The sequence below is a fragment of the Sphaerodactylus townsendi genome, linkage group LG07 (genome assembly GCF_021028975.2).
Source record: "Sphaerodactylus townsendi isolate TG3544 linkage group LG07, MPM_Stown_v2.3, whole genome shotgun sequence".
In the NCBI taxonomy this organism is placed as follows: Eukaryota; Metazoa; Chordata; class Lepidosauria; order Squamata; family Sphaerodactylidae; genus Sphaerodactylus; species Sphaerodactylus townsendi.
Window position 1 is genome coordinate 76,372,559 of NC_059431.1, and position 101,523 is coordinate 76,474,081.

The following is a 101,523-nucleotide window of genomic DNA, read 5'->3' on the forward strand; positions in this document are numbered from 1 at the left end:
ACAACCTCCATAGGTAAGCAGTGCCCGAAGAGACAGGACTACAAACATGAGGGGGGAGGAATTCAAGCAGATGCCTAAACTTCCTACTGTGATGATAACCAGTGTACTTGCCCAGTAGCTGGAAAGCAGGGTGTATTCTACTTCATTCATTCATTCATTCATTCATTCATTCATTCATTCATTCATTCATTCATTCATCATATTTATAAGGTAGTTCTGAGAGTGACTGTGGAACAGCTCCAGTTTTTTTTGGAGGACACATCAGACTTGGACCCACTTCCCCATAGCTTCCACCCTGGCCATGGGATGGAGACACCTTTGGCCACCTTCACAGGTGATCTCCAGAAGCAACTGGACCAAGGCAAGTCAGCACTGCTGTGCAGCTTGACCTGATGTGATAAAGTAATGAAAACATGAATAGAACTATACAAATATAACCATGGTGACCTTAGTCAGCATTAAATCGAGTCAGAAATACCTGAATAACGAATTTTATGTAATGTAACAAATGCTCCACTGGGCTTCAACTATTAACTATAAGACAGCATGCTGGAAAACAACCTGCATGTAGTACACCATAGTACAAATAAATTACAATTGGTAATGGATAACAAAGTGGGAGGCTGGTTTTAAAACCATTGCTGTTTCAATCATATGCCTGGTGGAACAGCTCTGTCTTACAAGTTCTGTGGAACTGCATCAGATCCTGCAGGGCTCTGGTCTTGTCAGACAAAGCATTCCACCTGGCCCTGGTTGAGGCCAGCTGGACTTTCCTTGGGCTCAGAACAAGTAAATTATTGCTCAATGGGCAGAGTATCTGTGGGGGGAGATAATGAGAGACCAGTTAAAAGTATGTTTTGCTTCAGAAAGCCTTTAATAGTTTTGTGCTCTGAGCTACTGGCTTTTAGCTGTGCTTATTTTATACATTTTATGGTTAGCTTTTCTTGCAGTTAGGTTTGTATTGTTTGTTTTGAAGTCAACCAGGTGCTGCTTTAGAGGGATGGCATTTTTTTCCCCTTTTACAGCCATTTAAATCTTAATGAGTAGAAATAGGTTTAGTGTTTTTTCTCCCACTAATGAACTTAACATCTGAAAGTGAACTAAAGGGAAAAGCTGTTGTTTTACATTATGAACTGTCATTTTACCCTTTTCAGATTTTTCAGTACATTGTATTTCTTTTGCTATAGAGAACATTTATTTCAACACATTATTTACAGAACACTGTTTTTCTTTAGAATAATATATCTGAGTGCTTCCAATAGAAAGAGATTCAATACAAACCCTACATTGCTATTATTTTACTATGTATATAACAGATATGACTTAAATATAGCTTTTTTAGTATGCAATATTAGTTTTCTCCATAATATGAAACAGAACAGATACTGTGAGGTATGGTTTTGAAAACATTTGCTCAGAAAGTACAAGTTGCTGTTAAGAAAGTTAATTATTACTCCATTACACAGGTCACAATTTTTATAACAGCTGAGTTGAGTGAACAAGTTAAAATGCTCTGAATTATGCATTAGCTAAAAGCTCTCATAAAATTATCACTGAATTCAAACATAAGAGCATCATACAAACAGAATTTATTTTGTTACAAGGAAATAAAACAATGAAGGAATGAGTTCTGTATCATCCAAAAATTCATGAACTAGAAAAGAAATATGTATGCCAGTTCAAGATGCTAAGGCAATACAATAAAGGCAACATAAAACACAACATGTGTACAAGACAATTCTCCCTAAGGGCTTCTGTAGGTTAGCTGCTGTAGGTTAGCTCATCTGCACACAACTTAATCTACAACCTATCACGTCTATACAGAAAACTACACTTTCATAAATTAAAGTTAATAGTTTTGCCATATATGCCCAGTAGCTGGAAGGCAGGGTGATATACAACATACAAAATGATAGATAGATAGATAGAGAGAGATAGAGAGAGAGAGAGAGAGAGAGAGAGAGAGAGAGATTGGTGGATGCATCTGCCTCCTCCTGGGGAAGCATGGGAAGAAGCAGGTTTTTCATGTTGGCTTCTGGAGTGATTACAGTTATGAATTCTAGGCTCAAGTATGGTTGCTAACTTCACCTTGGAAAATTCCTGGAGGTTTCAGACCAGAGCTTGTAGAGAGTGGCATTTAGAGAGGGCAGGGAGCACGTTGCGCATGAGATGCCATAAAGGCAACCATCGGAAGCTGTCATTTCCTCCAGGGGAATCGATTCCTGTAGTCTGGAGTCATAGGGTTTCCAGACAGGTGGGGGAGGTAGAGACTTACAGGATGGGGGAGTGTGTGACTGGCATTTCTTGTTCAGTGATATCATTTCTGGCATCATCACATCAGGTGATATTCTAGCTAGCACTGACTCAAAACTCTAAGATTAACATTTTGGTGAATGCTAGAATGATACCACCAGTGTAATGATGTCACTTCTAGAGCACACCAGAAATGACGTAATCATGCCAGAAATACCATTTACACACTTTTCATTTCACCCACAATTTTCCTCCTGCCACCGAGGAAGAAGCAGTGGAGGTGGGAGGTCTCCTGCTAGTAGCAGGTAGTTGGCAACCCTATCTGGAGAGCTCATGTTATTCTAGGAGACCTTCAGACCCCATCTTGAGGATAGAAACATTTGGGATTGTGTGGATTCTATAGTACATATCTTACTCTACTGCCCCTTTTATACTGCACCTAGAACAAAATTGCTATGACCATTGTTAGCCAAAAGAGAACATGCCTCCAACTTGCAGAAGATTGTCTTCTTATTCGACAATACTAGTAATGATGTAACTGATTCAGTAACCAAATGGCTTGTTTTGTCTTGACTTATTTATAACTCAGCACTCCAACTTGATTAATATCTTCTCCCCCCCCCCTTTTTTTTTTCTTTTCTTTTCCTGGGTTTGTCTGAATGAACCTTTTGTTTGTGATATTGTACTGTTACGCCAATAAAGGCCATTGATGTTGTTAGATGAATGCTTGTCTAGATATTATTTTTTGAAAACACTAGTTTTATAAAACTGAAAGCAGCTCACAAAATAAAAAATTACAAAGGAACATATAGTCCATTCTAATTTCTAAATGTTGAATAGGGATTTGATTCCTATAGATCAGTGATGGCGAACCTATGGCACAGGTGCCACAGGTGGCACTCAGAGCCCTCTCTGTGGGCACGTGCAAACAGAGTCCCACACACACACATCTAGGCTGGCCTGGGCTCGATTATTAGCATTAAACCAAAGACCTAGTTTTCGGGAAGCAGTGTAGGTAACCCTGTTAAGCGCTGTTAAACGCCACTGATTTTCATGCAAAGAACTAAAGCACAATCCTTTACCTGGAAGTAAGCTTGGCAATGGGGCTTGCTGGCAATGGGGCTTGCTTCTGAGTAAACCTTCCTAGGGTCGTGATTCACTCATGTGAAACGTTGCACTGTTGCTTCAAAGCAAAGCCACTGACTGCCATCAAGCTTACTCCTGAGTAACACACGCCGTGGAGCCAACCGTTTTTTCTAAATGGAAACCTCGGTATTCAAGTTAAATTGCCGTGTTGACACTTTGCGATAAGTGGGTTTTGGGTTGCAATTTGGGCACTCGGTCTCGAAAAGGTTCGCCATCACTGCTATAGGTCATCTAGTCAATTCCCCTTCTCAGTGCAAGTAATCCAAAATGAGAGTATGCCTTGCAAACAACTGTCCTGTTCTGCTTGAAGACATCCAGCAAGAGAATGCCCATCACCAACCCTCATCCCCATGTAAACTATTAGTAAGAGTCAAAACCACAGTTTTCAAAAATGTAGCCAAATATTTGAGCATCTTCATTCATGGTGCCGCATGTTTAGACAGCTGCAAACATGACAGCATTTTTTAATATTCAGGACTCCCCTTTGTGGGAATTTTCCCCTTTGTACACTACATTATTACCCATTGTCAAAAACATTGTTTCAGCATACTGCTATGGGGCTTTTAAAGTGTTTTATTTTTCCACTTCCAGCAGAAACCAGCAGCCTCCTTTCATGTTCTATTTCAGGTCTATGTTTGTCAGGCTTCTATTTATATTTCAGCATTTTTACTGCTTGGGAAAGTCAGATTTGCTTCCAGAGTACTTTGGCATTTCTGATAAGTATGTGAAAGCTTTTAGAGATCCAATGTCATAGCTTTTGCGATATTACCTGCTGGTTTAACTTAGTGTCTTCTAAAGGTAATAAACTGTAGAATCTTTCTAATAATGCTAAACCATCATGCAGATGTTTACCTCATCTAATGACTGGTGAAATTATGCTCCAAATTCTCCACTTTTTTCTGGAAATAATTCCTACTCTGAAGAGGCAATAGAAGCCCTATGGCCCAGAGCAGTAAGCTGCAGAACTTCAGCCAAAGCTCTGCTGATGACCTGAGTTCAACCCCAATGAAAGTTGGTTTAATCTAGCCAACTCAAGGTTGACTTAACCTCAGGGGCGGAGCAAGGGGAAACTGCACCTGGGGCATTTGCGCGCCCTGTGCCCCTGCCGTAGCATTGTTCGCTCCTGCCCCCACCCTGAATTGCTCACAGAATGCCCCTTCCACCCTGTAGGCGCTATGCCGCTGCTTAATCTTCCATCCTTCTGAGGTTAGTGACTGTGGAAGGCAATGACAAACCACTTCGTAAACTTAATCTGCCTAGTAAATGTTGTGATGTGATTTCATCCTATGGGTCAGCACAAGGGACTGCCTTTAGAGGCCATAGTCATCAAAAGGTATTGATGGATGCATATCTCCCTTGCTTTCTTCTGGCCTGCCCCAGCAGCTATTTCTGACTGACCCCAGGACAAATCAGCTGGTGGGCTACAGCAAATAAGTTAAAGAGAATGAACTTACACTTTCCGCCTGTTCCATCAGTGGAGCTCTACTGATGGAAAAGGCAAGAAGGGGACATTTAACCCTCTTTTTGACTACAGTACACCAGTCCATGAGGTGGATCCTCTAAGTGGATCTCACAACTGTGGGAATTAACTTTACCATGATTAAAAGGGACTTCTGGAAGGAGGCAAAAGAATATATGCAACCTTTGTACTGTGGATTGCAGGATCCAGTCTATGGATTCAGCCCAATGTTGAGCATGAGCGCTTGGAAGAAAACCTTAGTTTAGTAGTAGTATTTCTGTAGAAGTGTGCACCATACTGCAGCCTTATTGTACTTTTAAAGTTCAGCATCAGAGTACATACACATTGGACAGAACTATAACAGAACAATCCTAAATAGGGTTAGGACTGGTCTCTTAGTCTCAAACCTATTCATGGCAATTTAAAATGGGAAATAGTCTGTGTGCTCAGTTCTCAACATATTTGCATTGTCCGAATTGTTATTGTGTTTTGTGTTCTAATGTGGTAAAAGGGCAAATTCCCTGGCACACAGCAAGCTGCAAACTGCAAGAGTAGACAGTGGACCATATTAAAGAGGCATTGTATTGTATAGAGACAGAGGTACGTTCTCCTTCCCTGTTATAAGTAGCTCATCTTCAGTGATTGCTGTGGACTGAGAGGGAGAACAGAAGCAAATGTTTACTCCCCAGATATGACAGCTGTGTGTGTGTGTGTGTCAGTGAGTGAGTGAGTGAGAGAGAGAGAGAGAGAGAGAGAGAGAGAGAGAGAGAGAGAGAGAGAGAGAAACAAAACAAGACAAGAAACAAGCTGTCTGTGTTGTGCAATGACCTCAGATCTTGGCCCATGAAATCTCATGAAGTTTTCAGTTTTATTTAAAATGTTAAAGTAACATATTTTCAATGGGTGACACTCATCATATTTTTAAAAATTACTCAATTGTTTATTTATATGTGACTAACCAACTCTTTTTATTAATTCTCTGTTTAATTAACCCATGGCAAAATACAATAAGGCAGTGGTGATGTGTGTGTGTGTGTGTGTGTGTGTGTGTGTGTGTGTGTGTGTGTGTGTGTGTGTGTGTGTGTGTGTGTGTGTGTGGGAGGGAGGGACAGGGGTAATGTACACAGTGGTACATGGAAAGTAGCCTAGTATATTACCTGAACAGTATGCTGAACTATCAGTTTACTGCTTACTATCAATGAGCTAAATGTGAACTGAGAGGTGCTTGACTATTACTAACATCAACCAGTGCCTGGCAGCAAAAGCATTGGCACCTCCCCACCCCCAACTATTCCACTTCAAGTAGCTGCCTATGCACAGAGCAGTCCCTGTTCACATCAACAGCACTTCAAAGAAGTCTGATTTTTTTTAGAAAAAAGGAGGAGAAAAGAGATTGTCACCAAAGGATATTGCTATGACTCATAATTGCTATGACTCACAGAAACTTCTAAAGTGTATATATGTTCCAAACCTGAAATAGCTCAAGCAGAAAGAAGCAGATGAGCAATTCATTCTCTTTGAGAACACTGTCCTTGGGCATGTTGTATTCATTCACAGGCTTCTGGCATTAAAGTGCTCTTTTTCTGCAAGGGGTTTTGCTCAGGTACAAAAGAGATTGCACAAAAGAGATGCACAAAAACAAAAATAAAATCTCATAGCTTTCAATGGAGACAACTACCCTACCAGAGCAAAATAGATACACCTGTGCAGCTGTAGGAGCACTCTTTCAGTGCCATCCTAAGGGGAGGGAGAAATTGTGACATGGCCAGGGGATGCTCTGGTTTTCCCCCCGTGCAAGTGGTGCATGCAGCAAAATGGGTTGCATGACTGATTTTGCTGGCATAAGTTGGAGCCAACAAAAAGAGGTGTTCCCACCCTAAAAATTCCCAGGAATCTGACTAAAGCCAACTCTGACCCCAGGAATACCTCCTTTAGTGCTGATGTGGACTTCTGTGCCAGAGGAGTGCTGGTGCCATGTCTGCATTGGTGCCTGCTGCCCAGCTCCCCACCCTGCACAGGTGTAAATGCCCTATATGCCGGTATAAATGGCATCAGGGTCACACAGCCTCCTGAGGTGTACCCCCCTCCAGACTGCACTGTAAATCTAATTCATGTAAATGCCATGATGCAATTTTTTTTTTCTAGAGGAGAAAAATATTTTAAACGGATTCATAAACTTTGTCATATTGAAAAGGTGTGTGTGTGTGGGGGGGGGGGGGTTAGGCTTGTTCAGTACCAAATACAAAGAAAGGTTGTGCTTTTTCTTGTGTAGTATAGTCACACGTGAACCGGATATCCTGTACCTGAGGTTTGCCAGAGGTACAGAAGTATACTTTATGAGTCATAAGGACCAGTCCTTAGCAAGCTATTCAGAACTAAAACACATTTTATTCAACAGAGTTTATTTGCAGGAATGAAGAGGAGGAGGAGGAGGAGAAGTTTGGATTTATATCTCTCCTGTAAGGAGACTCAAAAGGAGCTTTGAAACTCCTTTTCCTTCCTCTCCCCACAACAGACATCTTGTGAGGTAGGTGGGGCTGAGATAATTTGGAGGGAACTGTGACTAACCCAACATCACCCGGCAGGAATATAGGAGAGGGAAAACAAATCCGGTTCACCAGATAAGTGTACACTGCTCATTTGGATGAGTCCACCTGCTCTTAGCCACTACACCATGCTAGTGTACTTAGGATTACCTCATCAGTAACATAAATTAAATAATGATCATTGCCATGTACAGCAGGCACTTCTTACCTTCAACTTGACATTTATTGAACAACATTCCTAACAATAGGCATAACAACCCAAACAAAGAGGCTGAATAAAGAAATGTTGTGTAGACTAAAGGAATGTAAATAGGGAAAAATGGGGGGGTTTTCATCAGAGGAGAGGAACCTTTCTGCAATGTCCCTGAAGAACTTGCCTATAAACACCTTGTCCTGTTTCATTAATTTCAAGCCAGCTACATAGCCACAACAGAATAGGTGTGTAACCTAAGAGCTAAAGAGTCCATTACAATTAATACATCTAACAACTTCTGCCCAGCAGCCATATAGTAGAAAAATCAGAACTAGGTCATGGGAATGGGGGTCTTGGAAGGGGCAAAATTCAAAGGATGCTTGTCACCTTAGAAACTTATGAAGTAGGGAAAGATGTGCTTTGTTTTCACATGATGTTTGAGTTGGGCTTAGGTGATATTGGGTTGGGGTAAGGGAAAATCTTTTATCAGACTGGTTGTGGTGGGTTTTCCAGGCTGTGTGGCCGTGGTCTGGTGGATCTTGTCCTTACGTTTCACCTGCATCTGTGGCTGGCATCTTCAGAGGTGTATCACAGAGGGAAGTCTGTTACACACTGTGTCCAGTGAGAAGGGAATGTTTTAGTGGTACAAATTGTCATGTCCCCAAGTGGGGAACCAATCAGTAAGTGTTTGGGTGGAACTTGCTATGCAAAGGTGTAGTTGATGGTATAGTATTGCAGGTGGGGTTTTTCAGTCCAGGGAGTGATTCACATTTGCATTCCCTGCAGCAGCAACAGTATTGGTGAATGCAAGTCCTGTGTTTGGGTGGAGTCCATTGTTCATGAACTTAGCATGCCCTTGGCCTTTGCTTCTGGTGTTTTTAAATACTGGTAGCCAAGCTTTGTTATTATTTGTAGTAGTGCACTGCCGACCCAGCAGTGCCGTAGTACCGCAAACGTTGGGGACGCCCGGCCGGACCCTAGCGGCCTTGCCCGGTCGCATCAGCACCCCCACTCCTCATCCCCATGAGTCACTTGAGGTGGCATTGAACTGTCTGGCTCAATCACGGGCGCAGGGACAATGATCTTGCCCCCCAGGTGAGGATTAGGAAGAACTCAGGCAATGCGTGGCTCCTCTCTCCTTGCGTAGCCAGATGAGATCATGCATCACCTGATGATCTCCCGACCTCCCGCTCTCCCGGAACTCCCCCCAGTCCTCCCTCCCTACTACGCCCCAATAGAGTAACAATAAAAGGTGCCCAGGAACTGGCAGAGGCCGGGGAGACTTCGCTAGGAGCACGGACCTCCCGGTGCTCCCGCTGCTGGCGATCTCCACCAGATGTTATCTCCAGCGTCTGCGTCTACGTTCTTCACGCTGACGGCGTGGAGTCGACTACAAGCTGGTGCGAAACCGGGAATCCTCGAACCTCCACCCTGCTCACATTAAGCCTGGGGAAGGGCAGCGATACCCGAAGTCAGCGCTGGATGCGAGCATGTCCAGGGACCACCCGTTTTGTCGCCTGTCCTCTGAATCGGCGCATCCAGAGACCGCAGCGTCCTAGGACGCTCTCGTCCGGCCGGAACACGGTGAGTATAGGGAGCTTGCAAAAGCAGGGCTTATGACAAGCGCGTTAGCCGAGGAACTGAAAGCGTTAGCGAAATCGACGGCAGGAGTCCCCGTAAAGAGAATGGAGCTGCATAAATTGGTTGAGGAGATTGAAGCTCAGTGTCCATGGCGGGTACCCAGAGACGGTGGGCCCAGAATCTTAAGGACTGGGAAAACATCGAGCGTACTCTTGGCACAGAGCCTGCAGCCAGCGCCCGATGTCGCTGCTACTGGCGATGGGGAGACAATGTTTTGTAAGCATGCATCCAGCCTGCAGACCCTCGGCTCCCTTGCTTGTAGGCCGCCCTCGCTTCGATCTTTCACCTTCAATTTCAACCCCGGAATTTTTCTCTATCCACACTAAATTGGACCTTCCTGTCCTCCCTTCTGCCCCCCTCGTCTCCTTCACCCATTTCCAGACTCTCAGCGGCTCAGCCGCCCCTCCCCACTGCTCCGCCTTCATTTTCGAAGCCACTGCACCTCCGTCGAAGCGCCGCGTAATGGCGCGGGTTTCAAAACTCATAAGAGCACGTATTAGCCACGATCTGCAGAAGAAAGAAACCCTGTGAGCGGAAGGCGATGCCGATATTCTTGCATTTATTGCCCATCCACTTCACAGATACCGAGGAGGATGGCATAGTTGGCCGGGTTGTCGAGGTACCGCCCCCTGAGCTATAATATCCTCACCGAGGCTCCGCCAAAGCAATGCGGGCGTAGGAGTCACTAGCCCCTTCGTGAGAGGCATAAACCAAACCATCGCCAAAAGGAACCACCTAATGGTTCCAGATGACTGGAAAACCACCTTTTCGCATGCTCCTGAGCCCTGCGCGGTTGTGGTCTGGGAAAGTGAGTTCCGCCAGCAATGCTTCAGCAAGAGCAGCCACCTCTGGCGGCGCCTACCACGCCGCTCAGCTTTCACGGTTTTCGGCGGCTTTTGCCAATCCCAGCGATCAGATTGTCCTGCCTGGGGCCACCCTTACGGTTAAGCCTCTGGAAGTAAGCCTATACAGGCATTTATCAAAGTCCCCAATGCCGGCCAGCCAACCCAGAGTTTCTCCTCCATCCGGCCAAAAACCCCAAGAGCCCACTATGCTGAATTTGTAAACAGGCTCCAGGAAGCGCTCAAGAGGCAGGTAGACAGCGAGGAGGCCCAAAGCGAGGCTCCTCATGCGCCTCGCATAAAGGAGAGGCAGCTTCCATGGAGTGCTTCCGCCAGAGGCAATCACGGACCTAGGCAAAAATCACTGAACCTTAGCCACGACATGCTTAAGGCTTGCCAGGACATTGGGTCCTCCGCCCACCAAGCTAGCCTCCCTACGCCGCTTGGCACTCTCCACCCGGCAGGAGACAGTCTCCAGGATGACTGCTTTAACTGCGGCAGACCCGGACACTTCCGAAGGGAGTGTAGGCAGCCAGTGGGGGGGCCTACAACCCCGATGGAGGAGGGTCACTCCCCAGGAGGAGAAGGCCACCTAAAACCCGGTGCCCACGTTGCCAGGGCTTCCATTGGAGAGCGACTGCCCGTAGGGAAACTCCCGCCCGAGCGTCTCCCCAGCCCAGGACCAAGGAGGAGAGTTACTAGAGAGCATGACCCAAACGTAAAGAGCCCCTGCCAAAACGCCCACCCCCCTCTCGTGGCATCTCGCATTTCGCATGCACCCAGCCCATCTCCTTTAAGTTCCCCGCACGAGGTTCTTGTCGCCCCCAACTCAGTATAGCGAGCCCATCCCCTACCCCGGGACAATGGTGGGCTGGTGCTGCCAAAGGCCTCTGCCGCTTGAACAGGGACTGTTCATGCCGTCCCCGGAGTGATGGAAGCTCCACGCACCAAGGACCCATCCACCTCAGGTCTGGACAAAGCATCCCACAGGAGCTGCCAGCGGGAGCCAGCTGCGGCTCAGCTGATTCTCTTGCCCCATGCGCTGCCAGCTGCCGACCCAATAAAGAAGAACGGCCCTACGAGCCCCAGCAGCCCCAACATGGGCGCCAGCCCACACCACCGTCGCAGCGGTGGAGGCGCCTTCCTCGGGAGCTCCCGTCCATATCTGGGCGGCTTCGCCATAGAAGGATGTAAGTTCAAGGGCCTGGTGGACACGGCGTGATGTTACCGTCATCAGAGCAGCCGAGGTATTAGCCCGACCGAGTGGCCGACGAAGCTTGCCCGCACATCTGGGGGGTGGGGGGGAGACAAACCCGGCGAGCCAGAGCATCCGCCCGCTCACGGTCAACAGCCAGGACTTTCGGCGGCAGCTCGCAGTCCAGCCCTTATGCGTTCTAGACATCCATGTCAATCTCTGGGGAAGAGACCTCATGGAGGTCAGGTTAAGCGACTCTGGTCTGGGATGGAGTAAAGCCATCCGCAGACATTGATTCAATGTCGTGCCTTCGAAACTGCCTCTTAACTCCCACGGAAAACTGTTTCCCTCTCCCCTCCTCTTCTCCTTCTATTTTTTTCGACCAGTATTAAGGCGGGAGGGCCAATTGGCTGACCTGGCCCTCCCTGGATTAAAAATCTGGAGCCCGTCCTGAAATCACCGCAGCACTGTCAGGGGCCAGGCCCTAAGCTAAAGAGGTTGCTGCCGCGCAAATTCACCCATAAACCCGGTTTGGGCACCCCAACAAGGTTGCTCTCCGGTTTCTGACTTATTCCGGCCTTTGGCGAGCTACATATAAGGAGGCGGATCTCGTGAGCGACAATTCCCCCAGATAATTCGATCACAAAATCTAGCACCATCAGCTTCCAGCATTAGCCACCAAGGTCACGGTAAGTGCAACTCCCTTGCAAAGAAACCCCCCTTCTTTTCTCCTTTGTGTGTGCGAGGAATTTGCCTCTGATAAGCCTGATTGCTTCATTCCCGGATGCACCCATCCCCAAAAGGTGCTTCCAAAGCCCCCCCTTTGTGTTGCCTGATTAAGCATGCATCACCCACAATTCCCCCAGGACTGCAGCCTGTTTCGCCTTCCCCTCAAGGCTCTCCGGACCCTCGCTGGCAATGGCAGCCCTGATAATGGCGCTCTGAAGCCAATTCCGCCAGGAGTAGCCACCACCCTCCTGCCCTCCCTGTCAAACAACTTCAAAGAAAAGAGGAGTGTAGGCGGCCCCAGGAGGGTTGCATTAAAAGCAACCTTCTGGGCTGCAAAACAAGCCTTCTTCCCTTGCAATACAAGCCTTCTTCTTCCCATATTAAATCTAAACACTAACTTCGATCCCAATCTCCGCCATCGGCTCTAGAAGCTGGGCCTGGCGAGGGAACCGCCCCGTAACCTGGGAAAGGGGGGTGTGTTCTCAGTCCCTCTTCCTACAGGCTCCCGTGGATCTCCGATTCACCATGACAGGCCAACCGCCATGGAATGGCGCCAGGAGTCTCAACCCCATCCCGGAGATGGAGCAGCATCTCTCTAGAGGATCAGCCCAGCGATCCCGGCAGGAACATGCCGTCGCCAATGCCCAAAGACCCGAATGACCTGGGGGGGAGGCGTCAAAGGCTGCGACCACCAGCCAGACCCCTAAGCGCTGCTGTAAGCCAAAGACCACCCCGAGGCGCTGAGAACCTCTGTGCCGCTCTCTTTGCGATCATCACCACCAACTCCAGCGACCACCATCGCTGCACCTGCTCTGCTGCCTCCTGCCCGATGGCGGTCGGCCCACCCCCTGGCAAGCTTTCCGCAGACTGAATAGCATCTGGGAGCAGTTTGCTGCCGCTGCCAGCGTCTCATCTCTTTCTGCCTGGAGCCCAGTACCACAAGGAGTGGGGAGCCTGCTGAGCTCCTGCCACCTGCTCCCCGTCTGACAAAGCACCCGGAGACTTCCTAAGGCGGAGTCCGGGCTAAAGCCCTTCATGAATGCCTCATCTATCATTCGGTACTCTATGAAAGGCGCCTTGACTGAGGACCCACGTCGTCCAAACCCTCCCGGCTGGTAGCTCTCTCTCCCTTGTCACCAAGACTGTGGCTAACCATGAATCTAACACCTGCGCCCGCATCACGGCGCCCATGCCGAACGAGAGAACCGACCGGGCCCATTAAATGGGGCTTCGGCCAGTTGGAACTGCACACACATGGAGGACATTCCCCCCGTGTTCGGATGCCATCCTGCTCCCCAGGGGAGCCTGGTTCTGAGACCTGCGGGGAGAGAACATTCAACTACATCCCCTGCCCGACTCCCCTGCCGGAACTCTTTGTTGCGCATAGTCGCCTCACCATTGTCCTACCCCAGGCTCCACCCCGGGAGCCCGGACGCCTTGCCGCCGCCGCTCCGCCCTGCCTTTCGAGCCCCTCACCAGCCGGAGCGACGCGGTCGCCCACTCTCGAGCCGGAGTCCGTCTCCCTTAGCTTCCCTGGTGGGAGTCCCCGGACTACTTCCTACAATGCTAAGACTATTGGCCGGCTGGCCTGTGCCCTTCGCGAAGTCCATCAGCTCTACCTCCACGGCTCTGGATGCCCTGGCCTCCAGGCAGCAGGTTTCGATCAAGCGACCCTAGACAATCGTGCCGCTGTTGAAGTTATTTGTTGTTTGTTACGTCCTCAAGGTTGTGAGAATGTACACTTAATATGTGTATTTGTTTTAATCTTTCTGATAATTCCCAATTGATCCACATGAAAGTGCGTGAGTTGCAAGAAGTTGTATCTAATCTGAAATTATGATGTTTTGCCCCATTGGTGGTCAGCCCTCCTGGAGCTGGCTGCCGGGAGGATGGTTGAGTGCTATTGTACAGCTCTACATTGGTTTAATTGTGTGCCTTGTTATGGGATCTTGTTTGGTTCAATGCGTGTCTGGTATTGCCTGTAGCGTGTGTAAGAAACCCCTAAACTTTCCCTTACCCCGCAGCCAAGTTCTAATGTTGCACAAGCAGCTTAGTCAACTTGACCATACTGCGGTGGAGACAAAGCGTCCCTTTAGAGAAAATAAAGCCCCTTAAGCGTTTCGGCCCCCCGTTTTCTAAAATGTAAAAAAGGAGGAGATGTAGTAGTGCACTGCCGACCCGGCAGTGCCGTGGTAGAGCGTTAGGGCAGCCGGCCAGTTACCTGCGACCTTGCGATGCGCGCTCGCACTTACTCCCTCATCCCCCATGAGTCGCAGTGCATTGAACTGTCACCAGCTCAATCACCGGTAGGGACAATGATCTTGCCCCCAGGTGAGGATTAGGCTCAGACGCGTACGCTCCTCTCCGCACGTAGCCAGATGAGATCATGCATCACCTGATGATCTCCCGACCACCCACTCTCCCGGAACTCCCCCCAGTCCTCCCTCCTACACGCCCCCGATAGAGTAACAATAAAAGGTGCCAGGAACCGGCAGGCGGGAGACTCGCTAGGAGCACGGACCTCCGGTCTCCCGCTGCTGGCGATCTCCACCAGATGTTATCTCCGCGTCTCGTCTCGTTCTTACGCTGACCGCGTGGGTCGACTACAATTATTATTGTTATTATTATTATTTATTAATTTTGTATACTGCCCACCCCCGAAAGGCTCTGGGCGGTTAACATCATATAGATAGAGCACAATTTAAAACATCAATAATTTACAGTAAAAACTTATGGCTCTATTAGGATTAAAAGAAATAAAATCCCCATAAAACACAGTGTTCTAATGTACAATACCTTGCATCCAGTCACTGACCCCTCTCCCCCCGAGGAGGTGGCAGGTCCCTCAGATATTATGGGGGCCACCAAAGGGGAACTACCGAAGGACGCCACATCAGCGGCTGGTCCCACCAAAGGCCCGGTGGAACAACTCAGTCTTACAGGCCCTGCGGAACTCACCAAGGTCCCGCAGGGCCCGGACAGCTGGAGGGAGAGAGTTCCACCAGACCGGGGCCAGAGCCATAAAGGCTCTGGTCCGAGTGGAGGCCAGCCGCATCACTGAGGGGCCGGGGACCACCAGTAAATTGGCCTCTGCCGAACACAGAGGCCGAACTGGGACATATGGGGTTAATTTGTTAATTCTCAGAGTCCCTTCTTTCTTGTAGAAGTTGTCAAACTCTTCTTGCACGACCCTTTTAGCATATGCTATGATTCTCAGCTGCTGTTGCTGAGATTCTTTGCTTGAAAAAGGACTTTTGAAGATAAATATAATTGGAATAATACATGAGATAGGAAAGGGGAATGCAATGATTTATGAGAAAAGTCACACAAATTTTTGAAAACAAATGGAGTAGATGGTGTCACTAATGGAAAAAAGGGGTTTGTAGGGATGGGCTGCTGATCCAGCAGCACCGTAAGTAGAGCGCTGGAACACCAGCGCCTCCTGACGGGTCTTCTGGCTCGCATTCCCTCCCCTTCTACTCACCTACCCCTGTGGAGTCACAGTGGGTCAAGTGAACTACCTGGCTCACAACCACCGGGTGTCCCAGACAAAGGGACAATGGTCTTGCCCCCAGGTGAGGATTAGGCCCAGACGCTGATGCTCCTCTCCGCACGTAGCAGCCAGGTGAGATCATGCATCACATGATGATCTCTCAGTCTCCCGCTCTCCCGCTCTCCCGGATTTCCCCCCGTTCCGCCCTTCTACACGCCCCCGCTAGAATCATAATAAAGGGTGCCAGGAACCAGCAGCGGCAGAGTTAAGCTTAGGAACCACAGGACTACCAGCGGCTCCCGCTGCTGGCGCTCTCCACCAGATGTTATCACCGCGTCTCGTCTCGTTCTTGCGCTGACCTCGCGGCACGACTACAGGGTTAGTATAAAAGTATCCTCAGATTCATTCCAGAAGTAATGCTTTTTCCAATACAGGGAGAGGGCGAGAGGCAATAAGGGAAACAGAGCTAATAAAAAGTCCATAAAACAAGCTACTTGTGTATGCCCTTGGCCTTTGCTTCTGGTGTTTTTATATACTGGTAGCCAAGCTTTGTTATTGTTATTGTTATTATTATTATTTATTAATTTTGTATACTGCCCACCCCCGAAGGGCTCTGGGCGGTTAACATCATATAGATAGATAGATATTATTATTGCTCTTCCAAGAACTATTTAAAAGGTAATATTGTTAATTATCATCATACCAAAACCTGTAAAGTCTGAAGCCAATTGCATTGATATCAGTAATTGCACAGGTACTGGTTGCAAATGATTACAGCCTACATCTGTTTAGCAAAAGAATTATGTATTCACAATCAGGATACAGTTCTAAAGTTGTGTGGCAACTGCTATGCTAAAATAATTGTACCTGCTTAGCTGAAAAGCATACTTAATATGGATAATGGATGAGCATGCAATTTCTACAGTTTATCTATCACTCCTCTTTTGCTTGGGTTTTCTGTTTGAGCATCCACTTTTATAACGTAGTTGCCTAGAACTTTCATTTTTGAGACAGCTTTTGCTCCCATGTACAAAAGGCTTGTCTAAATCATACAATCCAGTTTTAGGAATTAGGTTCAAATTTATCTCCAAATTGTCTCGGCTTGTTTCTGCTTTGTTTGTAATCCAGTTTGCTCCTTTATATAGGATCCCAAAATCCTTCCTGCAATCTCATGCCATATCTGTGTCATGTATGAATATATTTCAAGGATGATTTGCATATTAATCTCTTACTGTTATACCAAAATGTAAAGACAGCCACCTGTCTCTGTAATTGTGACAGCCATCTGGCACCCATACTTGGAGGCTCCCCTTCCAATCCCAGTATTACCAAGCCCTTCCAGCAAAGACGGAGCTGCTGTTTCCATTGGTCACTAATACCCACAGAAACATTTCACTTTTTCTAACTTTTTATTTGCAGCATTTTAGCCTGCCTTTCTCTGAAACTGGACTGATTTTCTTGTCAGAAAGGAGCAAGGAAACTGGAGCCCTGGATTTTTCTTTATTTCTTTCTTGTTTTCTCTGGGAATAGCTGCTCTTCCTTGTTTTTTTCCCCCTTCCAACTTGACGAAACAAATATGATACTTCATACTTCTTAAGAAAACACTTTTAGATCTAACTGAAGGAAATGTCAGTATTAAGGTATGTGGTGAAAAATCTGCTAATAGACTTCTATTTATCCTTTGCATTTATAAATTGTCTGTACTTCCTGCTTTTTCTTTGGATTATTTCACAATCATTGCAATGGTAATAACATCACATTATTTGGAACACTCATTTTATTGAGGCTGTGATCCTGGTCCAAATAGCTGGATTTGTCTGGAATTGGTACCATTCTGGCCAGTTAAGATGGGGAGTTGGTTATTGGGACAGCATTGTGTACCATCTGAAACGAAAGATCCTTCTCCTCAGATGAGGCCCAGGTCACCAGCACTTTTGACCAGCTTTGGCTGGTTTGTCAGCCCTGTCTCTTTCCTGAGAGGAAGGAACTGGGCTGGCAATGGTTAACCGTGCTCTGGACACGTCCAGGTTACTATAATGTGCTGCATGTGGGACTATCTTTAAAGGCAATTTGGAAGCTTCAGTTAATACAGCAGTGAGATTCTTCATTCATTTTGCCTGTTGGGAACATATTTCACCATATATGAAAACTTGACTCCCAACTGAAAGTATAGGTTGTTACCTAAGCACCTTGGACCAGTATACTTACAGAACAATCTGTTCTCAAGTAAACCTGCTTGCTAATTGTTATCTTCTTCTCACGTCACTATTCTATGTTCTTCCATTTTCAGACACAAGAGGTGAAGTGACTACAAGTGACTGATGAGGATTTTCTGTGGTGGGTACTCACCTATGAAATTCACTTTTTACATCTGTTTGGTTAGCACCAAGTCTCCTGATCATTTGGTACCAAGTTAGGACACATGCTTTCTGTCAGGCATTATTGATTTTTGTTAGGTATATGTGTTTTGTAATTTCCATGTATATTAAGCATTTTACTGGAATCTGGCATGATATTGATTTTTCTAATACTCAACCTTTACATAGCATTGATTGTTCTCTTTTTCTGTTACTGACCTTCTAAGATCACTCTTTTAACAGCATTGACTTCATTTTTAATGTGTCATTAGCCATCACAGATAGCCCATTGGCAGGGAGTCTTAGACATAATTTTTCTAAAACAGGCAAGAAGAAAAGCTGGTTTTTATACCCTACTTTTCTCCATCTTTAAGCAGTCTCAAAGCAGCTACATTCACCTTTCCTTCCTTTCTATACAATAGGCACCCTATGAGGTAGGTGAGGATGAGAGATTTCTGAGAGAACTATGATTAGCCCAAGTTCACACAGCAAGCTTCATATGTAGGAGTGGGGAAACAAACCTGGTCCACCAGATTAGAGTCAGCTGCTTATGTGGAGGAGTGGGGAATCAAACCTGGTTCTCCATATTAGCGTACGCTGCTCTTAACCACTACATACCACTCAGACAAATAATCTCAGAAGAGAAGTTATCTCTCTAAAATCATAGTCTAAAAAACAGAGTATCCACAAGTCTGGCTCTTTGACACAAAGCAGAAGCTATACCTCTGAGCCACTCCAAAGTTAACCTACAAAATCAAGACTGGTGAGCCACAAACAAAGGATAGTTTCTGATGAGCAGGTGAGTCAAACTGCATACTATAGGTCATGACACTATGAGAACCAGCATGGTGTAGTGGTTAAGGGCAGTGGACTCTAATCTGAAGAACCCAGTTTGATTCCCCACAAGGGGTGGAGCGAGGGGGAACTGTGCCTGGAGCACATGTGCACCCTGCGCCCCTGCCCTCGATGCCCCCGCGATGCCCCCCCACAGGCACACATCCAGGGCACATGCCCCCCTCCCTGTTGGCGCTACTCCACTGTTCCCCACTCCTACACATGAAGTCTGCTGGGTGACCTTGGGATAGTTACAGTTCTCTCAGAACTCTCTTAGCCCCATCTACCTCACAAGGTGTCTATTGTGGGAAGAGGAAGGGAAAGGAGTTTGTAAGCTGCCTTGAGTTTCCTTAAAGAAAAGAAAGGCAGGGTATAAATCAACACTCTTCTTTTATCTCACTGTTTTTCCAATGAGCTCAAGGTAAAGGACATGTAGTTTTTCCCTCTTCCACTTAACACTCACAACAATGAGAGGTAGGTTGAGATAGAGAAACTGGTTCAAAATTAGCCCGTTTTATGACAAAACAAAAAAAATTAGGGATTTGAATGCATGACTTCTCAATCCCAGTGCCATGCTCTAACCATTGTACATCACTGGTTTTTGAGAGGCATTTTCTTCTAGTATATTGGACTAGGATTTGGAAGAACTGGGTTAAATGACCTGGAGGAGATCTTGGGTCATCACTAACCTACCTTGCAGATTTGGGGAGATCACCATTGTGAACAAGGTGGTATTAAAAGTCCTGTACTGCACCCTTCTAACACCTGATCTCCAGCTTTAGCATAATTCTTAAATATGTTTTGTTGGCATAGCATTTCCTAACTACCTGAACAAGAAATACCAAGGTGCTTAAGTTACCTTTTCATTATCTTGGACCATTCACAGTGTTTCTCTACAGAACTGTGAATTTGCCCAGAAGAGATACGTTTTCTTGTTGTTTCTAGGTTCATTATTCCCAAGGTGAAAAAGAAATGTCAAGAGACTCTGATCTTGCTATCAATTGCTTACTTTCATCCAACCTATTACAACCTGATTTGCCCTTTCAGAACCTTGAACCATCAAGGTTCAGTACAGCTAAGGTGTGCTTATCCTTGTGCAAACAAATCTTCAGTACTATAAATATAATTTACGGTACCTTTCTCTGTGCATGAATGTGGGCATAATGAAAAGAGCTTAATACCATCTTGCTCACAGTGCAGACCTGAAACTATATCTGTATGCAAAAATGTGAACAGATACATACGTCTATCTCTATAAATATATGAAGGTTAGACAGATCACAGCATCTGTTACATAAAACAAATGAATACTAACTTTTGGGCTGAGTTGTGATAGTGCGGAATACTCTCACACGGTCCAAGATGGATAAGGCAACTTATTTATTTAAATATTTGTACTTTGCTTTCCCTTCCAAATGAATTCCAAAGCCATCAATAACAATGACAACAATAGATACAAAAACCCTCCAATTAAATCAGCAACATCATCTTGTCCATTCTTGGATTCAGTGGCACAGTCTATGAACCATGGGGGAAGAGTCCTTGGGCTCTTGACCTTCAGCTTTCACCTCTGGTGAAATCCAAGCTTTATACCTGCAACAGGAAAGGAAATGTGTCTGGTCCCCCCACAGTCTTTCTTTTGCTGCCTTTACTTCTGTGAGGCATGTAAAATATTGTTTTGACTGTGGAAACGCTTGCTCAGGACCTGAGTGCCAATATCTGGGAAAGGAAGAACTTTTGATCAGCAGCCAAGGAAGCTTTAGAAGTTTGGGAGAAGGACTGTGTCAAACATTTCATGAGGTGAACGTTTCATATACTGGTTTTAATAACTCAGCCAAATCCTTTATTTTTTCTTTGGTTGACATTAAGTCAAGGTGATGCAAGCTATAGCCTGCAGCTATAAGTGCCCGGAGAATCACTGTTCCTCCAGTTAGTCACTCATATAGTGGGGGCAATGCAGTTGATCTGATGCCTCATTTCCACCTCCACTTTTCATGTGTTTCTTGCTTGATGTGCACCTTGTTCTTTAAACTATATTAATTGGCTTTTGTCCATGCTGAACTGTGGAGCAGTGATCCCTTTAAAGCAAGGGTTCATTTCAGTTTACCAATATCACACCCCATATTCTTTGCTCCAAATAAACATAGCAGCGTGAAAGAAGGAGGAAATTAATTAGGCAAGAAAGTGTGGTCAGAAAACAACTATCTGGTCTGTCGAGGGAACACTAATGGTTTTGGCGCCTACACTGATAGTTTTTTACAGAGCAGTGCAGCTACTGCAATTGCTATGGTTACAAACTCTGCCAGCCAAACATAGCAACTGCAGTGCTTCTGGAATACAACTTGCCCATGATTGTGCTTCACTATTTTTATTTTTTGCTTCAGATTTCTTTAATGGTTATTAATATTTTAAAAATTCATAGATACAGTACCAAGAACACTAGGGGAAAATCAGTAATAGGTGTAAGATTCATATTCAGAGCTTGTGAATGCCCTTTTGAAAGGGGGTAAAGGGGAAAAAGGTAAAGGGGGTAAAGGGGAAAAAACTATGCTATGTTGAATCTCCACTCTGCCATGTCAGGTCTCTGGGAGACCTTGGGGCAGTCACACAAACTTATCTTCATCTACCTCACAGAGCTTTTATGAGGATAAAATGGAGGAGATTAAAATAATGCAAAAGGTTTTGGGTCCCCAATACACAGAAAAGGTGAAATACAAATGAAGTAAAATAAATAAATAAATAAATGTCTTTAGCTGCAGAAGAAGGAGAGTTTGGATCTATACCCCGCTTTTGTCTCCTGTGAGGAGACTCGTGGAGGCTTACATACTCCTTTCCCTTCCTCTCCCCACAACAGACACCTTGTGAGGTAAGTGGTGGGGGTGAGAGAGTTCTGAAGAACTCTGACTAGCCCAAGGTCACCCAGCAGACTACATGTGGATGAGTGGGGAAACATACCTGGTTCACCAGATTAGAGTCCACCTGCTCTTAACCACTACACCACATAGGCATTATCTAGTGCAGTCTCCTCTGCATACATTGCAACAAGATCTGTAGAAGCCTTTCAAAGTCCAATGGGTACAAAAACTGTCTCCTGCAGACAATGGACACTGCTGAAGATATCTTGTAGCCACATTCAGTGTCTGCCAGCATATTATATCATAAATTCTGGTGACGAGCCTGCCTCCAAAAGTCCTGGACCCGGTCAGAGTGGTGAAAGTCACATAGGCCCCTTTCTCCTCGGGCATCGGAGGCAGAGGGGCGCGGCTGGGTCATGTAACTCATCACCGACCGGTCGCACGCTGGGACCGCCCCGCATGGGACCGGGCAGGCCGTCGTCCCGGAGACACACCAGTGCCTCGGATGCACGTCGCCGAGGCCAGGGAACACGCCCCCCTGCCCTGCGCAGCCACTCCAGGGTCGCAGGGCAAAGGGGGCGTGTCCCCAGGCCTCGGTGACGCGCCGGAGGGCCGCGGGACTGGTGAGTCGCCCGGTGTGGGGGGGAAGGCGTTTGGAAGCTGCTGCCGTTCGCATGGCAGCGGCTCCAAGCTGGCGTTCCCAAAAAACCACGCTGGGGAAGCATGGTTTGGGAACGCCGGCTTCGCGCCGGTTGGACGGCGCGAGGGCGGTGTGGCTGCACTGCAGCTGCGCCCCCTGTGTGAATGGCGGCCTGGGGACGGAGTTTTTGCCGTCCCCAGGCTGCCATATTCCGCCCGTGCAGAAAGGGCCTTAGTTCCATACAAACCAGAGTAATTGATACATCAGTAATTAATAATTAATACATTAGATTTGCAATGCCATCCTAAACAGAGTTGCAGATTGCTAAACTCTTTGCTTTCATGGGTATAAATCTGCTTCAGAGACACTGTAGGACTAGAGAGACCTGGGTTCAAATTCACATTCAGTCAATCCATCTCAGACTAGCCTACCTCAAAGAAGCATTGCGTAAATAAAATGGATGACGTGAGTACCAGGCACAATATGATCACTAGTTCCTTGGAAGAAGGATGAGATAAGAAATCTGAGAAAGAGTCCCAAGAGGGAAGAATAGTTGCTGTGGCCATGTCCTTACAAGTGTTAATAAGTGAATGAAGCTTTTAACTGCAAACAATTGTTTATTTCTCAAGTAGTATCTGTTCACAGCTAGATTGAGCTTTCTTTCTTTCTTTCTTTCTTTCTTTCTTTCTTTCTTTCTTTCTTTCTTTCTTTCTTTCTTTCTTTCTTTCTTTCTTTCTTTCTTTCTTTCTTTCTTTCTTTCTTTCTTACCTGTGTCTAATGCAGACATTACACTGTTGTGAGATTGGCAGAAGTATGCCGACAGGAAATAGTGCCCAGGGCATTACTGAAATTCTACCTTGCTGAGAGGACACTTTCAGAAGGAGTGAAGTAGTCATAATGGGATTAACCTGATATTTGATATTAGTTGGGAGTCAAACTCTTCCAAGAAGAGGTGAAAGAGGTAACAATGGGCTTGACTATTTTAGATCTGTTCCTAACCAACAATGATGACCTGGTTAATGGGGTGGAAATGGTAGGATCCTTAGGTGCGAGTGACTGTGTTTTCCTGGAGTTTGTTATACAGTGGAAACAGGATGCCAAGTATAGTGAGACACACATTCTAGACTTTAAGAAAGCTGATTTCAGTAAACTTAGGAAACTACTGAATATTATCCCATGGTTAAGAATACTAAAAGAGAAGGGAGTGCATGATGGATGGGGGGTTCTCAAAAGTGAGATCTTGAAGGCACAATTTCAAACAGTTCCAGTGAGAAGGAAAAATGGGAGGTGTGTAAAAAAACCCCAGCATGAATGTCTAAAAACCTTTCATCTGAGCTAAGGTTTAAAAGAGACATATTCAAGAAATGGAAAAAGGGACAAATCACTAAAGAGGAATTCAAACAAATAACCAGGATGTGTAGGGAGAAAGTCAGAAAAGCTAAAGTGCAGAACAAACCAGCCATGCCAGAGAGATTAAAAACAATAAAAATGTTACCAGACTGACCCATGATGGGTGGGTGGGATGCTCTGTTTTAAGACAACAGTGTCTTTACCTATCCTGCCAACCCTTGGGGTGTCTAGCAGTGTCATGCTGAAATGGGGAGCCCATTATTTGCATTGGCTAGTGTACCCACAAGGACAAAGCAACAGGTTGTCTGGACTTGCCCCTATCCGCCTTCAAAATACCTGTCTCATATCCTTCCTAAAGGGATTAAGAGAAAATAATGGTTCTGCCTTAGAAAGTGTTCCCCTCTCTGGGAAAAAGCCCTGGACTACCCACCCTCCTAAGACAAAATACTTGCTAATTTATTTACCCAAACATCTTCCTCTGAATAATTTCTCTGTAGAGACCACTTTATTTACAATGAAAGCAAGTTGTGCCAAATTAGCCACTGTGGCCAACATAGTCCTGGTTTATTAAGTTCATAATAACAGCATTACAGTTTCCTTATTGGTTATGACAAATAATAATGCCGTTTTATTCATTCATTTAGGTGGGTGTCCTATAAACACTTTCCTGGGAGTAAGCCACATTGCATTAAATGAAAGTTACCTCTAGGTAGACCTGCTTAGAATTGCTGTCTTAGTTCTTTGCTTAGTTCTTAAGTACCATAACAACATTTGTCGGCTGCCAGAGAAATAGCTCAATGGATCACGAGAGATGTGCCAGAATGCTTGAATCATAGATTCTGTGGGATAACCAGTATGATGTAGTGATTAGACAGCTGGACTATAATCAAATACTGGTAGGTTCAAATTCCTGTTTGCTATTAAACATTTGGGACTGCCTTGGGCCAGTCATTCTTTCTCAAACAAACTGAAACTGGAGAAGGTGAAAACAGTGCATGCTGTCTTGAAGTTCTTGTGGGAAAATGAGATTTAGAATGCAATACATTATAAGAGCTCTTTCAGTAATTAAAAAAATGGAAATGTAATGCACTCCACTCTATTGTTTGCATAATCATCACTTTAAAAAAAAGGACTTTGGTATATCGGTAGGCATTTAAACAGGTATTTATAGTTGACATTGCAGAAATGAAATAATGTCCTGAAAGCACAGATTTCAGTCTTTGTTTAACATTATTACTGCAATCAACTTGTTTATCTTTGGTACTCAGACACTGCAGGTATATGAAATGCTTCTTGCAAGATCAAAAATGTTTTAAATGCTTCTTGCAAGACCAGGAATGCTTTAAATATAAGGGCATTTTTTTCCTGGGCTGGAATCCTCCGTATTTGCATTCATATTTTCTCCGTATTTTCTCCGTATTTGCGTTCATATTTTCAGGCACAGTTGTTTTTTCTTGTAAACCTCTGTTGCAAGACACAGCCAACGACTGGTTTCCAGAAAAAGAAAGCATGCAGATTAACACAAAATAAATTAAGTCTACATAATGGAAATCAAGTGGCTTAACAGTAAAACAGGCTGTGAAACAGAAGAGAGAAGGGATGCCAGTACAGATAAATAGGGATCTTATTCCCAGAGCCAGGACAATTTCTTGCTTATGATTCCTGAGGAATTTGGCCATAACTGAAGCTAAAGGAATTTCTTTTAATTCTGTCTGATCCATGGGTCTTTCCAATACACTATCAGTTCAGACCTGAAGATGGAAAGTCTAAGAGGTACCCTTACATGTTAAATGAACTGGACTGCCAGTTTGGCAACTTTGCTATCCAGTTCATTGTCTTTAGCTCCAACCACCTCAATCTAGCCAACTAACCACACACAAAAAAGACTAGGGAGTGAAGAAACTGCATATGAAAGACAGTGGCAGAAAGTAACATGTATGAGCTCAGACTAAATGGGTATAACCCGAATACCTGCCAGTTAGCCCAGGAGGATATGGTTAACGCAGGAGAATACAATTCACATGTTGTGACGTTTTCATTGAACCACTACTGTTGTGGTTTCTGTGTGCATGCTGAGTTCATGTCAAAGATGCACTGCAGGAAATCAGTGAACACCCAAACTGCTGGCATTTTAGACAGCACAAGTGAGTTAGGTAAATACTGCTGACATGGATAGTGAAAACAGCAAACAACAACAGATTCCGGCAGCGTAGGAGAGCTGAATGTAAGTATTAATTAGGGCATTCGTTGGCCTCAAGATTCCACCTCTGTGCACAGATTTTCCTTACTGCTGCTACACCTTGAAAGTCACAGGCCTTCTTCCAATGTTTTTTCTAGAATGTGCCTGTGAGAACTTTTCTAATGGAATTATTATTTATTATTTATTATATTTATATGTATATGCCACCCTTCCCCTTTCAGGATCAGGGAATGAAGGGAGTTGTGTGGAGTCATCATGACTGGAATGTCTCCAACATCTTTGTATCAAAGCAGCACTCCAAAATATTTGTCCACCAATGTTTCTACAATCAAATCCTTACATCATGATTTCTTTGTTGTCATACTGAATCTTACTGGATTTAGAAAACAGAGACATCACTGTCTAATTCTCAACTTGGCCTCACCTGTGGATGCTTACATGAAGAGATTGAGGCCATGGACAGACAAGACAGTTCTTTCCACAAACCCTAGAAAAGCAAAGCCCCATGTCTGCAGAAAAAAATCTGCAATTAAAAAGTTTAACAAACAAATTTTCAAAAACTGCAAAAGTGATATAAGCAGCACCTGTAGCTTTAATGAATGAATGCCCTCAGTAGGCATTGACAGGCAGTCACAACATTATTGCCAGACTTAATATTTTGGCTTCTGTCAGTAAAATGTTGGAAGAGAGGGAAGGGCCCTTTTTACGGCTATTTTGGCGGTTGAATGGTCAGATTCAGCAAGATCATTGGGTAACTTGCTACTATGTAACATGCAGCCATCAAATCTAACAACCAAAACAGAACTCATCCATGAGGGTTGCTTGCCAAGAACAGGATTCAATAGCAAGGGAAATTATATGGATAAGAACATAAGAACTAGCCTGCTGGATCAGACCAGAGTCCATGTAGTCCAGCACTCTGCTACTTGCAGTGGCCCACCAGGTGCCTTTGGGAGCTCACATACAGGATGTGAAAGCAATGGCCTTCTGTTGCTGCTGCTCCTGAGCACCTGGTCTGCAAAGGCATTTGCAATCTGAGATCAAGGAGGATCAAGATTGGTAGCCATAGATCGACTTCTCCTCCATAAATCTTGTCCAAGCCCTTTTTAAAGCTATCCAGGTTAGTGGCCATCACCACCTCCTGTGGCAGCATATTCCACACACCAATCACACATTGCATGAAGGTTTCCTTGTATTAGTCCTAATTCTTCCCCCCAGCATTTTCAATGTATGCCCCCTGGTTCTAGTATTGTGAGAAAGAGAAAAATTTCTCTCTGTCAACATTTTCTATCCCATGCATAATTTTGTAGACTTCAATCATATTCCCCCTCAGACGTCTCCTCTCCAAACTAAAGAGTCCCAAACGCTGCAGCCTCTCCTCATAAGGAAGGTGCTCCAATCCTTCAATCACCCTTGCTGTCTCTCCTCTTGCACCTCTTTTCTCTATCTTCTATATCTTTTTGAGAAGTGAAGACTAGAACTGAACATGCACTCCAAGTGCTGGGTCATTTACCTGCTCTTTATATAAGGGCATGTAATAACTCTTGTAGTTTTATTATCAACTCTCTTCCCTAACTATCCCTAGCATAGAGTTTGCCTTTTTCACAGCTGCCATGCACTGAGTCGACATCTCTATTGGAACTATCAACTAAGACGCCCAAATCCCTTTCCTGGTTCAGTGACTGATAGCAATTAACCTTGCAAAGTAGTTTTGTGAAGTTTGGATTTTGTGCCTCTATGTGCACTTCTCACTCTTTGCATCTTTGCTACATTGACCTGCATTTTCCATTTCTTAGCCCACTCATTTAATGTATCAAGGTCCTTTGGGAGCTCTTCAGAATCCTTTGTGGTTCTCACCACCCTGCTACAATTTGGTATCATCTGTAAATCCCCACACCACACTACCCACCCCTACCTCCAGGAAGTCATTTATGAATAGGTCCTGTAAACGGGATCCTTGGGGGACACCACTCCCCACATCTCTCCATTGTGAGAGAACTTCCCATTTATACTCCACCCTTTGTTTCCTATTCCTCAACCAGTTTTTAATCCATAGGAGGACTTTCCCTCTTATTCCTTCATTGCTGAGTTTTCTCAACAGTCTCTGGTGAGGAACTTTGTCAAAAGCCTTTTGGAAATCCAAGTAGACAATGTCCACTGGTTCCCCCTTATCCACATGTCTGTTTACACCCTCAAAGAACTCTAGTAAGTTTGTAAGACAGGACTTGCCTCTGCAAAAGCCATGCTGACTCTTCCTCAGCAGGTCTTGCTTTTCTACATGTTTAATAATTTTATCTTTAATGACAGATTCTACTAAATTACCAGGAACAGATGTCAAACTGACTGGCCTGTAATTTCCTGGGTCTCCCCTAGACCCTTTCTTGTTTGTACCTATTTTGCATTTGCATTGAATTACACATTCTATTCTCCCTGTTTATGTGTGATAATGCTTGCATTTCTATTGATATATAGAGGCGGAGTGAGGGGAAACTCCGCCCAGGGTGCACACGTGCCCTGCACCCCACCATGCCCCCTCCGCAGTCTGGCTAATGCCTCTTCATCATTGCTCTTCATGAAGTGTCACACCCTCTATCATCCCACATGCTTACACCCCTGTACTGATACTCCAGGAAACAGTGTCTTCTTTGTAGGGAAAACATTCCAAAACATAGGACTCACATAATGCTATAATGCCATAAACCTTGCTGAGTGACCTTGGCCCTCATAGGGTTATTGTGAGACTAAAATGGAAAAAATGTAAGCTGCTTTACTTCCCCTTTGGGGAGAAAGCAAGGGTATAAACAAAGCAAATATAGAATATGTGAATATGTCATGCTAAGTGCAATATAGGAATACAACCACAATAATTGGGCTAAGATGCTGAGAAATCTATATATATAAAAATCTAACAGTGTTTCTGTCCCTGATGGTCTCCCTCAGAAGCTGCTGGACGGATCGCCCCCAAATCTTCACAGGACGTCCCTCCCTGTTGTGGTCAGGTACTTGGACCTTCAAACTGCCAAAAGTCCATACCTGAGCCAGGTAAAACGTCTTTTTCCTGGCGCACCAGGCCATGAAGCTGCCTCTGTTTAACTGTCACCCTTAGAATGTTCATGCAGCCTGTCTGTCTGTGGCCTGAGGGCTTAGAATGTTCATGCAGATGGGCAGAGATGAGCAGTGAAAACAGTAAATAGTTAATACTGTTAGGTAATACGAGTGGAAGTGAAACACATACACACTTTGCCATGTGAGACGTCAGGTGGGGTTCCCCCCCCCCCTCACACGCAGGTAACTTTCACTCTCTGTGCCTCACCCACTGCTACCACACAACACACATCCAGCTCATCCTCACACACCTCACTCTGCCCTACCTCACATCCAACCACCACTTACCCACTTCCTCACCCATATTCGCCACAGCTCTCTTTTACTAAAAGCGAGCTGGAGTTTGCCTTTTTCTTCTAAGAAAATCCGCAGGGTGGGGGCGAACCTACACTACCTGCTCCACTTCTTTTGCACATGACCCTTTACGAACCCAGGGAGCTGGCCTCGATCTGAGCGCCTCACCACCCTGCCTCTGCTGCCTGACTTGGGATAGCCCAAGCCAGGACTGTGCGTGTCAACTAGCCTCATGGACAGCGGGATTCACACTCTGGACAGTTCCGTTGTGGAATGGGAAGGGTTACCTTATACTAAAAAAACAAGACAGCACCATATAACGATGTGCATTGAAAAGGGAAAGAGGGATTCCATTTGATCACCCCAAAAGGCTATGCTGGGGATCATTGGACCTGCATGGACATGTGTGTGGGTTGCGGACTGTGGTGAGAAGGACAATTGCCACAGCAACGCGTGCCTGGGCCCGCTAGTTTATTATAAAGGAGTCCTAAAATAATTAAGATTTCTCAAGGTTGCCATCAGTGGCCCAGCAGATCATTAAATTTTAGAGCTTTTTGATATGCTGTGAAGAGCACATGTGTTCTCACGTTGCACATGTTTCATCCATGGAGATCTGTGGTGAGTGGACGGAATATGGATCATTAGGTAGGAACTTGCAAGACTGTTACATAAGTGGAACAAACAACATGGGCTGCAGGAGGCCCTAAAGATAATTATGGCTCCCATTAATTTGAATAGTTAAGAATCATCTTGGAGAAAAACCCTTCCTACCTTCATTTGAGTGACATCTAGTGCCTAAATGAAGCTCTGCACAAAAAACATTATCACAGCAGATATAAAATACAAGTGCTAACATGTGAAAAGTACACCCCATCAGTTTTTAAAAGTAGTTTTTAATTGCTTAATAATACACTTAGCAAATAAAAATAGCTATTATTGTACATATGGTTTCTTTCCAGTAGTATTGTTTTCATTTGCTATTGTCCTTCCTTTTGCATTACATCAAAAGAAACTGGCAACAGCTTTCTAGGACTTGAAATGTTTCATCAGCTACCCTATAATTTGCTTGTATAATACATCGTAGCTGCTTCCATAATTTTCAAAACTTCTACTTTATCTACCAAAGCCGGTTATCATAGGCAGACCATTACGCTGGTTTTGGCCACAGCAGGATCCAGATACTTGTAGCAGCATACAGTAATAAACAGGTTAATTAGTTCCAGACAGAGTTCCTTATGGAATGCCCTGTGCTTCTTAAGGATCAAGATACACTGTCGGAGGTGACAAGGAGAAGTGATCTGAGAAAGGGGAATTGACAGAAATCCCTTCACTGCATACACACACAACTCTTGTACAGAGATGGAGCTACCAGGGGAACGGGGTGGGGCATTGCACCGGGTGCACGCCTGGGAGGGAATCCCCCTCCCACACACTTACCTTCGTCAAACAGTTCAGGCTAGAGAAGCGGCCTGTTCCCTTCGGGCTGAAAACGGCCTGGTGGGAACTACACTTCTCATGAGACCTAGTGAGCCCCAGGGTCTCATGGAAAGTGTAGTTCCCACAAGGCTGTTTTCAGCTTGAAGGGAACAGGCCGCTTCTCTAGCTTGCACTAAAGGGTGGGGGCTTCTCTAGCCTGCACTAAGGGGTGGGGGCGGGGGGCAGGGCGCTCTGGGGGGAAGGGCCACGTAAAACACAGAGTGCACACTGGGCGCACTCTGGCCCAGCTACACCTCTGCTCTTGTATCATTGTTTCAAGAGTGAGCTCTTCTTCTTGAGACTTGTCTGAAGGGGAAGGCAACATGTCTTCAGTGTTGTGTGTACATAATTCTACTTTCCTATTAGAATTCATAATGTTCGGTTCAGTGACTTGAAATGCTTGCCTTCAACATAAGATGATCATTACTGCCTCATGAATTCTTCTTCTGCCTATTTCTGTTTTCTTAAATTTTGTTGTTACCCATGCCTTGGATTCTGATTTGGTTAGAAGAATAGTGGGCCTATAAATATATAGGATTCTAATTTAATCTACATCAGAGAATAATTATTCCAATTCACCTGCCAACTCACTTACCTGCCCTGTGACTGCAAGGTAGGATGGTGTATGTGTGTGAGAGACAGTCCTCTGTCATTGCTACAACAGAGGAATGACACAGAACACTAATATCTGATCAGCAGCTGACAGAGCAATAACCACTGGATAACAGACTAGGGAAACTTACAGATTGGGAGTGGCAGTTATGACTCAGTTTAGACATCTGCAGAAGGTGCTGGGAGAACTTTCTCCTAAGCATTCTCCTCTTTCGATTGTCACTCCCAGTCCTTATCAAGTAAGTCGCATGTCACATAGTATGACCACAGTATTACTGCTAGCTTGGCAGGCTGGGCAAACAAAATAGCAGCTGGTGTCCAAGTGGAGGGCTGCATGTCCAGGCTGGGTGACAGTGAAACTAGGCCAGGTAGTGACAGTCTGGTAGCCTCCCTGTACCCAGTGTGATGGTTCTTAGTCAGCACAATTGTTCACCTTATGCCTAGCCAGCTTATATATTCACACAATTGAGGTTTTATTTTTCTTTATCCAACACTGTATCCTGATATAATGGAAGTTACTTGTTCATAAAGTGTGTGATGAGATTGTGTGAGCTATAGCTATATACCTGGATTGGACAATATTTTTGTCTTGAGTGCCAAATGATCATGATGATTGGTTCACATGGAGGAGGAGAGATGAAAGCAGTCCAAATGTGATGGGTGAGTGTGTGGCAGCACCAACTTTTGTTTTTCAGAGAGATGCAGCAACACCCATCCACAGTGGGAGCAGACGAAGCATCATCGGATGACATCACTAATCCTTCTGAAACTTTTCTAAAGCTGAGGTCTGACTCAGCCTGTTTAGACAATATTCCGCAGAAGGGAACTGCCATGCCTTGCAAACTGATTTGTTGAGCTGCCATTTTTCATACATGCCAGGGGAGTGCTTACCTCTGGTAGATAATACTTATTTTCTTCAGGTTTAAGAGATTTTCTCTTTTTTTTCTGTGTTACAAAGCAGCATATATGTGCACACAATGGATGCTAAGAGCTTTATTTTAGCCTACCAACTTATAAACAAAGGATCAGGAAACAATGACAAAATACTCCAGCAATGCATGTAAGCACAGATGGAATTAAGTTCTTCATTCCATGGTAACAGGACAAGTCAGTCACTGGGGCAGAGTACCATGAAGCAGTACAAAGTTGGATATGGTTGTCTGCATTACAACAGTCCAGCATACATATTAAGCAGCAATTAAAATGTCTCATTTTAAATCTATGAACATCAATCTGTTCCTCGGCATTTTAAGCATTTATTATTATTGTCTAAAAGTCAATGTTCTGTATAGTATTTTCTGGAACAAATAAACTATTAAGCAGCAAGCAAATTTCCCCACAGTGGCTATCAGTGAGATTCTATTCAGTCTAAGATTTAAATTAGGAGTAAGTTTGTTTTAAGACTGTACTGGTAACTATGTAGCTTTGTGAGATTCTGAATTCTCCAGTTGATTATAAATCCAAGGTTCTTTCTCCATATAGTTTCTGTCCTGATGCTGTATTTGCCATATCAAAACACCTCAAGCTTTATATAGTGGTGATGGAATGATGTGATTGACAACTTTGATACATAGTCATTATGTCTTATTTGCATGACTGTGATGTCTGCACATTCCTAAGGTTGCTCAAATGAGCTGGGGTAGTATGTAAACCCATACCTTTAGGCAACTGTGAAACTTGGAAAACAACACACCTCCCTTTGAAGCATCATTTCTGTCACTCATTTTCCAGAAAAGCCAGATCCAGGTTAAGAAATTCAGGCTTGCTCTTTCTCCCTTCCACTACCCAGAACGTTAATGAGCTCTTGCACTCAGAACAAAGAGCCAATGAGTACCTTTATTTTTAATTACAGAACAGCAGCAGTATTTGGCCCATCAAACCGAGGACAGAAATAGTGCCCACTAAGGCACAATTCTAAAACATCAGCATTGATGGGTATCCTTTATTTGGCTTGGCTCTTAAGGCAATAACGCACAGAGAGCCTTCAATTGTTCAGATTCACCCATTCAATGTAGTCTTCAATTTACAAATATGAAATTATATGTGAACAGTGGTTACCTTAAGAATCAGAAAAAGGGAGGCTTTTAACCTGTATGGCAGAGGATAATACTCTTTAAAATGTGTGTATGGGACCTAGGCAAGGCTGTCTGTAGTAGATAGGTGGTACTCACATCTAGCAAATGAGAAGGCCTGCCCATAACTTTCTTGCTGTAGCTTTCTCAACATAGCTATTACTTTTTATCTCAACAACCCTGAACTGGTACTAGTTCAAAGTGCCAAATAGCCCAGCAAGTAATTAAGCAGAGCAAGCAAGTATGCCATCTCAGTATCTGTTTGGGATCATATGACAGTTAGATGGAAACACGAAAGGCTATTGTTTAACCACAGAGTAAGCATATATAAAAATAATAATGGTACACTAGGAGAGTGACAGATTGAGGCTGGAATAATAGATTTCTAGCATCCAGTTCTCATTACAAGCAAATTGCTTCCAGGTGTGATTTTCACGAAGATGCCACCTTGCCATGAACGACTGCACAAGTCCTCCTGCATTATTCTCCTGGTGCTAAGCACTATTCTTCTTCCCTGCCCTCCCCATCCACCTCTGTGCAGAATACATATATCATTGATATTTCATTAAAGAAATGATTACAATTACTGCCACAAGCCATGACACTGTAAATGAAATGGATTGTAAAGAGATCTTTCCCTCTGCTCTGTCCTCTATCCAGCAACCAGGAATGAACCACTGATGAACCATGCTGGCATGTTTAGCAAATAAGGTATGAATATACTTTATATAAAGTGGGTGTGTAGAAGTAACAATAACCATTTGATATTTTTGCACTTACATTGACTGCTCCAGGTAAGACAAATTACAGTGGAACCTCGGTTTTCGTTGGTAATCTATCCGAAAAGAATCGATGAAAACCAAAACCGATGAAAACCAAGTCAAACTTTTCCATAGGAATCAATGTAAATCCAATTCATCCGTTCTAGACACTCCAAAAAACATACCAAAAACACATTTTTGGGTGAATAAACATAGTGTTTAATGCTGAAAACAGTAACAAACAATAGCACTAGGACCAGCTTCAGAGCCAGTGGACTAATGTCGCACCAGAAAGCTGTCCAAAGAAGTCTGTTTCTGACGCCTCTTTAAGATTTGTCTGAAATGGGGCAAGACATTGTTATTCAACAAGTTGCAGCCACGGCCCGCAACAGATTTGTCTGGGTGATTTTTCTCCACAAACCCCTGCACCTTACTGCAAATCAATGAAAACTGAGGCAAATCAATGAAAACTGAGACAAATTTTTCACTGAAAAAATCGATGAAAACCAAAACTGATGAAAACCAAGGTTCCACTGTACCTCACTGCTCACAGATAAAAAAATGCTACAGTAAGAAGAGCAGTTATTTTGAGTGAACTAAAATCAATACATTTTACTCTGAGTTATCAGGTTGCTGAAAATGGCATCAGAACTCTCTATAGGCTTTGCAAATATTCAAATATTCCCCTGGGCTGCCGACCACTTGAAATGCAGCCATTTTGAACCACACAATGTAGAAGTCAGCTTCAGTGTGTGGCTCCTTATACGGCCTTAACCATTTTACAGACAGTGGAAAAATGCTTATATTGCCACAGCTAAACACATCCAAACTTCACTTACACTATATGCCAAGGGGACTAATACAAAACAAACAGTTTGAAATGTGGCTCTCCTTCCACAGGGCTGAATTTTGATCAACACTAGTTTTCAAGAGATAACATTAGCCACTCAGGAACATTGATCCAGACTTTGTAAACATGATCCCACTCAGACATTCAAGGTGCTGACAGAATGCAGCCCCATCTGAAGCCATTTGTCTATCTTCTTAAAATGTTTGAGATGATTTTAAACAAAATATTATAAGGGGGGTGGGGGAGAGTAGTGTTGATATGGTTAAAGTCAGCTGTATACTTCTCCAGCCAGAAAGTTTATTGTGAGGACTGTCTTCCACACTGTTGCTGTTTAACTGGCTGTCAGCTAGTTTGGTCTAATCTCTGGACTGAATTTGTGCAAAATTGGGCAAAACTGTTGCTACCAGTTGTGACAAATCTTATTATTAGACTAAGTATCTGAAAGCTGGTCAACCAGTACAAACAGAAGATTCACTTATTTTAGGAAGTATTAAATATTATCCCTACACTACCCCACCCTTCTACTTCCTGTTTTGTCCTCCTCACTGTACCAGCTGCTTGCTAAATCTTGCCAGCTAAAAGGTTTGGCCCCCACCACAGCAGCAAAAAACTGTCCTTTAGTTTCCACAATTGCTAATTCTATGACGTATTTTCCTACCATGTCAGGATTTCCTCTCACCTTTCAGTGTGACAGACCACATAAGATAGCAATGTTATCCAGCAGTATTGCTCCTCATTGAACGGATGTTTGCTCCATCTAAATTACTCTCTCGAGTGGAACTGATTAAATACAACACACACACGATTTCCATTTCAAAAAGGTGTGGATGTATCAGCTCTCTTCGCTAGTACCTGAACTGACGTAAATACAACAGGAAGACAAGCATCATGTGTAGCAGCCACAGCAGCATTCGCTTGAATAGTGCAGCTTGATCTTTAAGCTTAGCGTCTTAATTTCCATGGGGTTCACTTCCTATTAGGCTAGTCAAACCAAAACCACTTGAATCACTCCTTGCTCTACTGAAATTATTTCTGTTTACTTTTTAAGCAAGAAAGTCTTGTGTAACAGCCACATGTGCAAGTTTTATTTACTATTAGTTTACAAGAAACACTGGACATGCTTATATTATCTGTCAAACACTGCAATGAGCAGTTTTATATTATGACCATTCTACACAGAGGAAGATGCCTTAATCGCTAGTAAATGCTACTTGGCTTCACAGCTTACACATTCTTGTTAAAATCCTCACAATCTTACCCTTTGCACACAGGAAAAAACAACTTGCATTTTTAGTCAATACTGTTGAATATGTGAGGACAGGGATTTCTGATATGATGCTCAGGGAAGCTGCTCATCTCATTCTACAAAACTTTTTAGTACACACACACACAAAACTACAACCTCCAAGCCCTGCTAGTGTGAAATCCCCAGACTTTTAAAGGGGGCTTCCAGGGAGGTGTCAAGCAAGCATCACTGAAATAAGTTTACACGAAGCAGGTGAAACTTGGGCAGATGAGGGAATGGCTACCTAATGATCAAGGTTGGGATAATTATAATTATTCAGGGGTCTGAACAATTTATGACATAAAATTTTCTACGTAATCTTAGGAGAATTGCAAGTCTTATATCCAAATGTAAGCCATTCCAAAATTTAGGAGCAAGTGTATAACAACTCATGGACTTATCACTTTACTAAACAAGGGTTTTTTGTTTTTGCAGGTTTTCACATTCCACAGCGCATCTTAAAATTAAGCAGAAAACTTGGCCTGCTTCCACATTGAAATAATTTTCCATGGTGTTCAGGTTGCTGATGTAATTGTGTGAGAGAAATTGCTGAATCCCAAATGGGGGATAAAGGAGTACATTTTTTTCAGAATGCTTGAAGCCCTGTGGAAACCCAGATTTTTGATCCAGGTTCTTTAAAATGAAAACTTGGAGGTAGTTGGGCAATCTTTTGATATTAGAGAAACTGGGGGAGGGGGAGTTATGTAGAAACCAACCCCTCGGAACAGAGATCCCTGATGGCAGAGGACAATCCATTTTCTCTCCAGTGGTAGTTATGTTTTCCCTTTCAAACTGGATGTGCATTGAAGGTCCCCTCCCCTATTCTTGTGCAACCATCAGGATTCTCCACTCATCCTGTTTTAATTGTTTTAGACATTTTGTGGAGCATAGCCAGCACTATTCAGTAGTTTATATACTCATATATAAGGTTGTGCTGATTTCCACCAATTCCCATCTCAGGACTTGAGAAAGTCATGGAAAAAGATGCCAGTATCATCACACACACATATACCAAAGTAAGGCCCTGGGAACAGAGTAATGTTACAACCTTTTAAAGGTAAACAGAGATGAGGGCAATTCTCTTCTGTTATGCTAATTCTTGCAATTGCTGCAAAGAAGAGTAATTGATAAGATCATACTTCATAGCAATTGTACTGTTCCAGTGTACTTTTTTCTTTAAAGATGTCAAGATTTTAGCAGTAGCAAAAGGCAGCTGGCCCCTTTCTTGCAGCAATGAACTACATTGATGAACACTTTATTGCGTAATTGTACTGGTCTACAGAATCTCCCCCCACCCCACCAAAAAGCCAGGGAAAACTATGAAGCATTGGTGGGAACGTACATTACTCTGAAGGGTAGAGCAGTGGCGAAAGAAAGAAAGTAAGAAAGAGCATTTCTTTTCATTTAGGCATAAGGTGCAGTTTCCCTTTCAGACATAATAAACAGTTCATGCCTGGTGTGGAAACAGTTTCTTGACAGTGGGCATTTTTGAAGATGGAACAGGCTGTTCATGATTTTGCACAAATACAGGCTGACATTGCATAAAAACAGGGGGGGAAACTGAATGAAAAATCCTCAGTTAAAGCAACCCTGAATCCAAATCACTTGATGGAAGTGAATGCAGTTACAGATATGTGCCACAAGGTGATGCTCACTCTCACTTTGGAATTAGGTATTGAAGCCATGTTCTTGGCAGAGTGCCAAGATACAAAGTTCTGCAGAAGTGGCATGTTATACAGAGTTCCCAGCATTCATTATCAACAGTAGATCCTTATGTATGAAATGAGAATGCAAGTACTGAGTAAACATTTAACTAAACCCATAGGAGGGCTGTGGTTCACAGAGAGTTCTATTTGCATGTCTAAGCACCTGTCAAAAATGCTGGTCCATGGTATATATATATGGTAACCTGTGGCACTTTTAGACTTTGTTTATGAATTTAGCACACAGACAGATTTCTCAAGGGACTTGCATCAATATGTCTGAGATCTATAGACTAATTTTGGAATACAGTTGTCCAGAGGAATATAGCAACAGATGAGGCCAAAATTATCACATTGTATATTTTTCACTTCTGTAAACCGCTTCTACAAACAGAAGCAGAAAAGATACATATTCTCTTAACACTGACAGGCACGCGCCAGACAGTATTATTGCTTATGGAGAACAAATAACGATTTTTAAATTACCAACAGCACATAACACTATTTTTTTCCTAGTACCCATCCTGGATGGTAGTCAGTTCACAATTCTAGACAAAAATCAGACACCCCCCCCCTCCCCGAAAAATAGATGGGGTGGGTTTCTACAGAATTTTCCCCGCTCTCAGTTTCTCTAATATCAAAAGGTTGCACAACTTCCTCCTCCAAGTTTTCATTTTAAAGAATCCGGATCAAAAACCTGGGTTTCCCCAGGACTTCAAACATTCTGAAAAAATTTACTTTTCTATCGCCCATTTGGGATTTGGCAATTTCTCTCAAAGCAACTATTCTCTGCAGAGAAAGAAGTCACCTAATGAATGTAGTGTACTTCTACCATAAAGGTCATTTCTGAAACTCACTTCACCATGATCAGTGAGACTGCTCCCACTGTGGTCTTCACATTTGACTCTCTAGTATCACTGCTGTTGCCACAGTTGTTTAACATGTTAGAACTCACAGAGTAGGTAGTGTATAAGGAGATTGAGGTCCTGTCCTCTTGTACTGTTTTCCTGCCCATTTCACTGAAATGGCTTATGGGCTTCCCAACAATATTTTGCTGATCACTGGTAATATGACACCCCATTTCAAGATGGATGTCTGCTCTGACCCAGCTGTTTTTATTACAAAGTTACAATGATTGAAAATATGCAAGATGTGGAGAACAAACGCATAACAAAAACATAATCAGTGCAGGTTAAAGAATCTGAGAAAGGGCAGTCACCTGCCCAATAAAAGGGATTGGGGGGAGGGACTGTTCTGGCAAAAATAGTGATCAGGATGGCATGGACTATGGAGGCAACATCAGGAAGAAGCACACTCAAGTTTAAGGCATTACTTCATAATTGGTTTAAAATAAAACTTTAATAAGTAATAGAAGCCTCTAGCAGATTTTGTTAACAAGTGTAAGGAAGAATACGTTCATTAGTTTGGTGCCCACCAGGACTCAACTGCTAGGAAGGAAAAAAAAGAAAGGACAATCACACAATAGGCCATTGATTTGCAAAACTCACTGCTATGAGTTGTGAAGGTGGGCAAAGGCTTGAGAACTGGCCAGATATATGAAGGATATATCCATCATGGCAAACTGGTTATTATAATCAAATGAGTTGGACAAAAGTCAACAAGTGAAGGCTGTCATCTGAGACTGCTGCCTGTGGGCAAACCTGTGGCATCTGGCTGGCCACTGCTGGAAACAGGATGCTGGTCTAGATGGGCCATTGGTTTGATCCAGCATAGTTATTCTTAGGACCCTTTCACTACAAAGTTTTTCAGCAGTCACACACAGAGCCCTCTAGCAACAAATTCAATTCATATCAGAACATTTGCTTCAAAGAGGTCACTTGACTTCTGTCCTTTCAGGTGTCAAGTTTTTAATTCCTTGTATGAGTAAATCCGGACCATCCTCATCTTCCAAGTCAGCTAAGTTTAAGCCATCACCATCTTCAAGGTTAACCCCTGCGCTCTTCCTCTGCTGATCGTTTCCAGCAGGTTGGTTCTTGGTCATCATTGGGCTCATCTGAATCCTAAGACAAAAAAAAATACAGCAACATCTTTTGGGCTGAGCTATCAAAGAAGGATAAGAGCTTCTTTGAAGAAAATCCAACATGCTCCTGAATAATTATAGTAACCAGAGAGAAGCATGTTGACCCCAAAAAGCAAGTTAATGTCTAATAGTACCTAAGGAGAAACTGCTGGTACAAGCATAATAAAAATCACTGCCATGCTCTAGATGCAAACCAGATTTCATATCTCTTCGCTGTTCAGTGTTAACGGTGAGCCATTATTTGACAAACCCAGAGCCTGATTTATTGCTTGCCTCTTTTATGACATGACATTACTTAATCTTGTTTAAAGCTCTGAAGCAGGCAACAGATTTACTGAGCAGCATTCAAAATACATTACACTTTCCCCCCCTGAATAGTAGATTGAAATTAATGAGAAGATAAAATATTTAAATGATTAAAACCAGTACCTGAAGCAGAGGAGTTTTCATTACTTAAGAATCAGGTGTAATGTCACAGGCTTTGAGAATTTAAAGTAATTGTACTCTTAGTGAATTTCACGATATTTAAGAAAAATGGGGGCATTGCATTATACTATGCATTGCACTAACTCCAATCCACTGTTAAATCCCACATAATGAAAATATTGATAAATAGGTTTAGTACAGATGAAAATACATAGTCCTCTTAATTATTGTTTTGTTTTTTTAGGAAATATGTTGTTTGAAGTCTGTGCACGCACTCCAATTGTATTTTAATCTAATTCACTTTAGGTAATTATTATAATTTATATGATCTCTATTATTAACAAAAGAGTCTATTTTATGCTATGTAAGATTTAGGTAATGTTGTTGGTCTAAAACCACAATAAATGTATTTTTTGTTGGTCTTAAAATCACAATAAATCTGAATCCGAGCCTGTGCATTCCCCCTTAAGAGCATTCAAGGGCACAAGAAAAGAATGGCAAATAAATTCATCATCATCACTGATCTGAAGGGCATTAATGTGGATACCAGGAATACTCACTCATACTTCCCAAAAAAAGGAAAAAACCTTCCAGACACTGAAAAACTGCAATAGGGAAGCTGTTTTTCTACATGATCAAATTGTAACAGACTATAGATGACATATGTAGGTACATGAGACAGTTCTACTACTTATTACAAAAGATGCATGGACATCCAACAGATGCCTGAGAATATCATACATCTGCCTTCTACATGCTGTGCACATTGTGCGATTGCTGGGCAAATTCTGAAAAATAGGCAAACCAACTTGAGATAATAGTCATAGCTGTTTCACATACATGGTCCTAAAATGAATGTATGGAGATATCTTCAGTAAGCATTTCTATAAACAGACCAACTGGCTCTAGTAGTTCCATCCCAGTTATATGAATAGGTAAAATGCACAGGTTTACATTACCAAACACAAGTTGTGTATGACCAAGCTACCACTTATACATATGATTTATTTATGTCTCCCTAGCTTGTCATATAAATTTCAGTTGGGCGATCATATGACAGGACAGATTCATAATGTATATTAAGACAACCATATAACTTAAATATACACATGTCAAATACAGTGCAATTTTCAATGCACTTATCATAAAACAATCAACTACATAAGAACTTTAGGTACACACACACACAAAAACACCACATTTTAAGTGTGCTTACGGCATAACTATTTTTTCACTTTTCCCACACTTAGCACATAGATCCAGCTCACAAGCACATGGTTTGCAGACTATGTGGTAAGAATCCTTGACAGTCTTCTGTAGACATTTCACACTATTAAGAGGGAAATAAAAAATAAAAAGTAGTTAACAAGAACATTTGTCACAAAGGATTACTACCTACCTGTCATGCTAATCTGCTAAGTTATTTTAACCAGAATATCATTTCAAATAACAGAAGAGATGTAAAACTTCAAGGGGACCTTCCATCATGGAATTATTTTCCATTACAAACTAACCAAAGTACATAGTGACTATAAAATATATACAAAGAATATAAAAGTACTATAATTATAGCTGCCTTCCTCACTGAAATTCAAGGCAGATTACAATGCAATGCAATCATCAGAATGTGTCAACTAAAAAGCAATATAACAGGCACAGGATAATAGAAATCTGAAAGAGAGGATGTATACTGTTACTGATATATCATAGGAATTTAAAATGATAAGGGGCCTTATTTTTCAATATTTACAAATACATTCATTGTAAGTTATTGCATTCATGTGTTTTTCATTATTGCCAGTTAGACAGACAAATTTTTATGGGGCAACAGAATCCTCAACATATAGTACTACAAACTTCACTGTTTCTCAAACTGCAAAAGCATACTAATTCATGTCTTTACTCAGAATGCAACTTCAGCCTACATAGCAGGCGTGCCTGAATTCACAGAAAACTTTTATGGCTATTGTAAAAAAAAGGAGCACTGAAGCAACACTTGTTTACCATGAAAGAAACATTGCAAGGCAACAGGACGGTAGAGACTTGCCTCACCTCTTGTCTAATTTAGAGACTTGCCTCACCTCCATTTAGGGAGGGTTTTAAAATGGGTTTGCTGGGTTCCTGATTCGATTTTAAACTTTGTATTAACCGCTGTTTTAAATTGGGATTTAGTAATTTATTTATATTGGAATCTAATTGTTTAGTTTTGATTGTATTTAGCTGAATTATGATTTAACTTTGTTGTACACCGCCCAGAGCCCTTCAGGGATAGGGCGGTATATAAAACCAAACAATCAATAAATAAATAAATAAATAAATAAATAAATAAATAAATAAATAAATAAATAAATAAATAAATAAATAAATAAATAAATAAATAAATAATCCTTAGTTGATCCAAGACAGCTTGCTGATTATGGACAGCCCCCCTTTCCAGGCCAAGCTTAAGAACATTCTCAGTTGTAGGAGGAGAATGGGGAGGAATGTTGCCTCCTCCCTCTCTTCTGCTAGGTACCTCTGCCTTTATCTCTTGAGAGTGATCTGGCCCTTCCCCCTTGGCATTTTTGGAAATTCCTTGGGCAAACCTGGCCTCAGATTTCTTCAACACCCTCTCTTCAGGGGCAGGTCCATGGCAAGCAAAGGAAATCGGGGTCAATGGCCTCTGTGCCTGCCCCCCGCCTTCCCATGCCTTGCCTTGCCATAAGGTTTAAAAGGCTGTTTTGCCTTTCTGTAAATCTCCAGGAGGCTCCAGCAGATGCCAGCTTCTTTCTCTTGCCTGTTCCCAGGTGTATCTGAGGCCCACCTCCCTTCTGGGGCACGCATCGTCTTTGGAAAGGACCACGTGGCCTTTGGTGCCCTACATGCTTGGATGCCCTGTCAGAGTGCCTTATAAGCCAATTAAATAAAAAAACTCTTGACTCTTACTCTTCTTGCTTGGGGGGGGGGAGAAGAAGAAGAAGAAACAGAAATTAGAGTGTTAGAGATCAAGTGGATTGAGCTCAGTAATAAGGCAATAAAATGCAAATAGACTATAGATCAAAACAACAAAAAATAGACTATAGAATATAATTAGAGTAGTGAAAACAACCTAACAGCTGCTATCTCCTGGCTAGGCAGGACAAGAACTGAGGAAAGAGGAGTGGTCTCGTAACAACCAGGAAGGAAAAAACTTTCATGTCCTGCCTCCTAAATTGGATGGCAAGAAACACTTACAAGATGTCCTCTGCTCAGTGGGAGAACTTGCAGATTTTTGCATCTCAAACCTTGACCCTGGATCCAAGCTTGGAGTGAGTTTCCTACTTAGTCCAACGGCTGTACAATTTTTAAGGGACATTTTTTACTACCCTACAGATGACAGTGTTCCCATTCAGCCAATTATCACTAAGTTTGCTTTGTGTAAATATAAACCTCACTCCTCCCTGCCACCCCGAACGGTATGATTATTGCCATTGGGTACTTTACCCAAAGCCCGTTTAACATACTGGCCCAGTTATCTATTAAAAAACCCGTGTTTCAGGGAACTATTTTTCAGCACTCTGGAGTGTTCTTCCCTTGATGTCATCCTGATGTCTCTTTCTGATATCCTGCAGAATATTTACCTCACAAAAGAGAGACATTTTCATTGGGCAGAATTTAAAAAAGATATAAAACTGTCAGAAATTATTAATTTTAGGCATTTTTCCCCCTGACAGTTTTTGATCTTCAAACATGCATACTTTTTTTTAATAGGCAGGAAGTGGCTTACAGCTATAGAAGAAAGCCCAAACTATTTCTGGCACGTTATTTTGCTCCTTCTCTATGTGTAATTCAAAATATTCATCAATTGACTTAACTTGGTGGGGCTTCCAAAGCAAATGAGAAACAAGACAAGTCATCTGCTTGGTTATAAAACTAACTGGATCCCTAGGTTGGTAAATTTTCAATGTGACTGTTTCTGTTACTATATTAAGCTATTTAGTTGAAGGAGGGCTACACTGCCTGAAACAATATAAACCAGTAATCAGGAAGAGTGGATTTAAATTTGTTTTCTCCTTAAAACTCATTTGCTAGCATAATCTTAATATTTATAACTAGATGAATGCTTCATTTTTAGAATAATAAGTTTTTTGGATAGTATTATAAATACATAGATATATAATTATGAAACTCTCTCCAGTTTCATTTGGGCCACCAGGCCTTACATGTCTTTGCTGCAGTGTTTGTGTTTGCATGCATGCTTGCCTTACCCACAGGTAGAGGAGCTTCATTCTCAAACTGGGGTTTTTTTTACAGCCTGCTGTCATTATAGATTGTGTCCTCCAGGGAGAAAGATAAACCTCAGGTTGTACTCACAAAAATCCCAAGACTTATGAAGTATTCTGCTCATGACATTTCACTTTAATTTCACTTGCCCCTCCCTCCTCACACTTAGCTCCTTGGGCAGATCTATTCCACTCCAAACAATCTTCTATTCATTGAACTTCTAGAAACTTACAATTTAAGATGTAAGGGGTTGATTCTGTGTGCATATATTTGCAAAGGAACAATTAGATTAAGATATTTTTTCTCAGCTTTGTATGTTTATTTTATAATATTTTTACTGTGAAGAGGCATGTTATCTCTGCAGTCACAAATTCACAGTTTTGAGAACAGCAAAACCAAGAATCTGTGATAATATTTTCTAAATGGAAAAACTGCCCAAAATAATCTTACAGAAACCTCTGGAAGAGCACGACATTGTGAATAGATTAATGGAGTTTATTTAACAAAAAAAATTAAATATCGCATGAACATACAGTCTCATGCTTCATAATTAAAAACGAAACCTTATTTCGTAATGAATAATCTTTGGACTATAATGTTTCTTAAATAGAAAACTATTTAAACTACCTGTAGATAGATTTTCCCTCAAAAAGTATATTAGTTATCAAAAAATCAGATTTAAATTTAATTTTAAAAACCACTGATTGAATTTTATTCATGCTGCACCTAGTACAATTTATTTCTCAGACAGCCAGGGTAGTAAGGGGCAAATGCAGCAAGGAGGGGCAACTTACCTGAGTGGAGTCAAAAAGATGTCCTGCTTGTACTGTTTCTTGCAAAAGCCTTCTCTGTTATTATATTGAGATATTGATCTCTCAATATGAGTACTCAGAGAAGCAGGAAGGAGCTAGAAGCATGGGCGTGGTTGGGCCAAGCGGCCCAAGGGAGTGGGAAGGCTGGCTGTGGGTGAAGGGAAGATGTCCGGGCCAAGCTGTGTTCACTGGCAAATCTGACCACTCTGGTGGTAAAGCAAATCCTGGTGCTAAAAGTGGTCTTCCTTGCCATGGAGAGAATAGGAAGTTAAAACAGGACACCAGGAAACAGGTCCGTACAAGAAATCTTGCTGCAATTGACATTTGCTCCCATCACCAGCAAGCACATTGTATGTAATTGGCCACTAAATTTGAGACTTGCAGCTTCCTTCTAGGGTCCAGTGGGGTACAAATACAGCCCAGCCAAAGTTGTTGAAGATTCCTTTCACATGGAAAAGTAATCAGGACTCCTAAAAATGAGAATGATGCTAAGGCAACTGTTGTAAGGATCTCAGTCGTTCTTGTTTCCCTTACAGCCTAAACCTGACCTTGAAGGAGATTCTTTTGGCCGGGCGTCCGGCCAGGACCTGCACCAACGTTGTGAGAATGCTTATCTCGCTGTTGCATAGTAGAATTCCGTTCTCATGAGAACGGGACAGGGGGGATGGGTTAGTCAGCATTATAACCTGTTGTTCGAGCGGGGAAGCTCATTCCTGCCATGTCGTGTGTGTGTGCTTTCCAGGATGTCTGAATAAACGGACTTATAATCAAAAGCCTTTTTATTTCTGCTCTTTGGAATTCCTTACATTATGGCAGGAATCTAACTCATTTTTTTTCTCTTGACTGTGTTTGGATCTCTGGTGTTCTAACATGCAGAGATTGAGTACTCTTGACCATGTGGAAGGCACGATAGCCCCCATAGAGGGTTTCGAGCCTTGCCTTCCAGACTCCGAGGATCCGGAGATGATCCGTTTCGCTGGTGCCTCTCTCCGACCTCGGTCCAGTTCGAGTCTGCCTCTCTTCCCTTGGGACGATCGACATGGTTCAGATCGTGTGGAGATGCATGAGACTTTTGGGGCGCTATCTATGGATCGAGCGCCTGTTGACCGGTTCATTTCCACCCGGCAACGTGTGGATTACAAACCACAGATGCAGCCAGTCCCTGAGGAGTTTGGACTATCTACCATTCATGCTGACACCCAAGAATCCATTGAAAGGTTCCTGGACAAATACTTCGAGGACATTCCCAGAGATCAGCAGTGGCATAGAACCGAGCTTCGCCCCAAAGTTACAGCGAAGCAGGGACGATGACGAGGGTTGGATCGATGATCGGAAGAGGGTTCCACACCACCCTCGGCAGCACCAAACCCGGGAGCCAACGGTTTAATGGGTGAAATCCTTGGAGCAGTTGGAGGCGGAGGAAAACCATCAGAGGAGGAACTGGATCCCGATCTCAATCGCTACCCATGCCCTCGAAAAGAAAATTGGGACAGTGCAGTAGCTGATGCTGCGGGACGCCAAACTTGCCTGGGAGCGAAATAACTGTGGGAGGAGGGAGCGAGAATCTGCAACGGGACCGTGAAAGTCTGCAACGGGACCGCGAAAAGCAACGCCAGGAAATCCAAATGGAGTTGGACCGTGAAAGAGAAGCGCTAAGGGCCAACAGTATCAACAGAATCTAACGATTCATGACAAAGTGCTGGATCAGTCCAAACTGGATTTACAGCGCCAGCGCGACAACATCAAAGCCATCCAAACCCAGAATGAACTGACTTTAGCCATGCAATGAGACGAAAGAGCTAAATTGGATCGAGAGAGGGCAGCTTTGCACGCGCACCAAGATGCCTTAACACGCAAGGAAAGTGAATTGGCTGAACGGGAGCAAACTCTACGACGGCAACGTGAGACGTTGGTTAGAGCCCCAGTTGGTGCCTACACCTTCACCCCCGCACCGGCGGCCCTCCCTCCTGCCAGAGGCGCGGCGCCTCGCAGCCCGGTTCCAGCTTTTCAACCTGGGGCACCATCTCAACCCCCTGCTCCTCCAGCGCCCCTACCCTATCCAGTACAACAACCAGGTTACATGCAGCAGCAACCCCAACACGCACCTAGAGCGATTGAAAGAGGGTTCTACAGACCCCCCATCCCAGCTCATTTTGATGGTACCGCGTCCAAACTTCCTTACTTTATTCTGCAACTCGATGCTCATATGCAAGAATTTCATGATCTATATCGTTCTGAACGCGAAAAAATAATGGTAGACATTGGGTCGGTGTTGGATGGGGTAGCCGCTGAGTGGTTTGTTTCTCTTTATGAATTGCAGGGGGACGACACCCGCACGGGTAGCGGGCTTCCTCCAAGCTATGCGCATTCATCCAAGATCCCAATGCTGAAAACGATGCCATCCATATAGTAAAAACCATCCAACAGGGCAACCGCCTTTGCTGATTTTTGCCCGTCCGAATCGCGCAGCGCCAGTAAACTTCCACCGGATTCTGGCCCGAGCGCATGAAATGCGCAGTATTTTTTTCAAGCAATGGATATTAAACTTCGTGAAACAGTGATCCTTATTCGATCCCGCAAACGCTATGCGGATTGATCGAGCTCGCCTCGCAGGTTGCTGCCCGTCTTGCCTATGCCCGCGCTGGAGGCCGCCACCAAACCAGCCAACATGCCGGGCGCTTCGCCGCTAGAAAACTGGTTCAAGCCAGAAGCGCCGAGACCACGTCGAACGCCGCCGCCGCTTGGGATTGTGCCTCTATTGCGGAGGTCCTGGCCACCTGGCTGCCAACTGCCCGAAGAAGCAGAAGCCTCCCCTCCCGGGCCCCGCGACTGGCCTGCTGCTTCCACGCGAAATCCAGCCTGCCAACTCAAGGATCGTTCAAAGCTACTTTTGATGAGGATGTCGAAGAGGAAGAAACTGCGCTTAGTCTTTCAGCGCACCGTGGATCTTAATCCTTCTCCTGATCCGGTGAGTGAAGGCAGCGCCGCCCATTACTATTTTGACTTCCTTAGCCAACCCCAGTAAACATATCGCGCATTTTGGCCTCTGGCGCTTGTGGACTCAGGTTGCCCCACTGTCTTATGAAACCGCAAGTGGCCGAGGAACTCGGTTTAGACCGAGTCCCCTTGGTGAAGCCCATCCCTTTCACCCAAATGGACGGTAGCCCACTGGGTGGTGAGGGTCCGCCGGTTCAAAACCCAACCGGTACTTCTCCGCTGCAACGATCATTGGGAAAATATTAGTTTCATTCTTGCTCCAGTTGCTAGGCACTCCATTGTTTTAGGTATGCCATGGCTACTTTTACACGGTAACCAACCTTCGCTTTGGAAGGAGCTAATCCTTCAATTCTCAGATCCCCCCGGGCGGAGATCAAGCATGGATGGGGGAAGAATCCATCGGTAGGGGGGGGGAAGTTCAAACGACATCGCTAGCAAGGGCTGTAATCGTACTGTCGGCTCCCCTTGCTGTAGTAGAAATCCCTGCTACGCATGCATCCGTCAAGACTCATCTAGAGTTTTCCAGGAACAGAGAGAGTGCAAGCATCAGCTTCCCCCATAGAGATACACCGACATTGACAAAGATCCTGCTACAACCCGGAGCCCACTACCTAAGGGTAGGATCTATCGTGATGAGTCCCACCGAGGAAAAGGAGCTCCGCTACTTCTTAGGGATAAAAAAAAATTTAGCCCGCTGGTTTCATACGGGCGAGCCACAAAACACACACCATGCCGCTTCTTGTTTTATTTGTTAAGAAAAAGGATCGGTTCGTTAAGACTGTGTACTGGATTATCGTGGGCTAAATGCTGTTTCCATCTCCAACAAATATCCTTTGCCCTTAATAAAGGACCTTTTGGATGCCCTAGGCAAAGGCCGGATTTTTACCAAATTGGATTTTATGGAAGTTTATTATCGTGTTCTGCATCACGGAGGGGTACGAACATTTAAACAGCATTTTAATCACAAAATTCGGCAATATGAATATTTAATAATGCCCTTCGATTAGCTGGGGCCCCAGGGGCTTTCATGGCCCTCATAAACGAAGTATTACATGATTTATTGTACAAGGGAGTAGTCGTATATTTGGATGATGTTTTGATTTACTCACAGACACTGGAAGAGCATGAGGCTTTTAGTCCTGGGAAGTTTTTTACAACGCTTACTTGATAACTCCTCTTTGCCAAATTGTCAAAATGCTGTTTTCACCGTAAACCTCCATAGGACTACCTGGGCTATCGAATATCCTCTCGACGGGTTCTAGAAATGGACCCAGCTAAAGTGGCCGAGAGTGGTTGACTGGCCTGCCCCCACCAATAGGAAGTGGAATTCGCAATCTTTCTTAGGGCTTTTGCTAACTTCTATCAGACTTCATTCCCCATTTTGCCAAACTTCTACCTTTTACCGGGCCACTGATCTTTTTACGCACTCAAAGCGAAAGGGACGCTTCTGCTGCCAAGCCCGAGCCCCCCCTCCTGGTCGCAGGAATGCCAATTACGCTCCAGCAGCTGAAAAAACAGCTTTCACAACTGAGTTTTTCAATTCTGACACATCCCCACCCTGAGCTTCCTTTCATCGCTTCACTTGGATGCTTCGCTGGATACAAGGCGCTGGGCGCTGCCCTCTTGCAGAAAAAAATAAAGACAATAAATTGGTACCGTAGTGCTTATTTATCCAAAAAAATTTTCTGGTTCAACTAAACTGGACTGTCGGAGATAAGGAAATCAGCTGCCATCAAACTCCTTGGCGCTTGGAGCACTTGGCGCCATTGGTTAGAAGGAGTTTCAAAGCACCCCTTTCAAGTCTGGTCGATCATAAAAATTTGGCTGCTTTCCACACCCCTCAAAATGTCCGGGCTAAACAATTACGCTAGGCTGATTTTTTCTCTCGCTTTTTCCTTTAATGGGGTCCATTTTTCCCCCGGTAAAAGCAATAAGCTGGTTGATGCATTGTCCTGCCTCCCCGAGGGGGGAGACGATCCCTACGTGGATATTCCACGCACCGTTCGCTCTCCCTCCCAGCTAGGATTGGCTGTCACCCGCTCACAATCCTCCACGCCACCCCCCCCCCCCCCCCACGCCCATCCCAGCTTCATCGCCTCCCCTTCCTTCCAAGACCCTCAAGGAGGCGGGATTACGCCAACTGCCAACAGAGGAAAGATGCACAGCTACGGCTTTGAGGATGGTGTGTCTGGAAAAAGGGGGGTATAAGCACGCTCCTCCTCCTCCGAAGCAGGTTCTTCAAGCTATGCCATGATGCTCGGCCAGGCTGGAGCACTCCCCGCTGGGTTTGTGAAAACTCCTCTTCATCTAGCCTGCGCCAGTTTTGCGTTGGCGCTTCTATGGCGCGCAAGGACGCTTTGGGAGTCTTTACATTAAAGGGTGTTCCATATGCGCGAGGCCAAGTCAATACCGGGAAAGCCTCATGGGTTACTGAAACCTATCCCCGCTGCCTCCCGACCCTTGGCAGGTTATTTCAATGGATTCTTATCACTGACTCTGGCTCGAACAGTCACGGGAACACTGTGTTGTGGGTGGTGGTGGATCTCTTCTCCAAACAAGCACATTTCATTCCTTGCACCACCATACCTTTCAGTCTCCCAAACTAGCCCGCTTCTGTTCATTCAACACATCTACCGCCTGCGTATTCCTCTCCTGAGAAGGTGGTAATCGGATCGTGGCCTCAATTCATTTCTCGATTTTGAAGGCTTTCCTGGAGTTGTTGGGAACCATTGAATTCAGCAGTCGCCGCCCTCTACCACGCTCTCAAAGTGACGGCAGACAAAGTGAACTGATCTAACAGAACACTAGGAGCAATATTTCACGCTTTGTTATACAAACTACCATCAGGGACACCTGGTGTGAATTGCTTCCCTTCGCAGAGTATGCTTACAATAATGCAGTTCATAGCAGTACACAGAAAACCCCATTCGAAGTAGTCTCTGGCCGATCCTCTTCCCCGGGCCAAGGTTGCTGCCCAGCTGCCGGGCGGAGGTATTGCAGCCACCAGAATTTAACTCAATGGATTTTGTCACTAGCTGAAGGCTGGAAGTCAGTTCAGTCTACCTTAAAACAGGCTCAAGAAGCCCAAAAGTTTCAGGCAGATAAACACCGCTTCAGAATTCCCCTTTACGTGTTGGAGCTTGGGTTTATTTGTCCACTAAAACCTTCCAGACGCGTGCATAAATACCTTCAAAACTTGGCAAGAAATTTGTGGGTCCCTTTCAGATTACTAAAAGTGATCAAATGATGTTACTGTCACGCTTAGATCTGCCTAATTCACTTAAGTAACATTCATCCCGCTCTTCCATTCCCAGCTTGCTCTCAAGGAGGCTCCCCGCCCAGATGCCTGGCACGAATTCCCTCCTGAGACACCCCGGGCCAGTTATAACTCTGATGGACATAAGCATTATGAAATAGACGCTTATCCTGGACTCTCGCTTCTTTCGCCAAACGCTCTACAATATCTGGTGTCATGGGTTGGCTATTCTTCTGGCCATAATCAATGGGTGTATATAAGGAGAATACTCGATGCCCCTCTTTAATTGCTGCATTTCACTCAAGCTTTTCCGACAAACCGGGAGGGGAAAAGGGGAGATTTCTTTGTAGGGGAGGCAGAGTGTAAGGATCTCAGTCGTTCTTGTTTCCCTTACAGCCTAAACCTGACCTTGAAGGAGATTCTTTCGGTCAAGGCCGGCCAGGACCTGCACCAACGTTGTGAGAATGCTTATCTCGCTGTTGCATAGTAGAATTCCGTTCTCATGAGAACGGGACAGGGGGGATGGGTTAGTCAGCATTATAACCTGTTGTTCGAGCGGGGAAGCTCATTCCTGCCATGTCGTGTGTGTGTGCTTTCCAGGATGTCTGAATAAACGGACTTATAATCAAAAGCCTTTTTATTTCTGCTCTTTGGAATTCCTTACAACTGTCATGGTGAAAGTACAAGAGTGGGGAGAGAGTACAAGTGGGGGAGAGTACAAGAGCTAAGTTTCTGAATCACCATGACCCGCTTACTATAAAGAGGCTACCAATTCAGCAGTACGTCAAGCTATTACAAAATATTACTAATGGAGAATATTTGAACTTTGGAATATTTTCAGAGTAATCTAACACCAACACAAAAACATTTCACATGTTACATATAGTAAAATTGTGAGCATGAAAATATTTTGGTATCATAATGATACAATCTACCTTCTGACAATCAAAATTAGTACTTGTAGCCCATATAAGGACATCATTTCAAAAAACAAAACAAAAACACAGCCAAGCTAGTATTTTAGAGCAGTAAGTGCTGTTTTGCAGATGTCTAGCAACCTGAAAATTCACTACAAAAAATAAATATAAGCCTCAAGTATGAAGTGTGACTGCATAATCAGGTATTTATACCTCTAATATATCCAGCTTTCAATCTTTCCATCTAGCATTCCACTGAAGCAGTACTGCTAGAATGCTCAGCTAATTATATCAGTTTGTGTTCCTGCTACACCAACACTCCTGAAATAATACAGGAAAAGGAATACTGATTTTTTTCTTATTGCCTGAAATGAAACATCAGGAAGTCAACTAATAATTCCATCAACAGGTGATTATTAGCAACCAAGCATAAAAAGGACAGGGTTTCTGGTTACTCATTTGTTTAAAACCAGTTTTAACGGGTTATTTTATTAATAGGTTTTAAATGTACCTCAAGTCAACCTGTGCTATGGGGCAGGCTTGAAACTGTATTGAAACTGAAAGTATTTTCTTGGCAGGTTTCAGTCTGGCAGCTGAATGTGTTAGTGATTACAGGGATTTTTTTCTCTATCATATTTGCTTTGACAGTTGGAATTTCAGCAAAATGACTTAGAAAAAATGGTTGGATCTGCCATATTTGCCCTATATGCCACTGCACCACAAGTTTATCCTTCATCCATTGCTTTAATTCTTGAAAGGGACTCCAGTATCATTCAACAGTTAACATCAGTAATGTACTCAGACTCTTGTTTGTGACTGGTAGATGAATCTTGAGCCAGATTGAGTGACAACTTATCACCAACTCTCCTCTCCACTCACAACAATAATAAAGAAATTGTCAATCTTGTTTCTAAGCAGCAATAAGTGTGGGAGGTCAAAATATTACCCCTCAGTTACAAGTTCTGCTCTTTTCAGAAATTACGGTAAAGGCTGTAAGTGGGCCCACATGCTCAAGTGTAAAGAAAATCCCCAGTCAAGTTACTTTGGAAATTAAGAAAAGGAGGGATATAAATATTTTAAATAATGGTTTCTACTTAATTAAACGGTTTTTACTTAATAAACATTTAAAGAGATCAAATAGTTTAGTCTGTGTTTCTAAAACATATTTTAGAACGGCTACTGAATTTTTCAACAATCCTAATGTTGATGCCAAATGACAATCTCACATCTTAACAATTGTTACATCAACACAATACTATTCTATAACTTCACTACATTTAATCTTCAAATCTGTATAACACACCAGTGGAGCTATCAGCATTTTTCTTCCATACTTTTAACTACCGTAAAACAACTTACACCCGGAAATTCATTAAAAGAGTTAAGTGCACCACAAAATTATGACACATGTCACAGAAGGAAAGAAATCCATGAATAGCCAATTAAAGTTTTAATAAGCTACAGACATTCCAAATATCCTTTTACCAAAATGAACTGTATTGTATCTTGAAGGCGACATCTATTATTCTAAGAATTTAAATTCAGAACATTGCATATCTGCATATTCCAGTTAAAATTTTTTGAAAGGCACAAGCCCACAGCCTGGGCACAAGAAAACATTCTGTGTATCAAGCACAGAAAAAGTTGCATTTGTCTCCATCAACCTGCATGCATTATGTTTTTGGGTAATAGCTAAGCAACAGTAAAATTCACTCACCATTTTTTAGGCTTAGTTAGTGGTTTGTACTTGTTGAATTTCACACGCCATTCTAAGACTTCTTTACAATGTTGACACAGACCTTCATGCTGTTTTGCATTGAGTTTCTACAAGAAATGTTTAAAAGTTCACATTTACTTGATGTATTTGAAAGGAAAAGTTTACCAATGAATAATTTTAGTGTAAGGAACCATTTAAGATGTTTTAATTATGAATTCCTTTCAGTGGTGGAGCTACAAAGGGACGGAAGTGCGCGCGCTACACCAGTGTGTGCCTGGAGTGTGCAAAAATCACCTCTGCCCCCGCCCCCCTCGCCTCGCCCCACCAGCCTGGCTCATTTTCAGCCAGCAGAAAGCTGTTTTCTACTAACTGGAAAAGGTAAGGACCCCGGGGGGGGGGGGGGGATAGAAAACGTGGAATGCACCCCCGGGCGCACTCCTGCCCATATATACTTCTGGGTCCTTTATTATAGTCCACAGTCCAAAGAGATCCCTTTGGGATACTAAAAGCTTCCACATACCCTACAGGCTTATTTGTATTTTTTCCTTTAACAGAAGTTCCTCCATTGCATAGTGCCTTGAGAAAGCGGAGAGCTCTTCCAATACGGTGTGAGGAGCTGCTGCCTGAAGAACTAAGTTTTCTAGACATGCAGTGTTAACTGCATAATTCTCCAGGCTGTTTCGAAGGAAGAGAATTTCAACAGCTTTACAGAAAGCTTTATGGCAAGGTCAACCACCTAACTAACCTGCTGACCCGAATCTGGAATGGAGCTTTCCTAGCTTGCCCCTCTCACTCTAGCTAACTACATCAACAAAATGCTGCCCTAGAAACAGCATTGTGGATTTATGTGGGAGGCTCATTCCGCACATGCAGAATAATGCACTTTCAAACTGCTTTCAGTGCTCTTTGAAGCTGTGCGGAATAGCAAAATCCACTTGCAAACAGTTGTGAAAGTGGTTTGAAAATGCATTATTTTGCGTGTGCGGAAAGGGCCAGAGTCTCAAGTGAGACTGAGTGACTATGCATCCTTCCTTTGTCAGCAAAAGAGCCCTTTTGCTGGAACCAGCTCTTCTTTCTGTGATGTGATGGACTTTTCACTTTTTAAATAAATAGGGCATAGTATGATGACAATTCATGTACCCACACATATGACTCACACATGATTAAGGACATTGATGCCTCATAATACTTAAAGCACATATAAAGTGGCCAAATTATTTAACGGTTTTGTACCATGAGCTAATATAGATCCATTAAGGAACTTGCAGAGCTAGCTCTCTTGGAAATGTTCACTGGTACAGCTTCCAATATGACAAAGGGAGCAGGTGATTAATTTAAAACATGTATACCTCTAGTTACCTTCTTCCATTCAAGAGATGAATCTTATAAAGGGGCTGGTTTGTCAGCTGCAACATCTACAGCAATGAAAATTACTAAGAAAATTCCAGTTGTATGCACAGTTTGCTTGCAATCCTATAAATGGCCCTTTGGAATGAAAGCATTGTTCCTGTTTACTTACTTAGACTCCACCCTTCTCTCCAATGGGGACTCCAAAGCAGCTTGCATCCTTCTCCTCTCCTCCATTTTATTCTCATAACAACCCTTTCTCATCCTCAGACCATTACCATGTTACATACGCAAGGCTTGTTCTACAGCAATTAGAGGAGGGACTGAGTTCTGTAGTTCACTAGATATAGTTTCAATTTCAAGGTTATCTTCACAGGAATAAGGACTAGAAACATGCTTTTAAGAAACCCATGAAAACTAAGCTGTGCTTTAGATAAACAACTGCTCGGTACTAAACTGAAACGTCACCAAGCTGATACTTTGGGGTGAAAGAGAAATTGTGGGATGCAACCACCCCTGCCCTCAGCCAATCCTCCAAAGTAACTTTAATTGGATTCTTCTGTTTGCAAACTTGGAAGCCACAGAAGACCCAAGGCTGCAATACAGCACCAAGTAGAGAAAGAGAGAGGCCCAGGGTTCTTAGTAATGCAGGAAAGCTGCCTGCCTTCCACTACTATGCTGAGAAGCTGATCTGCAGACCAGGAACAGAAGTAACCCCTTATTATCTACAATACAAGGACAAACTAGAGCAGTAGTGGCGTAGTGGTTAAGAGCAGGTGCATTCTAATCTGGAGGAACCAGTTTTGATTCCCCGTTCTGATGCTTGAGCTGTGGAGACTTATCTGAGGAATTCAGATTAGCCTGTGTACTCCAACACACACCAGCTGGGTGACCTTGGGCTAGTCACAGCTTTTTGGAGCTCTCTCAGCCCCACCCCCCTCACAGAGTGTTTGTTGTGAGGGGGGAAGGGAAAGGAGTTTGTCAGCCCCTTTGAGTCTCCTTACGGGGGAGAAAGGGGGATATAAATCCAAAACTCTTCTTCTTTCCCCCAACCTGCAGCGTAAACAGGACTCGGCATCATAAGTGTAATCTAACTATCTAATTAAGAGGGGGGGGTTAAACAAGCCGGGATGATTTAGAATTCAAGGGCAAGGGATGGCAGGATAAAGGTGACACTTTTTAAAAAAATGTTATGCGTATAACTCAGTATTACGGGAGAGACAAAACAATGAAGAATTTGTAGAGATATGAGCATTTAAACTTAAGGTTGAAAATGCTTCTTTTCTTAAATGAAATATATGAATTGCAACAGTTCTAACACAAAGCATTTCAGACTTGTTGAGGACAGCAGATTAGCTGGAAGTTAATTTACTGCACAGTGGCAATCATTTCTAGAACAAAGACATGAGACTACAGAACAAAGTGTTGCTGTTAGCTTTAAAGTCAAGTTACCTGAATATAATTGCTAGTTCTAAAGTTCTAAAGGAAATACTCAACTAATTTCTAAAGGGCAATCCAAGGAAAGGTGTTTTTTTAAAAAAAGTCACCCAATTCTCTCCTTTATGATTCCTGCAATACTTGGCCATGTGCTTGTTTTATTGACACTTCCATAAATAAAACATACTTATTAAAAGAATCCATGATGGTTAGAACTATCAGCTTTCAGGGGAGTGTCTGACATTTCAAAATACGACAACTATTTCTGTCATTAGATCTGTTTTTCTGCAACCATGCATTGCATATTAAGCAGAGGCAACCCTCACAAGCCCATATCAATACCCAGCTTGTTATCAACTGGGAAGGGGAGAGGGTCAGAGCCAATGAATTCATTGTGGGAAAGCCAGCAACAGGGACAAAAATGTGTAGCTTAATGACATCATCCAAAAGCAAAATGAAAAATGTTATTCCAACGTTTTTGTTGTGCCTTTGTGGTCACAGTTGGCTGGAAAAGAGAAAAAGGCTACAAAGCACAAATGCACTTCAATGGTATGTTACAACCTCAAGCTCACATGGAACAAATGAGTCAGAAATAATTCCTTACCTGATTTATTCAGTGATTATTTTCTTTTCTGTCATATTTCAAGCTCGATTATCCACTAAGGATTCCTGCGGTAACATGATTACCAAAGAGTGACTACCCTGACTTTTGTTGGTGGTTGGCGGGGGAGACCCTCAGGAGCACTATAGAAAGCAAGGAGAAGATTTGCAGTGGTAGTTTGGGGACTGACAGAAATTACTGCTTCTCTCTTCCACAGATTTAAGTGCCATTTGTCTTCAGATGTTGGCATGCAAACTTCAATGCAGTTCAGATGTTAGAACATACCTACCCATGCAGTTCTAAGCTATCATTTTCACCTGCCATTGAGGAATGAAAAGCAGAAGCCCAGCATTGTGTCTGAATCCAGCTGAGCTGAGAATCCCTTCCCAAGGAATTCTTTGCATTACATTTTGACTGTTGCAAGCTGCTTTGGGAACAAATTCTTGTTGAGAAGCAGAAAAAAAGTATAAGACAAAAACATACGCCAAGTGTAGCAGTGCAAATTTTAGTCTTTAGATACTGAGTTCCCTTTTGGCCTGTATTAAATTATTCATGGTTATCGAAGTCTCTTGGGTCTGTCTCTTTGTTGTTCACATAGTCATTTATTTGGTCCCTCTGCTAAAAAGAGCTTCCCTAAATCTTAGCAAATAAATACAGAAGGACATTAACAAGACTGTTTTAGGTGTTCAGATGGTTGGTGGCAGGATAGACTGGGAAATTCACAGAGTATCAACAGTAGTGTTAGACAGAAGAGTATTATCATATCCAACTAAGTCACTGCAATTAGAATTCTTCAAAAGTACGCTAAGCAGAGACAGGTTGAGACTATATCTAAACACAAGACTTTGTTTAGCATCACCAGCCAAAGTGTGCTGGTAAGAACTAAGAAATGAAAGGAGGGCAGGGCACACAAACACAAGAATATGACAAAAACAAAACCATAAAAATGCAATTCAAATTTTTAACACACAAATTAAAAGCATCTTTGAAATTCCTTAATGCTTTTTAAAAAAATCTTCTGCCAATACAACACAGGATTTAAACTTCTTGGAGTAAAGGTTGAATAAAATTATAAGTAAAGTGTGCTCATAAAACTATGGCATATGTTTCAATCAGTAGGCTGGGATGGGCATCCGTTGTTTCACTGGTTTTGTTCCTATTGGGATATCATCTACGAAAGATGAGGCTCATGTTTCTTGAGGTTTAGGTTCTCTCCTCCTGATGCTTTAATATCTACATGAGATGGCTGGCAGAAGTCATTCATAGTTTTGGAGCAAAGGTCATTGATATGCATCTCATTAATCATGGATGTGGATATTCTGAATTGGTGCTTGTAGGCTGTAATGGTCTGCTAATGTCAATAAAGTGAACTCAAACAGTTAGCTCAATCCAGATAATACTGAAATACTATTTATTGGTGCTATTTATGAACTGGGACACAGCTGACTCTGAATGAGGTTGTACGCCCTCCAGAAAGAACAAATATTCAGTTTGTGGTGGGGGTTCAATCCAGATCTACTGTTGGGAGTTTGGATGTCATCTGTACAGCACCTTTAAGTAGATGATTCACCAAGCTGCAGCCCTTCTTCAGAAAGCATGATCTTGTTATTTCCAGGTTAAATGAAATGAACTAAGGAAGATGCTTTGGACCTTTAGTTAGCCCAGGATACAAGATCATGTGGATTATAGATAACATATCTTCAATTGCTACTTGTTCATTTCCAGGCTCCGTTCATTATACTGTTTTTAGATACAGCCTTAAACAGCTTGAACCAAGGTACTACCTGCAACAGTACAGTGCTGCTCAGGTACTATATTGATCACCTCAGGTCCTACTGTGTGTACTCTTGCCTTATTGGTTGCAGGGTCTAGGTTCTTTTCTCCATCTTGCTCTTCCTTTCTCCCTGAAGTGAATATTTTTTCCAAGATCAGGCCAAGACATATTTTTTAAAGTCACAGCTAACTTTTAATGATGGTTTGTTTCTTTCGACCTAAATCAGCTAGAAAAGCCAGAGCAATAAAGAAGAAGGGTTTTTTATGTGGAACAATTCTTTGGACTCATCCTAGAAAATTCTTCAGCTAAGTAAAGTGAATAGTCACAGTGGATGAAATCTGAAAGGGTACAAATCTGAAAGACCGCAGTCCTGAAAGTTTTATATTGTTGAAAATATTTTCCACAGATTCCAGTTACAAGTAAGCTTTATTTATCTTGAAGAATCCACTATTTTAGTATTCTGTACATTAGGACACAAATGCAAAGGAATACTACCCATTCCCTGGTTTGTACCATAAAGGATGTCAGAAGAAACGTGCACAGGGAAGACATTCCTATTAACATCAGAATGGAATTACCAGACACATGACGTAGCTCTTGCTTGCGCTTCCTCACAATCCTGTTCAGTACTTATTAGTATGCACACACACACAAAACAAAAGAGATAAAGGCTTCTGTATTCCTGGAAGCACTCTGGATTCATTAACCATGTTTATAGTTTCAGGAGGTACCAAGCAAATTTCAAGAGACAGACCTGAAAGAATTCAGTGTTGCTAAGCAATTCTTTCTGAAAAAGAAAAAAACCTGCCAAGCTTTCCTCCCAAATACTTTACTATTCCATGAAAGTACTATGACATTCCAACTGGAAAGGGAAATGTTTCTTTCTAACCAATAACAAAGGCATGCTCAATAATGCTTTAATGTACTTAGAATGCAAGAAAGCACACCCAGCAGTGCTTCACATGTAAAGCTGTGATGTGAACATTCTTTTGCAAGGGATACTTCAAAATCATTCATCAACCCATGGCTAGTCAAACAGGAATTTATAAGACTCAAGATGATTATCATTATTTTAATAGCAACAAAACATGGAATACAGTAATTATGAAAAAAGCTTGATGCTCATTTCCTGTTTGACATATACTTCCCACTCCAGTTTTGTTTCTGCAAAAGCCAACGTTGAATAGCATTTGCACATTACTTTGTAATTGGCTAAACCTTCACATAAAATACTATGCGTATCTCCTGAAATCATGCAAACTACAATACACTCTTAAAACTGAAGGAGGGAAGGAGGAGACAAAAGAAGATTAGCCTGCTTTACTCTTTTGTGGCTATACAGGGCAATCCTGGGAAAGAAAAGGCTCTGCAGCCCTGGCAGTGATGTGCTTCTGTTCCCCCAGCTACAAAAGCTGTTGATCCCTATCTCAGTGGTGGTGGAAAGTGACATCAAGTCACAGCCAACTTTTCTAATCTCTTTCAATCTCTTTCAATTTGTTTTGTATTGTTATATATTATCTTTGATATGTTGGAACCTAAGTCAGAGTTTTAACCCTGATCTGAAGAATACTGTGATATGGTGGTTTGTCAGTTTATATTTATTTATGTTAATCATAACAAAAGTTGTAATAAAGTTTTTTCTTACAACAACAACAGTAGTAACAGTAGAGAAAAAACATGTTTGGATCATAGATGTTCCGTACCAGTTGACAACAGGGCAGAGGACAAAGAGCTTGAAAAGATCACGAAATACAAGGACCTACAAATTGAGGTCGAACAATTATGACGCAAAAGAACAACAGTAATCCCACTAGTAGTCGGTGCTCTAGGAGGAATCCCAAGAAACCTTGAAAAGCATCTGAAAAGCCTAAACTTGGACAGAACATCAGTCCACATGCTGCAGAAAGCAGCACTTCTAGGAACTGCACACATTCTATGCAAATACCTCTAATATCCTAGGTCCTTGGGAAGGACTCAATATTCAGAGACAAATTCCAGACACTTGTTCCTAAGGTGCATGTTGTGCTGTGTGATGTACATATTAACAACAACAACAACTAGGGCTAACCGTACTTAGCTTCTGAGATCTGACAAGATTAGCCTGCCCTCAAAGCCTCCCATCACTGAAGGGACGGACAAAAAACTCCCCTCTTTTGCACTGCTGCCTCAAGTCAGCTTCTTACTTTGCAGGTGCAGCTTGAGTTTGCAAACATTCTAATATGCACACATTAAGAGGGCCATCAATGAAAAGGACACAATCAAAATCCAAGTATTGACATAAATGCATTCCCTCATGATCTCCTGTAAAAATCTCAACAGAAACTACAGGAAAGTGGCAGAAGAACAGCAAGTGAAGACTTCTGAAAATAGCAACTACTTCCAGTCTATTTGTACTGCATTTTTTGCCATCAAGTCACAGTTGACTTTTGGTGGTATTTTCAAGCCAAGAGACATTCTGGTTTGCCACTGCCTGCCTGCACATCATACCCCTGGTATTCCTTGTAGAATACTAGCCAAGGATGACCCTGCTTACCTTCTGAGGTCTGACTAGTCAGGTCAGGGGAATACACCATTAGGGATCACATACAGAATGCGAAACAGGGGAACTTATGATTTAAAAATTACCACAGTAAAAAACAAGGCCTATTATTTTTGTTAGTCCATCACAGAAAAATAAAGCCTTTAGTGACACTGAGCGCTGGCAAGGAAACAATGACAAAAACCTGTCACCTCTTCACACCACTGGGGAAAGCTGTAGTTAATACTTACAGACAACAATGTGCAAAGGTATAGTAGCTGAATACTACCGTGTTTCCCCGAAAATAAGACAGTGTCTTATATTAATTTTTGCTCCCAAAGATGCGCTATGTCTTATTTTCAGGGGATATCTTATTTTTCTGTGTTCTGTTCGTTGGGCATGCTTCCAAACAAAAACTTTGCTAGGTCTTACTTTTGGGGGATGCCTTATATTTCACACTTCAGCAAAACCTCTACTATGTCTTATTTTCAGGGGAGGTCTTATATTTGGGGAAACAGGGTACTAGTCTGGGAAGAGAAAGAAGTACTAATACTTAAAACTAATGCCTCTTAACAAAATTAGAATGTCCTCAAAAGTACATGCCACACGAGTTTTGCCAGCTCTGCTGTGCATGGCTACGAACAGACAGAACATGATAAATGAGAAATGTGTTTTCTACTAGGAATAAGGAGATGAGTCATAAGGTAGGATGCTTGGGGCAGAACAAGATAAGACCGCTGGATGACTAGGCTGAAGGGCAAGGCTTGTATCAGATTGTACATACTGAGCATGCTTAATAGACTAATGCATATTAACTTCTCCTCCTGCTCTAACGACTAACTGTATTATAATGAACATACATGAAGAGTAAGGGAGGAAGCCACATATTAAGGAGGAACATGAAAAAAGGCGGACCAGAAAGTTGTGACTCTAAGTACCCTTAGCCAACAGGGGAACAGAGAAAATGTGGCGAATTTAGGAGAAGGAAATAAACATGCTGTGGATATACTGTTTCAGCAGAGTCTGCCCATGTGGGGACGGCTCCCCTTTCTTTGCAAATAAAGCCACTTAAAACTCTCTTCTGTTGGCTTGATATTTGGTAAAGAAATATTGGCACCACAAGAGGACACTGGATAAAATTTAACTAAGGACCAGAGAAAGACTGTGATTCACTACACTAAGGTTAGATTTTTAGAATTTATTCATAATTTGAAAAATACAAGCTACATTTGTGACATGAAATTTAATTATCCAAGGCTTACACACACAGCATTACTAGTTAAAGTCTGTGCTTCTAATGAGCCACCTTTTATGAAGACCTTAACCATGCATATTTTAAAAAATCTCTGAACTCTGTCATCTGCCTTCTGGAATTCGAACATGTCAGTTTCTAAGCAACCATCGCAACACATTATTTTCCCTGGCTGAACATAATCCAAGGCAAACCTTAACTTCATGTATAATGTTCTTTTATGACCAAATATTTGCAAATGCATTCAGTTGAAGCAACTCTAAAAATGTAGGGGCAGGACTGTGTGTACTGCACAATTTTAAAACAATTAGAATTCTGAATGTAAGCAATAAGAATTATTTACTAAGCAAAGCTAAACTCTGCTACCTGCATATATTATGCAGCTTTGAATATACTCCTCTGTTGGCTTAATTTACAATTTTCACTATTCTGCATAATTTGTTCTGGTTTTGCCAGTCATATAGAGGAGCAAAAAATTGCACAAGGCTCTGGCATCTTGCCCTAGGCACTGAAAATCTATTACAGACACTTCTCCTTCAAAGAAGGCAGCAGATATTGACTGTACATTTAGTAGCCTTTCCTTGTAATCCAAAGAGCTAAAAATTCACTTTAAAAAAAGAAAGCAAAAAATGGAGATTCTGAAAAAGCAGAATACCAGTTTCTGCATTTTTCTCCATTTCAACAGACTCATACAAAACTCATACAAAGCCTTACTTAATGAGTCATTAACAGTGCAACGCTAAACAGAATTATATCCTAATTCTTCTGAAGCCAGTGAGACTAGAAGGGTTAACTTTGTTTAAAATTGCACTGTAAATAAACTTGAAGCAACAGCCTGTCCACCACCTACGGGAATCTCCTGCTTTAGTGTCCCATAAAGCCTAATGCTACCTCTGAAAGCTTTAAATGCTCCTAACGATCCCTGGTGCACACAGTATAAACAGAATACCAAATTTCTGGACACTGATTTCCAGCTACAATGTGAAACTATGGTTTGGTTTCAATTTGGTCCTTTCAGCACAGCAAAAACAAACGTCCTACAGACATTTTAAAAAGATCTGTTTTGGCTTTTTGTGTTCCCACAGCGGAGAACACAAAGCGTTGCTAGCCAAAACAGTTCTTTTTTCATGCCTGGTGGCCAATTTCAGGGTTGCACCCATAATTTTGTATGCTGCTGTAGAGATTCTCCTGCCTCCACCATTTGGTGAAGATTTTCCATGGAGGTTTCCTCTGCTTGCAGCTCATCTGTACAAGATTTCTAGGTAAAAAGTAAATGAATAAAGTTTGTTTTGCCTAGCAATCCTGCACATGTGTTCGTTTTTCCTTTTTTGTTTTGAGCGGTATATCTGCAAAGCAACAACACAAATGTGTGCTGTTTCTCTAATCATAACATTGTAGCTTCACAGACATATCCCCTAAAACAAAACAAAAAAGGAAAAATGATACATGTGCAGAATTGCTAGACAAAGCACTTTATTTTTTTAATTTTTTATTGTATCATTTGAATTTTACAGTTTATAGTAATTTCCTTCTTCATACATTTTCAAACAATACTTTCCCCCCCTTTTCTCCCTCCCCCCATTACTACTTCTTCATAGTTTTGTCACACAAACAGCAGTAAGTTCATTCTCTGTAGCCTCTTCTCCCATATTTCTTCATTGACTCGAGCTTCTTTCATCCAGTCCACGTATATTATCCATATCTTCAAAATTTCATTCTGTTTATCTTGCCACGTCTTATTTTGGTTAGTATATCGAAAATATCAAGTGTCACTTGTTCCCAGATATATTCTAACCATTTCTGAAATGTCAATTTTTTCTTTTCTTTCCAGCCCAAGGCTATTGTTGCATGGGCTGCTTTAATCATTATTTTATACATATAACTATATTGTTTATCCACCCTTCTGTCTTCCATTACACCCATGAACATTAAGTCATTATTTAAATCAATATTTATCTTCACCAGTTTCTTGTTATATATTAATACATTCGTCCAATTTTTTTTCACTTCTGCACATTCTATCTACATATGGCTATAATATGCCTCTTGGTCTCCACAGTGCCAGCATTTAGAACTAAGTCCTTTTATCATATATGCTAGTTGTTTTGGTGTTCTATACCATTTTAATATCACTTTTCTTTCTAACTCCATATATTTCTCAATCTTTATATTTTTCCAACTGTCTATTAATTTTTCAGTATTACCAATGTCTAGAAATCCTTCCTTCTCCCATTTTTGTTTTAATGTTCTTATCATGAATTCCTTATCATCTACCATATGTTTGTATATATGCCCTAAAATTTTCCCTCTGTGTTTTCCATATAGTTCCAGACATTTTGACATTATACATTCTCCTTTTATCCGTGAAACCTTTATCCTTTCCCAAATGCCTCTCAAAACCAAACAGTTCTTGTTTCCTCCTATCTCTATAAAATTTTGTAATGCCATAATATCTCCTCCTTCCCTAATCAAATTTGCCACTTTTTGAATTCCTTTTCTTTTCAATATTTTTATCACTTTTTTCCCTTCTTTGCCAGCTACACTTCCCAAAGGTGCCACATCCAGGGTACCCGGCATCCATTTACCTCTCCATTTTTCCCATATATCTAGCTGCTAGCAAGACCTTTCTTGGTTCTATTGCTTTTTGATTTCCTTTCTTCAACTCTTTATTGAACATACCAAGTAAGCCAACTCCTTCATTTATTTCATTTTCAGCATTATACACTTTTTATACATTTTTAATGCTTTGATTTTTCCTGTGATCAATAAGGTCTTCTTATCCCATTCTTTTATTTGTTTTAATTTTTTTCCACCTTGCTTCATAATTATATTTAAACATCTTCTCTTTTCTATGTGTTATTATAATACCCAAATATTTAATCTTCTTTTTTACTAATCCTCTCTCTAATTGTCTTTTTTCCACATTAACCGCCATTATTTCTGTTTTCTCCATGTTGACTTTTAATCCTGAGTATTTCTGAAAGTCTTCTAGAATTATTTTTATTTCATTGTATCAGCCGGATTCACCGTTATTACTAAAATAATATCTGCAAATAAGTTTAACCTTATTTCTTCTTGATTCACTTTATAACCTTTTATTCTTCCATTATTATTTATCCTTTCTGCCAAAAATTCCATTGCCAATATAAACAGATGTGGTGATAATGGACATCCTTGCTTCACTCCCCTTTCAATATTTATGATTCCTGTCCACCCGTCGTTAATTCTTATTTTTGCCCTTCTTCCTTTGTAAATCTCTCGTATAATGTTTATAAGTTGTTTTCCAAACCCAAAATTTTCTAGAGTTTGAAATAAATAATTATGACTAACTGTATCAAACGCTTTGTACATATCTAACTTTATCATTGCATATTTTTCGTTTTTGCCATAATGCTATTACCGTTGTGAGGGAGTGATTTCCATTTTATACTCCCAGCATACTAAATGTTAGGATTCATACCCATCAGCCCCTCCCAGCATGGCCAATTGGCCATGCTGGGAGGGGCTGATGGGAATTGTAGTCCATAACATCTGGAGTGCCAAAGGTTCGCCACCACTGTTCTATTACATTTAATACATTCCTTAACGGGTGACAAATATCTCTACCTCTAATAAAGCCATATTGCTCTTGTCCAATTAACTTCGGAAGGATGTTTTTTAATCTATTTGCAAATACTTTCGCAAAAATCTTATAATCTTAGTTTAATAAACTTATTGGCCTATATGATTCTACCTGCTCTGGATTCCGTCCTGGTTTTTCAATTGTTATTATTTCCATTTCCCTCCATGTCTCTGGAACCCTCTGCCCTCTTAAAATATGGTTAATAACACCTGCATCTCTGGAATTAATACTTCTGACATTTCTTTATAATACTCAGCATTAAACCCATCTAATCCTGGGGATTTATTGTTTTTCAAATCTTTAATAACATTTGCGATTTCCTCTTGTGCAATAGCTTCTTGCATTTGATCTCTCTCTTCCTGTGTTAAAACCTTCTTTGGTTTCTCATCATATTTTTCATTCTGGACTTGACTAAATAATTCTTTATAAAATTTCAAATTTCTTCCTTATTGCTTTATTTTCTGTTATATATTGATTACTACCATCTTTTATCCCTTTTATTCTCTGTTTCTCCTTCCTCTTTTTCAAATCTAGTTTTTACACGGAAATTGCGTGTGACTGAGTTGCAAACAAAGGAAACCTCTATGGGGTACCTTCACGGAGAATCTGCCACAGCACACAAAATGGCGGGTGTGAACGACAAAAAATGAAAGTAGGAGATTTGGGCAGGAGAAATAAAGCATTTCCTGCTTCCTTTTGTTTGCTCAGCAGGCAGGAAATGTCTTCAGCCTGGGTTGGGGAAAAAGATTGCTAGTTTAGTCATTTTTGAAAAACCCAGGCTGAGAAAAATAAAACATTCTGAAGACGCTTTGGGAGAAAGAGCTGTATGAACTTCTTCCCCAAAACATTGTTTAAAACATCTTCAAGATATTTTATTTCTGCTATGCAGAAATGACCTTTCATCAATCTATAACATCAGGATTCAACTCACAATCATTCAAAAGTTCATTTTATTGCCTTTGTTGCTTTCTCCACAGAGGCCTGGTTGGTATCTGGACTCACGCTGTAACAAAGGAAACAGGAAATAAGGGAAAATGAAACTACAATGTGGCCTGATGGTGGATCTCAGAAGCTAAGCAGGGTCATCCCTGACTAGTATTTGGATGGGAGACCACCAAAAAATACCAGGGTCATTATGAAGGAAGGCAATGGCTAATCACCTCTTTTGCCTTGAAAATCCTACAAGGTTTCCGTAAGTGACCTGAAACTTGATGGCAACAACTACACATCTGTGGTTGTACTTCAGTCAAAAGCATAATTTAGATTACTGCTCACAGTGGACCATTACATGGTTTGATCTATCTTAATCAGCCATAGCTAGTGGAACAGCCAGTATTTGGATAATCATACTAGTAACGTTTCCCACCCTGGGTTCTGTCAGGTAACTCTCTGCCCCAGCTTGTGTAACATGCAAGCAAGACAGGTAAACAAGGTATAACACCACTCAGAGGCTACAGGGGTTTTGTTTTGTTCCAGGAAATTCCAACATTCCTTGTGGATATCCTTCACTGTCCCCCAATTCTGGTGGCCCTCCCCTTTGATCACCATCTTCTGGAAACTCACCCATCTCACCAGTTTAACATCAGGAAAGTCATTAAACATGGACATGACAAGGTTCATGAATATGAATGAAAGCAATCTCTTTAGCCCTTATAGAACACAAAGCTTTATTTAATTATAAGCATCTCTATTAGGTATACAAGGTACAGAAATGAGAGTTCAGATTCCAAAAGAATGAAATACAACCAGAGAAACATTCCTAACCTAACTTGGAATGCTAGTTACCTGGCACTTGTCCTCCCCATCTCAACTGGGCTGGAATAAATTGGTGCATGCTCTCTGGATCTCACTCACAGATGTGTGCTCACATATGAAGGGAGAACAACTCCTTTTCTAGCCCCCCTACCATGCATCAAAGGTCCTGGCCAATCTGGGTTCTGAAACTCAGACTGCTGGAACCTTCAAAAAAGAAGCAGCTAATGGTCAGCTGCTACTCACATGAGAAGGACTGGTTTATTTTCTGAAAGATACAAAAACACTGATCCAAGAAAAATGGGATTTTTTCAACATGGCTGTTTCTACCTACACTGTAAATCCTTTCTAAAATGAAATAGTTGCTACAACAGTACTAACATAGCTAGTTTAAACAACGTTTTAATTAGATGTCTGAACGAAGCTGGGCAGTCTACTGAGAAAATCACTTTACAACCACTTTTGACTAGCATTTTTTGGCTGATAAGCTCAACTTCAAATGAATGCCCCTTGTACTATGACTACCAAAAGTATGAGCTCATCTTCTAGAAATAAAATATAGGGCTGCGATAGATTGGAAGGGATTTGACAGCACTTAAAGTGAGACAGAAATCTATTAGAGAGCTATCAGAATGAAACAAGATCATCAGAGATGTGTCTAGACAAAAATCAAGCCCAAATCTTAAACATAATATCTTGAGGTTCCCACTGAAACCAAGGGAACTGCTGTAGTTTTAGTACCAAGTTGTAAATGCATTAGTCTGTCAAGGAAGTCATTAAACCTTTTGCAGACTGAGCAGCGTCTAACAGCAAGTACAAGGAATTTTCTCTCATTTAAGAACAAAGAAACTATGAGCATTTTATTTGGATTTTGATTGCTACAATGCTTTCTTTATAAATTTAAATATAGAATAAGTTCGATATTGGCCTGCCTTTACTTGCTGATGATTACCCATACATTTAATTCTGTAATCATGCTACCCAATTTTTACACTTGCTGTAGGGAGTGTGACTCCACCTCCCCTGCTTCTCTCACAATTCCTGAGCTGGCTTTTCCAGTCAGTGTCATTCAGGCAAGTGACCAAACTAGACTGTTGCCTCAAGCCTACAAACGTCTTTCTTTGAAGTCATGCCCTTAAAATGTTTAGCTATAGGTAAATAGAATCATACTATTCTAAATGCAATGACAAACACAGCACTTGAAGTTTATAAAAATACAGGTAATAAACTAAATTTTATGTCCATAAAGCCGTTTACTCATAGAGATGATACTCTACTTTATATCAGCAGATCCCAAGGAGGCTGTGAAAACTGAACAGGAGCCTCGGGGCAGTTTTGGAATGGGTTAACAAGTTGAAACCTAATCTCAACAGAGGTGCTACTTGTAGGGGAAAGGTCTGACCCAGGAAATAGAATATTACTTGTTCTGGATGAGGCTGCACTCCTAAAGGAGAAGGTTTGCAGCTTGGGGGTACCTGAGCAGAAAAGATCTTGCCACTGTGGTACATACCCTAGTAATATACAGATTAGATTACTGCAATGCACTGTATGTAAGGCTGCCCTTGAAGGCTGTCAAAAAGCTGCAGGGGGTACAGAATGCTATGGCCAGAATGTTGACTAGAGTGATTGGAGGGATGCCTTGTACCATCTACGCTGGCTTCCTATTTGTTTCCAAACTCAATTCAAGGTGCTGGTGTTGCCTTTTACAGATCTTTTCTGCTCAGGTACCCCCAAGCTGCAAACCTGCTCCCTTAGAGGGAGTGAAGCCTTGGACCAACATACCTTAAGGACTGTCTTCTTCCATATGAATCTACACATTCCCTCTGGCTATCCTCAAAGGCCCTGCTTCAGCTACCCTCACCTACCTGAGGCTAGACAGGTAATGACCCAAGAAAGGGCTTTCTTAGTCATGGCACCAAAAATGTGGAACTCCCTTCCTAAAGAGCTTTGTCTCTCTCCTTCTATTCATGTTTTCTGCCTGAAGATTAAGACGTTTTGGCTTTGTTCAGCATACCCATTTCCCCTCCAACAGTTGTTGGCTCTGTTCCGTGATGCTGATTATTTATCTGCTTTCACTGAATTATTTTATTATTTTAAATGAAGTTTTCAGTTCAAGCTTTTTTTGTTTTTTATGTGCCCTACCCTGAGGACCCTTATTAGGTAGGATGGCAAAATAAAAAAAGTTTTAAATAAATTAATATCTCTCTATATAAAAAGCAAACCGTCCGTTTGTGAGTCGTGCTCTAACTCTGAAACCACTGGACGGATTGCTTTCAAATTTTCAGTCACCGTGCCTTTCCAATGCAGGCAGGTTTTTGGATATTCACATTGCTGAAATTCAATACCCAAGCCAGGTAAAAGGTCTTTTTCCTGGCGCACCAGGCCATGAAGCTGGCTCTGTTTAACTGTCACCCTTAGAATGTTCGTGCAGCATGTCTGTGGCCTGAGGGGTTGGTATGCCCTTACAATGTTTGCGCAGATGGCCAGAGATGAGCAGTGAAAACAGTAAACAGGTAATACTGGTAGGTAATATGAGTGGAAGTGAAACACATACACACTTTACTGTGTGAGACATCAGGTGGGGTTCCCCCCCCCTCACACGCAGGTAACTTTCACTCTCTGTGCCTCACCCACTGCTACCACACAACACACATACTCTCTTACACATCCAGCTCATCCTCACACCTCACTCTGCCCTCCCTCACATCCAACCATCACTTACCCACTTCCTCACCCATATTCGCCACAGCTCTCTTTTACTAAAAGTGAGCTGGAGTTTGCCTTTTTCTTCTAAGAAAATCCATGGGGTGGGGGCGAACCAACACTACTGGCTCCGCTTCTTTTGCACGTGGCCCTTTACGAACCCAGGGAGTTGGCCTCGATCTGAGCGCCTCACCACCCTGCCTCTGCTGCCTGACTGGGATAGCCTGCTTGCCCCAGTTCTGCCTTACCCAAGCCAGGACTGTGCGTGTCAACCAGCCTCATGGACAGCGGGATTTGCACTCTGGACAGTTCCGTTGTGGAATGGAAAGGGTTACCTTATACTAAAAAAAAGACACCACCATATAACAATGTGAACTGAACAGGGAAAGAGGGATTCCATTTGACCACCCCAAAAGGCTACGCTGCGGATCATTGGACCTGCATGGACATCTGTGTGGGTTGCGGACTGTGATGAGAAGGACAATTGCCACAGCAACACGTGGCCTGGCCCCATATTTTTATATAAGTGTTCTTGCCAGCAGCAAACAAGGAAAGACACAGACTTTTGGCATATGATTACTATGCTCTGGATTTTTTTTTCCATACTGGCATATGGTAAAAGTAGTTATTCTGTGAATAATTGCATTCAGAATAATTTCAAAAGCTATTTTTGTACATTTTATCAAACATTAATGCTCAACACTGAAAAAAGTCTTTTGAAAAAGGAGTATATAATAAAAATTTGGCAAGATTCATCTGTACACTCCAATATGGACAAGAAACATGATCACACTCCTAATCATGGGTTAAAATGTTGTTCAGAGGAATGCATAAATTATTGCAATTGGTTAAATAAATATTAAATATTTTGTTTATAGTCTTTGTAATATTTTGATACAATATAATAACTTGCATAATTTTGCATGTTTTGCTTTTATGAATGGTTAATAGTTTTCAGTTCAGGAACAGACTTCAGCAGATATCCAAAGAAGCAAATTTCTGTGAGCAGATTTCCAAAGAAGTAAATTTCAGTGCAGAATAACTCTTCACATACTTTCCACAATATGTGTCAAACATATTAACATTATTGTTAGAACCGTGTGAGACTGCAAGAATCTAGGCTGGAACGTTCCATCTCATTAGTGTCCGAGCTCATGGGTGGGAGGTGTTAGCTGGACCTGCTTAACTGGACCTGCTACAGCTGAAGGGAATTTGATCTAACTGGCAAACTCACCTGATTTGTTGAAACATGTGGTTAGCAATAGATCTGATTTGGTAAAGCATTTGCTATGCATTTGATCGATCAACCTGAATTAAGCTAACAAAGATCTTTGAGCACACAGGAAAGATCTATTCCAGTTTTCCCTGTTTCTGCAATACATTTGACTTTGGGACATGTCTTGATTCTGTGTGGGTCATACTGACTGGAAACCTTGCCTTGGACTTTGAAACCCTATTGGACTCAGTCTTGTTGGTTAACATCTGGCTCTTGAATCAATTCTTGAAAATGTGATTAGCTTAAAATTATAGATCTGTATTACTTTTTATTGTTACCTCCCACTGCTCTATAATTATTATTATTATTATTATTATTATTTATTCAATTTGGTATACCACCCCATCCCCAGAGGGCTCTGTTGAATAATAATTGAATTGAATATTCCTGCACAATTTAATTGAATATTCCTACACAATTTCATAATTTATCAATACTTTGTGGTGTTCTTCAATTCAGGAGGCTTTAATCTGAATGCAATACTTTAAGCCTTACTGGCCAAACCTATCAGATTGTTTTCTTGAACTCACCTTGTCAACATTATACCTTGCAAGGCTGATTTTTTAATCTTAGCCATAGGATGACTAGAGGCTTTGTCCCATGGCCTCTTGCTGGCTGGATTGTAAACAGGCTGGTGGCAGTGCCACCCTGGAGTGTCTTGGCTGAACTGCCCCTGAACAGGACCTTAGCAGCGCCAAACTTTTCTACAAAACCGGAAATTGGACAAAGGCTAGGGAATTGTTTCTGCAGATGAACTGAGCTTTCAAGTCACTGCAAAGTGCACATTAGTTTGAGTCACAAGACTTCATGGCCAGAACTTGAGAAAATCTTCCTGCTTGGATAAACAATACTCAGTTCTACACTCCTGATCGCTGTAATTAATTTTTAGAAATTTCAACAGGATTTTAGACCTATATATTAAAAAACTCTCCATCTCACCAAAAGAAAAAAATGTAACTTCATTCACCACCTGCTGGACTATCTTTGTTTTAGAGTGCTCCATTTCGGTCCCAGTGCCTACCTAACAGAACCAAACAGAGCATTCTCAAATAAAGACAATCCAGGGTGTAGTGAATGAAGATACAGTTTTGTTTTTTCCCAGTGAGACAGTGTCGCAGTTTTCAAACAAGTCCAGTAGTTTGTTAAAGCATTCACCTGCAGCTTCAAATGTCTGAGAGGGCCAATACTCCTGATCATCAGCTACAATGGAGGGGGGGGGGTTTATAACGCCCATCTAGCTTCAAATGACAGGGCACTTGAAGCACAGCCTCTGAATATGATGCATTGGTTGGATAGGTTCATATGGGAGTAGTCTGTCCTAAAGGTAGACTGACCTCAAGCCATATATGGCTGTAAAGGTCAATAGCAGCAATCGCACCCAGAAGCAAACTGCGGTTAGTGAAGGTGAAATATGACTGGAGAGATACAGTTCCTTCTACTAGATACAATTCTGGCTATTCTGCACCAATTGTAGCTTCTGGTCATTTAAAATGTACATTTTAAAGCATGGGGGACAAGACAGAACCTTTTGGGATTCCACAGGCCTGGGATCCAAGCAGCGGTTCTCCAACACCATTGTCCCAAGTAGGCCCAAAACACTTAAGAATAGGGCCTCCCAATCCTAGCCCCAAAAGGCAATCCGAAAGGGTACTATGCCTAATAGTATCAAAAACCACTGAAAGGTCCAGAAAAACCAACGGATCATACTCCCTCCCCCATCCCCTCTCCAATCCATCTCCCAAAGCAAATCAGTCACCAGGGTAACCAAGGCAGTTTTAGTGGTTTAGTTTATTGGATTTAGTGCCATAGCCAGGCCTGAAACCAAACTGGAAAAGATCCAAACAATCTATTTCACTACATGATCAATCACCTTGCTGAAGAATGGTACATTTGAGACTAGACTTGAGTTATTCCCTGAGAACACATCATGATTTACTGTTCTGTTGCTAGCAGGCAGTCTGGAAATGACACACTGAATTGACAGGATGGAGCACTACTGTTAAGGACTCCATAGCACAGCTGTTGCTGTTCCTGCTTTGGATATTGTTGTAACTAGCCAATTGTGCTGTAGGCCAAGCAAGAAATACTGTGAAGTTTATGCCGCCCTAAGCTGGTAGAGAAATGTCCTCCTCATGCAAAATATAGAACTAAGTTGCATGTAATTCTTAATCATTTGCTACATTCTCATTTATTTATTACTATTTTAATTCCAACAAATGCATTAATTATAGTTACTTCCAGGCAAAAGAATATCAGAATGAACAGCCACTTTTAATTATTCAGCTGGCACTAAACATAATCTCCAAAGTATTTCAGATTTACAATCAAGGTGTATCAACAGGCAAAGCTTCATTCTATTTGTAAATGTAAACAGAATTATGTAACTTTTTCAAACAACTTGCTAAGAGATCTGGATTTTATTCCAAGGTCTATCATGACTCACCATGTAGTCAAAGATGATTCAGTAATGAATCATTAAAATTGCCAGTTCTCAATCTACAAAACAAAGATAATATTTATATAGTTTCCTGGTATATGCTGTTGATTTACTAGTGGGAGTTAACATGGATAAAACAAAGGTTACATGCCCTCCCGATAGACTGGTGGTTTGTTGGGTTCTAGTAACATGGATAAACAACCACCAGAGATTCCCTTTTGAAAGATTCAACTCCCTTTTGAAAGATTCAACAGCTGCTGAAGGTGAAGAAGGTTACCTCCTCAGGGGAGTTCAAAAGTTTAAGACCTGCTGGTAGAACATGGGGACATGTGTATTCCTCCTACACACAGGTGTTCTACCAAGCTGCTTCAATTTTTGAGGTTGGAAAATAACGTTTTTGTTTCAATTTACAGATATTTATTTTTTAAACAAAATTTAAACACCCAATGAAAACAAGCTATTAAGAATTGATGTTCCTTGGATCATACCTAAATTCATTTGCTTCTGCATCCTAAACTGGCTAATATGTAATAATAGTAATAATAATAATAGAAACAGCAGTATCTATTTAAAACTGCATTAGGAATATAACAGAGAAAAGTGGAGCTTTATTAGTAATACTAGTTCTTTAACTGTACCTAAAAACAAGTGGTAAATTTGCTAACTATGATGATATTTCATGCAAGGAAATCATGAGCCCTCCCTTTCCCTATGAAGCATTTTCTGCGTTTTCAGTTGTTGCTTTTGTTTTTCTTTTCAAACGAAACTTAATAAAATTTATTTTTTTTAAATTGTCCTCAGAAGACGCTGTTTTCCACGCTTCCTCGCCTGGCAACCGTAATTAAGTCACTGGTAGCACGTTCGAGACGACTAAAAGTACACTGGACTATCCTAGTTATTGAGACTTCATTCGTCCCGTTTTCATTTACACGCTCCCAATTCCTCCAGCACAGGAATAAACGAAAGCGCACAGTTAGCCTTCAAGTAGCTGGTTCAGGTCCGCTCACTTACCCGTCGGAGTCGGACCCACAACTCTCCTGTCAGGAGGAGAGAGAAAATAACCCTACACCCTACCCACGTGACACACCTTGCGCAGGGCACTAGTATCATGCTTATCGTTCCTGAAGACCTCCGAATTCTGGTGCCGCTGGGACCGCGTGCGAACCACGTTCCCCCTTTCAGAACTCATTCTCCGGATATACACAAGGACATAACCCGGAAGTAAACCCTGGGAGCCACGCCTCTTCGCTCTCCGGTCATCAGATTGGCTGAGGCGCCTCAGGGAAATCCGAGCTTTCTTTTTGCCCCGCTGACCAACGAGACGGCTAGGATTGATCTGGCTGCTGACGGTCCCGCCTCCTTGCCAAAACTATTGGCGGCTGCGGTGAGCGAAGGGTGTCACTCCATTGGTGGGTTTCTCAAGAGCAGCCGGTCAGGGAGGCAGAAGCTCCGCCTCTTCGTCTGCGTTCTGTCGCCCAGGCTTTCTCTTCCCCGAATCCAGTTACTCGGGAGCGGTTGCACAGGCGGCTGTGCTGCCGGAGAGGGAGGCCGCGGTCACCCAAATTCGCCTTTGTGGTCTTCGGATTTTTTCGGCCGTTTCCGGAGCTTGCCCCGGCGTTGACGCTGTTGCCCCCGGCGCGACACAAGACGGTTGCACCGCACAAACCGACGGCTTCCCAGGGTTCGAACGGCCCTTTGAGTAGGGGAGGGGGGCAAGTTGCGCGTTCTGTCCGCGAGCCAGCAAGCGCACCGCCGCCGCCCAGTTGGCTGCGGCCGCGCGCTCTTAAAGGGCCACAAGCTACGAGGTGAGTGAGCTGGACCTTATTCTCCTTGCCCGGCTATTGGATGAATGGACCTCCCTCATAGTGCCTAAGGCCGAGCGAAAAGCACCTGCGCGGGTCTCCTCCTTGTAGGAGCCGGAGGATGGTTAGGACGCGCCGCTCGCTCCTCGGGCCGCGCTGAGTAAGCTCGTCCTTCAGAGACAGGCGGCCTTGGGGTTCGGTGCGCGCGCATCCTCTCCCCCTCCCCATTTTCATTGAGACCCTCCATCTGCAGTGCGAGCCTCGCCTCGCTGATTCTGGACGGAATGGTCTGTGCCGTCAGCAGGAGAGGGAGCCTCCAAAGGCGCGTAGGGGGTCGTCTTATCGGCAAGCTGTTAGCCGTGTAGTACCGGTGTAATCGATACTACCGATTGGGATGTGCAGTGGGGAGGAGGGAAAACCTGACGTATTGCTGCTGGGAACATATAACGTGTGCCTTCTGAAGATCTGGCCGGTTCAGACAGTAAAGTTATTATCCTATGCTTGCTATCAATAAAACAAGAATTCTGCTTCTAAGGTACTGATTCCTGTTGTTGAGCAAGGCTGGGGCTGGGACGCTTAAATCAATGGCCACGATTGTGCTCGTCTCGCAAGCTTTGAGGAGGGGGGAGGTTCGGGTGTTACTGTGGGGGGAAGGGAAGGTCTGGTGTTACAAGAGGAACGATCCTCTCGAAGGCAGGAGGACCTACAGTGCAATCAGTACCTCATTTGTATGTGAGGGAGCGATTTCACTTGGGTATAAAAGCGTACTGTTCTGAGGGGATAAGCGAGAGCCAAGCAGCGCAGGCTTTATCTTAAAACAAAGCTTCTCTCTTTCTCCCCACTCTTTCCCCCTTTGCCACCGGATCTGTTTCTAGCACTGTGGAATACTGAGCCTTGTAGAAAGTGTAAACACATTTTTGGCCTTGAATTGTTTTTCAGGGTGGGACACTTGTAAATAATTGCTTCTGGCTTGTCTGACTTGTCAGCTAAAATGAGCAGGAAAACATTGTGCTTCTGATTGCTCGTGAGTTTCCAAAGCTACCCTAAGGTTCAATTTTATGATTGTGCGAAGAGGTGCCAGTTGTAATGGTAAAATAAACACAATGCAGGATTTCAATATCTATAGGCAGATTGTTGTCAGTTTTTTTCTTTTTGTGAAGAAAATGCTGTAACATAGTGGTTTGGAATATGTATTAATGAAATGTGATTCAGGTTACATGTTGAGAATCACAGTTGTTCTGTTTCTACTTGTAAATGACTTCTCTTTTAAAATAAGCATACTTTTTTGAAACTGATCAGTAAGTTGCTGATATGAGGTATGGCCTTCCTACTAGCTTAAGTATCATCTAATACTATGTATTGTCGAAGGCTTTCATGGCCAGAATCACTGGGGTGCTGTGTCATACAGCCCGGAAACCATACAACACCCCAATCATCTAATACTGTTTGCCATTAGTTTGTACAGGGAATTTGTTAGTTCATACTGCTCAGTCTTAAATCAGTCTTTAGTTTTATAGAGAAATAGAAGTGAAATCACTTGTGAAATGATACTCATTTAACTACATGATTCGGTAATTTTGGATTTTCATCCATGACTTTTTAACTTCTTACACTGAATAATATTAAAAACTCCCAATTTCATATGAATGCTCATATTCAGGTGTACATCATTGTAGTTAGCTGGCTTCAGTGAATCCTGTTCATGAGATATGTGTCTTTATAGTTTCTGGGAGCCGGATGGGTGCAGTGGTCTGGAAAGGACATTATGTATTCCCCAAATGAATCAAAATGTCCGTAGAAGGCGCATCTCCAAGTCTGACCAAATTAGAATATAATCCTATGAAAATGTGTTTGCCATGCCATACTTTAATTAAAATGGAACTCCTTCTATTTTGTATCTCCTGTTTTGGAACTGTGTTAGGTCTTCACTTACGATGTCCCCAACATTTCCTTTAATCAATCTGTGATCTCTTGTCTCTAACCTTCCACTTGTTGATTATTGTTACTGACTTTTCAAAGAAACCTGTATATATGGAAATGGTATAGTCTTTAATTGCACTATATGGATATTAATATTTATTGAGTAGACAGCTTAATGAGAATCTCCATGTGGCAAATTCTGCTGCAAGATTATTTTCCATGGATGTAATGAAGGATGTATTTTCCATTCATGTCTTTAATATGTATGGGAAAATGCAACATGAGAAAAATGTTATTGAGTAGGGAAAAATTCCTTGGAACTGGCCAAGGTCTTCCTCTGCTGCTGATTTTCAATTCTGGTATTCAAAGGTTGACTACATCTGTATATGGAGGCTTCCTGCAGTCGCCGTAACTGCTATTGATGGTCCCCTCCTCCATTTATTTGTCCATTTGAGGCCACTGCATCCACTGGCAGTGAATTCTATTGTTGTCTGCCTTGAACTTTTTCCCCAACATCTTCATGGGGGGTGAGGAAGCTGTGCTATGTGGATTTGACACATGTTATAATTGCAGGGAAAAGTTTTGATTCCTGGATTGTAAATGGAGGCAATGGATTACTGGGCCCAATAGTCTGTCAGTCTAGGTGTTCCAATGACTTAATGTCTGTCAGGCTAATAGGAAACAAATTGCACTGTTTATATTTATTTATCACATTTAATGTATCGCCCCATCCCCGAAGGGCTCGGAATAAAAGCACTGATTAAGTGTATTCCTCAGGTGAGCATGAAACAGTACAACATTGAAGATCAATCAGTCTCTGGTTAACTCAAAAAATTAAAGGAGGTAATATTAGACTGTTGGAATTTCACTAGTTATGAAACTTGTGGTTAAAGATTTAATTGCACTTACATATAACAGTTCTGCTAATGTGATCTGTGCTGGCATTTGCCTGTTTTTGCAGAAGCATTATATTCTGAGCTACATAGATTACGTTAATAGTTTCAGAAGTGTTTTCATAGTATTATTGTTTGGCGTACAGTTTCTAAGTTTTTGACCCTTCTAGATTCACTTGGTGTTGCTAGACTCCCCCCCTCCAGTGTTCCCAATATGATATATTAAAATATAACAAGACTTCTTTAATTGCACTTGAAACCAATCAACTACTCCTGATCTTTCCACAAGTTAGATGAAGATTATGGGATATATGTTCTAGGTTCTTAACATCCTTGGTCCTGGTAGAGAAGATAGCTGCACCAGGTTCAAGAAGCTACACCTGACTCATAAACCTGACCTTTCTTGGAGCTTCACACTGCACTTCAGGCATCCCATGGCTTCCTAGTGAAGACATTCTGCACAGTCGGAGAACAGTTTAACAGTACAGTTATTCTGTTTTGATATGTAGCATACGCCACATTCTTTGTAGATTTTCAGCTTGAGAGAAATTGAAAGAAAATCTTATCAAGATCAGTTTGTTGTATATGATTCTGTTTGACAAAGTTTGTAGTTGCTTCCAGGTATTGTTCATCTGTAAATCTGGTAAACTATGATCAACATTTTATCATTGATCAAAATAATCACACTATATCTAGGAGAGTCTCCCAGGTTCTCTGCCTGTTATTGTATTCAAGTGGACAGTGAATGGCTAACAACTTTCTCTCAGTATAGGGAAGATCAGTTAGTAACCCACCTAATTAGTTTAATCTTGACAAGTTTGCTTAAGGTGCAAGAAACAGCAATGTGGTATTTGCCAAAAACAATACAGCTTGTTATAGGGAATCCTTTAGCTTGATCCTTTAGCATATGTAGAATTGAAACTGCTTTAACAGTTTTCAGAGATCTCATATAGAATAGTGGTTAGAATATTGGGTAGGGAAAATGTGCTAGGGGAGGGGGGACTATAATGTAGTTTACAACCTCTTAAATCTTATGTGTTATACTGATGTGGATTTTTCTCACATGACTGTGTGGGACCATTTAAGAAAACTGTACTTATCAACAATTTTATTTGCATAGTAAAGTATAAATCTTTGCCTTGATTAGGTAGACACAGCTATTTTTTCTAATCCTTCCTGCTAAGTACAACTTTATTATCATTGTTGCATTTTCTTAGAGGATCATTCCTGGATTGTGTTGGGTTAGATCCAAGGGTGCCCTTGTGCACGCAGGAGGATTTTATCCTTAAGCAGTGTGTGCAGGAGGTGATTTCTTTTCTTTTTTTCCCCCTGTGGTTTATTTCCCACTCAAAGGCCCCTTCTGCACACGCAAAATAATGCGTTTTCAAACCACTTTCACAACTGTTTGCAAGTGGATTTTGCCATTCCGCACAGCTTCAAAGAGCACTGAAAGCAGTTTGAAAGTGCATTATTCTGCATGTGCAGAATGAGCCAAAGTGAAGCCCAAATTGTGCTTCATCCTCCAATATTATTGAGGATTCTCTGACTTTCAGGAAAAGCTTTTAGGTGTTAGGAGGGTCTATAGAACATGGCACCAGCAGGAAAATAAGTTCTGTGAGAGAACTCATATTTGCAGTTCAATGAAGTAACTTTTTTATAGCTATAGCACACAATATAGGATTCCTTTTTCATAGTGTTACAATTTTTGGAATATCAGCATTAAGCTGTAATCCTAGGAAAGCACAATTGGAAATAAGTCCAGCTGAGACTGATTATAACTGTTAATCATCCTGCTATTAGTAATTGGGATCAAAATGAAACTTAGTTCAATATATCGTTGAAAAAATATTTCATCCCCTTTATCTACTGCAGTTTTTTAAATAGAAACCTGTTAACTATTTGAATCTTGGTATTCATGTGCAGCCTTTTTAAGCTGGAATAAAGACATATCCTTTGTACTTTTATGCAGAAAACCCTTTTGAGCAGTCTTGTTTTCTCAGAACTTTTTGGTATGTATCCTGCCATCTGTGCATCAGTAGTGTGATTTTCCATCGTTTCTTTTTGTTATGACCCCCTGGAAAGATGATTCCTGCAGCTGTCCAACCCACACAGAGGAATGACCCACATTAACAGGAGGAGGGTGAAACCCTCTTCTCATTATTCAGAATTCTAATAAACAAAGGTCACAGAATAAGTTGTTTTATTCCCTGATGCACATGGCTATGTCTGCATATGCATTTTGTGACCTCAGGAATGCTCTTTTGAGGGTCTGGAAGGGACAGTGGAATGAAGGGATGACTGGAAAAAATTCTGCCTGCATATGGTAGGCCTTATTCAGGCCATTGCAAATTTTGGGATGTGTCTAGGCAACTTATTTGGTGAGTGTACTTGAAGGTAAATGACACCAGTTACTCTTAACTCTTTGGATTTGTTTAAATGTCCAAGAGTTCCATAATTCTTTGGGTAAATGTTTTGTGATTTGGCACCATTCATAGTCACAACCGTTCTAACAGTAGACAAAACTTTGCTGATGCTTAGACAGCTACATCCAAAGAATTGGTTGTCTAGTACAAATTCCTCTTTCTGCCTTGTATTCTGCTTTGTACCTTGTTAGCTGGTGGTGAATGTGCAGATGTGATGGACAGAGGAAGTTTCTGCCTTCTGTTCTTCCCATTCAGCTTTGATTTGAAATGTTGAATGAAATGCTAGAGTGGGGTGAAAATGTCCAGTGACTTGCTGGAGGGAGAAGAGAGAGGAGGTATCCTGGAATAAGCCAGGATAAAATCCCAATAGGGATTTTAGAGTATTGTTTGGATGGCAGATTGAGTGCCGTAACAAAAATACTTTGCAACAACTAAGCATGAGACACTTACCTTGCTATCATAACTTGTGCTCTATATATCCTACTGGAGTGGGACGACATTAAATATCACTTGTGCAAATATCACTTTGCAAATTAAATAAACTTGTGTGTTGTGTTGTCATCATTGCATATAACCCATAGCAGACTCTGTAGTGTCTCAGGAGAAAAGGCGGTATCAGCTGTGTTTTGTTTAAAAAATTGAGTGATCCTGTGTAAAGGTAAGCAAAAGAAATCCACCTTGCATTAAGTTCCTAAAACTTAAAGACCTTTTAATAGAAAAGAAAGGTGTGGCTGGTGAGGTGACCTAGGGACTTGTTTTGGGGTAGTTAAATTTAAAAAAGTTGAAGGGCTGGATCAGAGGAAACCAGACAAGACAAAGCCAAACTGTAACTTCCCTGCAGTTCAGAAGTAAGAACAGCGGATTAGAAACCTGCCAGGAGAGGGCCTGGAGAGCAAAAGTCTTTATAGCAGGGAGCTGTCCAGAGCAAAACACAAGCTGGTTTGTAAGTGATATTAATCCAGCAAAGGATAACTTCAATTAAAGGTTAATAGAAGTTCAGGCCCTTATCTTGCCAAGTCCTAGAGAGTTGTGTCTTCCTCCTGCGTGTACCTGGAACAGAAAGCCTTGGGCTGCCATGCATGTGCTTCTCCCCCTGGTTCAGATATTAACTCTGCCTCCTTTGGTCTTGTAGTCTTGGTGCTACTAAGAGGACTGACAGATATAAGGAATCACTTGAGAAGACTCCAATAAAGATATATACCCAATCTCAGATGAGCAGTTCCCCAGCCTCCAAACCTCGCTTTGCTTTTCTGTTTTTTTCCCTTGCTTTCCTTTCCGTATATAATCGAGTATAAGTCAACTTTTTCAGCACATTTTTAATGCTGAAAAAGCCCCCCCTCGGCTTATACTCGAGTATATATGGTAATTCCAAGATGGCCACTGGAGCTGTGGCACACTGAGAAAGGAGATCACACCAGCTGTGGCAGAAGCATTTTGCCTGCATCCAACTTTGCGTATTAAATTCACCATTCCCTTTTTTTATGTAAAGCTAGGCTTGTACATCTTCCAGCTTTGATAAAGCCATAGTCTTTGCAATTAGAGTTATTCCATTGGCTCTGAATGCCGTGTTAGGTATTACTCTCTGCCCTTGAAATTTGTTTCTGATAGGCATGGCATCCTCTTGGAGAGAGATTCCATTGCACTTGTAGTGTTTAAAGACTGCAAAATGCAAGTCAAGATTTGTTACTAGTAAATCAGGTCAAGCTGAATTTTTGTGCAAATTCCTCTCTGTAAAGCAGTACAAATTAAAGCTGAAAAGAGAGGGTCTTACAGTTCTAAGGACAGAAATACCCTCTGTGCTATTTAGCAAGCGTGGTAGGAGACAAAGAGACACTGTAGATCTTCCTAATGGCTAAATCTTAACTTGAATCAAATATGTCCCTGAACATGCAAGGATAAAAGCGTACACTGTTCACAAGGTGGTGCTAGCAAACAGTATCTGCTTTAAAAACTGCCTTGCTTAATGACATTTTAAAAATTCTAGTGAGCCATTTTTGAGGGAGGCCTTGTGGGTACTCACAGTCTTTGGCATGAAGCAGCCAGGCAGTCTCCCTTCTTGCCTTCATCCTGTTCGTCCTCTGATCATGAAGATTGCTTTTAGTCAACTTTTCTTACAACCAGTGAGATACCTTCATGAATTTTATTGGTATCTATTTTATTTTTGAAATTTACCAGTAGCTGCTGCATTTCCCACCCTAGACTTGTACTCAAGACAAGTTTCCCAGTTTTTTGTGGTAAAATTAGGTGCCTCGACTTATATTTGGGTCGATTTACACTCGAGTATATACAGTATATAACTTCTCCTGACTGTTCTCAGTTCATCATGAGGCTTTACCCCAGTTCTTACCCTTAATTCTTTTTAATACCTGGTCTACATATGCCACAGAGTGATGTGGTAATGAGGTGTTTAGTGCTAGAATGAGTTTGTACCAGCAAGTAAGGCGTTACTTTTTTCATGCTCTCCACATGTAGAAAATTAGTGTAACAAGTAAAGGATCAGATTATATTGGTCCACTCTGTCATTCTGATCTGCCTACAGTGTGTTTGAACAAGGATGGACACAATAGAATGGTGACTGTCTACATGCAACCTGAAGTGTATATCTCAATCTTCCATCTCATTCTGCTGTATATATAGACCAGTTTAAGGGAACAACTTTTCTACCAGTTGCCCTAGTTGCCCTGCCATACATGTACCCTTCCTTTTACTCCTTCTGAAACATAGATATGATGCCCCTCCAGCCCCAGTTGTTTCCATGTCAGTAGTGTAGCAATTTAAATTTCTGCCAGATATAACTCTACATCACCAAAGTTTCTTGGGGTCTACTCTGAAAGCAATATTTTTGAACTATTTCTGTATAGGGTAACACTGTAGCAGCTTCATTGTGTGATGAGCAAATGATATCGGGTACATATTTCATGAGTGTGACCCTGAGTATTTCATATATTTTTCTACAGTCAGTGCTAACATATTGTACACATGGTTTGAAAGATAGATGTGGCAATCTGAAAGTAATACATTTTTAAAATGTAGAGTTGGTATTCCAGGATTCTGACGAACATTTTTCTGAGGTGTAACAAAATAGAAATAGTATTTGCTGCCTATTTATAAAGCTGCTACATTTCTTGTGACGAAGATGGACATTATATAACCTATCCTATGTTTTAATTGTTTTTTTTTCCTATTCCTTTTTCTATGCATTTTATTTGTTCTTTTAATTTTGTTGATGACATTTTATAATACTCGTCTTACTTTCAGCTACCTTGGTGGCCTTATTAGGCCAGGGGGATAGGATACAAAGTTTGTAAGCAGAAATAAAGTCTACCAAATCAACTTTTGATCAAGTAAATTTTAATATAAAATGTATTGTATGGTATTTTAAATAACATTAAAATCCAGGATGCGTGCAGGTTGTACAAAAATGTGTGCAAACCTTATTTTGAAACCAGTGTTAAATGAATGTTTGTGGGAATCTTTCCAGTAGCTATTTTTCCTTCTTGTTGCAGATTAGAAGATGAATAATCTTTCATTTAGTGAACTCTGCTGCCTATTCTGCTGTCCGCCATGTCCAGGCAAAATTGCTTCCAAACTGGCATTTTTGCCCCCAGACCCCACGTATACACTGATGTGTGATGAAAGTGGCAGTCGCTGGACTCTACACCTTTCTGATCGTGCTGATTGGCAGTACTCTTCAAGAGAAAAGGATGCCATTGAATGTTTCATGACTAGAACCAGCAAAGGTAACAGGATTGCCTGTATGTTCGTGCGTTGTTCTCCTAACGCCAAGTATACTTTGCTTTTCTCACATGGAAATGCTGTTGACTTAGGGCAGATGAGCAGCTTTTACATAGGACTTGGTTCACGGATTAATTGCAACATATTTTCATATGATTATTCTGGATATGGAGCAAGTTCTGGAAAACCGACAGAGAAGAATCTGTATGCTGACATCGATGCTGCTTGGGTAGCTCTTAGAACAAGGTAAATAGACCTAACTTATTGTAGTATATTTACAGCAAATTTGAATGCAGTGTGTTTTTTTCCTGGACATTCTCAATTTAATTTTCTCAGTATTCTCTTCTTTGCCACCAAGGCAGGGGAGAAAAATCACTACTAATTCAAATTAGTATGGCAAGCAAAATCATTCAATTGTTCTTGTGGGTTAATTAATGGGTTAATTACTGATTTTATACAGTAAAATAACTAATTCAGCCGTAGAGCCACATTAGCAGCTTCAGGCTGCGGTCTTACATAGAGGTAAGTTTAACACACTGAGATTTAGCATGCTCAGTAGTTCACCATAGGACTTTCTGTTGAAATATTTTTTTTCATATGTTCAGGACACAAACCAGATTGCAGTCCTCCTGGAAGTGTGTTGCTACAAAAATTCAGATCAGAGATTGAATGTTGCCACACACAGAAAATCCCTTCATCCTTTTCATATGTAAAGCCATCAAGTACGGAAGTTCTAATCTCACCTTGTCTTGGACGTGCTCAGCTCTTTGCATGTATAGCCATTTTTTAAAAGGGGGGGTTCTGAACCCATGAAGCAGTTTCTGCATTGCCAAAGGACAGTATGTGACGAAGCCAGATTTATTAATAAATATAAGGTTCCTTCCCTCTTTTTATTTTATTTCATTAATCTCTCTATACCCAAAGCCCCCTGGGGATAGGGCAGTATAAAAATCTAAATAATAATAAAAATAAATAAATAAATATGCCCACTTCCTCCTACCTTTTGTCTCTGAGGAAGATCTGAGATTGCAAATGCCTTAGCAGACCAGGTGCTCGGGAGCAACAGCAGCAGAAGGCCATTACTTTCACATCCTGCGTGTGAGCTCCCAAAGGTATCTGGTGGGCCACTGCGAGTAGCAGAGTTCTGGACTAGATGGACTCTGGTCTGATCCAGCAGGCTCTTTCTTATGTTCTTAGAGGGTGTCTTCACAGATGGGTTATTCCTGCCCATTCCTTTGGGAGTCAGGGCTAGTTCTAAACTTTCTGTAGTTGGCCCTCTGTTAGCCCCAGGGACTCAGTTTAGTTCCTGCCTCGCATGGGAGAGCATCTTGGAGAGAGAGAGAGAGACTCTTCTCTGCTGGATCCTCAACCTTTATATCCTTTTAAACCTCTTTGTTCTGGTGCCTTGTCGCCTTTTCCTTCTTCCTTTCCAAACCTTCCTCTTGCTCTCAGCTTTGCTTTCCTCCTTTTTGTTTCTGCTTCTTCCACTCCCCTCAGGAGCAATGGCAGATCCAGCAGGCACCATTAATCTGCCCACTGAAGAGCAGGTTAAACTTCTGTTGGAAGGGGATGAGGACTCTGACCACCTGCCGTCTCGACAGCCGACGGCAACCTCCAACCCTCTGGACACATGAGCAGAGCAGGCATGGCAAACGCCAAAGGACATAAGCTCAAGCTGGAAAACTGCACCATCTAAAAAAGATGCAAAAAAGGCGGCAAAGATGAAGAAGCACAGAAGACGGGCAGTTTGACCTGGCTGGGTAACAATGGTCAAGTCTGTGGTTTCTGCACTGAAGACTCCAGAAACAAACTAAGACCTACCCTGTTTACTTCTGACCCTATGAGAGGGCAGTTATCTCACGTGGTAGACAGGCGGTCATTTTGTCCTTGGGATTTTTCAACCATGATACAGTGTTTCAAAGGGAGGAGATACAGCATTCTATATCGGATGAGTTCCTTTGCTTCCAGCAGTCTTTTCCTCCTGCAGATTGGTTCCCTGCTCCCCCCATAGCATTTCTCCAATACCCTCAGTATTATCTGAACAGGGGGGACCTCCCCATCTCCAGAGATTGCTTGCTGTCCATGTCTTACAAAGGCATCCTTGAAGGTCCCGATCACTAACCTCAGTGCAGAAGCAGCCAAGATCACTGAACCTTTGGGTTCTCAACCTGATGGGGAAAAGTTCTCCTCTGAGAAGGAAGAGGAGAAGAAGGCCGATGCCTCCACTCCTTGCATCTTCAGTGCTGATGACTTTCAATCCCTTCTTTCCAAGGCCATCATGGATCTCTCTGAGCAATCAGACTTAACCAAGGAAGAAAAGGAACCCAAACCCAAATCCAAGCCAAAGGGCTCAAACCAATTCTTCTCTAGGAATATCAGTTCTGAAAAGGTCTGTCCCTTCCCAGAATTTTTTGATGCCATGGTCAGGACGCAATGGGAGAGACCCATGGCAATGATGCAGCCCCCCCAATTGCAAAAAAACTTTATAGCCCAGATAGCCAGGCCCTGAGATGTTAGAATCTCCCTTAATCAATGCCCTAGTAGCCGCCCTTTAATCCTCAACTCTCCTGTCTGTTGATCGGAAAGGTAATTTAAGGACCCACTAGACAGGAAGGCAGAGTTTGCTGCCAAGAAAGCTCACAAAGCCTCTGCCCAGTCCATCAAAGCCACCTTTGTGTCAGCCATCATCTCCAGGGCCTCGACAGTCTGGGCTAGGAAACCTGCCCAACTTATCTGCTTGGACAATAAAAGGCTTCAGGAAGGGGTAAACTGGCTCCACAAAGCCATGTTCTTCCTAGCTGATGCTTCCTTTGATATTATATCATTCTCAGCCTGGTCCATGGCAGCAACCACTGATTCCAGGAGGCCCTATGGCATACCTGCATTCCAAATCTTTTCTTCTGGATTATCCCTTTAAAGGGAAGAGGCATTTTGGGGAGCAACTTGCAGCCACAACCACAGCAATGGATTCCTAAGCGTTCATGGCTGCTACATAGGCATCGGTCTCTACCTTTGTTTGCCACTATAAGCTAAATCAGTGGGCTTCATCTCAGGCTGCCTTCAGACGACAGGTTTTTTTAACAGATCTTGGAACATTAACAGACCCAACCCCCCCCCCCCCCCCCAAAAAAAAAAATGTTATCAATTGCTGCTTTTGGACATCCCATCTGTGATGGTGCCCCCCATCTCAGAGAGCGAACGGAATCTTGGATACTACCATGAAGGTTTCTTTTTCTGAGTTTAGGGGGGCATCTTGGCCCACCCATAGACGGAAAATGTTCCAAAGACCTCCAACTAAACAACTACACAGCACCACAGGACCAAGATGGTTCATTGCCCAAGAAAGCTGCATAGATTCTATCTCCTTTCCAAAATTCCAAGGAAGATGTACTTCCATTCTTCCAAGTTCATCGACCCCTGTGGTTGTTCCCTAGGCTATATTCTACCTTTATCCTGTCTCTATGTAGAATTACGTGGTGCTCTAACTAGGTATTATTTTATGTTTCTGTTCAATGAGCTCTCTTGCTCAGAATGTTTTAAACTGAGTTCCTGAGGCCAATAGAGGACCAACTACAGGAAATTTAGAATTTGTCCTGCCTCTTAGAGGAATGAGCAGGGGTCACCCATCTATGATGATGCGGTCTTGTTCTCCACTAAATGGTCCACTGCTCTACTTTTTTCCATTTTAATTGAAAGTGATTGTAGACGCTTTTCACTCCAAGATTGGAAGAGGCAGTGGTATCCCATTGGGGTTTTTTTTCTTGCTCTGAATGAGCATCACATTGATGATGTCTATATTTGCATTTCTCAGAGCTCCATTTAATGTTAGGTAAAAGTCCTGACAATTGTAAGCAAGGGTTGCTTTTCATCAGTTTGAATAGATTTTCTTGAAGTGGCTTTCTGGCCCCTATTTAAAGGGGATCATATTTAGGTTGGCAGAGTTAGTCTCTGTAGTTACATAAAGAGTTAAAGTTAACCTGTAGTTGAATTATTAAGAACATTCTATTGTCAAGTATTTATCCTCTACAGTACATTCTATTGTCAAGTATTTATCCTCTACAGTATTTTCATATAGTTATAGGTACTTGGTTTTGGTTTTCCAGTTTTTTTCCTTAATGGAAAAATTCTTAATTCTTGTTTGCATTGAGATAAATGAATTAAAGTTGAATCACTGTTTTATCTTATTGTTTCTGGAATTCTGCATGCAACTATATAAGTTATATAGCATGATTCATTTTATGACATTTTATTAAGGATTGTAGATCTTTTTGTATCAAAATGTGGATCAGTAATTGGACGTGAGGGGATTGGAAAGTATTATAGGAACATGACAGAAGGCTTGAACTGTATCTTATAAATTTGATAACTTCACTGAGTACAAAATTGCCATCACACATGCATGTACCCACAGGTTCCTGGAAACTCCATTCAGATACTATTTTATTCTTGAGGTTTTTAGTGCAAACTGTTTCAGACACTTATAAACTTATTTTAATAATAATGAATTCAGTTTTTATTGTTGTGGGTAATGCACGTATGAATGGTAGATAAACATGATTATCAAAAGGTAGCTTTGATAGAGGCCAATCCATTTAGAGTATGGTTGTGTTTCTATTTTTATAGCATTAGTAAGGGGAAACTGCAAATAAGAATGAAATATGAACAGGAAGAGGAAGCTCAGTTTTATACGTTCTTTAGTATAGCTTTTGTCCAGTGTAAAATGTCAGTGGCCTTCTAATTTTCTAACACATAACAAAGAGCTGCAGTATTAATAATAGCTGTTAGTATAGCTCAAAAGTAACAAGACTTGGGAAAGTGAACCCTGTTTCTACCTTGCTGTTCCCAGTAGTGCATATGCCAGTTTCACAAGATCTACCCTACCAAGATAACCTGTCTGAGGATAATTTGTACTGACAGCGATCCTTACATTACCTGGTCTTTACAGGTAATGTTGCTAACTATGTAGCTTGTAGACAAAAGGGGGGGGGGAGAGAACTCAGCATTCTAAGATTGCTTTCAAAGCATTTGTGCTTGAATTATATCAGAGTTGTGAGAGGAGGGGAGGAGGTTATGACCAACAGTTTAGCCATTCCTGACCTTTATTGCAAATGAAGGTATGGAAATGACCCAAATTCAGGGGATGGGGAGGGCAGGAACTGTCTTGTATATTTGCTGAATTCTGTTGATGATATTGTAGAATTGTGTCATTTCTAGAAATTGATGTTCTATATCTTAGTTTTTACAACCTGAGAAGGAGGAAAAGAATAAAAACTGAAAATAGATAGCACAATTTTTGCAGCAAACAAAAACACTTTATTTGGACAGAAATAATCTCATACAATAGGGTTAAGCTTTACAATTCAGCACTCTATTATCATATGCATTATACCATATTAATTATGGACAATAAAACTAGTCATATTTAAGCAGTAAATATATATCATCAAAAATATTGTGTACATATACAGTATTCACAAAAGCTACTTTGTAATACTGTGCATAAACATCCTATTATAGAAAAGGCTAACTGTGGTAGGGACAACTCAGCCCCAGCCAGTCGTTACACTTGGCTCACTTCCAGCTAATTGCCACACACACAGCGCTTGGGATTGGGGCTTACACAAAACAGGTAAAGAAACAGAACAAACAGAACAGTGGAATGTGGTGGTTGCTCACTCTTTTGCGTGCTCTCCCTTCTCCCCCAACTGCTGAATAATTACAGTCACTGTACTATCTGCAGCTGCCTGAGGAGGAGCAGGCATTGGCCATTCCCCAAGGAAGGTTCACAACTGTTGGTGACTGCAACTGCACCACTGTTGTGTGGCACCTGGGAAGATGAAGAGGCAGCTGGTGATGTGTGAGGCCAAGGGGGTGAAGAAAGGTAGGAGGGGTTGGTCCCCTTGGTGGGCCCTGTTAACCCACCAACTGTTTTCTAGCATCTGTTGTATTTGTTCAAACAACGGACTTTACTATTAGTCCTATTAAATAAAGGGCTAAGTGAGATGGCGACAACTCAACGCACATACAACTGACTTCCAGCCAATCGCCATACATAATGCTTGAGGGCATGGCTTACACAGACAAGTAAAAAAACACAAATAAAACAGAATGTGACAGTTGCCCTTTCCCTCCATTGCTGAATAATTATAGTCACTGTACCATCTGCAGCTGCCTGAGGAGGAATGGGGTCGGCCACTACATGTGTGAGTATCGCAATTGCATTGTTAACCTGTGCATGGCAATGCAGGTGTCTGGGAAGAGGAGGAGGAGGGAGCTGGTAACACGCGACCAAGGAAGGTGGAAAGGCAGGAGGTGCTGCTCCCCTCGTAGGCTGCCATTAACCCTTCCGTGCTGATGCAGGCATCTGGGACAAAGAGAACAAGAAGGGAGTTGCTGCTGCAGGGTGAAGTGAGGATGAAAGGCAGGAGGGGTTGGCTCCCTTAGTGGGTGCTGTTAACTCACCAACCGTTTTCTAGAGCCCTTTGTATTTGTTCGTACAATGGACTTCACTGCTTGTCTTCATATAATATACTTTTCTTCACAAAGTGTAAAGACTTGTCTTCAGTAACATTTCTCTTATTCCAAAAGAGAATATTTGATTGGAATTTTTCCTATTCTTCCCAAATTTCCATTTTTGTTGGAAAACATTCTGTGGAAACTCCCCCCCCTCCCCCATGCCTATTTTTATTTTCTCAGGTTTCATGGGTTTAAGTATAAAAATTATAACAGCTAAGGTCTTCAAGGTATTGATTACCCTCTATACTTGATTATTTCAAAATAGTGGTTACAAACTTTGTCTTGTGAATGTAGAGAGACAACTATGTCAGCTTTACAAGTTTATCTTTTAAATCAGCTGATATTTGGTTTAATATATAAATGTTTGCTTGATAAAGACAAAAGCAAAATTGGAAACGATAGATCTGTATATGCTCTGAGGTAAATACCCTGTTTGTAACTTGAGTATAATCTAAGTACCTACTCTCTTTGTTAATTTTCATTCTTTGAGATTTTTGGTTCAAGTTTGATATAATGTGTGTCTGAGGGCTTCTGCTGACTAGCTTAAATGGATTACCATGCAGTGTCAATCAGTTGTTCTGGTAACAGAAAATGTTAAAGGGCATTCTGTTTATATGCCTCAGATTTTTTTTTTAAATCATGAAATAAGCCACCTTGCATATCCAGAAGGCAAAGCATGATGATGCTATGGATACTAAACTGCTGAATCTTTGTCTTTCAGTGGGACTTACTCCCAAGTAATGTTTATATCCTAAGTGGTTATGGGGGCCCAAACTTTATAAGCAACAACCATCTTCATAGAGGCAGGATGAGCATTGCTTACACAGTGTCTACCCATTGGTCAGCCATAAGCTGACTAATAATACAGTCTTATAATAAAAACATATTAAATAAATAAGCAGATTCAAAATTGGCTTCTTGCTTTAGTTTAAGAAGGTATGTACACCATTTGATCTCTGTCTCACTGTTTTATCAGTCATATGCTAAGATACAAAGATTTACTTAGAAGTGTCCTGGCTCCTGAGTGTAAGTGGTAGGGCTTTTTGCTCTTTGAACAGTAGAATAGGAGAAAAAAAGGAGGAGAATAGGAGAAAAAAAGCTTGCTCTGTGGCATGTGTTGGGGAAAACAAGTATAAAATCCTCTTTGGTATTTGGAAGACCATGCATGGTTCTTTGGGAACTGATCTCTTGCTTGTCATTTATTGCTTCTTTCTGCTACACCTAATGTAAGGTGATTTGACACTAAATGTGCGTTGTCGATTTAAAAAAAAACACTTTGTTGGGAGTTAAAATAGTTTTTTCCTCTAAATACCAGTCAGTGATGTAGACACAGACTGAATGAGCAATGCATCTGCTGGCTATATAGTGTATGCTATTTTTATGTGTTCAGTGATTAATTAATGCTTATAATTAATGATTTCATAGCCCTGCTGTGTTGACTCAAAAAGCCACATTATTTTCATTGAACTGAACCAGTGAATTTTTACTTACAAGTCATCCATGACACATCCTTGTAAGTTCACTAGAATTCTTTATCAGGCTGAATGTTACAGCAATGAGAGTGAGGAAGATGCAAAAAAAAAAAGTAGTAGTAGTGGAGCATGATTTTATATACTAGTGTTTACAGAATTCAAATGAAGTTTTATACTTGATGAACAGTCTGAAAATGTTTCATTCTTCATATTTCATATAAAATCATGAATTTTACATGCCTGTCTGTTTTTCTCATAAAATATCAGTTTAACAGCAAACATACTAACTTTTTTCAGGTATGGAATCCGCCCTGAAAATGTGATTATATATGGCCAAAGTATAGGAACAGTGCCATCTGTGGACCTTGCTGCTCGTTATGAAAGTGCTGCTGTCATTCTTCATTCTCCTCTAACCTCAGGGATGCGTGTAGCTTTTCCTGATACTAAGAAGACCTACTGCTTTGATGCATTCCCCAAGTAAGCTGTAATACTTTGAAATGTTTAAGAGTGAGGATGAGCTACCTGGCATACTCCTCATAGGAAAACCAAAAAGAAGTACAAAATGTAAAGTACTGATTTGCTAGAAATTGGCCCTTTCCCTCTCCACAACCAATTACAATAGACATGGTAGTTGTTTGTGATCATGGCCTGGTCCTCATCTACTTACTAATCAGTAAGGATTTATATATTTTAAGTCAATCAGTTCTTTTCATAATGATGAACAGTTCAAAGCATAAGTTACTAAATTACTTGATTATTTTGTTCTGAATGCAGATTTTGTATGTTCTTAGGCTACAGTTTAAGATCTACATAAATTGTGTGTCTACCAATATATTATTGCTTAGAAAAGGAACAAGTTGATCTAACAGGAAGACTGCTAATCCAATAGGCAGTATGCTATTCATCCTGCTGAACAGAAATAGCAACAGTTAACACTATGCAAAATATTAGTTGATAAAATTATATCCCTAAATGACTGCATTTACTGCAGGTCATTACAGATTGCTGGTTTACTGCTTAAAGCAAATTTGTTTCATCCTGGCAACAAGGAATGCATATAATAAAATCAATAAGACAATAAGATGATGTTAAATTATTTAGAAACTTGGTGTACAATTTTGAAGTAAATTATTCAGATCCTACAGACTTAGAAACCTTAGGTTTTTTCACATTATCTATCAACTGAAGACTTGAATGGTTGCCCAAGCAGAAATATCTTAGACCTGTTAGAAACTGTAACAAAATAGATTATACAACATATCCACAATGTTTAGACCTGGGGCCAATGACATCCCAGTAGAGAGGTATGACAGATGCTCTGAGTTAATGCCTCATCTTGAATGGGAAACTTTCTCCATCACTGCATGATGCCTATTAATCAGTCACTCCCAAATCAGACAAATTCCCAAATCAACACACTATTTTAATTGAAAATGTATATCCCTAATCATTATTGCCAATACAGGTTTAACATCAGTCCTACTAGACAGATTACAAATGGGATTACATACGCCCAAATTACATAAGCTTATTTAGAAGTACCAAGACAAACCCGTAGACATAATCTTGTTAACACAAGCAAAACTAGACTGCGTTGTTTAAAACATTCTTGTTTAGTCATCTAAAGCATGGTATTTGCTGGCTTGAATGCTTCCAGTAAATTATTGACAATTAAATAATGTACAGGTCTCATAACCTCAGATATTTTAAACATTACATTTAATTAAGCATCAAGTAAATAATGAATTTGTATGATAACCAGTTGGATATTGATTTTTCTGTGTCCCTACAGCATTGACAAAATCTCTAAAATAACATCTCCAGTGTTAATAATTCATGGAACTGAAGATGAAGTTATTGACTTTTCACATGGCCTAGCATTATTTGAACGCTGCCAAAGACCTGTGGAACCACTGTGGGTAGAAGGAGCAGGACACAATGATGTTGAACTTTACGGACAATATCTTGAAAGATTAAAACAATTTGTTTCTCAAGAACTGGTGAATTTGTAAATTACTTATATAGTTTCTTGCTGTTGAATTTTGTTGCAGAACTGCACAACTTAGTAACCACAACATAAAACCTGATGGTTTTGTTTTCAAATCAAGTGAGTTGCCTTCACAAATGTACAGGTAATGATTTGTAAACATACTTAATGAAGGTTTTAAAACCAGTGTTAACTGGAACAGTGAATAATAGAGACAAGCTTGTGTGGTTTGTCTATTTTGTGCAAGTTTTCTTAAACTATACTTAAGTCAATTTGCAAGTCTTTCTTAAGATGTATAAAAATCATAGGGAGGAAAGTGAAATTTTAATTATGTTAAATCAGATGCTGTAAAAGCGTTGCCAAATTCTTTAGTATATCTAACAAGTTTATATACAATATTTTTAAAACATCTCAAAGTATACTGTGAGTTACTCTGTTGCACAGGTGTAATTGAAGCAGTTAAGAAAAGATATAAAAACATCCACTGGATTTTACAGGCACTGTTATGTAGGGAACAAGTCAAAACAGATGTTTTATTAATTTTTCATGTCTTATTCTCAATGTTGCCTCTCTCTTTTCTTGGATGATGGATAGCCAAAAATGCCTATTTGGCCACTCAAGTTGCTCTGCAAAAACGAGCACAAATGCTGGTTCTTCTTAAAATGTCTTATTAACATAATCCATAGTAAAGGTACTAAATTCTTCTGTGGTTTTCCTGAAATCATTAAGACTTGTAAAGATCTTCCTACTTGGCCATTTTGAACTGATCATGTGAAGAATCAGAACGGCACTAGTAATTGTCAATAGTGATCTGAGATTAGTATTGGAAGACATGGAAAGTTGAAGTTGTCATTTTAGGTTTGATGTGAATGTTTATATGTGTCAGACTGTTTCAGTTATGAGAATTCTACTAATGTAATCCTATATAGTGAAAAGAATGTTCACAATTAACTGATAGTAAAATAAGTTGCCTTTCCCTTGAATAAATTTTGCTTGAATAAAATATAATAGACCTACAGAAGTAGCCTAATTTGTAAACAAAGTAATACTCCAATATACACTGTGCTTCTAATTTTAAAGCCTTATGTACTATATTTGTTTGCTCAATGTTGTGATTGTCTGTCTGAGAATACTGATTAATGTATTATGTATTGTGAATGCTTAGGTTCCAGTGTGTTAAACTAAACGAGAAGTTCCACTCATTTGATACTGAGTTGTTTCTGCAAAGCGTAAACTGTAAATTCCTGACTAATCAATGCTTCATGATGAGAGAAAAACTAGAATAGCATATAATTCCTGATGTCCTCAGAATATCTTGCCAAAAGCTGCTGCTCTAATTACCTTGCCCTCTTTCTTTCCAGAGGTTCTCTTATTTTCATCACATTTCTGCTTGAGTCAAGGTATTCTGGCCATCTTTAGTAATTCTAGCTTCTAATTTAACCTTTGAATAGATTTTATGTTTTATAAATGAAGGACTGAACAAATTAAATATACAGAGGATGGCATTTTTAGACTGTCAGGAAGTAGCAAATATTGAAGGTTTCAAGCAGTTACTATATTTTACTCAACTGAAACATGAAGTAATATGATGACACATTTGTACACTACCTGTTTTTCATTCTCCCCAGAGTGTGTAGGGGTAACTGCTGCCATTATCCAAATAATGGCTTCACATAATCTCTCCCTAAGTCACACTAAGACACTTAGTGTTTGTGTGTTTCCCTAAACAGAAGTAAATGGGTTGAAGAAGAAGAGAAACTAGTTAGCCCGTAAGAACTGATCTTGTGTTAGTGAAGAAAGGCTTTCAGTGCCAGTAGAAAAAACATATCTCTTGTTCAATTTGTTAAAGACTACAAATTGGAAATGTCTGCTAGCTTTGCTTCATGCTCTGTGAGGTAGCTTAAGATAAAATTAGCATGTAAATTTAAGTGCCTGAGTAAAATCTGGTGGCTTACAATATTGCAAAATATTCATGCATTCATAACATTGAGACCTTTGAAAGTGTCACAACTTAATAGAGCAATTTTATAGTGTGCAACTTGAATTTTTATAGGCTTTATCTTCATTCAGGTATTTTTTGAATATCTATTCTGCATTATGAAAATCACCAAGTTTAGTTATCTTTCATGAGAGTAGAAACCTGTTCACTTCTGAAGTCCAGTTCTGTGAGTATGTCTGATATAGTCAGTGCTTATAAAAGCAATTCTGCGTTTTCTAAGGAAAAGTTGCTTCCATGGAATATAGATCCTATGCTGTAGTTAGTTCAGATGTGATATTGTGTAAAGGGGAAATTGCTGGCTAAGTTAATTGCTTGGATAGTGGAAATCTTAGTTGTTCCCTTTCAGCCCAAATTATAAGAAGGCACATAACAGTAGTGTTAATTCTGCATCACTTTTTAACTTTTTTGTATAATTCTTCCTAATATCAGTTCATTTAAGCTCTTAAAAAGTGTATCTTGGCAATATTTACTTTTTAAAAAAGCAAATGAAGGTATCATATTTTTAGTAGCTATATATCTGCACTAAGAATTGAATTGGGGTTAGTAGCTAAACTACCACTCTGTATGTTTTCAGTATGTAGTTCCATTTTGGCATTGATTTGAGATTATAATGTCAGCTGTTTCTCAGCTTGCTGTAAGATGGCTGCTGCCATATGGAGAGCTATTACCAATCCATTTTGAGAAGGCAGAAAAATGAATTTTATCTCACCTTCATTGCCCCATATTTCAGATTGTTGTAATGAGGCAGAAGAATTTTCCTCAGTTTATAGGATCAAACAATGCACCTGAAGTTGCCTCTCTAAACATACAAGTGACTGCTGTGGCAAACAGGACATCCGTATTCCCCCTGAAGGAATTTGTGGGTCATATAACCATTCATTTCTTTATTGGATATAAAAGAGGAAGGGTGCAGCATGTGGATATAGCAGATCATAATAATTATTAGAGGGGCTGTAACTACCTATGGGAAAAGGTTATATAAATTGTGTACTGTTTGTTTCTCATGCATGGAGATAAGTGATGAATTTTGTCAGACTGTGCCTTTTCCTGAGCACTTTTGACTTATCTGGGTCATGCATGTTGACTGTTGTGGGCTGGTGGAAGAAAGCTTCTACTTCCTAATTCAGAGTTAAAGAGAAGCTATCAAAATATTGGGGGGGGGGGGGTGTTGAAAATACTGAAAGCAAAGAATGTTCCTATTTGCTCATAGATAAAAGAATCGAGTTGCCTGCTTCAACATATTTTGCACAAGGCTTTTATGAGGTGGGCTACAGAGACAGCCTTTCTGTGCCAAGAGAGGTAAGTATAGCTTTTATTGCACTTCCATTCAGTAGAGCCCTGCTATTAAAACCAAAATCCTATTAACCTAGATGCTTCCAAGCTTGACCTGATGCTGATTCTTCACTGAGACATTTCAGAGCTACTGGTGAGCAGTGATTACTGCATTAAGCGAGAAGCCACTGATCAAAAAGTCTAGCTAACTTATAATTGAGACTAATGCTTGAAGTATTGGAAGGAAGGAAAAGGCAGCTGTAAACTTTCGTCTTTGTTTTGTTCTGTGTTGTGTATGGCAGGTCATAAAACAAGCTGGGCAGAAAAGTAATGTGGATGGCTGGGGAGAAAAGCAGGCTATCAGACTGAATCCTGCTACCTTCAAAAGCAAAATGGACACTTGTTTCACAACACTGGTTTCAGTCTGAGCACTACCTCAAACCACGCTGTTACTTTGGGATACTTGAGTCCCTGCCTTTGGAAGTGTGTTAGAAGACAGTTATGGTTTGATTAATACAGTGAACAATGTTTTCCATAAACAGTGCTGGTAATTCTCTAAAACAAAAATCATTTGCATTGAGTTGAAGATGAAAGATGTTAAATGTACTTTCCAGCTATTGGCTAACTATGTTTTCTTTTCTGGTAAGAGTTGGATTAATCTTAATGTTGGATCTAAACCTTATCCACTGTCTTAACTGCTCAAAAATTCTGCTGACAATTGTACATTAAGACAATTCAAATAAAACCCAGTTTTTGACTATAGTCCTGTCTCAGCTTTTGGTCTATGTTTTGCACATTAGAATCCTATATACCAAAGATACGGAGGGTGGAAGATATGGTTTAGTATTGATCCAAAAGGGTGCATTCTACAATGAAGTAGAACATCTACCGGTAGCTTGTTTCCAGTAATGAGTGTTTGCAGGTTTATAAGATTGATTCACGTAATACAAAGTCCTTCCACCATGAAGACTTGATATGCTGGGAGCTCTGTTCCTCCCAAGCATTTTGGTGATTCTAACATGTGTGCAGAAGAAACTTCAGCCTTTCCCATTTACTTTTCACAAACTGAACTGTCCCCATTTCTCTTTGCAGAAAACCAGTGTGGAATACAGCCCTTGGGTATACAAAGTCCTTGTGGCCACAGAACCTACAGAAACCTATTGTTTTGCCTGCAAAGTAGGCAACAATGTTCCAGTGCAAATCTAATTACTCCAGTCTAAATCCACTGAAGTCAATGGTCTTGAACTGAAGTAACTCTGCATAGGTTGGCACATACATCTGTTACAGCACAATAGCAAGTGGTGAACTATAAAGTAATTAATTTATTATGCCAGAAGCTTTCATTGCTAGTGTATACTTTATCAAAGATTTGATGTGTGCCCTCGGTTGGTGGACCTAAGCATTGCTTTATGTTAGAAACTCATTCCTGTTAAATTCCACCTGCCACACAGAGCCTACTGCAAAATCTGAAACCTATACTCAAGCACTATATGATTGCATTTGTTCCAGGAACTCAAATTGGATTATTCAATTCATTTTTAAACTGCAGTATGTTCCAGTTGAACTAAAGAGATAACAGCACAAACCAGTACTATAGCAGGGTTTGATGAATCCTGGGCACCAGGTAGCTATGGTGTCTACAAATTTTTATACCATAATGCTTTTGTCATATAGCTTGAATAGAATTATTTAAAAAATGAAGTGTTTAGTAGTAGCTTTTTGTGGTAGCAGTTATTAGAAAATACAGGTGTGAAGATATAGCTTTTTCTACTGAGGTTTGAAGGGCTATTTTTTCTCTGAGCAGGAGAGGAGGGACATAATTTCAACTGCTTTCCTGCCTCATCTCAGCCACCATTTTAGAAATGTTAATACAGGTAGTGAGAGACAATGGGATGGGTTAAGTCCCCCCCGCTCCAAGCAGTTTTCAAATATTTGGAGGTTCCAGAAGGATAGACAGGACTCAGGAAGAAATTCCAGGAAAAGGTTCTTTGACCCAGGCTGGTCAGTGGGTAGAGAAAGAGACTGAATAAAATTCCTGAATCAAGGAGGAGACTTCTGGTTGGGACTATCCAAGGGTCAGAGCTCTTGCTGAAAGTCTGAAGGAGGCAGCCTTCTTGCCCAAAGTCACACAACAAGCTTCCATGGCACAAGTGGGGATTTGAATCTGGGTTTCTCAGGTCCTAGTCTGTCACCTTAACAATTACACCATGCTGATTCAATCCTTGGTACTGATAAAAATTGTTTGATATATGTTGATTCTAAAGTAGTTTTATTGGTATGTTTTAATTGCATTTTGGTGTAAACTACTTTGGGAGCTTTCCAAACAAAAGATAAATTCGCCTGCCTGTGGTCTGCCATAGTAATGCTGTGAATTAACTGTGTCCAACATTTGTCTACATGGGACAGGCAGGACAGTATCTAGGGAAAAAAGTATATGAACACATCATACAAAAAGTAGCAACATCTAAGAGCCAGTAGAACATTTC

The 101,523-nt window shown here is 41.6% G+C and overlaps 2 protein-coding genes across 8 annotated transcripts; one reads left to right on the top strand and one right to left on the bottom strand.

Moving 5' to 3' along the window:
• Positions 1–39,231: 39,231 nt before the first annotated feature.
• Positions 39,232–76,497, bottom strand: LG07H9orf85 (linkage group 07 C9orf85 homolog). Of its 4 annotated transcripts, XM_048504105.1 has the most exons (5): positions 76,106–76,213; positions 67,782–67,853; positions 54,300–54,406; positions 41,575–41,688; positions 39,232–39,912 (listed from the first exon to the last, which is right to left on the bottom strand). In XM_048504105.1, exons 2-5 carry the CDS (start codon positions 67,785–67,787, stop codon positions 39,726–39,728), a joined length of 414 nt encoding a protein of 137 aa, XP_048360062.1. In that variant the 5' UTR covers positions 67,788–67,853; positions 76,106–76,213; the 3' UTR covers positions 39,232–39,725. The 4 variants fall into 4 exon arrangements, 3 of the variants coding, with proteins under 3 accessions (XP_048360062.1, XP_048360060.1, XP_048360061.1); XM_048504103.1 differs by lacking the exon at positions 67,782–67,853 and having other exon boundaries at positions 76,106–76,497; XM_048504104.1 differs by lacking the exon at positions 67,782–67,853 and having other exon boundaries at positions 76,030–76,497.
• Positions 76,498–76,683: 186 nt separating this feature from the next.
• ABHD17B (abhydrolase domain containing 17B, depalmitoylase) lies at positions 76,684–99,799 on the top strand. Of its 4 annotated transcripts, XR_007245116.1 has the most exons (5): positions 76,684–76,823; positions 85,563–86,037; positions 94,077–94,256; positions 95,572–99,064; positions 99,340–99,799. XR_007245116.1 is itself a non-coding variant. In XM_048504099.1 (4 exons), the coding sequence occupies exons 2-4, from the start codon at positions 85,571–85,573 to the stop codon at positions 95,789–95,791; spliced, it is 867 nt and encodes a 288-aa protein (XP_048360056.1). In that variant the 5' UTR covers positions 76,684–76,823; positions 85,563–85,570; the 3' UTR covers positions 95,792–99,799. The 4 variants fall into 4 exon arrangements, 3 of the variants coding, with proteins under 3 accessions (XP_048360056.1, XP_048360058.1, XP_048360059.1); XM_048504099.1 differs by having other exon boundaries at positions 95,572–99,799; XM_048504101.1 differs by lacking the exon at positions 76,684–76,823 and adding an exon at positions 77,075–77,355 and having other exon boundaries at positions 95,572–99,799.
• Positions 99,800–101,523: the final 1,724 nt, after the last annotated feature.

What these genes read in the sequence shown, in the direction of transcription:
- LG07H9orf85 (XM_048504103.1), bottom strand. Translation starts at nt 76,207, where the DNA reads ATGAGTTCTGAAAGGGGGAACGTGGTTCGCACGCGGTCCCAGCGGCAC. An exon ending in CTAACTAAGCCTAAAAAATG is followed by an intron (nt 41,689 to 54,299) that starts GTGAGTGAATTT and finishes CCCTCTTAATAG; the next exon opens with TGTGAAATGTCTACAGAAGA. An exon ending in AGTGAAAAAATAGTTATGCC is followed by an intron (nt 39,913 to 41,574) that starts GTAAGCACACTT and finishes TTTTTGTCTTAG; the next exon opens with GATTCAGATGAGCCCAATGA.
- ABHD17B (XM_048504099.1), top strand. Translation starts at nt 85,571, where the DNA reads ATGAATAATCTTTCATTTAGTGAACTCTGCTGCCTATTCTGCTGTCCG. An exon ending in TGGGTAGCTCTTAGAACAAG is followed by an intron (nt 86,038 to 94,076) that starts GTAAATAGACCT and finishes AACTTTTTTCAG; the next exon opens with GTATGGAATCCGCCCTGAAA. An exon ending in TGCTTTGATGCATTCCCCAA is followed by an intron (nt 94,257 to 95,571) that starts GTAAGCTGTAAT and finishes GTGTCCCTACAG; the next exon opens with CATTGACAAAATCTCTAAAA.